The sequence below is a fragment of the Engystomops pustulosus genome, chromosome 6, assembly GCF_040894005.1.
Source record: "Engystomops pustulosus chromosome 6, aEngPut4.maternal, whole genome shotgun sequence".
Classification (NCBI taxonomy): Eukaryota; Metazoa; Chordata; class Amphibia; order Anura; family Leptodactylidae; genus Engystomops; species Engystomops pustulosus.
In genome coordinates this window covers 168,881,910-169,002,925 of record NC_092416.1, presented here as the reverse complement: position 1 = coordinate 169,002,925, position 121,016 = coordinate 168,881,910, and the positions used below count along the sequence as shown (strand labels likewise).

Genomic DNA, 121,016 nt, shown 5'->3' with positions numbered 1-121,016 from the left:
TGTTAAACATTTTATTAATGAGCTGAGGCGGCTGTGAGACATTTTATTAATGAGTTGAGGCTGCTGTGAGACATTTTATTAATGAGTTGAGGCTGCTGTTAGACATTTTATTAATGAGTGGAGGCTGCTGTGAGACATTTTATTAATGAGTTGAGGCTGCTGTTAGACATTTTATTAATGTAGGGAGGCTGTTTTTAGACATTTTATTAATGAGTGGAGGCTGCTGTTAGACATTTTATTAATGTGGGGAGGCTGCTGTTAGACATTTTATTAATGAGTTGAGGCTGCTGTGAGACATTTTATTAATGAGTTGAGGCTGCTGTGAGACATTTTATTAATGAGTTGAGGCTGCTGTAAGACATTTTATTAATGAGTTGAGGCTGCTGTGAGACATTCTATTAATGAGTTGAGGCTGCTTTTAGACATTTTATTAATGAGTGGAGGCTGCTGTTAGACATTTTATTAATGTGGGGAGGCTGCTGTTAGACTTTTTATCAATGAGTGAAGGCTGCTGTTAGACATTTTATTAATCAGTGGAGGCTGCTGTTAGACATTTAATTTCACATATAATAAAGATTATTTATAGCACTATCCTTTGTAGAGCCTCGTCTCTTGATTCCTCTTTTGCTCTTTTTTTGGTATTCTTTGCTATATTCTAAGAGGGTATTTGGCTCCTCTGGTGTCTATTTTTGTCACATGACATATTTATGTTGTTACTTTTTGCTCATTTTCTTAGTTTCCTGTTTATTAATATTATCCTGCTGTACAGACTATGATAGTGACCAGCGGCCATTGTGTGACACAGTATAACACGGCACCTTGATGGATGATGGATTTATTCCGATGTCACATCTATCCCCTGGACTGGTTATACGATAAGGAACACACAAGTTATTACTAATGGGATTATGAATGTATGAACTCATATTCCATATCTGACAGCTAGGATTCATGTTTTATGAATTTATCCCTTTTTATTAGATACTTATAGAGGGACTGACAAAGTCCTTCAGGTGTAAAAAAAATAATTGCCAAATGATATTACCCTGTATGTTATGTTTTACCTTACTTTTGTTAACCTTTTTTATTTTTTTATGCTTGTATATTTTTTGTATTTTTGCCTCCGATTGGTAAATATCAAATTCCAAATTACTATGAATTTCTAGTGACACTTTGTATTTTCAATGTTGAATACATGGACTTTTACAGCTATTTTGCATATTTTGTTTTTTTTGTTTATTTCATCTTAATGATCCCAAAGATCTCTATATATCTCCGACTGAAGACCTCAACATTTCACTGTACAGCGAAGCCAATTTGCCCGTTTTGGAGGGCCCGATGTCAGTACTGAATTTATAGAAAAAATATACCATCAACTTACTAAAGATCCAGGTACCGTGACTGTGGTAATCTTCTTATATTTGTTATTCATGGTCTCCTTCATTCTAAAATCAATTTTTACATTCATGGTAATGAGCTAGAAGTGCTCATTGGGGTGTTACCAGAACCTGTTTAACCATAACTGTGATAGGCCAAGAAAAACACCAACTAAGCATAACCATAACTGTGATTGGTCAAGGAAACACCAACTAACCATAACTGTGATTGGCCAAGGGAACACCAACTAACCATAACCATAACCGTGATTGGCCAAGGAAACACCAACTAACCATAACTGTGATTGGTCAAGGAAACACCAACTAACCATAACTGTGATTGGCCAAGGGAACACCAACTAACCATAACCATAACCGTGATTGGCCAAGGAAACACCAACTAACCATAACTGTGATTGGTCAAGGAAACACCAACTAACCATAACCATAACTGTGATTGGTCAAGGAAACACCAACTAACCATAACCATAACTGTGATTGGTCAAGGAAACACCAACTAACCATAACTGTGATTGGCCAAGGAGACACCAACTAACCATAACCATAACTGTGATTGGCCAAGGAAACACCAACTAACCATAACCATAACTGTGATTGGCCAAGGAAACACCAACTAACCATAACCATAACTGTGATTGGCCAAGGAAACACCAACTAACCATAACCATAACTGTGATTGGCCAAGGAAACACCAACTAACCATAACCATAACTGTGATTGGCCAAGGAAACACCAACTAACCATAAACATGGCTTTGATTGGCCAAGGAAACACCAACTAACCATTTCAATGGCTGTGATTCGTCAAGGAAACACCAACTAACCATAAACATGGCTTTGATTGGTCAAGGAAACACAGACTAACCATAAACTTGGCTTTGATTGGTCAAGGAAACACCAACTAACCATAGCCATGGCTGTGATAGGCCAAGGAAACACCAACTAACCATAGCCATGGCTGTGATAGGCCAAGGAAACACCAACTAACCATAGCCATGGCTAGTTGCATTGGGCAGACCCGAACCTCAAACCCAAACGGAAAGTTAGTATCCACTCATCTCTACGGAGGACAGGTTCCCTTTAACTTTAAAGTGTAGAGAGAAGCAAATTATAAAGCTTTGGGAGGAGTAAACTCATAGGTGAGTGGTTCATTCACTGGTAAAGACTGCATAGGACCACCCACTAGACATCTACGCCCAATGGACTCCTCTTAGTCTTCTCAAAACAGCTTCATCGAAAATAGCTCGGTTAACTTTAAGAAACAAATACAAAGATTTTCTCCACTTTCCATCCCATTTAATGACCACTTTATACTGCGCCGTCCATTGTCCGGTAAGTCGGATGTTTTTAGTAGGGATCAATAAGATCTCCCCAGTCTCCATCTATACAGATCCATTCACACATGACAACCCTCCACCCCCGCCTCCCTTAAAGGTCACTTTATTATCACTAATATCCAATAATCAGAAAATGAATAGCAGCACCAATCTCCGTAAATAATCGGCTTGCGATATGACCACGCTTTCACTTCAATCACGCAAAATGCATCTCCGACGTGGTCTTCAAAGGGAGAGGATTAAGTTATTAAATTGAGCCGCTTTAATCATGCAGCCTAGAAATGAGTGCGGGGGGGATTAAGTGTATTTTTACCGCACAATCCTGTGCATCTATTAGCATCCATTCACCTCTCCCTGCTCCCCACACAACCGTAGGAATCCAGAACCCGAGGTCCAAGCTGGAGAACATGAAATGTCATGGAGTTTTATTTGGAAATTGACCCGGTGACTCTGAACTTGATCATTCTGGTGGCCAGCTATGTCATCCTCCTGCTGGTTTTTCTGGTCTCCTGTATCTTGTATGACTGCCGGGGGAGGGATCCTAGTAAGGAGTATGCTCCGGAGACAATGCCCGAGAACAGGTCGCCTATTCGCTTGGTGGTGATGCAGCAAAGTGCTACGTGGGGTAAGGCCTACCAGCACCGGACCGATATATTAGAGAAGAAAATCACGGTGGTCTGAAGAGATTATCTGGATGACGTTAGATGAATCTCAAGAATGGCCGTCTTCAGAAGGAGCAACTACGTGATGAGGTAATAAGTTTTCCATTTCAGAACCTTGGGTTGGTCCATATCTTCTCATGTCGTGACCACAATTTTGGATTATATGTGTGGTGGCTCATTTATAGTCTATTCATGATCATTCTGTGTAACTTCTGTCTTTTCAGTCCCAATAATCTGACTTGTAGATTCATATCTAAGTATTGGGTTGGACATCGAGTTCCTAAGTAGAAGACATCTTTGAATTAGATCATCATCTCCAAGCTGACCTCTGGGACCCTACATTTTAGATGGGGGTTTGTGGATTAAAGTCCCTCATGAAAGACAAATATTAATTGGAAAGCTAAATAATGGGTACAATGAAATGTCTAGGTTGGGTTTCTCAGAATAGATGCCCATTGAAGACAATGTTCAATGGTAAAGCCAACTCTACTGAGCTCTAGTCTTGGTAAGATGGGCCGGTCTTAGATTAGGGAATCCCCATGGAAGACGTTTTCCAAGGTAAAGCCATCCGTGAGCTAGGACTAAAGTCCTACATTATAAAATGGGGGGGTGGGGGTCCAAACTGGAGATCCAACAGAAGATGTCTTTCAATGGAAAGCCATCAGTGATCCAAATACTGGGGGCAATACAGGGCCCATGTATTCTATTTAGGGGTTCCCAGATAAGAGATTTTCTTAGGGTAAAGTCATCTCCAAGAACAAGATCAATGTTGTGTCTAATACTGAAATCCGACATTTTTAGAGATTCTTTCGGAAAGTCATATCTAAAAATTGAGTCATCATCAAGATAAATATTGGGCAGAACACTGACCTCCTGCATTAGATAGGGGCGCACAGATTAAGGCCCTCCCCCTGGAACATGTTGGAATTTGATGGCCATGGAGGGAATTAAGGTCTCAGCATGACCAGGTTATGGACCCCAATAGAAGATTCCTTTCGATGGGGAATCCCCCTCCATACTTAACATCCGTGGTCCCTGCTTCCCAGACATGGGTTCCCAGCTTGTAGAGTCCATGTAGAAGATGTCTTTCAATATGGAAAACCACCTCCAAGCAGAACATCAAGAGACCTCTCATGGGAAACAACTTTTCCACACTCATGCACCTTGTGTTGTACTATGTAAAGTACTGGATTGTATTTGTTGTTGATCTGTAGATATGGCTTTTTGGTATCATCAATATGGTGGCACTATCATATGATTGAGTTCTGTTGGGACTATCAACCTAAAATCTTGGCGTGACAGACATAGGTTCAATATGACCCACTGGCTCTCCTGAGAGGGGACCTGTGACCAGATTTTACCCAATTAAGGTCCAGCACCCTCAGGTAGGAGATGAAATGTCCTTTCTAGAATTCCCTCTTTTATGTCATATATCATCTGTTTAAATATAAAAAGTTTTTTCCAAAGTTATGTGAAAATGAGCAGAGGAGAGTCATATTTGGCTGAGATGAGTCAAGTTTTGCAGGTGTTTGTCAGACGCCCCTATCTCCAGTACTATAGCACCTAGGAACATACTTTTGGTGTCATACTAAAGATAGGAATTTCATCTTTCTGATGGTATCAAGTGGTTGTGTCAGTCACAAAACCAAAGATAAAGACAGTAAAAGAAATAGGCAGTAAATGGATATTTACGTCTTTAACTGTTTGTACCTCCCGTTCTGTAGCTCACAGAACCACAAGCTGGATGTTATCTAATCCTTATGACAGTAGATGTTTCTAGATACTATAGAACAGCGGATAGACACGGCGGAACTGACGCCTCCCGTGCTGCTTCTAAACTTGACCCATCTCAGGTAAAAAATGACTCTTCTCTGCTCAATTTCACATGACTTTGGGGGAGATTTTTTATAGGTGAACAGATAAGATTTTATATAAAAGAGGGAATTCTAGAAAGGACATTTCATCTCCTACATGTGGGAGCTGGTGGTTTAATGATGTCAAATCTGGTGATAGGTTCCCTTTAATAAAATCGATATTGTATTATATACTAGCCTACATGTGAAGCAGAGAATAGGCCAGGTGTCAGTTCTAACCATTGGATGCTGTCTCTGGCTTTCACTCGCTTTCATCTGTGATCCAGATCTCCATGGAGCCCAATGGGGCACATTAACTTATCCGTCCTGCACGCTATCCCCGATCCGGAATACCCGACGATTCAAGTAGCTTGTGCGCATGATATCCTGTATGTGTCGCTTCCCCGCTGAGGTCACCCATAGAATGACAGATGGGAGGGGTCTCATTTGCATAATTTTAAATCACATATTTTCTCAAAAACTAAGCTGTTAGAAGCAAAAAAGAAAAACGGATCCTAATTCGGAAGGCAGAGCCCACAGCAGGTAAGTGCGCTTGGTTTAGGGGAACTGTATCCATGTGGTAGATTTCCTTTGATGCCATTGTAGTCAGAGGGATGATACAGCTACGGCCTCCATCCTTCAGTGTGTTTGTGAGACTCCGCCTATTAGAGAAACTGATTGGTCAGAGTGTACACTTTAGCTTTGCTACCCCTCAAGAATGCTCCGCCTTCTTAGCACAAAACAATGTATATAATATTTTTCCTAAAAAAAACACTAGTCATAACAAAAGTCATAGACTCGTTCCTCTGTAGACACCTGAGAGCACAATGGGGCTCATTTACTAAGGGCTTTGTGACGCACTTTATTCGGACTGTTCACGTTCTTCATGGCTAAAACGTCTTGCACAGGTATTTAAGAAGTGTGTGCACTGGGATTGTACCGCACGCTACCCTTCTGTGGCATTGCTGCACTGGCTTCCATGCGTCACAAATTAGGGGGCATGTGATGTCACACAGGTGCACGGCTCATTATATCCCTGGTCTTGTGATGTCAGACAGTTATGTGGCTCATTATATCCCTGGTTATGTGATGTCACACAGGTGCAGGGCTCATTATATTCCAGGTCATGTGATGTGACACAGGTGCACGGCTCGTTATATCCTTGGTCATGTGATGTCATACAGGTGCACTGCTTGTTATATCCCTGTTCATGTGATGTCACACAGGTGCACTGCTTGTTATATCCCTGATCATGTGATGTCACACAGGTGCACTGCTTGTTATATCCCTGGTCATGTGTTGTTACACAGGTGAACGGCTCGTTATATCCCTGTTTATGAGATGCAACACAGCTTCTCGACTCGTATATCCCTGGTCATGTGATGTCACACAGGTGCACAGCTCATTACATCACGGGTCATGTGATGGCACACAGGTGCGCGGCTCATTATAGCCCTAGTCATGTGATGTCACACAGGTGCACAGCTCATTATATCCCTTGTCATGTGATGTCACACAGGTGCACAGCTCATTATATCCCTGGTCATGTGATGTCACACAGGTGAACTGCTCGGTTTATCCCTGGTCATGTGATGTCACACAGGTGAACTGCTCGTTATATCCCTGGTCATGTGATGTCACACAGGTGCACAGCTCATTACATCCCTGGTCATGTGATGTCACACAGATGTCCAGCTTGTTATATCTCTGGTCACACAGGTGCACAGCTCATTATATCATAGAGAGTAATCAGAGCAGTGTGACACCACATGACCATCCAAAAGAAGTAAACAATGAAGTTTCCTATAGAACGACAGCAAGCAGAGATGTAGAAAATAATAATCCCTTTATTTATATAGCGCACACAGATTACACAGCGCTGCACAGAACTTGACAAATCGGTCCCTGTCCCCATTGGGGCTCACAATCTAATCAATCTACCAGTATGTTTTGGAGTGTGGGGGGAAACCGGAGGACCTGGAGGAAACCCACGCAAACACAGAGAGAACATACAAACTCTTTGCAGATGTTGACCTGGGTGGGACTGGAACCCAGGACCCCAGCGCTGCAAGGCAGAAGTGCTACCCATTCAGTCACCATGCTGTGAGGAATGGATACAGACAGCATATTGGATAATCACATACATTTTCATTACACAAATAATATATATTATTAGCTGAAAGTGGACAACCCCTTTAAGTCCCAAGCATGCATGTCTATGGGAAGGTCTTCAGACATGTCAGGCCACACCTAGTGATGGTGAATGATCGGCTTGAGAAGTTTTTGTGTTGGGTTTCCCTTACATTGCACGTCCCTCCTATGTAATACTGTATTGCTGATCCTGAGTGCCAGGTTATTCATTACTATGGAGACCTAGAGGAGACAAAAAGCTTCCAGAGCTATCCGCTGAATAGAGCGCCATTCCCTCTAATTATACGCGGCTCTTTGTGCAGCCAGACTGACTCTCCCGATGAAAGTACATGACGTAGCATTTCTGTGCCATTGTCCGGCCGCTGTGCCCCACAACACTAGTTTTGTCTCGGTCTCTAAGTTGGCAGCTTATACAGAGAGCATTGTCCTCGGGCTTAATTCACACAATGCCAGGAGGGTTCATCCATGAGAAATTCCCAGTTTCAACAAAACTACAAAACAAGGGAGTTTGCGTTTCTTTTCTGATCTCTTTTGCTTTTTTTTTTTTTTTTTTTTCGGGCTGTCATGGTAACTTTGCAAAAAGTCTCCGAACCAACTTTTTAATATTTGGGTTGCGTACATCGGTAATGCAGAAAATCAGAGAATGGAAAGTTCTAGAAGATTTGTGCACAAAATATTGAACAGAAACAAAAGTTTTTAAATAAATAATAATACATTTCAGAAAATGAAGGCTGCAGTGACACAGTTCAACCACTACAGTGAGAATGGCGCTGTCTGCTTCCTGTTACTTTCTCTATGTATTAGTTGCTGATAACTGCATATAAATTGATAGTCACAGGTGCAAGACATGGGTCACGGGCTCACCCGTGCTCCTCCGTGTGCTCCAGTGCCCCGTAGTTCCGACTTACCTGTCCCCGCTCCTGTTTCCGGTCCGGTGGCTGTGCGTGGTACCGGGTACCACCTAGATTCCAGTCCCAGGTGTCAGCTTACGTCATCGTCCACGGTGGTCCAGTGGGTCCACTACCCTTGGAGCCTGACATTGATTATCTATTCTCAGGATAGGCCATCAGTAATTTTAGGATAGAGAACCCTTGCGAGCAAGTTATCTTTACAAAATTTCTACTTGAAGCTCAAACTTACTGTACTGTACCTGTTAGAGAACAGACAATAAGATGGAAAAGGAAAGGATAGACAGAGCCAATGAGCCCTAAAACTAGACTCTCTAGCTGTCCTTACCTACATTCCTATACTTCCCTAGAAGGTAGTGACAACTTGTCGACATTCCCTTCCTGTGTCAAAGTAAAATACAGAGACAAAAAGCAGCACAAGCAAACACAAGGGGGCAGATTTACTTACCCGGTCCATTTGCGATCCAGCGGCGCGTTCTCTGCGGAGGATTTGCGTCTTCCAGCGATTCACTAAGGTAGTGTGTCCACCAGGTGTCGCTGCTGCGCTGAAGTTCGTCGGAGTGCAGTGAAGTTCACCGTCCTACCCTGGGTGCAGGTAAGCATGTGTCAAGCGACACTTTTTAAAATTAAAATGCGGCATTTTTTCTGAATGCGTCGGGTTTTCTTATGGCCACGCCCCCGATTTCCGATGCGCCACAATCCAATCGCGTGCGCCAAAATCCCGGGGCGATTCAGGGAAAATCGACGCAAGTCGAAATATTCGGATAACCCATCGGAAAAATGCGTTTCGGGCCCTTAGTAAATGACCCCCAATGTGTACAAATATGGGTAAAAACCAATAGGACAATGCAGTACAGAATCCAGAGACAGATGGTCAGAAGACAAACGAGGGAATAATATGGAAGTCCAATAAAATATGAAATGCCAGCAAGCTCCAAAGAAGACCTAAAGCAAGCACTGGAAATGAACAGGCAATCCTCTTATGAGATATTAGAGTCCTGGTCCAGAGAGTTATTGGACCTGTTCCCTGACATCCAGACAAACCAGAATAGCAGAGGAGGATTATGAGTAGAGGAGGCATCTGTCTATCTCCACTAGTTTAACCATCTGCAGCCCAGAGCAAAGTCAACAGGAGACAGAAAGGTGTAGTGGAAATCAAATAATATGGTCAGGAGTGAAATAAGGCTGTGTTCAGACTCATGCAGGACAGAATGCAAACTAAGTGAAAAGTTAGCTACCTTGTCCTAGTGCGCGCGCCGGCTTCACAAGATTTTAAAGGGCCAGCGCTGGCCTTACCCAGAATTCTATTCAACCCAGCCTCTCCCCACAAACCCTGCCTTTGCGACCTCAATTTCGTTCCTGATCTATGCTACCTGTCCTGACCTTTTGCTACGTCCACCCCTACTTTGATCCTGTGCTGTCTGTCTCGACCTCCTGCCTGTCCACGACTACGATCTTGCCTTATGACTCTGTACTTCGCCTTGGCCGCCACCGCGGACAAAGTCGCACCTGTGAAACGACCTGGTGGTTACACGCCGCAGCAAGTCCAACCGGCTTTGCAGCGGGACTCCGGTCCCAGGTGTCGGCTTACGTTATCGTCCGCGGTGGTCCGGAGGATCCACTTCCACGGATCTTGACAAGGGTGGTCTTTCAAAAGCCTCCGTTGACCTGGCCTCTGAAAAATAGAGACTATCCCAGTCAATCCTTGACAATTTCCAAGAAGGTATCTCACCAGCATCCAGACCAGGTTTCCAGGTTTCACCTTAAATTATGCATACTGTCCATTTTCTTGAAGACCACCCCCTTAGTAGACCACTTTTCAGTGAAATATGGGAGAAGGTATCTTTTTCCATTGTTGTAATAGTTTAAAGTTGATCGTCTTGTTCTCGTAACATCTTGGCCCGTGTAATGCTCGGTAGCAGGACACACAAGGAGATTGGTTTCTTGCCAGTCTTATAATTACTTGAGGCCCGGTGGGATATGGAGAATAAACTGAACTAGTTGACCTTGTTGTACCTGACCGGTCTAAAATGAGGTTCTCTCGTGAGCTGGAATGGACTTGGCACGTGGCTGGGGCGTGGAAACCAGAAGTTCTGTTGAAAATTTAAGGTCTCCAGAAAAATACACCAACATGTTTCTCTTGGAATGTAGTCTCAGCATAAAGAAAACAGTTTTTCTTCATTATACTTTGTAGCTGCTTTACAATTCCTGATCTCGAGGCAGAGAGAAAAAAAATGAATAAAATTAACCCCTTCTGCCTCCTCATTCCCAAAGCTTAACCCGGTGTTGCACTGTGGACACCACCACCTGGAATGAAGACATCAGTTGAGTATGTGGCTTCTGTGGTTGGTATTGGTGATGTCACTGCTTGATCCATGCTAGCACCAACCGCGGGTGTTAGCAATGAGTGTTTGCTGCAATATTCAGCAAAACCCATGTCTGTATGAAGAATGTTCAGCTCGTGAGCCCTATTCATAGGTCCTTAACAGCTCCCTGATGGATATCAGCGTGAAGGGGTTAAAGGGCTTCTCCAGTGACAAATAAATTACAAACTATGTACAGGATAGGGACTAACTTACTGTTTGTCGGGGGTCCGTTATACACACATCGTACCCTGAGATGAAGAGAGCAACTGATTGCGCATGTGCTGGCTGCTCCATTCATCTCTATGGCGCTGATGGAGCTGTAATCAGCTGCTGTTGTCGGTGCCATAGGCTGGGTGTAGACATTGATGGGTGGATAAAGTATCAATTATAACTCCTACCCATCCACAGGGTGATAGTAAACTCTCTGTTACCAGAGGCGAGCTCCAGTAGTATTATATGGGGTTATTTTTTTTTTTAGTCAGTGGGTCCTTCATGCAATGTCTCACACCTAAGCTGACATAGGAGATACAATTTTTAGGTGTAATGTCCTGCTATAGCAGGTGACTGCATCCCTGCCCCCTCTATCTTGCTCTAGGTGGTGCTGCCTGAGGCAATAGACTCAACTCGCATCATGACTGGTCGTCCCCTATAAGGTTGGAGACATAACTATGCTACTTTTTAATGATCAGGCTTCCGTACCCGTGTATTTTGCTAACAGTCGCAATGATTTGGTAAAATTTCGCCCTGGATAGTGATAAGAATGTGTCAGCTTTTCCTATAGGCTTTGGTCTCCCCCGCGCAGTGATACATAAGGATGAGTCCATCTGTACGGAGGCGTGTCATGTGACGAGGCTGCTCCGCGGATTAGCTGTAATTAGTCTGTAGCCAGCGACGACCATCCCTAATGACTCCCTATTCCCTTATGTTATCGTCTGTCATACACATCAGAGCCAGCGGCACTTACATCTATTCTCCCGAGCCCAGGACAACGTTATAATCTCATTAGAGAATCAGACAACTGGAAAATAATCAGGAGCGACGGGAAATGCTGGAGAATAGGACAAGACGTACGAGAAAAGATCTCACAAGTGGAGGATAAGAAAGACAACAACAGAAATATAAAACCTTCGGTCAAGAAAATGCCTTGTTTTTTCTAAAAATTGTTTCCCTTACATCCACATAAATCAACTTTATCTTATATTCCCTGGCATCAGAAGGGGCGTGTCCTGCTCGGCCGGCCACTCCCATCTACTCCTCCCCATGTCCCATGCCTCTTCTCAGCATAACTTGAGTGACATCATCTAAGGTCCTGTTACATCTGCAACATCTTCCCCATGTATGTATCTGATCACATGAAATCACAGCAGCCTCCATGGAGGATGGGGAGGAGTTGAAGTCCATGAAGGCTGCTGTGATTTCATGTGATCAGATACATACATGGGGAAGATGTTGCAGATGTAATAGGACCTTAGATGATGTCACTCAAGTTATGCTGAGAAGAGGCATGGGACATGGGCCGATTTTATACTTTAGTGTACAGAGCTATGTAAGGTGTCATTTTCTGTGAGACGAGCTGATGTTTTCAGTGCTACCACTTTGGGACTGTGCAACTTTTTGTTCACATTTTATTAAAAATGTTATGTTCTGTAAAATGGCGAAAAAAAAGTCTCTCAGAGACTTCCATCTGTCACAGCAACCAATCAGCAACCCCTGATGATGTCATGGGGGAGCGTCGGGTTGGCAGAAATATAGCTGTATCCATGTGAAACTGCTGTTCATGTGAAACTATAGTAGCTTAACTGCCACAACTGTCAATTGCGGGAATTATCCTCAGGTGTCTGCTGTATAATACAGCAAACACCTGCCCTGTATGGTCTGTGAGTCTTCTTTAACCTCTATAGGATATAAATATATGTAGGTCCCCAAGAGTTTAAGAGGGCGGGGCTAGTCAAGAATCGGTGAATCGGTAGCCTGCAATCACAGACATTATTACATGTTACCGCTGTCATAGTCGATGGGAGCCCAATGGATGCCCCAAGGTCTACCTTTCAGTGTATGTCTATTAGGAGGTGCCAGAGGAGGGGCATAAAGGGTTTGCCAAATTCTTTTACTTATAGCGCAATACACGGCACTACATAAGTACTGCAAACCCCCCAGTGATTACATGTCAAGGTCTCCTTGTGGGGCTGAATAACTGCATTATAAAAAGTTTAAAAATGTTTTGTGAAAATTAAAAAATTTTTTACAAAAACAAACAAAAATAAATAAAATTTCCTTCTCTATAACGCTTTGAAAAAACTGAGAAAATCTGACAAATACCATATTTTTCGGACTATGAGGTGCACAAAAAATCCTTTGATTTTCTCAGAAATCAAAGGTGCACCTTATAGTTCAGTGCACCTTATATATGAACCGCACTTACAGACAACAGCTGCCTTGAACTGTGCACAGGTCTGCCACCTGCTGGTCATACATCCTTATAATCAGGTGCGCCTTATAATCCGGTGCGCCTTATATATGAACCTAGATGTTTTAGCAGGCATTTATTGATGGTGCGCCTTATACTCCGAAAAATATGGTAGTTGTTGTTGCTGAATCTATGAAGACCTGAGCTGTCGTGTTTTTTACGCTAAAAAATTCACTAAAAAAAGAAACGTCGGCATTTCTGTAATTTTTTCGTCTATTCTACACTGAAAAAAATGTATTAAAAAAGTTATATGTGTCCCAAAATATATAACGCTTATAAAAATGATAAGTCTCGACCACTCAAACAGTCCTGGTGGAAGAAGAATTTTTTAAAAAAAAATTATCCAAAAACTTTTTGAACAAAGGAAAATGTTTCCATCCTGCGACACGCGGACGACGCGTATAATGTACAGATCTCCCAGACGTAGACAAAAAAAAAATGGCGTTTTATGTAAACTTCCCAATGTTGTATTTGCGTCTCCTTTCTCCGCTCTCTCTAATGATCTCTTATCTTGTGTAAATGTATCCAATGGAGAATAAACAGAACCTTTGGACGGGAGCCATAAAGATATATTGACCTACAAGTCTCCACTAATGTCTTCTGCCTTATCGTGCCTTATGTAAACCCGGTAGTGCTGGCATGTGCGCCCGCTGCGGGCCTCATCACCCCAGGGACACCCAATGACTCAACTTGTATGTCAATACAGACACACGGCTGATGTAGGACTCCGCACCGGCTCCATGGGCTCCGCACAAGTCTACACAGATATAGGAGGAGATTACATAGACTTACATAGTGGCCGCTGGTTATGTATATACCGGGGGGGAGGGGCGGGGGGGTTACAGGAAGAAAACTCTATATGATCTCATGATGTTTTCCAGTTTTATCATCTGACAATAGTCTCCTGTATCACTGACTATGCCAGAAATATCAGAATACGCAGACTGGCCGTACTAACGCCACTGTACCCCCAACTTTCCACCCGGGAAGCAGACAAAAACACACAGACTCGTAATTGGGATAAAAATGGGGGGGTCGGCCACAGCTTTAATTTTAAACAAATTAACTCTTGGTCCAAATGGGGAACCAGAGACCCTCCTCTTACCACCTCGCATGCCAGGCCCCGCCTCCGCGGGGGCATGTCCTCGTTGATTCGTCAGGTGATTGATCTCATACCCGAGAGGGTCAAGGATTCCGCCATAGACCAAGCTGTGACTTCCAATACATAATAAACAATGAAAGAAAACAAACATATTAACAAAACACTTACAAAACCAACAACATTAACAAAAGTAAACCAAAAAACAAAAAAGGGGAGGGCGGGCGGGATCTTTCCTGGTGCGGAGCCGTCCTGAAAGAGGACGGGATGTTCTGTGCCAGGGAATAAATATCCCGGACCTGCACCCCCGTGTGGCCAGCGGAAGCGCTGGCCCAAGCATAAATAAACTGTGTGTATTATCTCTGTACAGTGACATCACTGTGTATTATCCCTGTGCTGTGACATCACTGTGTGTATTATCCCTATACTGTGACATCACTGTGTATTATCCCTGTACTGTGACATCACTGTGTGTATTATCTCTATACAGTGACATTGCTGTGTGTATTATCCCTGTACTGTGACATCACTGTGTGTACTATCCCTGTTCTGTGACATCACTGTGTGTATTATCCCTGTACTGTGACATCACTGTGTGTATTATCACTGTACTGTGACATCACTGTGTGTATTATCCCTGTACTGTGACATCACTGTGTGTATTATCCCTGCACTGTGACATCACTGTGTGTATTATCCCTGTACTGTGACATCACTGTGTGTATTATCCCTGTACTGTGACATCACTGTGTGTGTTATTCCTGTACTGTGACATCACTGTGTGTATTATCTCTGTACTGTGACATCGCTGTGTGTATTATCCCTGTACTGTGACATCGCTGTGTGTATTATCCCTGCACTGTGACATCGCTGCGTGTATTATCCCTGCACTGTGACATCACTGTGTGTATTATCTCTGTACTGTGACATCACTGTGTGTATTATCCCTGTACAGTGACATCACTGTGTGTATTATCCCTGTACAGTGACATCACTGTGTGTATTATCCCCTGTACTGTGACATCACTGTGTGTATTATCCCCTGTACTGTGACATCACTGTGTGTATTATCCCTGTACTGGAACATCACTGTGTGTATTATCCCCTGTACTGTGACATCACTGTGTGTATTATCCCTGTACTGGAACATCACTGTGTGTATTATCTCTGTACTGTGACATCACTGTGTATTATCCCTGTACTGTGACATCACTGTGTGTATTATCCCTGTACTGTGACATCACTGTGTGTATTATCTCTGTACTGTGACATCACTATGTGTATTATCCCTGTACTGTGACATCACTGTGTGTATTATCCCTGTACTGGAACATCACTGTGTGTATTATCTCTGTACTGTGACATCACTGAGTGTATTATCCCTGTACTGTGACATCACTGTGTGTATTATCTCTGTACTGTGACATCACTGTGTGTATTATCCCCTGTTCTGTGACATCACTGTGTGTATTATCCCTGTACTGTGACATCACTGTGTGTGTTATTCCTGTACTGTGACATCACTGTGTATCATCCCTGTACTGTGACATCCCTGTGTGTATTATCCCTGTACTGTGACATCACTGTGTGTATTATCCCTGTACTGTGACATCACTGTGTGTATTATCTCTGTACTGTGACATCGCTGTGTGTATTATCTCTGTACTGTGACATCACTGTGTGTATTATCCCTGTACTGTGACATCACTGTGTGCATTATCTCTGTACTGTGACATCGCTGTGTGTATTATGTCTGTACTGTGACATCACTGTGTGTATTACTCCTGTACTGTGACATCACTGTGTGTATTATCCCTGTACTGTGACATCACTGTGTGTATTACTCCTGTACTGTGACATCACTGTGTGTATTATCCCCGTATTTTGTATAAGTCCAGGAAGTTATGATGTTGATATAGTTCTTGTCTAAATCTACCAATTCATCACCTAGGACGGAGGGTCCGAATCCTGAATCCCCTGACCTGTTGCATAGGTTACAATCATTTGTTAAAAATTGATATAAAATATTCTATGAACTAATTGACATCAATAAGATGATGATTTGGAAGAACTCATTTGCATAATCTTAAAAGAAAGTGAAAGCCATCCAGAGAGCAAGGCTGCGGTCACACGTCGCGTTTAAAAACGCATTGGAATAGCTGAAGAGTGATTTGCCTAATTAAACAACAGTTAACACATGTGTTTACAAAACGCAACCGTTAATGCATTGTTAACGCATGTGTTAACGTCGCAGTTAGCTCATGCGTTTGTTAACGCAATGTTACCGCATGCGTTAACATTTGCGTTTTGTAAACGCAAGTGTTAACAGCTGTTCAATTAGGCAAATCACACTTCAGCTATCCCAATGCATTTTTAAACGCATGCGTCAAACGCGACGTGTGAGCGCACCCTTAGTGTTAGCACACGATGGACGTCTGGAGATGTGAAGAGCTCTCTGCATTGTGGTCTCCGGACTGACACCAATCATCTCCTTCCTGGACGTCCATTACTACTCGAGTCGGTCATGTTTGTCCACAGAAGAGCATTTCCTACTCCCATCAGTCACTGATGGATTATTTATCACATTTCTATATCTATCGATTTTTATGTTAAGTTTTCCAATTCTTGATGATGACAAAGTAAGTAAAAGCTCTTCAAGATGTCACCTCCGAGAATGGTGTCCCTTCTTCTCAAAATAAAATATGTAAAATGGGAAACCTTCAAACAGACCTTCTCCTGGGCTACCAGTCTCAGACGGGGTCCTTTGGACCAACCAGAGTTCATCATGGTGATGGTCCACCTTCCACCCATTTCCACCGAGGACGTAGGATCTAATGAGCCATAATACTTGTGACCTATCCTACGTAAATTATCCTCCAGTCTCAAGTAATTACTTCAGTCACCTCCAAGTGGGTTGTCTCCAAAGTTGTCCAAAACTTAAGTTTCAGAGCTTGGGCCCACCAGAAGATCTTTTGTTTCTCTAGTGAGCCAGTCCAACCCTACTGACTACCGTTTAGCCACCGCTCTATGGCCATTATCTCTTCGAGACCATTTTTGTGCCAACACATTCCAAAAGCTAGAATATTTCTATGAACACAGCTATATGAGGGGTTTTAATGCAAAATATTTGATAGTAACATGCAAGTGGTGATGGCACAGTAGGGCATAATTCATAATATTAGTCAAGACAAAGATGACCAAGGTTGGTTGAAGTCCTCTTCGCTATCATCTCAATACACTGAGGACATGGTGCACTTTGCAGTTCCCATATTGCTGCCATAGTGATGCTACCCAGGTCTCCGACCTACCTGCTCAGGTTTTCTCTGCTTTCTGATCTCTCTCTCGACACACAAGAAATGCAACTCTACCCTTAATAGTTGTTGCAGGACACATCTGATGTCCAATGTTCCTTGGTGTCAAGTTGAGACTGGTGGACAACGTCGGAATGGGAGAGGTTCTGTAAGTATGCATTTTCTTATGTTTTTACCCCATTTATAGCTACTGTATAATTTGAAACCCTCCTTATGCTTACCTTAGCTACAATCTATTTCTTTATTTTTTTATATAGCGCACACAGATTACGCAGCGCTGCACAGAGTTTGCCAAATCGGTCCCTGTCCCCAATGGGGCTCACAATCTAATCACCCTACCAGTATGTGGTAGTGTGGGAGGAAACCGGAGGACCCGGAGGAAACCCACGCAAACACGGAAAGAACATACAAACTCTTTGCAGATGTTGAACCTGGGACTTGAACGCAGCCCCCCAGCGCTGCAAGGCTGTAGTGCTAACCACTGAGTCACCTTGCTGCCCAACCTAGGATACAGTGCCTACAAGTAGTATTCAACCCCCTGTAGATTTAGCAGGTTTGATAAGAAGCAAATAAGTTAGAGCCTTCAAACTTCAAACAAGAGCAGGATTTATTAACAGATGCATAAATCTTACAAATCAAAAAGTTATGTTGCTCAGTTAAATTTTAATAAATTTGAAACATAAAAGTGTGGGTCAATTATTATTCAACCCCTCAAACCACCAGAATTCTGTTTTGTTCCCGTAAAGTATAAGAAGTAGTTCAGGCACAAAGAACAATGAGCTTCACATGTTTGGATTAATTATCTGTTTTTCCAGCCTTTTCTGACTATTTAAGACCCTCCACAAACTTGTGAACAGCACTCATACATGGTCACCATGGGAAAGACAAAGGAGCTTTCCAAGGCCATTAGAGACAAGATCGTGGAGGGTCACAAGGCTGGCAAGGGGTACAAAACCCTTTCCAAGGAGTTGGGCCTACCTGTCTCCACTGTTGGGAGCATCATCCGGAAGTGGAAGGCTTATGGAACTATGGACAGCCTTTGAAAGTTTCCTCCCGTGCCGAGGCCAGGCTTGTCCGAAGAGTCAAGGCTAACCCAAGGACAACAAGGAAGGAGCTCCGGGAAGATCTCATGGCAGTGGGGACATTGGTTTCAGTCAATACCATAAGTAACGTACTCCACCGCAATGGTCTCCGTTCCAGGCGAGCAAGTAAGTTACCTTTACTTTCAAAGCGTCATGTCAAGGCTCGTTTACAATTTGCTCATAATCACTTGGAGGACTCTGAGACAGACTGGTTCAAGGTTCTCTGGTCTGATGAGACCAAGATCGAGATTTTTGGTACCAACCACACACGTGACGTTTGGAGACTGGATGGCACTGCATACGACCCCAAGAATACCATCCCTACAGTCAAGCATGGTGGTGGCAGCATCATGCTTCTCAGCCAAGGGGCCTGGCCATCTGGTCCGCATCCATGGGAAGATGGATAGCACGGCCTACTTGGAGATTTTAGCCAAGAACCTCCGCTCCTCCATCAAGGATCTTAAGATGCGTCGTCATTTCATCTTCCAACAAGACAACGACCCAAAGCACACAGCCAAGAAAACCAAGGCCTGGTTCAAGAGGGAAAAAATCAAGGTGTTGCAGTGGCCTAGTCAGTCTCCTGACCTTAACCCAATTGAAAACTTGTGGAAGGAGCTCAGGATTAAAGTCCACATGAGACACCCAATAACCTCCAATAACTTGGAGAAGATCTGCATGGAGGAGTGGCCCAAAATAACTCCAGAGACCTGTGCCGGCCTGATCAGGTCTTATAAAAGACGATTATTATTAGCTGTAATTGCAAACAGGGGTTATTCCACAAAATATTAAACCTAGGGGTTGAATAATAATTGACCCACACTTTTATGTTTAAAATTTATTAAAATTTAACTGAGCAACATAACTTTTTGGTTTGTAAGATTTAAGCATCTGTTAATAAATCCTGCTCTTGTTTGAAGGCTCTAACTTATTTGCTTCTTATCAAACCTGCTAAATCTGCAGGGGGTTGAATACTACTTGTAGGCACTGTAATATCGGATCAACTCCCAATGTTAATGGCTGTGGGATTGGCATGGCATGAAAATGAGGAAGCCGCTAATATCAACCTATTGTCTATTGGTCACCATGGGTCATCGGGAATGAGACTGAGGAGTCATCTTAGAAGACGAGGGGAAGGTGATCAGATATAAAATAGAGGACAATCATTTCGATATTGAGATGGGAGTGTGGCCACCATAAAAGACTTGACTACTTGTGGTCAACTGCTTTGTCTTCTTAGGAAGCTGCAAACCCGACCCGCAATAAGTAGCTCAGCGATTTAAGATGACCTAGAACGCCTCACGAGAACCCTTGATAGAAGTACCTTGAGTTTAACCCTTGATATGATCACTTCTCAGATTCTTGGTGACACGTTCTTTGGCTAGGACTGGATTATTTTACTTCTCTGGAAGTCATTTTGAAGAAATTACTTTTGCTAATATTTATTACGAGTTTTTTTGGGGGGGCTGGAATGTTCATTTCTGGTTCTTACAGGTTACCGTGCTAATGACTCTGCTAATATATGAAGACGAATCCCAACCATCATTCAATGGATGTCGTGAATTATTAACACTAGACCCGTCAGGACACAATTTATGACTCGCGTCCCCTGACACATGAAGCTGGGATGTCCAATCATTAACATGAGTTGATTAGATGCGATGGCCATGAACATCTGTCGTCTTATGATAATGGATGATTATGTAAGAGCAGTTCTGATAATGACAACCCGAGGGGCAAAGGTGATACGGTGTACCGGATAACAGCTAATCCACTACAGTATTAGACATAGGACAGGGAAACCTTCAGCATGCTCACGTCCTTCAATGGGGTTTCCAGGAGAATGATGTTGATGACCTATGAAAGGACATGTCATCAAATCAATGGTGGTACCATTATTGTAGTGTTTTGGGGCACCCTGACTATATAAGGCTGTAAGACAGTATAGATGAATAAGCTCTATGTATAGTGGAAGCTATATAATAGCAGCTTAGATACATCAGCTCTATGTATGGTAGTGCCCTCTATAATATTGTATATACACCAGCTGTACACAATAAAACGTGCTTATACTCCAGTAATATCCAGTAATGTCTTCTCTGAATGTAGTAAGAACGGAGTAATAGGAGAACAGTGTAACCCTTGAAGCTGCAGATTTCTCTATAGCCTATTACTTGGCTATATACTGACCTATTACTACTTCTGACAATAAAAAGTTGATCATCTCCTAATAATTTCCTGGGTCCCTTCTGAATGTCTCCCAGACAGTGGTACACATTACTATTCTAAATTATCATCAATATTCTAAACTTTATCCTAGTTATATGTTAGCCTAGCCGACATAGTGGCACTGGTGTTAGCCTAGCTTATGAAGTGGCTGGCACAGTGGTAGTAGTACTGACTACTAGTCCCAGCCGACATGCTGGTGCCACTGCTTCTCTGAGAGCTCTATTTCCTCCTCTTACATACCATTCGGTAGGTGGGTGGAAGCGGGCCGAGTAAACCTAACACAGATTGGCTAGGATTTGGCTGGAAACTAGTCTAGCCAATCAATTTTAGGTACTGAGAGGAGGTAGGGGTCAGGTGTCACTCTGTATGCAGTGTAGCTTCTAAAAAGTGCGGATGGGCTGTGCAGGCCCAATGTAATTGACAGAGCCAGTGAGACACTGTCACAGCATGAAGGCACATGTGTAGTGGGGCAGCACCACCGTTGCGCATTACTCCCAGTGAAAGTCAGCTCAAGGCTGTGAACTGAGTGTCAGACGTTGCTGGTGGGGCCACCTTATGAGGAAAGTGGTGGGGGCCCTGGGGCACATGCCCCGAGAGCCTTCCCCATAATCTGGCCCTGGGAATTGTCGTACAATGGTTGATTTGTGAGACATCAAAAGATAGACTTGGTACCTCTGCTTACTATCCTCTACCATTGAGAACCCATGCATCCTCATATGTATCTCAGGAATGGAAAAATGGCTTTATTCACATCTTTGGAGGTTCTGAACTTGTCTGTTTTCCCAACGACCCTAGAAACACATACAATCAGATGAGATACTTAGGTTGCAGGAAAAGTTTTAATAATTCTTGTGAATGGCTTTAAGTATGAAAACTAGTTTTAACAATAGATGAAGATGTGGGTCATTGAGCGACACATGTTGTAGCCTGGACAGACCTGCTGAGGAATGCTAATGCTTCTGGTGTAACTACATGGACTAAGCATAACCTGAAGACAACAATAACCGAAGGCAACATCATGTATAATGTGCAATATGATCAGTTTGTAGAGAAGCGGACAGTCCAGATTCTTTGTCTCCATAGCTATAGGTATATAATTACAGGAAAGTTCCTATATGTGTCTGTAAGTTCACTAAGTGATGGCAATGGAGATCGGAGACTGATTATAGATCCAGTCATCCATTGTCTATTCAATCTTGCTTTGCCTTCTTCAGATATCTGACATTATGAGACAAATTGTGCCAATTAAAGGGAACCTACCACCACATATCTAAATATAAAGGTAGATCGGGTGGTAGGTGGATCTATAGGACGTAAGGATAGTCCTTTTAAGGGCTAATCTTCATGCCCCCTGTATCTTTTGCTAACTATTATTACTCAAATATGTAAATATTCTTAAGCGGCTACTGGGGCGTGGAGTAGCCAGAGCTGTGGCTACATTGCGCGGCTACTCCATGCCCCAAGTAGCCTCTTTGTTCCTCCGAGAATCCTGCCGTTAACACATGCGCCGAAGCTCCGGCTTCGGGCCTCGTCCGAGTACCCGGCAACTGCAGCGTTCTGCGCATGCAGCCGCAGGCCTGCGTAGCCGCGCGCCGAAGATGAAATGGTAGGAGGAGTAAAGAGGCTACTGGGGCGTGGAGTAGTCGCGACTTGTAGCCTCATGTCCGGCTGCTCCACGCCCAAGTAGCCGCTTAAAAAAATTTACAAATCAGTGGATTCAAGTTTTCTAAAAGATAGCCGGGACATGAGGATTAGCCCAAAAAAGGACTATCCTCACGTCCCATTCATCCACCTACCACCCGTTCTACCTTTCTAGGTAGGATCGTGGTGGAAGGTGCCCTTTAAATAAATTCTCCTAAATTTTTGACCTCCAAGGAGTGCTAAGTGATGGTTGACCTTGACCTTGAGACATTGGACCTTATTGGGAGAAGAAATTGGGACCAAATTGACAGAGGATTTGTGCGTCCACATGGGTCAGTGATAGCTCAGGGTGGCGATAGTTACACAGACATTAGTACATTAGTATCTTAAACCGTTTGTAAATAACCTTTAAAGATGAAAAACCTTCTTCCAATACACAGATAAATATACGTTGGCAAAATATCTGAATAATCCAGAACTACCAGATTCTTCACTGCCCCAGAATAGAGGAGCATCTATACACGGCCGAGTCACTCCCCCCCCCCCGCTCAGAATAAACATGAATAGGAAAGTAACGCATTGAGTAAAGCAAACACGAGAATTCAATAGCGATTACAAAATCACGTCAACATCTCAGAAATCCAACCCCGCGGCCGGCACTTCAGGCATTGTGTTTGCTGTACAGTAAATGAATGTGTGTTCACAGCCCCGGCAGACGTTTCTACATTACAAACGTATCAGCTTTCCCAAGCTCTTCCTTCTCCTCCAACGCTGAACATTTCTCCGTTGGGCAGGTGATTTTAAAGGGCAACTCCATTCCAAAAGGAAAATCTTCCACTGATTCAAACAGTCATGCTCTTTACACATGGCTCCAAAATTCTGGTCCTAGGTTGGGGTCCTACCACTAGAACAGCCAGATATCACACAGAAGAATGTTATTCGGCCCCATTTAATAAGAGTCCGCGAACCGCATTTTCGTCGGGTTTCTTTGACGATTTCCGAGTTGCGGTGCATTTAACAGGGGTTTTTGGCGCACGCTATCGGATTTTGGCGCATCGGTGCTGGGTTTAATGCAACACAAATCGGGGGGCGGGCCCGATGGATCATCCAACGGATTCGGACAACGCGCAGGATTTTACATTTACATTGTGTTGCAATACCGAGCACTTACATGCACCGGGAAGAAGAAGGTGAATTCCGGCGGACCTCAGCGGGGAAGCGACAGATGTCGGATATCATCTTCATGAATCGCGGCAGATGTGGATTCCGGCGGACAACGCACCTCGGGATCGAGCAGGGACCAGGTAAGTAAATGTGCCCCAATGTGTTTCCATGGTACCTTTACAAGTCTCATAATTGCCCATATGTGTGACCATGGCCACCTCTCAGCCAGGTTTCCTTCTGTATTAAAGAGTGAGACACAAAGTGAACCCCACAACAGTGGCAACCAGAGAGGGCCCCCTCATAATGATACCAACCACACAGTTCCCACTCTTAATGGTTCCAACCACACAGTGTCCCCCAATTGTACCATAGGTGGTACCAAACACAGAGGACCCCTCATGATGGGTTCAACCACACAGTGCCCACTCATAATGACACCAACCAAACAGATCACTCTCCAACCACATGGGTCCCCCAGTCATTCTTCTCTTTTGCCATGCCAAAATTTATTAAAAGCCCAACATTAGAGAGGTTATCAATACTTTATAACATATGTCTGATGGTTGAACGGCCTACCTCTTGAACCCCTACTGGTCCCATGTCCCCTGTTTAAATATGTAGTAGTTGAGCACCATTTAATCACACACAAGGTCTCTAATTAAGAGCGGTGGGAGTGGAGGTACCATAAAAGTCTTGGGAGTAGAGGTCTTGGAAATAACTTAGTTTTCCACCTGCCCCTTACATATCAGTCCTCCGGTTGACCTGTGGAGGTACATGATCAGCTATCTCTGGTGGTCCCAATGCTTAAACCACTATTCTATTAAAAAAAGGGCATCTAGGACGCCCATTCTAGCGGTCAGTGGAGGTGGATCGATGGGATAGCCAGAGTCTGAGTGCCTATTGCCTAATGTCTCTTAGAACAGAAGAAAGAAGACAATTTCCATTTCCATTTTAGAGTAATTTCATCATAAAGATCTAGTTTACTAACACTTCTGTCTTCCTCCCTTCCTGTTAGTGGAAATGTGACTGTCCTCTGCTATGTGGAGCGTACGTCTCAGCTTCCTCCTCCATAAATATATCCATTACATTCACAATGAATTACATTACGGAGTCTCTAAATGGCTGAGTATTCATCTGCACTCCGGCAACTTCTTCAGGCTTAAAATAATCTCCGTACAGAGGATTCTGCTTGAGTTGACCTGTCAAAGGGCATAGTTCTCAGCTCTCCGAGATTTCCAGGAACTCGGGATTCATAGATCTCCTTAGTAATGTTTGTCCCTGGGAATTATCAGAAAGCGTTGGCAACTTCTTCACGGCTTGCATAGTCATTACTTTAGTAACGGGTAGAAAAAAATACATAAAAACTCAGAGGGGCCTGGATTTTTTAAAGAAAATGTAAATGTAATAGGGACTAGGTTATTGGGATGTGACGCGATTCCAGGGATTTACGGGTTGGGCTTGATGGACCTGTATCTTTCTTCATCCTGAACTTCTATGATGCTATTCACATAATGGGCAAGAGATGGACGAGGACCACAGGTAGATGATACACAAAAGGAGACCGCAATCCGTTACTACAACTCCCAACGTGCATCACTTGCAAATGGATGAACCTTCTGAGACTCGACTTGTTGAGGATTTCTAGGAATGCCCAGATAACAACCAACAATAGATCCTTTTACAGTCCAGACATTACTTTCCTTAATTTCTGAATGGTAATTCTGTCCGGCTGTCACTTAATTCCTCAGTCCCATAACACTGTTGGGGTAAGGAATATGCAAATAAGTTTTACAGGCAGTGAAAAGGCAAATTCCTTACCCAGAATTCTCAGGGGCCTACAGATTCCATACGCGTCCTCAAGGAGATTGAATTCCTTTCTGACCTTAGTCTATGGTCTTTTTATGTAGTCAAACCGGTTCCCTACACTGTGCTGATGAGATGCAATGATTTAGAAATGGCACTGTCCATAGTTGGGAGCCTGTTCCTTTTGGTAAAGTCATAATCATGTCATACCTTTACGGTATTAGTGATTTCCTTTTCCAATCCTGGGCATGAATAATAAATATAAGAAGATTACCACAGTCACAGTATGGGGCACATTTACTTGCCCGGTCCCTGCGCGATCCCCGATCCGGACTGTCTGACAAGGATGAACTCTGCCGTGATTCAAGAAGATTGTGCGCCCGATATCCTGCATGTGTCGCTTCCCTGCTCAGGTCCGCCGGAGTTCACCCTTTTCTTCCCAGTGCATGTAAGTGCATTGTCTTGCAACACAATTTTTAAGTTAAATCCTGCGGTTTGTCCGAATCTGTCGGATCGTCCAAAGGCCACGCCCTCCCGATTTCTGTAGCATGAAAGCCAGCGCAATTGTGCCAAAATCCCCTTTTAAGTCCAACGAAACTGCGATCCGCTGGGCCCTTAGTAAATGAGCCCCTATGTGTCCATGCTTTGATTCTAAAGGTAGAATTCCTTTAAGAAAGTAGTAAATTCCTTTTTCCTGCCCTAGAAAACTTATTTGCATATTCCTTACCCAGAACTCCCAGTGGACTACGCATGGACATTAAGATTCCGCATGCCTGAAAGGGCTATTCTCCATGAGGAGAATTAATTCCTTCCTGTCCTCCTGTTAAGGTAAAGATGTACTTTTTGTGTTTTCCTTTGCTAAATCCAAACAAAAAAAAATACAATTTTTATAGCATCGAATCTGTGGAAATTTTTTTTATATATCACAACTGATGATTGCAAGATATGGGTTTTGTAACACGCAGCCGAGAAATAAAAATATCGGAAAACAGTTTCCGTGGTAACGGTGTCTGAGCTCAAGTCGGAGGCGTCCAATAATGGCAGTTGCCATAACAACCATAAAAGAAGATGACTGTACAGCACCTGAACTTTATGCTGGAATATTTTATGGAAAACATCCATGGAAAATGCTAGATGGCACCGAAATATCTTCATAGTCTATTACAGTCTTCTATTCAGTTTCTATTCCTATATAGGGGCACATTTACTCACCTGTCTGGAGGAGTTCACTGAAAGTGCGTTGTCCGTGTATAATGCACTGTGCCGCGATTCACTAAGATTGTGCGCCTGATATCCTGCATGTGTCGCTTCACTGCTCAGGTCCGACAGAGTTCACTTTCTTCTTCCTGGTACATGTAAGTGCTTGATCTTGCGACACAATTTGAAAGTTAAATCCCGCGCTCAGTCCGAATCAGTCGGATCATCCGACGGCCACGCCCTCCGATTTGAAAGCAGCGCAGCTGCGCCAAACTCCGATTGGGTGCGACACAATCCCGTTACAGCAGCACAAATCCATAAAACATCGGAAAATCCAACGAAAGTGCGGCTGCGGACTCTTAGTAAATAAGCCCCATGGTGTCCTGGTTAGAGGGGCTTTCCAATCTAGATGTATATCCTCAGGATCTATCATAAATAGAGGTGGATGCAGGTCCTACCTCTGGAGCCCACACAGATGTCAGGAATGGTGGTCCCGCCGAGCTGCTTCCAGTGGAAGAGAGTCACGAATATGCACATCCACTTTCCATTCAACTTTATAGGAGCAGCAAGGATTTAGTGTCACCTGTTCTTACTGCTCCCACAGAGAGAGGTCCCCCATGCTGAGGAGCGTTGGTGTGACACATTAAGCATGGTGGTGTTGTTCTTGTGTTTTTGGTGTAGCTACAACACTTAAGGATAGTGGAATGGCTTAGTTTGAACTCAGCTTTACTTCCATGGAGGCAACAAGCTTTGCAGTTACACATTTCTCCACAGAGGCATCTTGTGTGGTGGTTTCAGATCCCCCATACAAATTCTAAAAAATGGCCTAAACTCTTGACACGTGGCTGACATCTACAACAACTCCCCGACGATGGCAGCCCTCTCCTGGAAATGTCTTCTTCAGTGTTGGATGTCATCCTGAAGGCTGCGTGGGTAGTTTTAGATGCATTTAGATGCCTTCTGGGTGTATTTGTACTGCGTCCTATAGAGATATTCAGTGTGCGGACAGTGCCTACCCTTGAGGTAGTTTGGACTGTGGATGCTCTCTTTAGACAGGCGTATTATTTCTTCGAAATTAAGTCAAGAACCAATTGTAACTATTAATAGTTTATATTAGAAATTGATTGTATTAAAATATCACGTTTCTGTAAGAAATCCCAAAAAATAAATTAAAGGGGTATTTTTTAAGGAATGTTACCACTTCCCCTGCCATTGTAGCTACAGGACTCTGGTCTCCTTGTCTGGTGTGGAAATCCATTGATAATACTGGAGACCATCTGTGAGACCACTACAAGCAATTTCTGGAAGCAGTGTTGGATTTGGCCACTGGAGAGACAAGGAATCCACTGGTGGGCCCAGTGGTGTAGCTTTAGAGGTCACCTAGGTCACAGTTGTGACCAAAATCCTCTTGTGGGCCTAGTAGGGTATCAGAGGTCACCAAGGTCAGTTGTGACTTGTGGGTGGACCAAAATCCTCTTGTGGGCCTAGTAGGGTATCAGAGGTCACCAAGGTCAGTTGTGACTTGGCCTCTAAACCAAGGGTACTCAAAGGACTCACTCACTGCACATCTTTTGGACAAGTCGACCCTCACACGACCCATTACTTGCTATGGTAGAAGGTTACATCATCACTGCAGAACCAGAATTTCCTGTCCTGGGCACAATGTTTTTGGGTAGAACCTGATGAAGGATGCTATCATGCCGGTGTGTAATTATGGACAGAAGATGCACAGCGTTAGTATTGCACAATAAGCTGTGATACCAAAAACATGATCTATGATGCATTCGAAACATCTCAAGGTTTCACTTTTTTATTATAAGGGTCTTTCCCTTATAAGTAAGGATTGTCAGTGCCCGATGTTCCATAATTTCATAATACATAAGGAAGTTTTGGGGTTTTCTTATTTCACTAGGCAGCGCAAAACAAAAACGACGGTTGGGTTTCTTTACTTAAGACAATAAGAAAAGCAAACACTTCCTGTAACTTGTTTACCATATTCCGACGTAAAACCAGGGTTATTAATAGACTGCAACAAAGCAAGCTGCAATTTCCTCCTCTCCAGGATGTTATTTCATACGTGTGTTGTACTTTCCTTCTGGTCGGAAGTCGCTGTGCCACAATATAACCTCCTCGTGTTCAAATTGGTGTTAATTGTCTTGAGGAATATGCAACAAATTGAGGTCTATCTGGAATCTACCGTAGTTGTGTCTTGTTGGGTTTAGACCCATCATGCTGCTCATTCACTTTGGGCCACATCTATATCCCAAGATGTTTAGTCTTCACTAGGGTTCAGTGGATCCAAACAGCAATGTCCTCTGAACTCGGACTTCAGCTTTGAAAAAACCTGAGCTCCCATGAACCAGGTTTTCAACCAGCTATGGATGGTCCAAGAGGGCTCACGGGTCGAGCCCTTTTCAAACACTCACTAATAACACCCGCAATCGGTGCCGGAACCGATTGCGGGTGTGAACGTTTTAAGACGCCGGCACTGCATGCTCCCACCATATCGCTCCCCGATAAACTTCCTGTTACAGATTGCACAGAATATTGGCCCGAGACTCTTGTACAGACTCCAGGCTGTCAAAGTTTGGCTGAAGTTGGACACCGGAATGGATTGGCTCATCACTAGTCTTTTACCCCTACACTGGGATCAGGTCATAAGGCAACTATCTCTATGGGTGGTGGTCCCTACGGAAATAGCATTGACCCAAGAGACATCTTCATGTAGGACAAACCAGTTCAGGGTGGTCAGCACAGGATCATAGGTCAAAACCTAGTCGGTTCGTACACTGCGGATTAGGAAGGGCGTTAAGGAACAAAAGAAATCAGTGGGATGATGTACGCCATACAGCAGGACTAGACGAGGTATGAACTCTTGTTCTCGAAAGGGCAGGAGGTCTATAAGTAACCCAGGCCCCAAATGGGCTGGATGCAGTAGAAATCATATGAAGGGATGTTGGACGTTGTTGGGAGACTGATGTCGGCGTTGTTGGGAGACTGATGTCAGTGTTATAACCATTGAGTTCGGAAACTATCCTTTTTTGTATTCGAAAAGCTCCATTATCTGCGTGGTAGATGATTGTAGACTGATCTTTAGTAATATGGTCTGCTCCCTATTCAATTTCTCCTATCATGGCAGAAAAATATAACACTTCTTGTCAAGTTTCTCACTGGGATCCCAAAACGTATTTTATCCTTTTATTATCGGGTGACATGGCTACTAAATAGAATTGTGAAAAAATGGAGACTCCCTTTAAGGATAAGTATTATACGTCCCTCCAAAGTGAAATTTTTTTCTGTAGTACCTAACATCAAACTACGATTGGTTACTTTTCCCTTTAAGGCGCAGAAACAGAGGCAGCGGGGCGCGATGTACTTCCCTCCGCCATCACTTCTTTATATCAAGCTCAGTGAGCAGACACAATGGCCTTTGTCCAGTAAATGAGGGCAGTATGCTTCCCTGATGGATTTCGGGGAATTGTATCTACTCCGTCACTCCTGGATGCTTCATTGCCTTAGTCTCGTATTTCTTCTTCAAGACGCGATATTAATACGAGAAGCATAAGGGACAAACACACAAGGTACATCATATTTAGGTCACTGACTACTGGGCTCAGTGATACCAGGACCCAATGGATCACAGGCTCCATCTGCAGAATAAAATACAAATGTAAAATATGGTTTCTGGGATAATGATATTGATAACCTTGAGGATATTGATGACACAGGGAATAAAAATGTTTAAAAAAAAAACACTTATTTTTATACCGAATTTATAAAAAAAAAATCTTAAAGGTTTTTTTTTTCTTCCAGGAAAATATAGGTTATCCATAACCAATGGGTGACGGTCCAACACAACAGACTCTATTTTGTTCAGGGTCCAGAATATAGGGCTCTAGGACACATTACCAGAACCGCTCCACAGGCTGTTACACTGTGCAGGAGAAGTTCCCCATCACCAGCGCTTCCCCTTCCAACCATGTGCTGCTGCCTTGAGATTACAGCAGGAAGAGGAAGGGGGAAGTGTTGAGGAAACAAGGGGGATGGTGAGACAGTATAACAGCCTGTAAAGCAAGAGCAAAGAAGCACTAGGGTACCTGCTCAGACTCTTTTAACGTAATTTTAAAAGTGTATTTTAGAAGGAAGGAGGCCATGGATAACAAATATAAGAAGGTAACACAGTCATGGTCCCTGGTTTACCATGATGGAGTTTGATGGTAGATTTCCTTTAAATGACCCTCGACTGTATAGTAGATATAATGATTGGGTAAATGGATGCAAGTAAGAAGTGTCAAGAGAATGATGAGTAAAGCTGGTATCGGATGGTCCCTAAAATAAAGGACCACGTGACGGCCATATCGTTTGGAACGTAATGTTGGGATACCAGATTCACATCATCATGGTCATCCTACAGGACTACAATCTTATACTGTAACTGTTTTCAGTATTAGAGTAAATACGAGTTAAGATGCAGTACCGCAGAATGGCCACTGAAAAGTGAATGGAGCCATCTGCTTCCTTGGAGGGTTGTAAAGCCAGTTGCTGTACAAGCAGCTGAACCAAGGGCTCCACGTGTTGGATCCTAGTGATATGATACTGATAGGTCATAAATATCCGTAGCCTGGAAAAACCCTTTAAATCCCATTGAGTTAAATGGTCAATAGAGGATTTATTTATTTTCAGGATAGCTCTTTTATATTAGATCAGTGGGGTATGACGTCCATTACCAATGAAGTTGTATTATAAGGCAGAGCAGGGTTATGACAGCCGGAGAGCGTCTGAGATGCCAATCACCATATGACAAGTCTCCCTCCAGACTCTCATTATATAATTGCTCTACGGGGACTCATGAGACCGTCTGCTGTAGTCAGGATGTTACCGCCGCTGCTGACTCAACCTGTCTCAAGCTTCATCAAGATGTTTACAGTTGTGTTATGTCAAGATATAAAGTGTGGGCTCCTACAGATGTCTATAAACAAGGAGCATCAACCTGGAGGCTACATCTTCTCCGTAGATCTTCATGTATCTCACGACTGATGGTTGCTCCTCTAACAGGGTCTCCGCTGGGTTTCGGTTTGATCAGTGTATTAAGCCCATGAATCGATGGTCTTCGGTCCAATCAATGAGATTTCCATCCGGAACAAAAAGGACTACAGTGCTGATCCAGTTATGAGACCCCCTACGATGTCCTGAAAATCTACGACGTACCTTCATTCTTAGGATCGGTGGGATTCCTAGAGGTGGGAGCTGCACAATCATGAAGTGAAGACATATCCCGGCTACATAATGTTATGTCTCTTTCCATGAGGGATCATTTATATTAGAACATAATGGGGCACATTTGCGAAGGGTCAGTCGGACGCATTTCCGTCGGGTTTCGCAAATTTTTCTGTTTTGCACTGAATTGTCCCAGGTTTTAGGCGCATGCAATCGGATTGTGGCGCATTGGCGCCGGCTTGCATGCAACACAAAACAGGGGGCGTGGACGCCGGACAACCCGACTGATTCGGACAAACCGCGGAATTTAAAAACCAAATTGTGTCGCAAGACGATTTGTAAAGCGCTACGGAATTTGATGGCGCTATATAAATAAAGATTATTATTATTATTATTATTAAGACCAGCACGCACATACGCCGGGAAGAAGAAGGTAAACTCCGGCGGATCTAAGCAGGGAAGCGGCAGCTCTGAATCCTCGTTGGACATTCCGGATCGGCGGCGTCAACGGGACGGGCAAGTAAATGTGCCCCAATGTAATTACTACTAAAAAACTCCTTTATATCCATTGGAGAGGGGGGCCTGAAACTTGGGTGGTCCCATTCCTTCTCGTAGGTGGCGAGTACATATACAAGGCTTCCTTCTCTTGCCATGTCCACTCATGGGATAAAGGGCGAGTCTTTCGTTTTCATGTCTTCTTACCCAAGGACATAGGCTCGGGAAGGGCAATACTATTTGGGAATGTTTCTAGAATTTTCTATCGGTTCTTCCGGGAGGTCTTGTGTTTTGTCCGATATTGACTGTATAGTAGACTCCATCTCTTAAAGACCACTCCCAATCTTGCGAATACCCATAGCTCAATTGTTATTCCCCTAGCTCTTGTTTGACAGAATGGGAATGCTGGAGGATCTTGGAAAGAAAGTGAGAGGGTAGGGGCAGGGGTCCCTTAGGGGGTCATTAGATTAGGGCTTGATACAGATTTTGCATTGTGACCCAGAAGCTTTGGTTAGGCCTTTGGTAATGGGGGAACACTGGATCCATGTTGAGGGGTCCCGCTCTTCTATGAATACCATAGTCTGGAGCTTATTAATAGGTCGCTACAAGGGCAAGGGTAGGCGACAAGTAGAATACATTTTCTTACACAAATTTTGTTTGTTTCTTGCCAAAATTTGCAACAAGTCTACAGTGAATCTGCACGTACCCCATGTAGATTTTTTATGCAGATTTAACCCTTGGAACATAACGAGTATAAATTGCATTCACTACACATATTTACTTTCTACAAATCCGGATGGAAAATCTGCAGCGTATCCGCTACGTGTGGATACAGTCTAATAGACGTGACGTTCTCCTGTGACTACGGTGGAAAATTCTAACAATAACCCAATATCACGGTATGGTATTGATGACTCTGGTATCTCGGGCCTTTGTTTGTCTTGTACATTACACCGCTAGGCGCTAGGTTGCAGTACATTGTGTTGTGTCTGTCTTGTATGCGCCATTTTTAGCTCCGATTCTCTCTCAGGGACGGTAATTATTACTGTTATACAACAACGGGCGTCCCCCGGGTGACATGTATGTAGTGTTACTGCTGCTGGATGGAGCAACAAACACACACGCATGCAATGACTCCTTATACAACAGTGTTAACCCTTCGGGGAAGCACGGCCTGCAGGGTATATACATCAGGAAGCGGCGCAGTGCGAGATGACGACTCATTATAATTGTATCTCACTGTAACCCTGATAACATGTTTAGTTAAGGATAAGGACAAGTTTGTCTCAAATATGTGCTGTTTGCTTTTCTGTACTGAAGACTGATATACTGACGTGACTGCGTATCCATGCTGGATCATTTAAAGGGGATGTCTGGTAAAATAATAGACGTGTAGGGGCCTACAAGATGATTAATCAGAACATACCGAGTCCCTGATATTCTGTTACCGTTTAGATCAACTTCCTGGGTGTGTCCCAACATTACTGCTCAGCCAATCATTGGTAAGACCGGTGACCCACCTCACCCAATGAGATTTTAGATTTCTCTGTGGTGCCTGGTCTCCCCCTAGAGATGGAGTGCAGAGGGAAATGATGAGAGTGGCAGTAAATAAGCAACAAGGGAGCGGTTTTAATTGATAGAGCGACAGAGTAAAAAAGAAAGGGGGCAGAAGTCGGCGGAGGGGACAGAAAGGTAGAGCATTATAAGTCGGGAGGCTGCAAAAAAAGGGGTAATTTACACATACTCATAGATTCAGGCACCGCGAGTGTGGTAATCTTCCTATATTAATTATCCATGGCCTCCTTCCTTCCAAAATCAACTTTTAGAATTATGCTAAATAAATAAAGCCCCTCAGACCTGCAACTCCAAAGTCTTTTATACAGGCTGTCTCCTGCTCAAACTGCTCTATCAGCACTTCCTCCCTCCCTCTGCCTCCTATAATCACACACAAAGGGAGGAGGGAAGTGCCCCTGTACATTGTAACAGCTTGTGAAGACACAGCATGTAGGGGCTCTGGTAACAGCCCATCCCCAAGCTTTTGTGACTCATTATCATACGTTTATCATAATTTTGATGGCAATTCCCTTCAAACGGATGCCAACAGAAATGGGTGCATAATAAGTGGGGGTAGGCATTATATGCAAGTACAAAAATAAGTGGGAAATATAATTAAGGGGCTACTACACTAAGGGAAGGGAATTATTAGTTGGTGGGTCACATTAAGGGGGCATTATAAGGACAGTTTGTGGATGTAGCATAAGAAGAAGGCATGATCCAGAGTGGTATGTCGTAGGAAGGGGGCCTTATACTATGTGAGGGGGGCACTAAGTGGGGCATTATACACTGTGAGCACACTATGATGTAAGGGGACAGCTGAGCAGTGAACTAAGCGGTTTAGCAGGATGGAGAGGGCTGATAAAAGCAGAAGCTCTTGTGACCAAGGCCCTTAAGCCCTGAAAAAGGGGCCAGCCCCAGCATATGGCCAAGAACTACAACTCCCTGCCCCAAGCCTGTGCACTGCCTATGGTCAGACCTGGCGCTGAAGTGATTTGCTGGCGCATCTCAGTTGCGCGCAGGGATTGATCAGGAGCCCAGAGCCTTCTGATAGATCCGGCGGGTGCAGAGGGTTGGGGGAAATATCCCCATCAAGTGCACCAGCATATGATTAATGTGCAGCGACAGACGCCAAAAAAAAAACAACTTTAAAAAAAGTTTGGATGTGGTCACGTGCAGGACCCTGACCCCACCACCACATCTTCTGTATCCTGTGAAGGTCTCCTATCGCCGGTGTCTCAAGGTGAGCCATAAAGCAGCTGCCGATGACTTCACATTCAGGAGACGTTGTGCTGATGCCTTGAGATTGGTCTCGCACCTGCCAGGTCCTGGCACTCGTCTGACTCGGGGAAGAACATGCAAAGTAACGAGAAAACTTCCTCAAGCTTTTTGCTTGTGCAAGACATAAGAAGAGTCTACACATGCAAATCTTAGAAGAAAATTTCCCCAAACACTTCACTTTATCAGAAGGGTCCTCAACCCCCTCCAAATATGACGATCCCGATCACATAACAAATATCAGCTCCCACTCCCTGTATGTGACCCAGTAGTACGGCTTCTGCACCGCAGCAACTAGTCCCTCTTATAACACTGCCTCCTGTGTACATGACGAGGGGTAAGTGTCTGACTGTAGGGACCTCTTAACATAGGTAAGTAATCGAAATCAGATTAGTGACGGTCCGACTTTTGGATTCAGCTGATTCTGACTGTATGTAGACAAAACAAAGCCAGCAAGAACACCATCATCCAACTGAATTGTAGCCGAGTTGCAGTTGCCCAGCCTGGCCACTACACAGAGGTTGGAGCTGTTCTTCCAGGACTGATCACTGTAATAACTTGAGGAAATTGGAATCAGCTGATCAGTGGTGGTCTCCAGCATCATCCCCCTAACAATCTCATGGTGATATATTGTCAATAAAAGCTGGAAACCCCCTTGAAGGGGGTCTTATTGTGACAAAGATAAAATCAGGTTTTAAGTGGTGTGGAATGGGGTGACTGGCTGGGCTACTATATAGCAAGAGCCGGCTCTTCTCAGGTGAGAGGAGCCTAATGATCCAGCTCACTACAAAGAGCCGGACTGCCCATCACTAGTAAATGCCAAGCTGCAGGAGGCATTTAAGTCCCGATAGGATTCGATTTGCCAATATTGGATTTGATCGCCGCCCCCCTGCGAAGTCTTCATGGGGGGAGCAATCGGTAACTATGACAGCCTCGGGTCATACAAAGATCGGAGACTTGTAACCCGTGTATTATAATGTAATAGAAACTGTAATAGATGATGTGTCAAATCCCCATATACTGCCAGGCTGTAGTATGGCAGTATATGGTAGGATCAATCAGGCAACCTAGGGTTAAATTACCCTAGGGGGTCTGAAAAATATTAAAAAATTTAAAAATTCAATTAAAACCTAAAAATTCTAATTTAGATACAGTATATGTAGATATCAGATAGATATAGGATATATAGATAGATGATAGATACTGTAGATAGTTCGATAGCTACTATATATATACATATATACAGTATAGATAGATATAAGATAATAGATAGATGTGTGCAGCACACATTTACAACAAAAACCGCACCATCTGAATATACATATTGGGAGTTGTAGTCTCGGATAGCCGCAGGTTGGAGACCTTCATGTTCTCCTCACAATAACGTTTGATCATTAAATTCTGGATAGGATTTATGATTTATAACATTGTACTGTATACCGAAAACCACTTCCATATCCTGCAGCCTGCGTTACCGCCGCGTCTTGTCTCCTCAGGCGATGATCTGGTTACACAGGAAGGGGGCGTGTCCGGCGCGGCCATCAATCACGGGGCGGCCGGGTATGTGCGCGGGTGATTGGCGTGAGGCGGTGACGTCGCGCTGGGGGCGGTGACGCGCGCGCGGTGGACTGAGCGGGGGGCGGGGCCTGGAGCCGGGCGCTCGGCGGTGCCAGTGTCCGGGGCTCTGCTGCCCATGAGGACGTCTCCTCCTCCGCCTGTCACTGCCCGGCATTTGCACGGAGACATGGGGGCCAAGGACTTCAAACGGTAAGTGATGGAGAGGGGGCCCCAGCACTGCCCGGCTCATTCATTGTCAGCCTGGCACCGGGCATTGCCTTATTGGGAGATGTGCCCGCTCCAAGATGGGATCATCCTCCTGATACCGGCATCATGGACAGGGCACTGCTGCCTACACCGGACCTTTCATCACTGGCACCAATACCCAGACAGGTCCTCTCATCACTGGCATCATATACTGTATAGGGCACCAATACCCAGACTGGTCCTCCCATCACTGGCATCATATACTGTATAGGGCACTAATACCCAGACTGGTCCTCCCATCACTGGCATCATATACTGTATAGGGCACTAATACCCAGACCGGTCCTCCCATCACTGGCATCATATACTGTATAGAGCACTAATACCCAGACTGGTCCTCCCATCACTGGCATCATATACTGTATAGGGCACCAATACCCAGACTGGTCCTCTCATCACTGGCATCATATACTGTATAGGGCACCAATACCCAGACTGGTCCTCTCATCACTGGCATCATATACTGTATAGGGCACCAATACCCAGACTGGTCCTCTCATCACTGGCATCATATACTGTATAGGGCACTAATACCCAGACTGGTCCTCTCATCACTGGCATCATATACTGTATAGGGCACCAATACCCAGACTGGTCCTCTCATCACTGGCATCATATACTGTATAGGGCACCAATACCCAGACTGGTCCTCTCATCACTGGCATCATATACTGTATAGGGCACCAATACCCAGACTGGTCCTCTCATCATTGGCATCATATACTGTATAGGGCACCAATACCCAGACTGGTCCTCTCATCACTGGCATCATATACTGTATAGGGCACCAATACCCAGACTGGTCCTCTCATCACTGGCATCATATACTGTATAGGGCACTAATACCCAGACTGGTCCTCTCATCACTGGCATCATATACTGTATAGGGCACTAATACCCAGACCGGTCCTCCCATCACTGGCATCATATACTGTATAGGGCACCAATACCCAGACTGGTCCTCTCATCACTGGCATCATATACTGTATAGGGCACCAATACCCAGACTGGTCCTCTCATCATTGGCATCATATACTGTATAGGGCACCAATACCCAGACTGGTCCTCTCATCACTGGCATCATATACTGTATAGGGCACCAATACCCAGACTGGTCCTCTCATCACTGGCATCATATACTGTATAGGGCACTAATACCCAGACTGGTCCTCTCATCACTGGCATCATATACTGTATAGGGCACCAATACCCAGACTGGTCCTCTCATCACTGGCATCATATACTGTATAGTGCATGGCACCAATACCCAGACTGGTCCTTTCATCACTGGCATCATATACTGTATAGGGCACCAATACCCAGACTGGTCCTCCCATCACTGGCATCATATACTGTATAGGGCACCAATACCCAGACTGGTCCTCTCATCACTGGCATCATATACTGTATAGGGCACCAATACCCAGACTGGTCCTCTCATCACTGGCATCATATACTGTATAGGGCACCAATACCCAGACTGGTCCTCTCATCACTGGCATCATATACTGTATAGGGCACTAATACCCAGACTGGTCCTCTCATCACTGGCATCATATACTGTATAGGGCACCAATACTCAGACTGGTCCTCTCATCATTGGCATCATATACTGTATAGGGCACCAATACCCAGACTGGTCCTCTCATCACTGGCATCATATACTGTATAGGGCACCAATACCCAGACTGGTCCTCTCATCACTGGCATCATATACTGTATAGGGCACTAATACCCAGACTGGTCCTCTCATCACTGGCATCATATACTGTATAGGGCACTAATACCCAGACCGGTCCTCCCATCACTGGCATCATATACTGTATAGGGCACCAATACCCAGACTGGTCCTCTCATCACTGGCATCATATACTGTATAGGGCACCAATACCCAGACTGGTCCTCTCATCATTGGCATCATATACTGTATAGGGCACCAATACCCAGACTGGTCCTCTCATCACTGGCATCATATACTGTATAGGGCACCAATACCCAGACTGGTCCTCTCATCACTGGCATCATATACTGTATAGGGCACTAATACCCAGACTGGTCCTCTCATCACTGGCATCATATACTGTATAGGGCACCAATACCCAGACTGGTCCTCTCATCACTGGCATCATATACTGTATAGGGCACCAATACCCAGACTGGTCCTCTCATCACTGGCATCATATACTGTATAGTGCATGGCACCAATACCCAGACTGGTCCTTTCATCACTGGCATCATATACTGTATAGTGCATGGCACCAATACCCAGACTGGTCCTCCCATCACTGGCATCATATACTGTATAGGGCACCAATACCCAGACTGGTCCTCTCATCACTGGCATCATATACTGTATAGGGCACCAATACCCAGACTGGTCCTCTCATCACTGGCATCATATACTGTATAGGGCACTAATACCCAGACTGGTCCTCTCATCACTGGCATCATATACTGTATAGGGCACCAATACCCAGACTGGTCCTCTCATCACTGGCATCATATACTGTATAGGGCACCAATACCCAGACTGGTCCTCTCATCACTGGCATCATATACTGTATAGGGCACCAATACCCAGACTGGTCCTCTCATCACTGGCATCATATACTGTATAGGGCACCAATACCCAGACTGGTCCTCCCATCACTGGCATCATATACTGTATAGGGCACCAATACCCAGACTGGTCCTTTCATCACTGGCATCATATACTGTATAGGGCACTAATACCCAGACTGGTCCTCTTATCACTGGCATCATATACTGTATAGGGCACCAATACCCAGACTGGTCCTCTCATCACTGGCATCATATACTGTATAGGGCACCAATACCCAGACTGGTCCTCCCATCATTGGCATCATATACTGTATAGGGCACCAATACCCAGACTGGTCCTCCCATCATTGGCATCATATACTGTATAGGGCACCAATACCCAGACTGGTCCTCTCATCACTGGCATCATATACTGTATAGGGCACCAATACCCAGACTGGTCCTCTCATCACTGGCATCATATACTGTATAGGGCACTAATACCCAGACTGGTCCTCTCATCACTGGCATCATATACTGTATAGGGCACCAATACCCAGACTGGTCCTCTCATCACTGGCATCATATACTGTATAGGGCACTAATACCCAGACCGGTCCTCCCATCACTGGCATCATATACTGTATAGGGCACTAATACCCAGACTGGTCCTCTCATCACTGGCATCACATACTGTATAGGGCACCAATACCCAGACTGGTCCTCCCATCATTGGCATCATATACTGTATAGGGCACTAATACCCAGACTGGTCCTCTCATCACTGGCATCATATACTGTATAGGGCACTAATACCCAGACTGGTCCTCTCATCATTGGCATCATATACTGTATAGGGCACCAATACCCAGACTGGTCCTCTCATCACTGGCATCATATACTGTATAGAGCACCAATACCCAGACTGGTCCTCTCATCACTGGCATCATATACTGTATAGGGCACTAATACCCAGACTGGTCCTCTCATCACTGGCATCATATACTGTATAGGGCACCAATACCCAGACTGGTCCTCTCATCACTGGCATCATATACTGTATAGGGCACCAATACCCAGACTGGTCCTCTCATCACTGGCATCATATACTGTATAGGGCACCAATACCCAGACTGGTCCTCCCATCACTGGCATCATATACTGTATAGGGCACCAATACCCAGACTGGTCCTCTCATCACTGGCATCATATACTGTATAGGGCACCAATACCCAGACTGGTCCTTTCATCACTGGCATCATATACTGTATAGGGCACCAATACCCAGACTGGTCCTCTCATCACTGGCATCATATACTGTATAGGGCACCAATACCCAGACTGGTCCTCTCATCACTGGCATCATATACTGTATAGTGCATGGCACCAATACCCAGACTGGTCCTTTCATCACTGGCATCATATACTGTATAGGGCACCAATACCCAGACTGGTCCTCTCATCACTGGCATCATATACTGTATAGTGCATGGCACCAATACCCAGACTGGTCCTCCCATCACTGGCATCATATACTGTATAGGGCACCAATACCCAGACTGGTCCTCTCATCACTGGCATCATATACTGTATAGGGCACCAATACCCAGACTGGTCCTCTCATCACTGGCATCATATACTGTATAGGGCACTAATACCCAGACTGGTCCTCTCATCACTGGCATCATATACTGTATAGGGCACCAATACCCAGACTGGTCCTCTCATCACTGGCATCATATACTGTATAGGGCACCAATACCCAGACTGGTCCTCTCATCACTGGCATCATATACTGTATAGGGCACCAATACCCAGACTGGTCCTCCCATCACTGGCATCATATACTGTATAGGGCACCAATACCCAGACTGGTCCTTTCATCACTGGCATCATATACTGTATAGGGCACCAATACCCAGACTGGTCCTTTCATCACTGGCATCATATACTGTATAGGGCACCAATACCCAGACTGGTCCTCTCATCACTGGCATCATATACTGTATAGGGCACTAATACCCAGACTGGTCCTCTCATCACTGGCATCATATACTGTATAGGGCACCAATACCCAGACTGGTCCTCCCATCATTGGCATCATATACTGTATAGGGCACCAATACCCAGACTGGTCCTCCCATCATTGGCATCATATACTGTATAGGGCACCGATACCCAGACTGGTCCTCTCATCACTGGCATCATATACTGTATAGGGCACCAATACCCAGACTGGTCCTCTCATCACTGGCATCATATACTGTATAGGGCACTAATACCCAGACTGGTATATATATAACAGTATATATATAACAGCTCTTATATCCAGGCTCCCCCCTATTACAGTATATATAACAGCTCTTATATCCAGGCTCCCCCCCATATTACAGTATATATAACACCCCTTATATCCAGGCTCTCCCCCTTATTACAGTATATATAACAGCTCTTATATCCAGACTCCCCCCTTATTACAGTATATATAACAGCTCTTATATCCAGGCTCTCCCCCTTATTACAGTATATATAACAGCTCTTATATCCAGGCTCTCCCCCTTATTACAGTATATATATAACACCCCTTATATCCAGGCTCTCCCCCTTATTACAGTATATATAACAGCTCTTATATCCAGGCTCTCCCCCTTATTACAGTATATATAACAGCTCTTATATCCAGGCTCTCCCCCTTATTACAGTATATATATAACACCCCTTATATCCAGGCTCTCCCCCTTATTACAGTATATATAAGACCCCTTATATCCAGGCTCCCCCCTTATTACAGTATATATAACAGCTCTTATATCCAGGCTCTCCCCCTTATTACAGTATATATATAACACCCCTTATATCCAGGCTCTCCCCCTTATTACAGTATATATAACAGCTCTTATATCCAGGCTCTCCCCCATATTAAAGTATATATATAACAGCTCTTATATCCAGGCTCCCCCCTTATTACAGTATATATAAGACCCCTTATATCCAGGCTCTCCCCCTTATTACAGTATATATAACAGCTCTTATATCCAGGCTCTCCCCCATATTACAGTATATATAACAGCTCTTATATCCAGGCTCCCCCCTTATTACAGTATATATAAGACCCCTTATATCCAGGCTCCCCCCTTATTACAGTATATATAACAGCTCTTATATCCAGGCTCTCCCCCTTATTACAGTATATATAACAGCTCTTATATCCAGGCTCTCCCCCATATTACAGTATATATATAACAGCTCTTATATCCAGGCTCCCCCCTTATTACAGTATATATAAGACCCCTTATATCCAGGCTCTCCCCCTTATTACAGTATATATATAACAGCTCTTATATCCAGGCTCCCCCCTTATTACAGTATATATAAGACCCCTTATATCCAGGCTCTCCCCCTTATTACAGTATATATAAGACCCCTTATATCCAGACTCTCCCCCTTATTACAGTATATATAACACCCCTTATATCCAGGCTCTCCCCCTTATTACAGTATATATAACAGCTCTTATATCCAGGCTCCCCCCTTATTACAGTATATATAAGACCCCTTATATCCAGGCTCTCCCCCTTATTACAGTATATATAAGACCCCTTATATCCAGACTCTCCCCCTTATTACAGTATATATAACACCCCTTATATCCAGGCTCTCCCCCTTATTACAGTATATATAACAGCTCTTATATCCAGGCTCTCCCCCTTATTACAGTATATATAAGACCCCTTATATCCAGGCTCTCCCCCATATTACAGTATATATAACAGCTCTTATATCCAGGCTCCCCCCCATATTACAGTATATATAACAGCTCTTATATCCAGGCTCTCCCCCTTATTACAGTATATATAACAGCTCTTATATCCAGGCTCTCCCCTTATTACAGTATATATAAGACCCCTTATATCCAGGCTCTCCCCCTTATTACAGTATATATAACAGCTCTTATATCCAGGCTCCCCCCCATATTACAGTATATATAACACCCCTTATATCCAGGCTCTCCCCCTTATTACAGTATATATAACAGCTCTTATATCCAGGCTCTCCCCCATATTACAGTATATATAACAGCTCTTATATCCAGGCTCTCCCCCTTATTACAGTATATATATAACAGCTCTTATATCCAGGCTCCCCCTTATTACAGTATATATAAGACCCCTTATATCCAGGCTCTCCCCCTTATTACAGTATATATAACAGCTCTTATATCCAGGCTCCCCCTTATTACAGTATATATAACACCCCTTATATCCAGGCTCTCCCCCTTATTACAGTATATATAACAGCTCTTATATCCAGGCTCTCCCCCATATTACAGTATATATAAGACCCCTTATATCCAGGCTCTCCCCCTTATTACAGTATATATAACAGCTCTTATATCCAGGCTCTCCCCTTATTACAGTATATATATAACAGCTCTTATATCCAGGCTCTCCCCCATATTACAGTATATATAAGACCCCTTATATCCAGGCTCTCCCCCTTATTACAGTATATATAACAGCTCTTATATCCAGGCTCTCCCCTTATTACAGTATATATATAACACCCCTTATATCCAGGCTCTCCCCCATATTACAGTATATATAACAGCTCTTATATCCAGGCTCTCCCCCATATTACAGTATATATAACAGCTCTTATATCCAGGCTCTCCCCCTTATTACAGTATATATATAACACCCCTTCTATCCAGGCTCTCCCCCATATTACAGTATATATAAGACCCCTTATATCCAGGCTCTCCCCCTTATTACAGTATATATAACACCCCTTATATCCAGGCTCCCCCCCTTATTACAGTATATATAACAGCTCTTATATCCAGGCTCCCCCCCATATTACAGTATATATAAGACCCCTTATATCCAGGCTCTCCCCCTTATTACAGTGACCCATTCCTATTATGTATTGATTACTGATGGTCTTTAGGGTCTGTTGACCTCTTGACCCCGCAGCTATATATGAGCTGTAGAGGTGACAAGTCCTTATACTGATGCCAGGTATGGACCGGTGCCCAGATAACTATATCGCTCTGCCCCGATGCCATATTGGGGTCAGTGGGTCTTGGAGGGGCTGTGGCCACCTTTCAGGTTGGACTTCTCTCTTTGGGGTGGGCAGAGCCTGGGGGATGACTTCATTGTGAGGAGGGGTACACAAGGTTCTCATTGATTGGCTTCTACATTGACGAGGCAGCTCCATCCCCGGCAGGTTGTCTCCAGACCTCGTCATTGGTGGAGCAACCTCTATGGAGATAAGACTTCCCAGACACTTGGAGTGAGATCTTGACGCCCGGAGTGACTCTTTGTTTGGACTTGGTGAAGATCCCTCCATCTCGTCATGTTCACTGTGGGGAGGTAGTGTGATTATGTATTGCCAGGGGGCTTCTTTATCGTATTGCTTTATTTCAGACACGTTCCTTCTCCATCCATTGATAGTTCCATAGATAGACCGGAGAAGGTTCTTCTGTTCCAGAAGTTTTTCTGGAGTTGGTTGTCTATAAGATCACGGATGTCTCTGTATTGTGGAATTCATCTTTGAGTCACTAGGAGAAGATTGTCTTGTAGAGGCTGAAAATCCGGTATTATCCGACGTGATACATTGTTACTGATGAGGAGAGAGAGAAGATAAAGAGATGTCATGTGTCATTCATATTATTATAATGTATCTATCTTATATCTAGTTACCTGTCCATCTGTCTGTGTGCAGAACTATCTATCATCCATCTATAATCTATCTACAGTGTATAACCCTATATATATACTGTATCTATCTATCTCATATCTATCTACAGTGTATAACCCATATCTGTCTGTCTATGTGCAGATCTATCTAATATCTATAGACGGCATATAACCCACATGTTTCAATCTATATAAAATACTGTCCATCTCAGATCTAATCATCTATTTGCCTTTCCATCTGTTTTAGACTTATCCCCCTTAGAACTATCTATCATCTATCTATCTATCTATCTCATATCTATCTATCTATCTCATATCTATCTATCTATCTCATATCTATCTATCTATCTATCTCATATCTATCTATCTATCTATCTATCTCATATCTATCTATCTATCTCATATCTATCTATCTATCTCCTATCTATCTCCTATCTATCTCATATCTATCTATCTCATATCTATCTATCTCATATCTATCTATCTCATATCTATCTATCTCCTATCTATCTATCTCCTATCTATCTATCTCCTATCTATCTATCTCCTATCTATCTATCTATCTATCTATCTCATATCTATCTATCTATCTATCTATCTATCTATCTATCTATCTCATATCTATCTATCTATCTATCTATCTATCTATCTATCTATCTATCTATCTCCAATCTATCTATCTCCTATCTATCTATCTCCTATCTATCTATCTATCTCCTATCTATCTATCTCCTATCTATCTATCTCCTATCTATCTATCTCCTATCTATCTATCTATCTATCTATCTATCTCATATCTATCTATCTATCTATCTATCTATCTATCTATCTATCTATCTCCTATCTATCTATCTCATATCTATCTATCTATCTCATATCTATCTATCTATCTCATATCTATCTATCTATCTCATATCTATCTATCTATCTCATATCTATCTATCTATCTATCTATCTCATATCTATCTATCTAATATCTATCTATCTATCTATCTATCTCATATCTATCTATCTATCTATCTATCCATCTCATATCTATCTATCTATCTATCTATCCATCTCATATCTATCTATCTATCTATCAATCTCATATCTATCTATCTCATATCTATCTATCTATCTATCTATCTATCTATCTATCTAAGAAAAGAGGCTTGAAAAAGCATCCTGAACAGGGTCTGAAATGTTGCACTTGGGCTAATAAAGCTCCCATCCGTTTTTTCACATTTACCTTGGAGTGCAGTCTAATTCTTTTTTTGGATATAATCGTCTGGTGTGTCAAGACCAGGATATTGGGGTTTGCACCCACAAAGTTATTTTGCAATATTTGGTGCTGCTGAACTTTTCAAATGTTGTCTATCTATCTATCTCATATCTATCTATCTCATATCTATCTATCTCATATCTATCTATCTATCTCATATCTATCTATCTATCTATCTCATATCTATCTATCTCATATCTATCTATCTCATATCTATCTATCTATCTCATATCTATCTACCCTTCTATCTACCCCTCTCATATCTATCTATCCATCTGAAATATGTGTATCTACTTCTCTTTCCATCAATATGTATCGCATGTCTATTCTTCCCATGGCCAGTTAACCAAACCCATTTCTGTCTGTCCGTCCACCCCGCGTCTGTCGTGTCTGTCCGTCCACCCCGCGTCTGTCGTGTCTGTCCGTCCACCCCGTGTCTGTCGTGTCTGTCCGTCCACCCCGCGTCTGTCGTGTCTGTCCGTCCACCCCGCGTCTGTCGTGTCTGTCCGTCCACCCCGCGTCTGTCTTGTCTGTCCGTCCACCCCGCGTCTGTCTTGTCTGTCCGTCCACCCCGCGTCTGTCTTGTCTGTCCGTCCACCCCGCGTCTGTCTTGTCTGTCCGTCCACCCCGCGTCTGTCTTGTCTGTCCGTCCACCCCGCGTCTGTCTTGTCTGTCCGTCCACCCCGCGTCTGTCTTGTCTGTCCGTCCACCCCGCGTCTGTCTTGTCTGTCCGTCCACCCCGCGTCTGTCTTGTCTGTCCGTCCACCCCGCGTCTGTCTTGTCTGTCCGTCCATCTATCTCATATCATCAATCCATCTCAGAACTATCCAACTGTCTCTGTTATTTTTATATATATTTATGTGTCTCTCTTTCCATGAATCTGTATGGACCTACCAATCTATTGTCCATTTATCCCTTCTATCCATCTTAGAAGTATCCATTAATCTATACTGTATACACATTAGACAATTGACAGTCAAATCTAATGATAATGTGGCAGCTCTCGCAGTGAGATGTGTCTGGCAGCGACTCGCGGACCCTCTCCCTATTTAGAACACATGACCGTCCTGTACGGAAACTTGTAGCGTAGTATCGGGTCAGGGTGACACAGAATGATAGCTGCCTGTACGGAAACTTGTAGCGTAGTATCGGGTCAGGGTGACACAGAATGATAGCTGCCTGTACGGAAACTTGTAGCGTAGTATCGGGTCAGGGTGACACAGAATGATAGCTGCCTGTACGGAAACTTGTAGCGTAGTATCGGGTCAGGGTGACACAGAATGATAGCTGCCTGTACGGAAACTTGTAGCGTAGTATCGGGTCAGGGTGACACAGAATGATAGCTGCCTGTACGGAAACTTGTAGCGTAGTATCGGGTCAGGGTGACACAGAATGATAGCTGCCTGTGGATTTCTGTCCCTATCACAAGAACTTGGTGATCTACCAAAGTTCACTCACTATCTTGTCAGACTCCAATGAAGCATCTATTGTTCTAGAACATTATTGATGTAACAATGTATCTGCTTCCCGGCGGATCTGAGGTTTAATGCTCAGGGATATACGGCAGATGGTCCTTCCTGAACATCTTGGAAGTCTTCAGACTTGTCAGAACGCAGCGTCCATCTGCTCTGAGGTGTCCTGCTACGTCTTACGTGATGAGTAGATGACATTTCTTCATGCTCGATGGATAGTCACAGAAATTCCGCCAACAAATGTTCCATGTTTGAATAGGACGTTGTATCTCCTGCCCCATCCTACCATATTGAGGATTGTGAAGGGTCACTGGGGGAGGTGGACATCCTGCCTCCTGCTCCTTCTGAAGCTTAGGTTTTCCAAAACTCAAAAGTTTAGTCTTGTCGTTGTCATATTTTTGTCTTTCTGATTTCCTTTTTAGACTCAAAGCATTGAGTTTTCTACTTCAGTTTATCTGAAGGTAGTATCACTGGGTCCTGAGGTCCTGCATTACATGAATGGTGGCCTTTGATGCTCCACCCCTCCCTTCAGCGGTGGCGACTTCTCCTGGAGATCACCGCTGATCACTGGAAAAGGGAAGCTGGGCTCGCACTACAATTGGATCACTAGCACATCATCTTCATGAGATAAAGCCTATAAAGGGGTTGTGTCACTACAGACCCCGAGATGGAACCCCCACAGTGATTATGGGAACCAAAGTTCCACCAAGGTCCTTCCTGGGCATGATGTGTGTAGAAGTGAATGGTGTGAAGGCGCAGCCTCTGCTTCTCCAATCCATATGGGGGATGAAGAGGAGCAGCCGACCCCACATGTATCTAAAGTGCAAGGGCATCTTAAAGGGAACATGTCACCAAGTTTGGGACCACTGGAACATGTTTATGGAGCTTGGTTTTAGGATCCCAAGCCTGGAATGGTCAGTCCCTCCCATAAAATTTTCGGACAATGAGTCTGGGACTTGTATTTTACATCTCTGGACACATGTGCGTTGTGGGGTGGAAGTAAAGTTGGAATAGGGGGTGTTGTCTCTGTGAGACAATTGGGGCAGATTTACTTACCGATCCAGCGGTGCGTTCTTTGTGGAGGATCAGGTCTTCCGGCGATTCACTAAGGTCGTGCGCCCGATGTCCACTAGGTGTCGCTGCTGCGCTGAAGTCCGTCGGAGTTCACTGGAGTTCATGATCCATTGCTGGGTGCAGGTAAGCGCGTGTCAAGCGACCCTTTTAAAAAAAAAAAAAAAAAATACATGATTTTTATGGATCATTTACAGATTGGCTCAGAAACACCCAGCGGTCTTCTGAAGGTGCGGTTTTGGCCTAGAGACGCTCTTTTTTGGGCTCCGGAATCTTTCTACTCTCATCGATACTTGGTGAAACCAGGTGGACCTGTAATTTGTTCACATACTGAGCTCAGCGCTGGTTGACTTTGGTTCTTTTGTCTTTCTAATGAAAGTGTGTGGTGCTGCCAAGCTACGACCGGTTGGCATCCGCAATCCCCCAATTAGCTTGTCTATTGTCTGATCGCCTGAAAACAGGGATTAATTGAACACATTGGCAGGTGCCAGAATGTACAGATTAGGAACAACAGACGGCATCTGTACTGCCGTAATATGGTGAGGAGAGGGATTATTTTCCTGTAATGGTGTCATAACAGTCACCTGGATTATGTGGCATAGTCCCATGTATGTACTTGTGACCATGGGATGATCATGGATTGTATGGTCCACTGCTTGTAGGTACATGCGAGTTGTTGAGAAGATATTTATGTATCATCACAGCTCCTCCTGCTCTATAACATGCTGCCTGCTGTTAGGACACTATGTACAATCTGCTCAGCTCCTCCTGCTCTATAACATGCTGCCTGCAGATAGGACACTGTGTACAATCTGCTCAGCTCCTCCTGCTCTATAACATGCTGCCTGCAGTTAGGACACTATGTACAATCTGCTCAGCTCCTCCTGCTCTATAACATGCATCCTGTATATAGGACACTATGTACAATCTGCTCAGCTCCTCCTGCTCTATAACATGCTGCCTACAGATAGGACACTATGTACAATCTGCTCTGCTCCTCCTGCCCTATAACATGCTGCCTACAGATAGGACACTATGTACAATCTGCTCTGCTCCTCCTGCCCTATAACATGCTGCCTGCAGATAGGACACTATGTACAATCTGCTCTGCTCCTCCTGCCCTATAACATGCTGCCTGCAGATAGGACACCATGTACAATCTGCCCAGCTCCAAATCTAAATCAACCCTTCCTGACCTGACACCAACTCAAACTCCCCCTCCATAGGCATGTGGGAAAAAACCTAAATGAAATACCCAGAGAAGAAGGACATTTCCTTTACTTTTGGTGTCCGGATCCTCCTTTTAGGTTTTGTATGTTGTCACATATTTGCCCGATCCGTCTCTTATCCCCCAGCAGCGGCCTGTGATGGGTGAGCAGCGCGGGGTCTACGGATCAGATGCGTCTGGAGAGCTATTAGCAGATGTCTCCGGGGCTCGTGGCAACCTCAAGTAACCTTTCGCACACTTGGATCTCGGAGACTTGACACAGGATTTCGCTGGTTTCCTCATCAGCTTTTGCTCTGTGGTTTACGTAAGCTGAAATACATTTCTTTCCCAAAAAAGAGAGTCACCCAGGACATATTAGTGTGATATCCTCCTTCTTTTGTCCAATAGCGTTTTGCGAGTTTTGTTGAGAGACTAAACAAAAGATTTTCTTTCTATAGTTAGTTTACTGTGTATCAGAATATCTTATTAAAGGGGCATTCCAAAACTGACAGACCATCTTAAGAATTTTTGGGGGGATATGTGGGAGACTTACACTTAGAGCCAATAAACCTAAAGGGAACCTGTCACCAGGAATGTGATTTGTAGCTGGTGACAGGTTCCAATAGCCTATGCTATGCTGATTTTAATAATGCCTTTGGGATTCCGAATCATTTCAATACTTTATAAAACTTTATTTCACATTACCTGGGTCTGTGCCAGCAGCATGCCTGTGTCTGTCTCCTCTCCCCTACACCGCCCCCCTCGGTCATCTGCCTTCTAAGTGCCCCTGTCAGGAAGTGAGGAGGGGTGAGTTAACTCAGTAGTGATGGGTTGTTTGCGAACGAGCCGGCAAAAAGAGCTGGCTCATTTGTGTGAACCATGGGAGTCGGCTCCCTGCGGTGAATCAATTGCTCATCGATTAACCCTGCCCCTTAACTGGTAACCATGTCCCATTTAACCCAATAACTACCGGGTTATTAGTTGTGTGGTGAGGGGTGACTGGCTGACTAAGGCACACTATTATACATTTCAGGAGACAGGAGAGCCATCTCTTTTTAGTGAGTGGAGCCTAATGATCCAGCTCACTAAGAAGAGCCAGACTGCCAATCACTAGTGTGGAGGAGACTGAGACACAAGCCCACACAGGCTGCAGCAGCCCCTCTTCAGGGACTCTCTACACACTATTTGCAGGGAGCCAGGTAATGTGAATTAAAATTTTATAAAGTACTGAAATTATCCAGAATGCTGATGAAGACATTTGTAAAATCAGCATAACATAGGCCAGTGATGGCAAACCTTTTAGAGGCCGAGTGCCGAAACTACAACCAAGTCCCACTTATTTATTGCAAAGTGCCAACACAGAAATTTAATTTGTGATTTATACTCAGTTCTCTGTCACAGTTTTCATTGATACCAGCCCCTGAGGACACCAATATAGCAGAAAATAGTCCCAGGTAGAGTTGTCACTTTAAAATAGCTCTGTACACAGCAAGTCCTGGGCCATCTGGGAGTGCAGGAATATACCTGGAGTCATCTCTGGTGATGGCCTGAGTGCCCACAGAAAGGGCTCTGAGTGCCACCTCTGGCACCAGTGCCATAGGTTAGCCATCACTGACATAGGCTATTGGAACCTGTCACCACCTACAAATTACATTCCTGGTGACAGGTTCCCTTTAATTGAGCTGCAGTAGCAAAGAAAGTTGCGTCTTTAGGTTCTGTTTGCTGTTATTATCTGCTGATGTAGACATCCCATAATTATCAGTTTTGGAGAACCACTTTTAACGCCATAAACACGTTTCTTAATTATTCGAAAACGGTCGCCGTTTTGTCAGCACTTTTATTAGGATGTCTGCCAGACGTGTTATTCTAAGATCTTTTATTCAGCTATTACCTTCTGCTGCCCTTTCCTGTCATAGCCTTATCAAGTTTTATTAAATTACAGGAAAGCTCCGGCTTCAAAAATCCATTTTCGTGTAACCTACTAGAAAGTTCTAAATAAGAAACAAGATTGGCCTCTTTTTATTTGGGTCCTCGCCTCTTGACAAGTTACAAAGATTCTCCCTAATTCTGGAGGACCTGACGTGTTCTGCATTACATAGACAATCCATGGATGTTTATGGACGTAGTGTAATTCTTCGTTTCTCCTGTGGGAGTGCTATTGGATTCATGTTTCTGACTCCTCTCACGTAGTACAATTCATCCCTAATGCTAACTCTATGGAATATTTTGGGATTGGCTTATTGTAAAGAGACATAATCCCAAAGTGGACACTCCCTTTAAAGTTCAGTTACATTAAATTAGTGAGAATGTGATCAAGATGAGTTGGACATTTCCTATCCTGTGGATAGGCGTAACAATCCAACTTCGTACAACCCCTTTAAGTGATAGTTGGGGTTTCACTCTATCCATTAACGAGGATAGGCGTAACAATCCAACTTGGTACAACCCCTTTAAGTGATAGTGGTGGTTGACTTTATCCATTGTATAGGTTTAGGATGGTGTTGGGTCTGAGTGTTTTGAGCTCACGTTCTCTTGCAGTTCACCATAAAAATGAAGTTTGTAGGAAACATTAAAGGGGTTGTCCAGTGTTTTTCTTTCAAAAACAGCGCCACCCGTGACTGTGGTTAGCGCTGGTATTGCAGCTCGGCTGTAAAGACATGAATGGAGCTAAGATGCAATACCATGCCCTACCCATGGGCAGGTGTGGTGCTCTTTTTGGAAGAAAGCAGCCATTTTCCACCTCCAGACAACCCCTTTAAGTAATAATTATTTAGACCATAAGGAATGACGTGTCGCCTTTAAGCTCCATCCTCAGAGTCGGCCTCAACGAACAGTAGCGCGTTGTGCTGGCGGAGAGGTAAACCCAGACACGCGCTCGCGAGACTTACCGAGCGTCGCGGGAGATAATTATATAGCGAAGGCCTCGGCTTCACGAAAAGTAAGCCCGGCTGAAGAGCTGAAGCAGTGTTTAAAGATAAATAGGATTACACAAAAATATTCCCCATTGTTCCCTCGCTGGCGGATTACTCCCACTCCTGCGTTACAGCCTGTACTTTCCTTCTTCTCCAGATCAGGTGCTTTGTCGCCTGTTTGAGGGGAAAACCAGATTTACATACAAAAAGTAGGGTAAAAGTGACCTTGTACAGTATGTAGTTTGTCCAAGTGCACTCTGGGAGTGTCCTCACACTGCTGTGCTCTTGGATTTCTGTGCTACTCCACAGTTATTCCCCTCATGTCCAAGTTAAATCTGTAGTTGGATACTAGATCTTTTTATAGGGGGGAGAGACCATGGAGAAGGTCAGTGCAGAGAACTAAGTGCACAGCTGTGTGAGGAAACTACCTGGAAATGCTAAAATACTGGATTATAAATGTATTTTTACTAGTATTACTATGGGGCATATAGGTAGTTTTACCGAAATTTACAGTCTCCTCAGTGGAGGTTCCACTTCTGGGACCCCTACTGATCGCAACAAAATGTTTTCCACAGGACCTCTCTGTCTAAGAATGGATTGTCTGGTCATACATATAGGGTTACCCTCATTCTCCTGATCTATGCGAGCCTAGTATGCCCCTTTAAAGGGGTTGGCCACTTTACCTCAGGTATTTTGTAATGTGTGTGTAAGTGTGAGGGGCAGGATATGAGGTAAGTTACCAATATACATCTAGTAATAGTTCTGCTCCACTTTCTTGATATGTAAAGTGAAGCCTCCGGTCTTTTACCTCATCAGCCAAAGATTCCTGTCCATAAAATGGCCGCAGATGGAGGGTCATGTGATCTCTATCTGTCCATGTACAATCACATGACCCTCCATCTGTGTCATCATTTTATGATGAGGTAAAAGACAGGAGGATTTGGTGTATATTGGTAAATTGCCTAATATCCTGCCCCCTCACACTTATACACAAATAACAAAATATATGAGGTAAATTGGCTACCCCTTTAAGTGAAGCATCCAATGTTGCGACTCTCCTTTTAATCTGATGGTACATCTGCTGTAAAGTCCAAAGTCTCTTGATACGGACCATCCAAATTTCCATGTACTTCCATCTTAAATCACTGGATGCTTTGAATTTTTTGTTTATCCTCTCGCAAAAAAAATGTACCTCAAATAGGAAATCTATTCTTACCTCCTCTTATTTGCATTTCTAGAGACTATTAAAGGCAAAGTATAGGAAGCCGCTTTGCATGCACTTCATTTGGTTTCCCACTGAACAATAGGAAGATTTACAGGACTATTTGTAGTTCCGCTTCATGTTTTTTCGTGACGCAACAGTTCGGAAATATCGTAAGTCTCGGATGTGGAAAGAGCGTGCAAGCAGCGAGAAGAGAAGCCCTGCAGTGGGGGTATTGAGTTACACTGAAATATGTGCTGAGGTCGGGGCTTCTCAGGAAGGTAGAGGAGAAGTAGACCATGACGTGTTCGGATATCAGATCTCTTCCCTAGACAGAAGACAAGTTTTCAGGTTCTAACTAGAAAACAAGGTCCGGACTAATTTTACGTAAGACTCTGAAGTCATTCAGATTGGCACCAGCCAACCAAGTAGAGCGCCATACATTATATAATGGCCGAATTTGGTATTGCAGCTCAGCCCCTTTTATCTTTTTTGGTGAAGATCGGCCACTAGACTGATGTATGGAACATCACAAAAAGTGGGAGATATACTGACCAGAACCTAACTGGTAGTAGATTTGGACCTTGATTTGTCTATCCTGGATAGACCATCCGTATTTTTTAGTCCTGGTTGTCTAGATTCATAATTTATTTTAAATTAACCCCAGGTAGGTTATACTTACCTCAGTCTTTGACTCTACTGGAGGATAACTCCATCACAATCCATCATGATAAACCGGTTTGTGGACCGTCGGCCGTGAGTTTATACCCCCTTTCTATATTTTTAGTACAGATGAATGGCTGCACTTTATGTACATGCTCAGCCATGAATCTCATCTGCTACAGATCAGAGGAATAAGGCACTGAGAAGAAATCCCAGCATTTATCTGAGCATTGCTAAAGTGATCAGGAAAACAGGACTGCGGAGTCGTTGACGATTTTGGTGGATTTGGAATTAGGGAAATTGAGGAGTTGGTGTCAGAAATCCGGTTACGTATTTATTAAGCAGCTGGTTAATAATGTCAGCGGTGTTGGACAACCCCTTTTACTGCACGTTACGGAGGCGACATCAAGATTATCAGGTTATTTCTACCTCTGTAAACTTTGACGGTAAATCTATGACTTCATCTATAGGATAACAATAGAGGATGGAAAGTCCTCGTGAGGCGTGTGCCCTCATGCCTCCTCGTCATCACCCACGCAGAGCGGAATGACAGAAATCCTTGTAGGACGCGGCCCGGCATTGTCTATACGGGTTGTTACATACATTTCGGGATGGTGGAGGGACCTGTCAGCACCTGCCCTACTGTAGAACAGTGACTCGATTCCTGGAAACTCAGACTTCAGGCTGCGGGGGGGCAGTATATGCTAATAAGCCTCCTCCGTACAGAGAGGAAAACTTTATATAATTATACATCTACAGTGTTACATGAGGCCGTCCTGCTCCATCTGAGCACCAAGTATAGGAGTTATCATCAAATTTTTTAGTCAAACGCATCAAGCGTCTGAGAATACTCTTCATAAAAAAACGTTTGACAGAAATCTCTAATGTGAGGGAAGGGTTAATGGCATAACTAATGCAGCAGTAATGCCAGATATTTTCCATACCTCTTATGGTTTACTATAGTGTGACTGTGTTTCAGAGAAAATATTACTTGCGGTGGTATGTGCAGGGTCTGGGAAGAGACGTCCACGCTATGCCCCCCCCCCCCCCCCCCTCAGGCTTGCGTCACGTAAAATTGACAAATGCCTCCTATGTTGAATGGATTGTTTCAGTGTATACTTAAAGGGGTTACTATTTCTTGTGTCGAAAATGGGAGAGGAAAACGGGCCTCTGTCTTAAAGGGAATTGGTCTGCAGTTTGTCTATACAAAAACTGTAAGTGTTGGGTTATGGCCCTGAACAGTTGTATACTCGCACCTTATTGTGTGTAGCAGCATGGCTGAGAAAAATGCATTTATATTCCAAGAGTGAAGTTTTCTGTGGGTGTGTTCTCACACTGCTGTGCTTTCTAGTTCTCATCGTTTTCACACTGCTGTGCTTTCTAGTTCTCATCGTTTTCACACTGCTGTGGTCTCTAGTTCTCATTGGTTGTACGTTCTCACACTGCTGTGCTCTCTAGTTCTCATTGGCTGCACGTTCTCACACTGCTGTGCTCTCTAGTTCTCATTGGCTGCACGTTCTCACACTGCTGTGCTCTCTAGTTCTCATCGGTTGTACGTTCTCACACTTCTGTGCTCTCTAGTTCTCATCATTCTCACACTGCTGTGCTCTCTAGTTCTCATCAGTTGTACGTTCTCACACTGCTGTGCACTCTAGTTCTCGTGGACTGCGCGTTCTAACACTGCTCTGCTCTCTAGTTCTCATCGGCTGTGCATTCTCACACTGCTGCGCTCTCTAGTTCTCATCGGCTGCACGTTCTCACACTGCTGTGCTCTCTAGTTCTCATCGGCTGCACGCTCTCACACTGCTGTGCTCTCTAGTTCTCATCGGCTGCACGTTCTCACACTGCTGTGCTCTCTAGTTCTCATCGGTTGTACGTTCTCACACTGCTGTGCTCTCTAGTTCTCATTGGCTGCACGTTCTCACACTGCTGTGCTCTCTAGTTCTCATCGGTTGTACGTTCTCACACTGCTGTGCTCTCTAGTTCTCATGGGCTGCACATTCTCACACTGCTGTGCACTCTAGTTCTCATTGGCTGCACGTTCTCACACTGCTCTGCTCTCTAGTTCTCATCGGCTGCGGGTTCTCACACTGCTGCGCTCTCTAGTTCTCATCGTTCTCACATTGCTGCGCTCTCTAGTTCTCATCGTTCTCACACTGCTGTGCTCTCTAGTTCTCATCGGTTGTACGTTCTCACACTGCTGTGCTCTCTAGTTCTCATCGGCTGTGCGTTCTCACACTGCTGTGCTCTCTAGTTCTCATCGGCTGTGCGTTCTCACACTGCTGTGCTCTCTAGTTCTCATCGGCTGCGCCTCCTCACACTGCTGTGCTCTCTAGTTCTCATCGGCTGAGCCTCCTCACACTGCTGTGCTCTGTGCACTGAGCTGCTCCACTATACCCTCCACTCAGTGACTGCTATAGTATTAATCAAAAGTCTGCTACAGGATGAGTACTGTGAAGTTATTCGCTGCAGAACGCTTTCTGCACAGCAGTGTGAGGACACTACATAATTCTGTAATATAAATAAATGTTCACAGTCCTGCTGCTACTAACAACAATCCAGGTCCAATACACGACATGTATGTATGGTCGCTGCAGTTATTACCCAACCTTTCAGCAAATATCCCATATGCCAAGTTATGTCGTCCTATACCTAGGAAAGTTGGGTGACAGCAGCACATATTTTAAATGCACTTTTTTGGCTATTTTGGTGACTGTATAGAGAGAATATATAAGATGTATACATAAGGGGGATGGCGTCTCTTCAGGACGCCCCGTGTGTGTGTAAGCACCTTGTCTGTTTACTTGGTGCCAGGATAATGGACGCCGCTGCCTATATTTAGAAGAGTACATCGCGCCTTGTACTGAACGCCTCCGTGTACATGACGGATGGAGGGACCAAAATCATCAACATTGGGTATTATTCATGAAAACCTTCTAAGATTAGTATATGTGATGAAAGCCGTGCTGTGATTGGTTTTTATGGTCATCGGAGAACAGTTTCGTCAATCTCTGTGTCTTTTATGCAGGGTCTCTGCCGCCTGAGGCGAGCTATAGTACAGCGCCCTCCTCCGCCTCCTCTAGTAGTAACATATCAGGTTATTTTTTTAGTAGGTGTGTTCTCCATGCAGATTTACACACTCATTTAGACCCTCTCTGTCAGAGCCTGCTTTATAGTCGGTGTCTGCGCCCTGATGCTGCCCCCCACCTTGCTGCAGGCAGTGCTGCCTGAGGCAAGAGGCTCAACTCGCTATAGTATGTTTCCTCAACTGAAATGTTGGATGAGGCTAAGCTTCAACACTAAGCAGGGCCACTATGACATTTACAGCGCTGTGCTTGGTGAGGAACGGAGAGGCTACAGTGGTCGCCAGGAATCCGGACTACTAATCTGGATATTGACCTAACCTTAAAGGGATTTTCCAGAAATTCTGGTTCCTTATCTTTCTGGTACTTCCAGTTTTCAGCACCTCATCCGATCAGTTGTTCAAGGGGGTCACAGGACTCACTTCTGTCAATGATTGGCTTCTCAGACCGTAGGACGTTGCATTGTCTTGCGTCACGAGTGACGTCCTGTGGTCCAAGGAGGCCACTGATTGGCTAAAGAGGGTTTGGCGATCCTTTGGCATATCTCGTTTGGAGGAGGTACCGAAGACTAGAATTTCCTGGAGTTACTCAGAAGCCGGGAGCAAGTAAATTTGGGTTCTTTTTGACACCACTGCATCACGCCTCAAGGTGTTTCCTAGAATTCCTGGAAAACCCCATTTAATATGGAAGCCCGTAAGTGATATATAGGATATAGTTGTTAGTAGGTAGAGGAGTCCAAAATAAAGTACCGGTATTAGGACAATTAGTCTCCTTCCTCCACCTCTTCATATAGTGCGCCTTTCTATGACGTCGTCGCTGCCTTTCTATGACGTCGTTGCTGCCTTTCTATGACGTCGCTGCTGCCTTTCTATGACATCGTTGCTGCCTTTCTATGACATCGTTGCTGCCTTTCTATGACGTCGTTGCTGCCTTTCTATGACGTCGTTGCTGCCTTTCTATGACGTCGTTGCTGCCTTTCTATGACGTCGTTGCTGCCTTTCTATGACGTCGTTGCTGCCTTTCTATGACGTCGTTGCTGCCTTTCTATGACGTCGTCGCTGCCTTTCTATGACGTCGTCGCTGCCTTTCTATGACATCGTTGCTGCCTTTCTATGACGTCGCTGCTGCCTTTCTATGACATCGTTGCTGCCTTTCTATGACGTCGTTGCTGCCTTTCTATGACATCGTTGCTGCCTTTCTATGACGTCGCTGCTGCCTTTCTATGACATCGTTGCTGCCTTTCTATGACATCGTTGCTGCCTTTCTATGACGTCGTTGCTGCCTTTCTATGACGTCGTTGCTGCCTTTCTATGACGTCGTTGCTGCCTTTCTATGACGTCGTTGCTGCCTTTCTATGACGTCGTTGCTGCCTTTCTATGACGTCGTTGCTGCCTTTCTATGACGTCGTCGCTGCCTTTCTATGACGTCGTCGCTGCCTTTCTATGACGTCGCTGCTGCCTTTCTATGACGTCGCTGCTGCCTTTCTATGACGTCGTCGCTGCCTTTCTATGACGTCGTCGCTGCCTTTCTATGACGTCGTCGCTGCCTTTCTATGACGTCGTCGCTGCCTTTCTATGACGTCGTCGCTGCCTTTCTATGACGTCGTCGCTGCCTTTCTATGACGTCGTTGCTGCCTTTCTATGACGTCGTCGCTGCCTTTCTATGACGTCGTTGCTGCCTTTCTATGACGTCGTTGCTGCCTTTCTATGACGTCGTCGCTGCCTTTCTATGACGTCGTCGCTGCCTTTCTATGACGTCGCTGCTGCCTTTCTATGACGTCGCTGCTGCCTTTCTATGACGTCGTCGCTGCCTTTCTATGACGTCGTCGCTGCCTTTCTATGACGTCGTCGCTGCCTTTCTATGACGTCGTCGCTGCCTTTCTATGACGTCGTCGCTGCCTTTCTATGACGTCGTTGCTGCCTTTCTATGACGTCGTTGCTGCCTTTCTATGACGTCGTCGCTGCCTTTCTATGACGTCGTCGCTGCCTTTCTATGACGTCGTCGCTGCCTTTCTATGACGTCGTCGCTGCCTTTCTATGACGTCGTCGCTGCCTTTCTATGACGTCGTCGCTGCCTTTCTATGACGTCGTCGCTGCCTTTCTATGACGTCGTCGCTGCCTTTCTATGACGTCGTCGCTGCCTTTCTATGACGTCGTCGCTGCCTTTCTATGACGTCGTCGCTGCCTTTCTATGACGTCGTCGCTGCCTTTCTATGACGTCGTCGCTGCCTTTCTATGACGTCGTCGCTGCCTTTCTATGACGTCGTCGCTGCCTTTCTATGACGTCGTCGCTGCCTTTCTATGACGTCGTCGCTGCCTTTCTATGACGTCGTCGCTGCCTTTCTATGACGTCGTCGCTGCCTTTCTATGACGTCGTCGCTGCCTTTCTATGACGTCGTCGCTGCCTTTCTATGACGTCGTCGCTGCCTTTCTATGACGTCATTGCTCTACACAAATCTCTGCTGCTTCCTGACACTCGCCTCCTCGGTGTATGAGAAATTTAATGATTTCCTCTCTCCACAGGTTCATGAACCACAGAGCCCCGGCGAACAGCCGCTATAAACCCACCTGCTACGAACATGCTGCCAACTGCTACACACATGCAGTAAGTAGATGCCTTAAAAAATGTATGGGAAACTTAAGACCACCCTTAAAATACATCAATCCTTACCCCCTGCTTGTAATTTTTTGGGTCATTTACCTGCCATGTCAAGTCCCATTCACTCGAATGATGAACATGATGTCACCTGTCTGGTTAGTGGTGGAAGTTGGAACCCCAGAAACCGGATTTGGAAGACTATTCCCCTATTGCTCCCACAGACTGGCATGGGCTAAAGTATTATAATGGGGGTGGCTGATCGGTAAAGTGGGTGTTGCTTTTGTAGGTGGCTGGACATCTCCTTTAATTCACCGCATTAAATGATCTACTTGACCATAATCCGTTTCCCGGAGGGGATAAGATAATCTAGATATAGGTAATGTTTTAAAGGGAACCTGTCATCATGTTTTCCCCATTAAACCTAATGACAGGTTCCCATAGAAGTCTCCTCCCTCTTCCCCATTCAGTTTGTATTCTAAAAATTCATAGCCCGTATCTTTATTTAATCAATTAATTTAAAAAAAAAGGAGCTGCCATCTTGCCCAAAGACTCATCGAGTCACAAGGGGCGGGTTTACTCTTCCCCCAAGTCTCTCTCAGCTCCCACATTTCCCCCCTCCCTCAAGAACAAGGAAGGGGGGAATGAGGGAGACGAGTGACTCTCTGAAGAGAAATTTCTGAGGGAGGGGGTAGAGAAGGAGCTGAGGGAGGAGTTGGAGAAAACATACCCCCACAGTGACCCCACAGCTACATTTTTTAGGAGCCACCATCGATGGCTTGAGAAGGTTGGACGTCCTTCTATCCTGGTCGTGGATACTTAATAATAACTTATTGTCCACCCACAAACCAGAATCATTTTTATAGACTGGAGTCTTGATGCCTTCTCCGGGAAGTTTCAGTAGTATTTTCAGTCACATTGTAAAAAAAATAAGTTATGAGGCGCTTCGTCTACGACCTTTGCAGAAGATTTGGCTCGTGGCCGACCTGGACCTGAGAGGAAATAATAAACTGGCTCGTTGAGGTTCTCGAGCGCGGCCTTTTCACTAGAAAGTTTCTCAAGCGTTTCTGTGTGAAGGGTGAAAATTCTTGTGATCTTTTTTTTATTCGGCTTTGACTAAAGCATCAAAAAAGGGGAGTTTTTAAAACTGGTCAAGTTCGAGACAACTTCGCCATAATTTGCTTCAGGTTCATCAAGTGTCGCCTGATGTTTAAAGATGCACCAAATTTTTCAAAGGGAACCTGGAAGCCATTTTGGGACTAATGGACCATTAGCGTGCGATGCCTTTATAGGGTTATGATTTAGGGTCTCCAACATATTTAGCGTTCCCGCAATTCCGAGAAATCTAGGTGGAGAGATGTAGGCTCTCGTAGGCCGAAGGTAAATAGCCACAGTGTTCTTGGTTAGACTTGTAACCAAATATCCAAAGCGTGTGTAATGAAGAGAGGTCTACCTTGACTTTGTCCAGCGCACGTGTCAGAGGTCTCATGTGGACCCATATTGGTGGACCATCACCACCTTACTACCTGGTTTTATATAAGATGTAGCAAAGGGCCAGAGTTCAAGGACATGTATGACCAGGATGAAGGATTGTAAACCAATCACACTGACATATTGGTGTGTGCCCCCTCTATCAGGACCTGCTCTTTTTTTTAGTTTCATATGCTCTGGTTTTTACAAAAAAAGTCTTTTAAAATTATGCAAATAATCCCAAGGGGCTCGGGGCTGCATTTGTGTTTAATGGAGCCTGGAGCCCCTCAGGTTCATTTGTATTATGTTTAAGGACTCTTTTTTTTTTTTTTTCTTTCTTTCTTAAAAACGAGGGCATGAGAAGCTAGCCTGAGGGGGCGCACACCAGTTTATCAGTGTACTTGGTTTACAATCCTTCATCCTGGTTGTAAATATCCTTTAAGCTAAATATGTTTGAGACCCCAATTCCCAGCTGTAAAAGCTATAGTGGTAATGCAGTGGTCCTAAATACCCCGACAATTTCCTTTGCCCACCTGTCAGTTTGGTCCAGCAAACCCACTCTTTGCGCTTGTAGGATTTACCAGACCGAACCTACAACCACTGAACTGAGGATGTCCGTTCAGTTCAGTGATTCTATTTTCAGTCCAGTAAATCCTGCAATCGCACAGAGCAAGTTTGTTGGACATGAAAAATTATGCAATGATTCCAATATACTTTCTATATCAATTCCTCACAGTTTTCTAGATCTCTGCTTGCTGTCATTCTAGAGGAAGCTTCTATGTTTACTTCCAGTGGATAGAAATCTGACCATGGTCACACAGGTGCACGGCTCATTATAACACACAGCTCTGATTACTCTGATACTAATGAGCCGTGCACCTGTGTGACCAGGGTCAGATTTCTATCCACTGGAAGTAAAAATAGAAGCTTCCTCTAGAATGACAGCAAGCAGAGATCTAGAAAACCGTGAGGAATTGATACAGAATGTATATTGGAAAATTGTATAACTTTTCATTACACAAACATTATCAATTATTTGCTGAAATGGGAATACCCCTCTAAGACACCTCTGTCCCTACATGTTACTCGATTTTCTACGCCACGCATCTAGTGGGGTGGGATTGTGAAGATTTACGCAACTTTTAAAATTTTGCCATAGTCAAAATCCAGAGTACACCAGGTGAAAAGTGTTTACTTTCCAAAAATGAAGTCAGCACCCATAAAAATAGTCACATATGCAAAAATAAGCCCAAAAACACACAAAAGTCAATTTTTTTTAAGGTCAGAATTCTGATGAATGCATCTTATGAAGTGGTGTGTAATCTTGTGACCCACAGCTGACACTCAGTAGTTAAAAAAATTTACTACAAAAAGTCTGGACCTAAACCATGACAGCGCCGCAACCCCCCCAGCCTCCTCCCCCCTCCCTCCCCCGCCACTTCCTACCCTGTTGTTGTGTTTGCATACGGATAATAAACATGACCATAAATCTTCTCTGCGGTCGCACCACAGCCAGGAGGAACATTTAGTAATTGCATTGGCGCACTTCAAGTCCTCGCTACTATTGCTAAAAGTTTCCTTCTCGCTGTAAATAATTAAACAAGATTTGCACGCGTCGTTTCATTCATTTCTTGTAAGCTCCATCATTGGGAGTTTGTTTGCAGCTCAAATGCTGCACCTTAATACGCCGAAGGAAAATTCCACTCCTAAAATAATGCGCCATTTATAAGAGGTGAGGTCCGAATGGAGAATCTGTATCAAGACCCCCGACTACAATGGATCATTTAAGGTGATACGAGAGATGTTCGGACTACTGGGCTGAGGTACAAGAATTCCCCTGCACCCCTTCAGGTTATTTTTATGAAATACAAACCCTGAAATAATCACAATTACTGGCGCTTAGTTACTTAATTATTATGCTTAGTGGGGGAAAGGGGGGGGAGTGGGCCGGTGCAGGGCGTTCCTTCCGCGCATCTGTGCAGTACCGTACAGCTAGCGAAATTTTAGAATTGTGCGATGGCGCCATTGCCCCACCAAAAACATCTAGAGACCGGAGCCTTCTGATGTATCCAATGGTGGCAGAGGTGCGGGGCGTTCATCACACAGCGACGTACAATAAATCCCCCTCCTATATCTCCTCATCAACATAGGTCTACTTGATGTAAAGTTTCATTGCAGGGGTTTTTCTTTCCATCTCTTTCCTATTCCCGCCATTTGGGTCCCCTCTTTGCTCTACTTCCTGGTGTTTCCAAACACATAGGAATTGTTCAGCCAGTCACTGGCTAAAGCAAGGACCTTCAGCACCCAGTGATTGCCTAGGACAGTGATGGCAAACCTTTTAGACATTGAGTGCCCAATCTACAAACAAAACCCACATATTTCTTGCAACGTGCCAATGCGACAATTTAAGCAGTAACTTATTACTCCCTGCTCTTTCACAGGTTTAAATTGTATAGGCACCTGAGGTCACCAATACAGTAGAAAGAAGGAGAGGAATTTTGGATTATCATTGTAGCTTCCTTCTAGGGTCCTGGGCTGCCTGGGAGTGCAAGAGGCCTTGAGTCCTGTCTGCCGATTTCTGCGCTGGGGTGATGGCGAGGGTGCCCATAGAGAGGGCTCGTGCCATAGTTCGCAACCACTGGCCTAGGAATAGAGATGAATGGTCCCGATGTCCACATTAGGGTGTGGTTTTGCAACCTGGACACTGGACCAGATTGACACCCCTCGCAACGAGCCTCATCTCAGAAGACATCTCCAAGCACTTCCTGCGTGTCGGAAGATAACAGGAAGTGGACGGTGGAGACAACAGGAAGTGGATCGGGAAACGCACACTTTTCATGTGTGTGTTCTGTGCGTGATTTTGACATGCAGGACTTGCACTGAACACTGACCCATTGGGGGGAGATTTATCATAAGTGTCTAAGAGCAGAACTGTTCTAGTTGCCCATGGCAACCAATCAGAGCTCAGCTTACATTTTCCAACAGGTTTTTATAATATTATAGCAGATTATAGCTAAATTGCCCCCGTTGTATTCAATGGCTTTTATCAGACATGCGTTTTTTTTTGTCATGCACACTCCTGTAACTCTAATAATGTGATACTTTTACAAGTAATGCTCTTAAAAATTGCTGTAAAGGTCTATGGGGACACGACAAAAATCAACGGAGCGGTGAAAACCGCATAGCACTTACATGCATCTCAGAGTGCAGTGCGCTTTCACTGATCCATTGCCATAGAAAAGATAAACCACAGATATCCGTCTTTATTCCTGCACGTCATATCCATTTGATACGCAGTAAAAACTAATGAAATTGAACAAACTAATTTTGATTCTAAAAACTGATTTTCACTGACCAAACCTTGATCACAATCTTATGAGATTCTGCCACGCTTGTGTCAAAGGGGCTGGAGAAACCTTTAGTCTCGGCCATTGGCGGAGCCCTGATAAAGCATTTTTTATGTACACGAAATCCCTTTTTTATATGTGGCCAGATTATAAAAGCTTACAACTCCAACAACTAAATTCGGTGACTGACCATATGTACTAAATGGGGGACACCATACACCGATGTATGAAGAACGTCCCACAACGCCAGATACCTCCAGAAGCTCTGGCCTCGCAACTTATCTGGCAGGTGGCTCGCACAGGCGTACATTTTTATGTAGATTTTGGAAGCTATATCCAATGTGCAGGTAAGGAACGTTCCTCGTTGACCCACTCCACCGGCGGTCATGCCCCCTTCCCACCTTTCCCCGCCCACTTGGCGTGGGGGTAATGTAAAGGGGGAATAATCACAGTTGTTGACGATTTGCTAGTAATTGCAATTATTTCAGCACTTTTTCACCAGAAAACTGGATTTAAGTCCTATTAAATCTCTGCCATGGACACTTGATGAAGGACGGCCAATATTTCTGAGAACCTCCTTCCACAAAAGAGTCATTCGTAGACCAAAGATCTTTGCTCCACGAGAATCTATTAGTCTTGTTCACTCATTGTTCCAATTTGTGGGACCTTTTTACAGCTTCATATATTTATAATTCTGACCCAGTTACTCTCAGAACTTGTACAGGGTTCCTCAAGGATGTCAAGTTCTTGGATCTTGGTCATACTGGTGCCTAGGTTGTATCTCTTGGCCTACTAGTCGTTTTACATGAGACTTTCTACGTGTGATGACAAACTGTCTTGAAGGTCTTTCACTGACCAGACTTTTCCTTGGATGGCTTTTCCTAGAAAGATGGTTCCTCCTTTGATAAATTCAGACCGGTATGACTGCCTTGGTGGTGGTCCACCAGGTGATCGTTCAACCTACCTCTTTTAGTGGGCACTTCCTTACAGTCTTCCCATCCTAATGATACCGCTAGAACCAGGATTGGCTTATCAGTGACCTGGACCTCATGCTGCATGGACTACGATAAGAAGCTCCATCCCCTAGTGTTGTATGAGAAATAAATAGGACTCCATAAAGTGGGACTGACTCCCGAAAAAGATGAGATAAATAGGTGGAGATCTCTGCTCAGCCTCTGCTTCACTTCTCAGGATGTCATACATTGCATTTCTATATATAGCACCTCAGATGACATCAACACGTGTCCCTCATCTCCGAATCTAATAAACGCCAACCAGGAGTACAATGAGTGCTTTCTGTACTGATCGGAAATCTCACTTAATAGCCCGTCTGTTAAAAGCATGTGGAAGATAGTTGTTCCTCTTCCTGAAGAACACGTTGAAAATTATGTCCAATCTACAGAATGTGTTAGAGCATGCAGATACAGTACATGTACAATCTGCTCAGCTCCTGCTGCTCTATAACATGTTGCCTGCAGATAGGACACTATGTACAATCCACTCAGCTCCTCCTGCTCTATAACATGCTGCCTACAGATAGGACACTATATACAAACTGCTCAGCTCCTCCTGCTCTAAAACATGCTGCCTGTAGATAGGACACTATGTACAATCTGCTCAGCTCCTCCTGCTGTATAACATGCTGCCTGCAGATAGGACACTATGTACAATCTGCTCAGCTCCTCCTGCTCTATGACACGCTGCATATAGATAGGACACTATGTACAATGTGCTCAGCTCCTCCTGCTCTATAACACGCTGCCTGCAGATAGGACACTATGTACAATCTGCTCAGCTCCTCCTGCTCTATAACATGCTGCCTGTAGATAGGACACTATGTACAATCTGCTCAGCTCCTCCTGCTCTATAACATGCTGCATATAGATAGGACACTATGTACAATCTGCTCAGCTCCTCCTGCTCTAAAACATGCTGCCTGTAGATAGGACACTATGTACAATCTGCTCAGCTCCTCCTGCTGTATAACATGCTGCCTGCAGATAGGACACTATGTACAATCTGCTCAGCTCCTCCTGCTCTGACACGCTGCATATAGATAGGACACTATGTACAATGTGCTCAGCTCCTCCTGCTCTATAACACGCTGCCTGCAGATAGGACACTATGTACAATCTGCTCAGCTCCTCCTGCTCTATAACATGCTGCCTGTAGATAGGACACTATGTACAATCTGCTCAGCTCCTCCTGCTCTATAACATGCTGCATATAGATAGGACACTATGTACAATCTGCTCAGCTCCTCCTGCTCTATAACATGCTGCCTGCAGATAGGACACTATGTACAATCTGCTCAGCTCCTCCTGCTCTATAACATGCTGCCTGCAGATAGGACACTATGTACAATCTGCTCAGCTCCTCCTGCTCTATAACATGCTGCCTGCAGATAGGACACTATGTACAATCTGCTCAGCTCCTCCTGCTCTATAACATGCTGCCTGCAGATAGGACACTATGTACAATCTCCTCAGCTCCTCCTGCTCTATAACATGCTGCATATAGATAGGACACTATGTACAATGTGCTCAGCTCCCCCTGCTCTATAACACGCTGCCTGCAGATAGGACACTATGTACAATCTGTTCAGCTCCTCTTGCTCTATAACCTGCTACCTGCAGATAGGACACTATGTACAATCTGCTCAGCTCCTCCTGCTCTATAACATGCTGCCTGCAGATAGGACACTATGTACAATCTGCTCAGCTCCTCCTGCTCTATAACATGCTGCCTGCAGATAGGACACTATGTACAATCTGTTCAGCTCCCCCTGTTCTATAACCTGCTGCCTACAGATAGGACACTATTAGAGATGAGCGAACATGCTCGTCCGAGCTTGATGCTCGGTCGAGCATTAGGGTACTCGAAACTGCTCGTTACTCGGACGAATACTTCGCCCGCTCGAGAAAATGGCAGCTCCCGCCGTTTTGCTTTTTGGCGGCCAGAAACAGAGCCAATCACAAGCCAGGAGACTCTGCACTCCACCCAGCATGACGTGGTACCCTTACACGTCGATAGCAGTGGTTGGCTGGCCAGATCAGGTGACCCTGGGATAGACTAGCCGCTGGCCGCGCTGCTCGGATCATTCTGTCTCTGGATGCCGCTAGGGAGAGAGCTGCTGCTGGTCAGGGAAAGCGTTAGGGTGTTCTATTAGCTTACTGTTAGGCAGGAGTGATTCTCAAAGAACCCAACAGCCCTTCTTAGGGCTACAATAACGTTCTACTTTTTTTATTTTAATTTGCATCTTTTACCATTTTGTGAGGAATTAGCAGGGGGACTTGCTACCGTTGTGTTTAGCTCTTAGTGGCACACATATCCATAGCAAAGACCGAAGTGGGAAAATTCAGTAGGGGTTGGATTTCTATTAGGCACTAACTCAGTGTCATCTCATCTGGCATAGTAGTGTGCTTCCTTTGATACTTGGCTAGAAAATAGCCATAGGAGAATACAAACAGCTTCTTGAAGCCTACAGTAGCGTTCTATATATTTGATTTCTGGTTGATCTGCTGGTGGCTTTAGTTTCTGCAGTGCATGTACTTGCCAATTCTGAGCAATTTGTAGTGAGACTTGCGACCGCTGTGTTCTGCGCTTAGTGGCGCACATATCCATAGCAAAGGCTGAAGTGGGAAAATTCAGTAGGGGTTGGATTTCTATTAGGCAATAACTCAGTGTCATCTCATCTGGCATAGTAGTGTGCTTCCTTTGATACTTGGCTAGAAAATAGCCATAGCAATAGGATAGGATTGTTTGGTTCTAAAAACTCAAAAAAAAACAAAAAACACAAAAAAAAACAAAAAACACAAAAAAACACAAAAAAAAACAAAAAAAAGTAAAAAAAAAAAAAAAAGTTATAACTCTCATTTTAAAAATGTTTAACCCCAGGGCTAGGGGTAGAGGACGAGGGCGGGGACGTGGGCGTCCAACTACTGCAGGGGTCAGAGGCCGTGGTCCTGGGCGGGGTGAGACACCACCTGCTGATGAGGGAGCAGGGGAACGCCGCAGAGCTACACTCCCTAGGTTCATGTCTGAAGTTACTGGGACTCGTGGTAGAGCACTGTTGAGGCCAGAACAGTGCGAACAGGTGATGTCGTGGATTGCTGACAATGCTTCGAGCAATTTGTCCACCACCAGTCAGTCTTCCACGCAGTCCACCCATGTCACCGAAATCCCCACTCCTCCAGCTCCTGCACCTCAGCCTCCTCCCCCCCAGTCTGCCCCCTCCCAGGAAAATTTGCCATTTGAACCGGCATACTCTGAGGAACTGTTTTCTGGACCCTTCCCACAGTCACAAACCACTTGTCCGGTTGCTGCTGAGCAATTTTCCGATGCCCAGGTTTTCCACCAGTCACAGTCTGTGGGTGATGATGACCTTCTTGACGTAGTGGAAGTGTGTAAAGAGGTGTCCGACGATGAGGAGACACGGTTGTCAGACAGTGGGGAAGTTGTTGTCAGGGCAGGAAGTCCGAGGGGGGAGCAGACTGAGGGATCGGAGGATGATGAGGTGACAGACCCAAGCTGGGTTGAGAGGCCGGGTGAACACAGTGCTTCTGAGACGGAGGAGAGTCCTCGACCTGAACAGGTTGGAAGAGGCAGTGGTGGGGCCAGACGGAGAGGCAGGGCCAGAGCTGGTGCATCAGCGCCACTGTCAACTAGTGAAGCTCCCGTGGTGAGGGCTCTTGCGGCGAGGGCTAGATCTTCAGAAGTGTGGAGGTTCTTTAAGGAAACACCGGATGACCGACGGACTGTGGTGTGCAACATTTGCCAAACCAGGCTCAGCAGGGGTTCCACCACTACTAGCTTAACTACCACCAGTATGCGCAGGCATATGAATGCTAAGCACCCCACTCAGTGGCAACAAGCCCGTTCACCTCCGGCCGTGCACACCACTGCTCCTTCCCCTGTGTCAGCTGCTAGTCAGCCCCCTGCCCAGGACCCTGGCCCAAAAACCCCATCGTCGCCTCCACGATCCTCCACAGCATCCACCAGCGTTCAGCTCTCCATACCCCAGACGCTGGAGCGGAAACGCAAATATAGTGCAACCCACCCGCACGCCCAAGCCCTTAATGTGCACATCTCCAGATTGCTTAGCCTGGAGATGCTGCCCTATAGGCTAGTAGAGACCGAGGCCTTTCGCAACCTCATGGCGGCGGCCGCCCCTCGGTATTCGGTCCCCAGCCGCCACTACTTTTCCCGATGTGCCGTCCCAGCCCTGCACCAGCACGTGTCAGACAACATCATCCGTGCCCTGACCAACGCCGTTTCTGACAAGGTCCACCTGACCACGGACACGTGGACGAGTGCTGCCGGGCAGGGCCACTATATATCGCTGACGGCACATTGGGTTAACTTGGTGGAGGCTGGGACCGAGTCTGACCCTGCGGCTGGTCATATACTGCCGACGCCGAGGATTGCGGGGCCTACCTCGGTCCAGGTGTTTCAGGCCTACTATGCCTCCTCCTCCTCCCACCCCTCCTCCACCTCCTCCTCCGAACTACCATCCGTGGGCACGGCGCCATCAGTCGGTAGCTCTAGGCACAGCAGCAGTGCCGTCGCTAAGCGACAGCAGGCGGTGCTCAAACTGCTGAGCCTAGGCGACAAAAGGCACACCGCCCAAGAGCTATTACAGGGCATCACGGCGCAGACTGATCTGTGGCTGGCACCGCTGAACCTCAAGCCGGGAATGGTTGTGTGTGACAACGGCCGTAACCTGGTGGCGGCTCTGCAACTCGGCAGACTGACACATGTGCCATGCCTGGCCCATGTGTTAAATCTGATAGTGCAGCGTTTCCTCAAGACATACCCCAATCTGTCTGATTTGCTCACGAAGGTGCGCCGCATCTGTGCGCATTTCAGGAAGTCCAGCCCAGATGCTGCCACTCTCAGGGCAGCGCAGCGCCGCCTCCAACTGCCCGCTCACCGACTGTTGTGCGACGTGCCCACGAGGTGGAATTCAACACTGACCATGTTATCCAGAGTTTACCAGCAGCGCAGAGCGATTGTAGACTGCCAGATGTCAACTTCCACCAGAACTGGTAGTCAGGTCAGTCAGCTTCCTCAAGTCTACAATGAGGAGTGGACGTGGATGTCTGATATCTGTCAGGTGCTGAGTAACTTTGAGGAGTCAACACAGATGGTCAGTGGCGATGCCGCCATCATCAGCCTCACCATCCCGCTGCTTGGCCTGTTGAAAAACTCTCTGGTCAGCATGAAGTCGGAAGCTTTGCGCTCCTCACAAGAGACGGGGGAAGAATATTCCCTTGTTGATAGCCAAAGCACCCTGAGGTCTGTTTCTCAGCGCATATCGGAGGAGGTGGAGGTGGAGGAGGATGAGGAGGAAGAGGAGGAGAATGTTGGCGAGACACAAGAGGGGACCATTGTTGAGTCCTTCACTGTTCAGCGTGTATGGGCAGAAGAAGAGGAGTTGGAGGAGTTGGAGGAGGAGGAAATGGACAGTCAGGCCAGTGAGGGGAGTGAATTCTTACGCGTTGGTACTCTGGCGCATATGGCAGATTTCATGCTAGGCTGCCTATCCCGTGACCCTCGCGTTCAAAGAATTTATTCCAGCACCGATTACTGGGTGTTCACTCTCCTGGACCCACGGTACAAGCAAAATCTTGCCACTCTCATCCCTGCAGAGGAAAGGAGTGTGAGAATGCATGAATACCAGCAGGCCCTGGTGCACAAGCTGAAACAGTATTTCCCTTCTGACAGCGCTAGCGGCAGAGTGCGTAGTTCTGCGGGACAAGTAGCGAGGGAGAGTAGGCGAGCAGGCAGCTTGTCCAGCACTGGCAAGGGTACGCTTTACAAGGCTTTTGCCAGCTTTATGTCACCCCAGCAAGACACTGTCACCTGTCCCCAGTCTCGGCAGAGTAGGGCTGATCTTTACAGAAAGATGGTGAGGGAGTACGTAGCTGACCATACCATCGTCCTAAATGATCACACAGCTCCCTACAACTACTGGGTTTCAAAGCTGGACATGTGGCACGAACTGGCGCTGTACGCCTTGGAGGTTCTTGCCTGCCCTGCCGCTAGCGTCTTGTCCGAGCGGGTTTTCAGTGCAGCTGGTGGCATCATCACCGATAAGCGTACACGCCTGTCGACTGACAGCGCTGACAGGCTGACGCTTATTAAAATGAATAAAGGCTGGATTTCTCAGAATTTCCAATCTCCACCAGGTGAAGGAAGCTCAACCTGAATAATTGATCCACTCCTCCTCCTCCTCCTCATTTTCCTCCTTCTCCTCCTCTTTGTACAGTAAAGCAGAGGAAAATGGCTATTTTTTGACAGGGCCCACTGGCTCTTGCTATACTTCATGCATTTAATTTTTCTGGAGGGCCACCTACCCGGTCCTCTGTTTGAAACAATTTTTGTGAGTGCCACATACAGGCACTCAATCTATTCCATTTTTCTGGAGGGCCACCTACCCGGTCCTCTGGTTTGAACAATTTTTGGGACTGCCACATACAGGCACTCAATCTATTCCATTTTTCTGGAGGGCCACCTACCCGGTCCTCTGGTTTGAACAATTTTTGGGACTGCCACATACAGGCACTCAATCTATTCCATTTTACTGGAGGGCCACCTACCTGCTCCTCTGGTTTGAAAAATGTTTGGGACTGCCACATACAGGCACTATCCAAATTAAATTGTCTCCATAGCAGCCTCCACACGTTGTCTCCATTGCTACCTCCAAAAGTCGTCCATATAGCTGCCTCCATACATCGTCCCTTTATCAAACGAGGTGTGTCAGGCAGAAATTTGGGTTGTTTTCATGGATTCCACATCAAAGTTGTTAACTTTGTCGCCACCCTGCTGTGTTATCCACAAAATATACTGGCAAACTTTTACCATTTAGGGATATTATTTCAGCGCTTCTTGCGCATCTGTTTACATTCCCCTCACCCGGCATATCCTAAACTTATAAGAACGCTACTACACTTGATCTTATACAAAAGTGCTGTTTGGGGAGTAGCCTAGAGACAGGGGCTTGGATTTGCGAAAGCTCGCCTGGCAGCGGAGCGCCAGCTCCATGCGCATCATGCGCTTCTTGCGCATCTGTTTACATTCCCCTCACCCGGCATATCCTAAACTTATAAGAACGCTACTACACTTGATCTTATACAAAAGTGCTGTTTGGGGAGTAGCCTAGAGACAGGGGCTTGGATTGGCGAAAGCTCGTCTGGCAGCGGAGCGCCAGCTCCATCCCAAGATCCAACTAACATAGTTTTAACTGCAGCACCTTTAATCTACTACTAGTTCACTGCCTCCATACATGGTCCCCTTATCAAACGAGCTGTGTCAGGCAGAATTTTGGGTTGTTTTCATGGCTTCCATGTTAACTTTGTCGCCACCCTGCTGTGTAATCCACAAAATATACTGGCAAACTTTTATCATGTACCGATATTATTTGAGCACTTCTTGCTCACCTCCTTTGGTTCCTCTCTGCCACCCATTGGTTTGAAGCCTGAGTCCATTTAGGGTATGTCGCCATGCCACTCTCTAGCCTGCTGCCGCTGCCTCTGCATGCCGTCCCCTATAGTGTCAGGGTCAATTATTGCATGTTTTAGATACTATCTAGCTTCATTCTGTCACTCTGTCATGGCCATGCTGTTGCCCATAATTTTGGCATAATGGTGCGATTAAGCAGCCTCAGAGGCATCCATGCATGCTGCCCCTGCTGTTTCCTGTCCATTTCCGTGGTGTTTCCATCCTTTTCTGAGGTTTCCAGGTGTTTGGCCAAGCTTCCCTGTGCAGAGCCTTGGTCCCCTTGAAAAATGCTCGAGTCTCCCATTGACTTCAATGGGGTTCGTTATTCGAGACGAGCACTCGAGCATCGGGAAAAGTTCGTCTCGAATAACGAGTACCCGAGCATTTTAGTGTTCGCTCATCTCTAGACACTATGTCACTGCACAGAGTTTGGTTGTAGTCTGTTACTATGGAGATGCGTGAATCTGAATAGGAAGATAGAAGGTTCATCACCAGGAACTATTGCAGCGCTTGCTTTATTGTTTTCTTCTAGTTTTATGGTGTGTGATTATGGGCACTGCCTTGCTGCACCTTGCAGTGTTGGTTCAGCAGAAATGGAGCTTATATTTATAATTTGCCATAAAACGTGAAATCAGGAAATTGCTTTTCACAAAACTAATTAGAGAAGTGGCGGCGCACACATAGCGTTATCTATAGTCCTGAGCCTCTGCCCGGCCCACAGACTAAGGCTGCATTCACACTACCGCAAGGGGGACGTATATACGGCCGATATACGTCCCCCATAGACGGCAATGGGCGCGCGGCACACTTGCGGCACCGTACCGCTCCGTACCCTCTAAAACAATAGGACATGTCCTATTTTTTCAGGGCATACGGCGCCGTGCGCCATGTATCCCTATGGAGAGGGGATATCTCCCCCTCCTCCTCTCCCCGTGCGCTGCCGTGTGCCCGCTGTGCTACGGTACGGCGGGCATCGGTCGTGTGAATCCAGCCTAAAGGCCTAAATCCTAGAGATGTGACTGAGCCCAGAATTGGACTGCTGCAAAACGCTGGATATCCGACAAAGAGACACACTTATCATCAAGTGTCTGAGGTAAAACTGTTCTAGTTGCCCATGGAAACCAATCAGAGCTCAGCTTTAAGTTTATAAACAGCTTTGGGAGAATGAAAGCTGAGCTCTGATTGGCTGCCTTGGGCAACTAGGACAGTTCTGCTCTAAGAGACTTATGATAAATCTCCCCCATATTGTGCAGGCCTCAGCCATAGCAGAGCTCACAGATGGGACATCAGCTCTTATCTGATGTGACAGGGCGAGGTTCATGAAGGGGACATGCGCTGGAGACAGAGGATAACACGGGGGGACAGATTTAATAATACGGTGGGGTGGGGGGGGGGGGTTGCAATTTATTGTAGTATCAAACCCAACACGAGAGGGTGAATAGTATACTACCGATTAGATGCCCTGGATACAGGGATTATCTCCTATAGGATTCACATCACCGGATTTGGGACAGATTTGTTAACCCCTTGTCTTCAGATTAACTCCCCCCCCCCCCCCCCCCAATCCATTTTCCAGTTTTCTATCTCTCTTAATATCAGGTTAAGTTGAGAGAGGATCATCGGGACCGAAAGTCTTTGTAGCTGAAATAAAAGCAGGACACGGAGAGAGATATTCCCTAAGATTGGAGAAGGCTTCTCTTTTTCAATTCACATGATCATGCTAGTTTACTGCTCAAAGCGATCATAGGTGTAGTACCCAGAAAGGCCACTATAGAGTGACCGCGCTGTGTACTACTGAGATAACCCTGGTCCCAGGGCTCTTGGTTGGGGTGCAAGGCGTCAACCCCGACCCATCTACTACAAGGATAGACAATGGATCATGCATGATTAGGACGTGGAGTAATGATAAACGTCCTCTGCTTCCTAAAGGGGTTTTCCAGTTTACAGGGAAAGAAGGAGCCGTGTGAGGAGGAGGTTTGTCTCCTGACAAGGTCAAATGAGTGGAAGATTTCCTCCTGCCTTATGAAGGGACAGCAAAACTCGGGACAAAGTTTTTAAGGACCTTATTTTAGAAAAGTGCTTATACAGCGAAAATGATGATAATCTGTCAATAATATTTTTATTGATATAGCAGAAAGCCACAAAATATCAGTCTGACCCCAGAAAAAACTGCCCCTCTCACTATACTTTGTGTATGCATTAACACGTCTATAGTGATATACCTAGTGTGGGACTCTCTGGTCCTTGTTATTTTGAGATTGAGGAGGCCAGTACTGTTATAAAGTAGGCTCTACATGGGATCCTCTGGTGGGGTCACATTGACTCTAGTTATATCTAGACCCCTGGAGGCCAGTACTGTGTTAGATGGTGGGCTCTCCAGGGGATCCTCTGGTGGGGTCACATTGACTCTAGTTATATCTAGACCCCTGGAGGCCAGTACTGTGTTAGATGGTAGGCTCTCCAGGGGATCCTCTGGTGGGGTCACATTGACTCTAGTTATATCTAGACCCCTGGAGGCCAGTACTGTGTTAGATGGTAGGCTCTCCAGGGGATCCTCTGGTGGGCCACACCGACCCTAGTTATATCCAGATTGCGTTGTCTACAGCTAGACCCCTGGAGGCCACTACTGTGTTAGATGGTAGGCCCTCCATGGGATACTCTGGTGGAACACATCGACCCTTGTAATTTCACGATGGAGTTGTCTTTAGCTAGACCCCTGGAGGAGGCCACTACTGTATTAGATGGCAGGCTCTCCAGGAATTCCTTTGGTGGCCACATCGACCCTTGTAATTTCCAGATTGAGTTGTTTACAGTTAGACCCCTGAAGGCCAGTACTGTATTAGATGGTGGGCCCTCCATGGGATCCTCTGGTGGGCCACAGTAACCCTAGTTATATCTAGATTGTGTTGTCTATAGTTAGACCCCTGGAGGCCAGTACTGTGTTAGATGGTAGGCTCCCAAGGGGATACTCTGGTGGAACACACTGACCCATGTAATTTCCAGATTGTGTTGTCTACAGCTAGACCCCTGGAGGCCAGTACTATAGGCTTTCCGGGGGATCTTCTGGTGGGCAAATCCGACCCTGAATCCAGTTGGAAACTCTACAATGATATTTGTTTTCTGCCTATAAGCCACATAAAATCTCTCTCCTAAGCAGAGATGACTGGAGCGCAGGTGGTATAAACACTCGGTGATTCATCTAAACAATATCCATAATGTATCTAATGGAATGTAAACTAGTGATGACTACCCGCCGCTGACTTCTCCACTGCAAAGTCTGCCCATTAATCATCGCATGGGTTGGGCACATCCCTCCTCACTTGTTGCTCTGAGTAAATACTTGTATTCCTCATAAAATTACAATTTTAGATTCTTTTCTTACAAATACCCCCCATATTAGGGACATCCATATTCTGATAGATGAAAGAGTAAGATGAGTGTAAACTTGGACATTTCATAAGGTCTATAGCCTTTCTGAACGTCATCTTAGACGTCTTGACCTGACGACTTGATTTTGTTTGTCCTATTAAGAATACAAGATTGTTCTCTCTTTTCACCCAACTGCAAAACTGTCTACAAGGTTATTACACAAAGATGGTGAAACCTATAGATTTCCATAACTCTCCGAGCTAAAAATCCATTCAATGGCCAGCTGTCAATGGCCTCCTATTGCCTAAGTGTGGAAAAAACCAAAGCCTGATCCTAGACTTCCAAAGAGCTCCGGGTTCCTATCTGCACTTTCATCCCAGTATCAGCATGGTAGTTCAGTGGTTAGCATTACAGCCTTGCAGTGCTGGGGACCTGGGTACAAGTCCCAGGGTCAACATCTGCAAAAATGTTGTATGTTCTCTCCGTGTTTGCGTGGGTTTCCTCCGGTTTCCTCCCACACTCCAAAACATACTGGTAGGGTGATTAGATTGTGAGCCTCATTGGGGACAGGGACTGATTTGGCAAACTCTGTGCTGCGCTGTGTAATCTGTGTGCGCTATATAAATAAAGAATTATTATTATTATCGACAATGAAGCTTCCTGGCTTCCATCTGGACTGCAATCCCCACCTCCAGCCACTGAATCTGTACCTCTGACGAGAGGGGTCGGGACTGTCTACGATGGAGTCCTTTTTGATCAAGCTTTGGAAGGACATTCTCCTTTGCTTAAAACCACACAGCCCTATGTAGTCATATTTTCAGGCAGTGTTTCATGGGAAATATTAATCGTTAGCGGCTCTCTTTCAGTGCCACACTGGGAAGCCTTGGGCCCATCAATAAGTTCTTGAGGACCACAATTTGTTTGTGTAGATATCATCAGACACACCCTCACATATTCCTAAATGCTAGCCAATACTGATCTGCAGGAAGTATATTTCTTCCTAGCCCTTGACTCGGACTGTTATGAGAGACCTGTCAGTATTCTGCTGACAGGCACTTGAACTTAGGATCTCTTAGATCTATAATTCATGTTATTATACAAATGTATGGGATGGTTGTAAGACGTTGTATGCTTAATATCTGTATAAATTGCACTATCCCATGTACCATTTATAGAGCACTGAAGGCCCACCTATCTCGGGGACCCACTGGCGTCATCCGAATCTGTCTCCTTTCCACCTGCTTATCAGGGAAGGAGCAGAGCCACTGCATGATAGCTGGTAGAGTAAGAAGAGCTTCCAGTGGGTGCCTTTTACAGCATCAAGTGAATTAAGGATATTCCAGTAATAAAAATTGAAGATCAACATAACCAATATATAAAACGTACAGGGATGGATGAGGTATCCAGTATCTGGCAGAGGTCTTATCTACGGCTCAGCTTTACTCATTGTTCAGGGGACGTAGCAATCAATTTCATCATTCGCTGAGCAAACAATTTTTTTGCAACTTTCCTAGTATCCGCAGGTTGATTCGCATCGCCTTCTGTTTGTGCTGAGATTTAAGGGGAAAGTGGCCTGATAAATATTTTGATCCCTCTACCAGGGATATAATGCTTTTGCTTCAAAGTTGTAATGTAGGGGCGAGGGGAGGCGTAAGGCATGTAACCTTAGTAAATGCTTAATTATTGAAGTCGATAAGCCAAACTTTCAACTCCTCAATGTCAATATCCCCATCTCCACCAAAATGGTCACGCCATGCCACGACTCCAACTCCAGAGCTTTGTTTTACTGATCACTGTGGCAGTATTCCTCTAATGTGTAGCAGAGGAGCTTCACTACTGAGCATGTACATAAAGTGCAGCCACACTCATCTTAATTAAAAGCCTGGAGCAACATGATGGGCCACATGTGGCCTGTTAAACCTTGAGTCGCAACCCGAACCCTGCTGACAGTCCGAGTCAAATGAGCGCTTCCAAAACTGATGGAAGCGTTCATTGGTGCAGGAGGCTGGGTAGCAGTGAGTACAACTCAGAAGTCCTAACTACTTCTCGGTCCTCTCCTGACGCTCCACTCTGTGTCCTGATGCTGGTTGAATGCGCTGAGTAGAAGTTGTAGTAAGTACTTGTCAGCCTAAATGTACTGCTTCCAGTTCCTCTCCTGCTCGGGGCACAGCTTTGCTCTGGGTCCTGATGCTGCCGCATACTTCCAGTGTGGGACACTGAGCTGAGCGGTGCATGAAGGAGAGAAGGAGCTACTGTGTGGTGCAGGAAGGAGAAGAGTAGAGTTATTATTGTTTCCTCTGGGGTCCTTCAATTATTATCATTGTCTGCTCTGGGGTGTCCAGTTTTATTATCATTGTCTACTCTGGGGTCTCCACAATTATTGTCTATTGGTTTCTGAGTTGGTTTTTTCTGTGGTTGTTGATGCATCTAGGGTGCTGGTTATTGGTGCATCCCTTAAAGCTGAGCAGTATGACAATGTATCCCTGGGGCCTATAAATGTTGTTTACCCCTTGCCTAAATTCTTAGATCAGGAACCGAGCCGTATAATAATATCTACAATATAATTTATGACATATTTGTGGAGTCGAGTTGATCTGTTTTATCACAACTCTGACTCCACCAAAATGGTCACCAATTCCATGACTCTGAGTCCACGGCCCTAGTTGTAGGACCGACCATCGAGATCCCCATCGTAAGGATCTCCCTTCTCTACCACCCAAGCCACAAGATCACATGTGACCAATTCCCTTTACCTCTTCAGTTATTGATAGTGCTAGTCAACCCGGCACCTTACAGATGCTCCAAATTTATGTAAGAGTCTTATGTCTCTGATTGGGTGCATCTCCCTAATCTAAAATCCAAATGATATCATCCTGGAGTTCAGATAGTTTGCCTCGGGGAATGTCCAGCCTAGCTCCCTTTTATTATGTCTACTCCAGATTCATTATTTACATACCTCAAGTGGTTGCCCCTGTGCCCCTTGTCAACTTGGTGTTTGTTTTTTGAAAATCCGTCCATCCATTCCAAAAATACGACCCCTGGAAGTTTATATGGGAATTAGCACATTAGCACACTAAAGGGGCGGTAACTTTGTTTTATACAGTGTGCAGAGACACGCCCCCAAAGAAAATCTAGAAGGTACCGCCCCTTGGCTTGGCTATGTGCTAATTTTACATAGACTTCCAGGGGCTGTATCTTCTGAACGGGTGGACAGATTTTTAAAAAACAAACTCCATATCGATCAGGGACACCGCAGCAATCGCATGGGGTATGTCATTCATCATTTTGTATTTGGCTACAGATGCCCTTTAAGCTGCAGCCCCCTTTGATTTTGTATGTGCTGATAGGTTATCGTGACTCTTGTAATCCTGTATATGTCTTACTACAATTTATGATACATTTTCGTATCTCTCTTCCCTTTTCTTATCTGAAGTCAATGCATTATTAATGGATATATCGGTCTTTGTATTTTGCAGTTCCTCATTGTCCCATCCATTGTGGGAAGTGCTTTATTACACCGTATGTCAGATGACCGATGGGAGAAGATAACGGCATGGATTTATGGAATGGGCCTGTGTGCCCTTTTTATAGTGTCCACTGTATTTCACATAGTCACATGGAAGAAAAGTCACCTTAGGTAAGTACCACTATTTCGAGGGTTACCCTAGAGGCAGACTTTTCATGAGGCCTCTCTCTTGACCACTTTCCACCACCACCATTTTCACACATATTTGCTTATGAACTAGAATTCAACAAGTTGAATAATAAACACACCCATGATGCAACTGTTCAGGCACCATTTTGGTGTTATTGGCTCAACAGCTTAATACTATGGAAAACTTACTGTACTCATTTTCGTTTTGTTTATATACGCAAAATGAATCAACTTTCTCAGTTAGTCTAAATTGAAAATGTTCCAGATGTAGAGTCTGTATAACTCCTTCACTTAGATGGCTGTCCTGCTGAATCTGATATAGATCTGAAAGCATACAGCTCCTGGCTGCTAAATCTCTTTGCTGTCACCCTTTTCTTCACTCAGTTGGGTAGAGTGAGGAAAGAACTTTGCCGAAAACTCTGCAGGAAGAGGGCGGGGGAAGCTACATGCACCAGAGAATCATTTCGTCTCTGTAACTCATGTAGAAGATTACATAATGGGCTGCAGTAGAAGCCAACATGGTAGACCCACAGACAACACATACAACACATATTTACCTACTGAGAGCCCCGGGCAAGTTCTGTGCAGCACTGAGTAATCTGTGTGCGCTATATAAATAAAGGAATTATTATTAATTGGCCCAGAGGTCTTGTGCACTCGCCATAATCACCAATCCAAAGACTTAAAGGGAACCTGTCGCCTCATTTTTCAAAAATACAGCTAGTGATAGGCTCCCATAGATCCCTATTAACTGACACCCTTCTTTTAGCTAAAAAAAAAGTTTAACTCTCCATAAACATCTCCATAAAATCAACTTTGTTATCTTACCAGGCATACAGCCAAATCTAGCAGTGAGTACAGAAGGTTGTGTCCTGCTTGTCCATGGACTGGTACTCCTTCCAATGCCTACATGGACTACTTCTTCTCCTCCCCATGCCTCCATGGTGGCCGCTGTAATTTTATGTGATCCGATATATACATGGAGTAGATTTTGCAGATATTAGGGGGTAAAGGACATTACCATGGTATGACATAACCCTGGTCACATAGCAAGCAGTGCTGAATGGTAAGGAGTCATGGGGAGGAGCCCCATGACTCCGTTGAGCAGGACATGTCGTCTTCGACCCCTGCTAGATCTGGCTGTATGCCAGGTAAGATAACAAAGTTGATTTTATGGGGATGTGAGGCAAAACTTGTTTGCTTCAAGAAGGGTGGCATTTAGTTAATGGGGGTCAATGGGAACCTGTCACTTGCTGTATTTGTCAATGTGCTGACAGGTTCCCTTTTAAAGGGGTTTTACCATTTGTTTTTTTCAAATGAATGGTAGCTGAACTCCATGTTGCCTTTGTGTCCCAGAGGCATGATTCCTGATTATGGTAGTTTCAGAGAGAATACCTCAATAGTAAAGGCTTTTTTTTAACCCCCCTTTTCAATGACACGTTGGATAGTGCCGGTCATTTTGTCATCTGGTTCAGCACTACACACAACAGTGGAGCTCATCGCGTTTCTTTGAGTTTGTGAATGAGCTTCCCCGGAGCATAGTTGCGGCGCAGAACAATGGTTGGCAGCTTTCCCTAACGTGTTGCATTATTTATCTGGCGGCAGGTCGCTCACAGAGGGGTCCAGATAAACTTTCTTCTGTTGTTTCCAGGACTGTAGAGCACTGCTTCCACATGTGTGACAGGATGGTCATCTACTTTTTCATCGCGGCCTCCTACGCGCCTTGGTGAGTGTTAAAGCTCCAAATTCGTGGAATTAAGATGGACCTTTTGTTCTTAATTTTGGACCTTTTAAAGAGGATCTTTCATCACCTCTGCCAAGTTTTTTATGTTTTTATTATTCATTTTTTTTATGTCTTTCGCTGTGCGCTCCAACTGCCACCCCCCCCCCCCCCTTTATTCTTTGGTGTCCCCTGTTGCCGTACCCACCCAATCTATATAGGATTTATTATGTCTTTATAGATTTTATTATACAGTTTTGCCATATTCTGTTTTACGGAGCTGGGCGAGGTGTTGTTTTTTGCTGGACAAGCTGATTTTTTTTATTGCTGCCATTTTGGGACTGTATGACTTTTTGATTCAAAATTGTATGCGGTGCAAAATGGCAAAAAAAAAAAAAAAAAAGTGGCGTTTCAGACAGTTGGGCTAATTTCCAATCGGTTGTATATTTTATACTATATGTATATTTTGATAGCCCAGGCATTTTGTGACGTGGGGTTATCTGAAATATTTATGATTTTATTTGGTCATTTTTATATCCCTTTTAGGGAAAGGGGATGCTTTGAGCTATTAGTGTGTTCTTTTACCTCCTCAGCCAGAGATTCCTGACCATAAAATGGCCGCAGATGGAGGGTCCTGTACAATCGCCCTGCCAGGAGCTTATTTAGTATTCATAATTATAATATTAAGGTCCTGGCAGGGCGATTGTACATGACCCTCCATCTGCGGCCATTTTATGATTGGTAAATTTCCTAATATTCTGCACGCCCCCCCAGTCGTAATATTCTGTACGACTGGTTTCTGAACTTCTAACGTTTTCCTTCTGTGTTCAGGTTAAATCTCCGGGAGCTGGGACCCCTGGCCTCTCACATGAGGTGGTTTATTTGGTTGATGGCGGCAGGTGGAACCGTTTATGTGTTTCTGTACCATGAGAAGTAAGTTATATATAGCTATATCGTATTACTTGTTTGTGCTCCTTTATATCGTGACTGGATCGGTAGGTAGTCCTATTCCTGTGGTGGTCTGACCATCGGGACGCCCATCGGTCACGAGAACTACCACTCCCTTCCATGTCCATGGGACTGCTGGAAATAGCTGATAGGATCATTTACCATCTCCACCACTTCATCAGTGAGGGGGAATGGGACCCTCCTTCTCGTGAGACGATCAGGTCCTGGTTCACATTCCCCAAGCTCACATATAAGGGTGACAGATGAACACCCGATGTGTCTCCACCATTCTTTTGTTTATCTTCCTAGTATTTCCCTAAAATTCCACACTCCAGATCTGTACTGAGAGATTGTGAAATCCACTCTAGTGTGTTGCAATTTAGGGAAAGTTACAGAGGGGATTTTTCCATTCCTTCACTGTGGAAAAAGTCATTCATTTATCTGGCACTGGATACATTGTAAGTACCTACCTTAGACCTGGTACCCGGTGACCCATAACGTTACTAGAATATCACGGTAGCTCCAAGATCACAAAAATAAATAAAAGGAGTGAAAAACAGCCTGTTCATACATTGCCCTACTAATTCTTCTGCTGTTGGGGTACCCTTGTATTCATCACATGATAGGGTCGTCCAGACAAATTGGTTGAAACACTGTGGGGCAGATGTACTTACCCGGCCCATTCACGATCCAGCGGCGCGTTCTCTGCACCGGATTCGGGTCCGGCCGGGATTTATTAAGGTAGTTCCTCCGCCGTCCACCAGGTGGCGCTGCTGCGCTGAAAAGCATCGGAACGCGCTGGAGTTCACCGGCTTGGGCTGAGTGAAGGTAAGTGCAAGCTCCGCGACAGATTTTTTGTTTTAAATGCGCCACAATCCGATCGCGTGCGCCAAAATCTTGGGGAAATCGGCGCAAATTGGAAATATTCGGGTAACACGTCGGGAAAAAGCTAATCGGGCCCTTAGTAAATGACCCCCTGTGTTGTTTCCTGGGCAGGTGGAACAGAAAAGCTGCCTACCCTGTGTTTTGGCTCTCTGATCCCACAGCATATCCTGTGGTCAGTCTATTAACTTTTCCAGCTGCGCTGGAAGGACCAGTGTTGAGTTGTAGTGGTCCCATGCGGGTCGACATGTCGACTTGGCTGGGAGTGTTAACAGCCTGAATGTAGAACGCATTGCAAGGTTTAGTAACCAGAGCAGGAAAGGAACTTTTTTTTCTGTCCCATCTGCCCAACTCCCCATACGAATTCTTTAAGGAGCGGTGAATGAGGGAGTTGAGAGAGACGCAAAAAAGAATTCCTGAGCGAGAGCAGTGAATGAGGAGATTGAGAGAGACGGTGGCTGTGTGTGATTCGGCTAATTCACCCTTCCCTCATATTCTCTACAGCACGTCACAAAGCCAACGGGGGTCATTTACTAATGGCCCGATTCGCGTTTTCCCGACGTGTTACCCGAATATTTCCGATTTGCGACGATTTTTCCTGAATTGCCCCGGGTTTTTGATGCACGCGATTTGATTGTGGCGCATCGGTGCCGGCATGCACTGGAAATCGGGGGCGTGGCCAAACGAAAACCCAAGGGATTCGCAGAAACCGCCGCATTTTTTTAAAGAAAGTGTCGCTGGACGCGGGCTTACCTTCACCAGGAATAGGATCATGAACTCCGGCGGACTTCAGCGCAGCAGCGACACCTGGTGGACGTCAGAGGAACTGCCTTAGTGAATCCCAGCCGGACCCGAATCCACCGCAGAGAACACGCCGCTAGATCGCGAATGGACCAGGTAAGTAAATCTGCCCCATTGTCTCTCTCAACTCCCTCATTCATGCCAGGTTAGCAGTGTCAGCTTCAGTTGGGAGGCAGGATGGCTTGACTGTGCGCTGTATATATGTGTATGTGTGTGTATATGTGTGTATGTATGTATATGTGTGTATATGTGTGTGTAAGCTCTTTTCTTATGATTACACATTTCTGACGAATGTTTTTTTTTAATCCATTTTAACACTTTATTTATATTTTCTCCACATTTGAACCATTAAGAATGTATTTCATTCTTCTAGGTATAAGATTGTTGAATTGCTCTTCTACCTAGCAATGGGATTTTCTCCAGCTTTAGTAGTGACATCAATGGTAAGAATTTCTATGTTCATGTGAAATCGTGTTTTCACTCGAAAAACAAATTGGAAACGTTGAAGAATGCTAAATTCTGAAGTGTATGGGGAAAAAAAATTTCAAGATGTGACAAATTTATGTTTTGTGATGAATTTTTTGTTGTAAAAGTTGTTGGGTGCATTGTTTTTGGATTTTTATTGTTTTTTTTTTTTTATTTTGGCTGTGGTAAAGGTTAAAAATTCTGACTTTGATTACAAATTTTTAAAAATTTTTAAATAATTTTTTTTGCAAAAAACATGAACATAATTCTTCAATCATTGACTTTGCCTTTGTTGTTTTTATTCATTTTTTTTCTTAACACCTGACCATTATTCACTTTTTTTTTTTGCTCTTTTACCTCCAGAACTGTGACATTTTCTAAAAGTTAAATTAATGAGAAATAAAAACTATTTTAAACAAGAGGGGAAAAAAAAGGGTTTCTGATTCACGAGTTACATATTTGTCATTCCAGTACATGAAGGTTAAAATGCATTTTACTCATTGAATGGGTCCATTCTTTCTCGTCTTAGAAGATTAGAGACTGAACAATACTGATATTATTTCAAGGCGTATTTTCATGCAGGTCCCTATCTCAAGAACCTCAGTCTACTGACCTGTTCTCACGGTCATGCCGAATGCAGAGCTAGCCCTATAGACTCGCCTCCTGAATGGAGTGTGACCTCGAATGTTCAACAAAGTTTCTGTCTAGCCCGTACCACAAGTTTGCTTCTGGCCCCAAAGGTGGGACCTGTATCTAACATGAGAATACCCCTTTAACAGTCTATATTGAAGTATTTCTGCAACTCTCTAAAGAAAGCAGAATACTACATTAAATTTCAATTAAAGGAAACTTGGAGAACCAAACCATACATCTCCTCAAAGTTGTCCTCCTTCACCAACTCCTCCAGCTCCAACCCTTGTCACAACTCCTTGATTCCGGCACAGTTGGATTTTTTTTCTAGCCCCCACCGTTCCACAGTTTGACTCTCTTCTTATGGGTGGGTGGGCCTTACATGAAGTAGACAACCTGGGACCCGCCCCCTAAAATTCCATCTCCACCAAAATTTGTGGAACAGCTCCAATTTGAGAACGTTAACAGTTAGATTTAGTGGAGATGGTGAAAGTTCCCTTTTTAGCATCTTCTTGGCTTAGTAACTATAAAAGTTGATGGTAAATTGTTGTTTTTTTAGGTTGTAATTTTTGGTCTATTGCTAAAATGTCCTTTTCCTCTCCAGAACAATACAGAGGGCTTACAAGAACTTGCCTGGGGTGGGCTGATCTACTGCTTGGGTGTGGTCTTCTTCAAGAGCGACGGAATCATCCCTTTTGCACACGCCATCTGGCATCTTTTTGTGGCCCTCGCGGCCGCCGTGCATTACTACGCCATATGGAAGTACCTTTACAAGAGTCCATCTTCAGATCTGATCCGACACGTATGACAGAGACCGAGGCAGATTAAAGGGAACACTTATCAGTATTACTTGACTTGGCCAAGAATGTACGACGAGGCAAAGGAGGTATTGTATTCTACAAGTACATGCACTGAAGTCTCCGCTTCTCCACAACCTACTGTGAACAAGATGTGAATCTTAACAGCAGTTAATATTGAGGCCCATTCCTCAGCCGATGCTTTGGCCCCTCCCCCCCGGCTGGCTCAACCTAAGGCGTTCCTGCTCATCGTAACCTCAGATGTCCTTAGGGTCCTGTCGCCGGCTTCTCTAATGTTTACAACGTGGAAAAGTCCTTTTTTTGATGACACTTTTTAGACACAGATGTATTTCCTTACGAGTTGAAAATTCAAACATTTCAAGATTTAAGAAATGCCGATTCCTTGAAATCTACGAGGGTATTTTCATTCCTCCGTTTCTACCGAGCACTTACAAAAAATAAAAAAAAAAGACGAAAACTCGATCTATACATTCCAGAAGCTACGCTGCATATGCTTGCGTTAGAGGAAGACGGTTACATGTGGTGGACCCGATGCGTTAGAAGAAGACATCTTGTTCGTATTTATTGTACACCTTGTACCACACCCAAGTGGGTTAGACGGGTCCCAACAATGTCTACCGAAAGGGAGAAGAGCCACCACAAGTTGTCAGTATTGATGAAAGCAAAACTCTTTCGACTGCAGCGGTTCTTCTTCAGTAGCAACATACCTGGACGTGTTTGTGACCTGAGATAGATTAGAGAGGGTCAAGCACCAAACATTCCCACCATTTGCTCTCGGTGGTAAATATACAGAAAAATGAAGCAGACAGCGCCAATCTCTGTGTCGTGGTCAAGCTGAGTAATTGGTTCTCAGCTCTTATTCGAGTAAGTGGAAGCTGATCTGCAGTAACAAGGTTTGGCCACTAAACAGAGAAGAGAGCTGTTAACTTCTTGTTCCGTTCTCTGTGTATTCAGGGCAGCTGGTTGGTGGTTGGGTGTGAGACCCACCAATCTGATGTTGATGACTTTTAACTGTAAATTACTGTGAAGATTTGTCCGTCCTTACCTTACCTCTTGGCTTGATGTATCTCCAAGGTGTTGTCCAGGATCAATTATTTTTATAGCCTCATACTTACTGTGGCCTTACCGCTGATCCAACATGGCCCCTCCCATCACCACCGACTTTTGGTATTTCAAGGATGTTGGGTTGACAGCAGGTACTATAGCCTTAAACAGGCCTTGAGTTGGCATCAACCCCTGAGCCACCGTATACCAACAGAAGCCAATGGTGTTGGAATGTGCCATACTTGACCGGAGGTAAGGACAGAGGTAAGTATTTACACTACATGAGGTGACTGGTATAAAAATAATTTATCCTGAACAACCCCTTGAAGATGATTGACACAAGATAATCAGCTTTGAAAAAACACGATTTCACGATAATCTGAAACGGTTCCATGGCGTCACCCACTGGTCGTGAAATAGAGCCCTTCGAGGGATACGCCAGCTAGACGGTGACATATACAAGTTCTATTGTGAAGAAACTATTGTGGGGTCTTTAGTGAAATTTGCTGAAAGGTAATGGCAGACACTTCTGTAAGTTGCCTTTTAATAAAATCGGGTAATATAATCTCGTTGTTTACGTTTCGGAGGGCTATACTTATAACCACTGCGCTGACCAGTATTAAGAAAGATGAAGCAAGTGACGAGGGTATAACAACATGTATTTATAATGTACTTCACCCATGTATACATGGGTATTGTAATGACCGATCTCTTGTTATAATGTCTAAGCATCAATCACTTATGGGGGGTGGGGTCTTATATTATGGGTCGTTATCCAAGACATAGGATGTTCACCCCAATTTTTTTTTTAAACGATATGTTTGAGCAAAGTAATGAACCAGTTATAGTTTTATTCTTCAAAAATTGCCAATATCAGACACGGATAAATGATGAACCTTTAAGAGTAACGAACCAAGACATGAACATTAAAGGAACGGGTAAAATTATAAAATTGGAGATTTCCGAAACAATAGGTGTTGGACTTCTTGTGAAATTTATGCCACGTTTATCAAGTGTTTTTTGTCCATTTTTAGACAGTTTTACAACTTGTTTGAAAAAGGGTGTGGCTTTATAGAAAGTGGGTTTGTTAACTTTAAGAATTCTTCCAAAAGCGGGCGATACACCTGACCATGGGTAGCAAATGGTATTGTCACTTTGCTCCATTCAATTCTATTCAGCTACAATACCGGCCATAGTCAGGTGTGGGGCTGTTTTTGGAAATATTTTTTGAATCCTAGACAACCCTAGAATTTATCCCAAACCCTGTGATAAATCTCAAACAGTTTACGTCTGTTTAGTCTAACTTTCAGGAAGTAATTTTGTACATAGAGAAAAAGGTAAGGAAAAAGGTGAGGGGCGGAGCATAAAACAGGAAGTCCCAGTCTTATGTCACAGGAAGTCCTGCTTTGCACTAGATTTGACATTGTATAGCAGTTTGCCCTCCATGTTCCTTTAAGAGTTACTTCATCTGAATCTTTAAAAAAATATATAAAATATTCTTTATGTCATTTCACGCCCCCAGATCTGTTGGAATTTCCATTATCTTTATGGATCTTAATTCTTTTTTTTTTTTCGAGTGTCTTATATTAAGATGATTATTTTTTTTTTTTTTCTTTATTTCACACAATTGTTCTAATTGTTGCCTTTTCTGAGATCCGTTTTTCCCCTTTAGTCTTTAGTTTTTCAGTTCTTGCCTTGTGGACTTTTATCAGATCTCTATGGAAATAGGATTCTCAGACCATCTACAAACCCCCTCGAGAAGATTTTAACAACAGGAAGCCTCTTAAGACTGTGTTATATGTCTGTGTTATTTTTTTGTCTCTAGAATTGTTTTTGGAGGTCTGGTATCAATATATTTACTGTCATGTGTTGTTTTGATGTGCGACCATGGGTGGGTTTTGTCTGGATCGAACGTCTACGTTCAAGCTGCTTGTGTAGGGATGTTCCCAAGTTTTTGGCTTTCAAAATCTTGCAGACCTCCGTGTGCTGCCACTTACCCTTCTGAAAACCATCATTTATGGTCCCATATTCTGGACCTTCATTGAATGGATCTTCTGAAATTTCAGAACGTTTTAAAACTATGTTAAGGTCTACTCTATAAAGTGGGACCTTCGTAAAGTCAACTGTCAACCATACATATTAGACCAAGGTAATCCATATTAGTTGGGGCCCATTGGCCATCTTCTATGTGTTGGAAGCTTAGCCAATGTGGTGGTGATAAGTTGGGAGGGATGATACAACATGTTGTGTCTTCCACGCCAATGGAAGATGAGCCACGTGTGATATGGGTGGAAGGAATCTTCTACAAACGTTTTGGAGGGCGTCTTAGATTTTTTTGCTCATTCTTCCTGAAGAACATTAGTGAGGTCAGACACTGATGTTGGGTAAGATGGCCATTGTAGCTCATCCCAAAGTTATGGGTTGAGGTCAGGGTTTAGTGCCAGTTCTTCCACATCAATCTCACCCAACCATGCCTGTATGGGCCTGGCCTCTATTGAGGGCCATTTTGCAAATAGTCCACATAGAGATGAAGACATACAGTTGTCCTGAAATTTTTTTGGTACCTAGAAACATTAAGTTCAGCCCCTGAAAATTCAGCCGCTAGTATAATCCCTCCTCCACACATGGCAGTAAATTCAATGATCTAGGGGGTATCCTAATACTGTGGGGTGTATTTTGTATAAAGTGGCAGCATTACTTGAAGACCTAAGTTCAGTCAATCCTGACCAATTTTAGGAAGAATCACATGTAGGACTTTACAGCCCCTCCCCGGATCCCACCTTGAATATTTATACAGGATATTTACTTAAAATGTTTCCCTAAATTGTACTTCTTTCTAATTTTTATGCTACTGGTTTTCTCACATCTTCTTGAAAAAAATTTTTTTTATAACCAATCGGAACTTCTCAGTATTCTTTGAATTGCCAAATTTAACCCGAATTATGATGTGTAAAGGCCTAAATATCACTGTACACTGAGATAAAAAACAAAAAATCTAAAAGAAAAGCCTAAAGCCTCCAAAAATTGATGTTCGATGGCTCGGATGAATATGGCCAACTCTTCTGTCCGTGAGTCATAAATTTTTTTACTAAAAATTTTAGTAAAACCATACAACAAGTATTCCTACGACTTCTGAGTTGGGATCTCCTAAAATATAGTATTAATGGCTGGAGTGGAGGCCATCCTTCCAAAATATTTAGTATGTGAAATGGTTTGGTTGGTTGGTTTTCCAAATTGTGACAAGGTGGTCGTAATATTTAGGGTCGTAAATCACCTCTCTGGGGGTGCGGCCACTTCCACTGCTGGCCACTCCCGTCCCCACCGCTTCTGGTCCCATCAGAACTGGTTACGTCACAAGTCATGTGCTTTAGCCAGCACTTGTCCAGTGAAAGTGATGTCATCATGTCCAGTCTGAAAGAACCCAAATAATGTAGGAACCAAAGGACCTGTTTTGGAACAGGGACAACTTTGGATACTTTGTGTATTTGTCTATCCTAAACCTACAGAATTTTTGAGAAAAAAAACATAAAAATTTTTCTTTTTCAACTAACTTAAACTCTACCGTAGATGGTTGATCTTTATTTGTAGTCACTATTAGCGATGAGTGGCCCCGTGTCGTTCACTTTGGATAAAGGTTTGGTTCGGGTAGCCAATCGTGAACAGCCACTGGTAACACCCACAATCATTGCTGGTACCGATCATGGGTGTTACCGGTGGGCGGAGCCCGAACGCTGAACCAGTTCCTGCAGTGTTCGGCACAGAGCTGAACATCGCGGTTCGGGATCTGCTCAACCTTCGTCATGATATCCAAATAAGCAGATAAATTGTGTAAAATTTTGACAAAATTTCTGATGAAAATTAACTAAAAATATTAGAAGTTTCAAATTCAATTGGTGATGATAACATGATACTAATGGATTTGGGATATGTTTTTGGCCTGGCCCCTCGGGTTGTTAAAGGGAGTGTGTAGCATTATGGAAATTACCAGAGCATGTATTACGGGGCGCCAGTTGGAACAGCTTCTACATTTCATGATGTCTATTGTACTTTGTACTGTTTTATTGTCGTTGTTCACCATCACCGTTGCTTTTTGTGTTGTTGTTGTATGGATGCGGATGCGGTGAACACACGGTATTAACCACTATAACACTCATAGCTGCTCACTGTGTTTGTGACTATTGTAGCAAATATTCTCCTCCTCCTCCGCCTCCTCCTCCGCCTCCTCCTCCTCCTCCTCCTCCGCCTCCTCTGCCTCCTCCGCCTCCGCCTCCTCCGCCTCCTCTGCCTCCTCCTCCTCCGCCTCCTCTGCCTCCTCCGCCTCCTCTGCCTCCTCCGCCTCCTCGCCTCCTCCTCCTCTCTTAGAACATTTTCCCAGAAATGTTTGAAATTGAACTTTTACATTTTTCTGTACATTTTTTTTATCTGTCACCTTCATACATTTGAGTGTAAAAAAATAAAATAAAACGTAATTATCTTGCTAAAATGTATTTGTCATTGACTTTTATTATTGACTACATTTTCGGATATTTCTCCTTTTTCATAATTCAGTTTTATTCTTTTTCTGGCCTGCTATAAAGTGTATAATCGTCTTTAAATAGAAAAAATATGCAAAAATTTGAAAAAAATGAAATGTATAATATATAGAAAAAAATTATTCATATCAAAGTTTTTAATGAAAAAGCTGAAAGTATAGACCAGTAGAGCTCCTGGTGAGTGTATCGGTAGCCCTATGCTGGCAGGTGGGAAAAATAGGCTACATCTTTCCATCTTGTTTCCTCCTGCTGAAAAGTATACGCACAGCAGAGTTCTTTGGAGCCAATGGCAGACAGGTGCAACGTATTGCATCCATACCCCGGCCTCCGTTGACAATGCGTTCTGGGAGGTCCCCAGTGATGTCACATTCCATACAGGGTCTAGGGCAATTGCCCTGAACATCAGCAGCAGCCAATCACTGTCTGTTGTGAATGTTCACTCCCCCTCCGCTTTCAAGTGGGTTGGGCGGAACCATTACACTCTCAGCCTGCTGGGGGGACAGTGTGTTTTTTTTTTTTTTTTTTTTTTTTTTTTTTTTTTTTAGCTGGTGTTTGTGTCACTTTAATTTTCTAATGCTATCTAGAGGTTTTCCAGAAATAATTAATAAACATGGGGTGGACATCTGGCCTTTGTACAGATCACTTGTTTGGTGCTATGTTTACAGGTCACAAGGACCTGAAAGTTGACTCGTTGACACTTTTTAGTGACCGTAGGCCACGACTGCAGCAATGCCTCCCATTAAAAGTGAAAGCTGCTGACTACAAAATCTTACAGCTCGTTAGGGTTAACGAGCTGGTGCTATGGAATAATCTGATATTACGCTGGTTGAAGGGCCTGGGATGAGGCTCTTGTATCTGGGTGGTCATCGGACATCCAATGGTCAGTATTGAGCTTCCTTTGGTAGTCATGTCAAGCAATGCTCTAAATAGACACTTAATAGTGTGACTCACATCATCCTAATCCCCCAGATTAACTCCACACAAACCTTCATTTCCAAACCTCAGCGCGTCGGAGGCGAATCGGTGAATCTTAAAACCGGACAAGCGCATAGCGGCACAACTATAAATTCTTGCTTTTTTCTATAAAGTTACTATGTTTATGAAAAAAATTTAAATAAAAAAAATATATAACATTTTTTAGACATTAACAAATTTCCCAATTCCGGGCTCCTTGTTGATTTACCCTGCACCCAATATTACATTTTTTTTTTCTTGTATTTTTCTCTATTTTCTCTAAAAAAAATTTTACCAACTTTTTGAAAAATCAGACATTAGATAAAACTGTAAGCCCAATAGAGTCCTTAGTAGCGGGGGCTGATATGGCTCACATGGGGAACGACCCAGCAACGATGGAATGACCCCCTCCACGTGACCAGATCTCTAAAAATTCACCTTACGTTGTGGTCTACGACAAAAGACGTGGTGCTAGTGGCTCCACCACTATGAGCAGTCTCCTTAGTATAAGTCACTTTATTACTCAACAGGAGCAACGGTCCTTTGTGTTTAGAGGGTAACGCCCATGATCGGTGCCAGCGCCGATTTCGGGTGTTATGGGTGAGTGTGAAAGTTAAGGTTCAGCACCCGGACTGAACTTTCAGGTTTAGGTTCAGCCGAACCCGAACTTGAATGGGTCCACTTAATGGGGCCATTCCTGTCTATAGTGACATCATAGGGAGCCTCACTCTAGGCCACTTCTTTATGAACAGGAATAGAGAGCACCTTCAAGTGACCATAGTCCCATTTAAAGAGTGCTGATTGGTTGTTATGGTTGCAAGGGTTTTTTTTTTTTTTTTTTACAAGCTCAAAAAACTACAAAGAAACAATAGAACCAAATGTTCTATTGGGGCAAAAAAGTTAGGTAAAACATAAACAAAATGTGGTAACAAAATAAAGACACAGATAATTGGTATTGTCTAATCCATAATGACCCAAACTATGAAATTACATAGAAATTGGGTAAATTTATTTCAAAATGATGGAGTTATGCAGGGTCAGAAAATGGATTAGTGAAGAAGACAGTGGGGGTCATTTACTAAGGGCCCGATTCGCGTTTTCCCGACCGTGTTACCTGAATGTTTCCGATTTGCGACGATTTCCCCTGAGTTGCCCCGGGATTTTGGTGCACGGGATCGGATTGTAGCGCATCGGCACTGGAATGCATGCGACGGAAATCGGGGACGTGGCCGAACGAAAACCCGACAAATTCGGAAAAAACGCTGCATTTAAAAAAAGAAAAGTGTTGCGGAGCTTGCACTTACCTTCACTAGGAATAGGCCGGTGAACTTGAGTGCGTTCCGATGCTCTTCAGCGCAGCAGCGCCACCTGGTGGACGTCGGAGGAACTGCCTTAATGAATCCCGGCCGGACCCGAATCCCCCGCAGAGAACGCGCTGCTGGATCGCAAATGGACTGGGTAAGTAAATCTGCCCCAGTGTGCCTAGAAACTGAACTTCCTTTCCAGCTGTCCCTGCCTGATTGCCTCGTTTACCTTAAGTGAACAGATTCTCTGTACCATGTTAGCCAGTGGTTTAAAAGATGAAAGTTGACAGTCCTCAGTTGATGATTTTTTTTTTTTTTGGCTAACTAAAAAAGATGATGACAATTGCAAGCTTTCGACACTACTCAGGTCTCTTCATCAGGCATATTATAGCGGTAAGTGACAACTAGTCGACGATCCTTTCCTGTGCCAAAGTGCAAACACAGAGACGAAGACAAAACCGAGAGAAATCGAAGAGAGAAACAGGAGGCCAACAGAGTACAAATTCGCTAGTCACAAGTACAGACAAAAGGGTCAAAGACACCAAAAACAGTGTGACAAAATAAGTCAGCTAGTAAAGTACAAGACTATACCGAGATATTCCAGAGCACCATTTATAAGATCCCATAGATCCAGTCAAAAAGGTGATTGTATCAGTACTATGACATCAGACAGGATGGCGATGGTAGTGGAGACAGATACTATCAATCATAGTGGGTTAACTGTTATTAAACCAGAGAAGAGTTCACAGGAGACAGATGGGTGTGGAGCAAATTACTCAAGAATGTTAAGTTATAAGCCAGTATTCACACTATCAGGGACAGAGTGAAACCATATTACACTATTGGCGCCTCCTCAGCCATACAGACAGAGGATGATGACGGCAGGAGATTTGCTGTTTTTGCTGCCAAAAGAGGAATAAAAAGTCATCAAGATGTTGTATAAACCACAAAATGGCATAAATTTAAAAGCAAGTATTGAATGGAAAATACTATTATTGAATAAAGTCATGCCAATTTTTGATATTTTATAGGAAATCAGTTACCAAAATCCATCATGATAAACCAGGGACACTTACTCCAAGATCCAGGCACAGATCCATGGCCTTCTTCCTTCTAAAATCAACTTTTATAATTATGCTAATGGTCTCAAAGGGTTCTGGGAAGTGTTACCAGTGCACCTCCGTGCTGTAGATTCACCGACTGTTACACTGTCTCAACTTTTCCTCTGCATTTCCCCTGCCTCTCCCTGATGTAATCTCACACAAGGGGAGGTTGGAGACTGCGCAATGTAACAGCCGTGCACAGTGTAACAGCCTGTAAAGCTACAGCAAGAAGGGGCCCTGTGTGAATGTAAACATTAAAAACAGTATAAACGTGTTAGTATTGTATTTACAGCTTATTACATTGTGAATAAAAATGAAATTGCAGGAATTGATTTTGTTCAACCTTCACCCTAAATATTGTTCTAAAGTAAGGAAAATGTCATATACAGGCAGTCCCCGGGTTACGTACAAGATAAGTTCTGTAGGTTTGTTCTTAAGTTGAGTTTGTATGCAAGTCGGAACTGTATACTTTATTATTGTAACCCCAGTCAAACTTTTTTAATTACAGACGCCTGTGATAACTGTTATAGCTGATTATTGTAGCCTAGGGCTAAAGTACAGTAATTACCAACATCCAGAGGTCCGTTCGTAACTAGGGGTCGTATGTAAGTCGGGTGTTCTTAAGTAGGAAACCACCTGTACACCAAAAAAAAGCAAAGCACAGCTCTCCCTAGCGCACAGCTGCTAGAATGGAAAAGAATCTAATAGTTCTGATTCCTGGAATTTGGCAACAACTTTTTTTTTTTTGTTTGTTTGCAAAAGTAGTAAAATATTTCAAAACGATCAGAAAAGAAGTGTAAATCGCTGCATTTGTTGCCCTTCGAAGCGCCGGACACGATTATGGCGCAAAGTCTTTATAAAGACCTTTTTTAGTGCAGTCATAGACACCTTTAGGAGGTTTTGTATTTGTATCCACAGGCTAAGAGATAAGTGTCTGATTGATGGGAATCTTTGGAATGACGATCCCTGGGTCCTCTATGGAAATAGGGTGATGCCTTCTGTATCTGGCTCTGTGATGTTCCACATCTCCTAGGTCAGGGGTCAGGAACCTGATGTGGCTGTATTGATGCCTCCATCTGTCTCACAGATCCGGTCCGGTATCCCCGCTCTCCGCTTACACTATTCACAGGACACAGCAGACCTGCGAGGGGCAATGCTACCGGCCTCTCCGGTGCAGGCGGTGCATTCTAATTGTGTGCGCCTGCGACAGGTTCATGGTTTACATGCCATAGCCTGAACCGATGGAAACGCACGCAACGTCATTGTGGCGCAGTACGGGAAGGGAGTAAAGGTGTTGGCTGCATCAGAGAAGACGAAGTGGCAGGTGAGTATAAAGTGCACAGTGGGGGCTCTAGTACTGTTGGGGACTTGGGTACTGGGGTCATTATTAATGGCTACTAGGGGCATGACTGCTGGCTACTGGGGGCAAGGCTACTTTGGATAATACTATTGGCTAATAGGGGTATGACTGCTGGCTACTTGGGATAATACTATTGGCTGTTAAGGCCAAGGCTACTAGGGGAATGACTGCGGGCTACTTGGGATAATCCTATTTGCTACTAGGGACATGACTGCTTGCTACAGCGGGCATTACAGTGACTAATGGCTACTGGGGGCATTGTTGTGGCAATTACTGTGACTAATAACTACTGGGGGCATTGTTGTGGCTACAGTGGGCATTACTGTGACTAACGGCTACTGGGGGTATTGTGGCTATAGTGGGCATTACTGTGACTAACGGCTACTGGGGGCATTGTTGTGGCTACAGTGGGCATTACTGTGACTAACGGCTACTGGGGGCATCATGGTGACTAATACCTACTGGGGTCATTGTTGTGGCTACAGTGGGTATTACTGTGACTAACGGCTACTGGGGGCATTGTTGTGGCTACAGTTGGCATTACTGTGACTAACGGCTACTGGGGGCATCATGGTGACTAATACCTACTGGGGTCATTGTTGTGGCTACAGTGGGTATTACTGTGACTAACGGCTACTGGGGGCATTGTTGTGGCTACAGTGGGGATCACTCTGGCTACTTGGGATGTTATTAGTTTTAAACCTATTGTATGGCTCTCACAGAACTACATTTTACACAAGGTCATTTAGCCATTGTTTTTACAGACATCCCTGGACACAGGGGTTCAGGGGGGCACAGAAAATGAGAGAAAGTGACCCACATGACTTCTAGCGTGTCACAACACTCGCTCACAACCCTGAAAGGCTGAGAGACCAATCATCATTTGCCTCAGTGAGGCGGTACACCTGCCCCCAGCTGTCTTCAGGTATAAGCCTGGTCTGTATAATGGGCCAGAAGCCAACCCAGGTAGCGTATATATAGAACAAGAACAGGAACATGTGGATAAAAGATAATAGCAGGATAATTTGAGATATTTAATTGCCTTAAAGGCGCACCAGAAACATCACTATACACAAACTAAATATATATGGACAGATACCAGTGATGGTGCAAACAAGTTATAGATGAACAAAGGAAACCTAGTTACTGTGTGCTGACCCACTGGGAGAGGAACCAGTACCGCTCCTTCTATGTGCAATGGACAGCATGAATCTTCCTACTGAAGACTAACACGTGGATCCAGATATTTTAAGGTCTATCTTGGACAGTGCCCGTCCCATCACTGGAGCTCCAAAAGATCAGATGAAACAGAACTCCTCAGTGGAAGATCATAGCACAACAGTTCTGGTGCCATCGGATCCAGCTGCAACTCCGGTATATCTGTGCTCCAGTGCTCCCATTGAGAGTTCTGTGTATCTCCTCATCCAAGGCTTCTAGAACAGACTAAGGCTACATTCATACATCCATGGCCTCCGTCCTTCTAAAAGCAACTTTTACAATTATGTAAATGAGTCTTAATGGCTCCTGGGGATTGTTACCAGAGCCCCTCCATGCTGCAGCTTCTTAGGCTGTTACAATGAGCATAGCAGGTCTCCCCCTCCTACTGTAGGAGGAGGCAGTGCCAGTACCTGGATCTATGAGTAAGTGTCCCTGGTTTATCATGATGGTAGCCACTTCCAGGACAAGTGGGCACGGGGGAGCATAGAGTGGCCCACACCTACTGCTCAGTCTGGTGTCGGATGTAGTATGAAGCCGGCGCGGTACATCAGGATATACATTCCTGGCCTCTTCTGTGGGACAAGGTGCAGTGTTATCACTCGCTGCATTGTCAGAGCACAGATAACATTGCACTTTGTTCCACTGAAGCCAGAATGTATCCAGATGGACCGCGAGGTGTTCTGCACGCAGAGATATTAGTGAGGGGCGGAGAGGGGGCGCAGCTTTACCGTATTATCTCTCCGCTCCGCACCTCCACGACTGTGTAATGCTTATTAGCCCCCACACAGGAAAACTAGATTGACATAGTTGCAGAGAAGATAACATGGGGCCGCGTTAAAGGGATTTTCCCACGAAACAAGTTAGGCCCTATCTACTGACTGCCCCATTCATCTCTGTGGAGGTCATGGATATTGCTGAGTGCAGCGCTCGGCAATCTCCATCCGCTCCATAGAGATGAACAGTGCATTCAGACCATCTCAGGGAGCGACGAGGGGTCCGACTGGGGTACATCGGACCCCCATTCTCGACCCCACCAGCCGGAAGTTCTTTCGTGGGAAAAGCCCTTTAAGGTGTGTTCACTCATTCAGTTTTTCAGTTGCACTTTTTGACCAGGAGCGGAGTGAAAAAAGATGGGAAGCAGCTTCTCCCAATGATCAGTTCTCTCCCATAATCTATCATACCCAGGATGTAACTGGGGAAACTTTCTACAAAAAAGTTACTAAGCGGAAGAAGTAGAGGGAACAAGAATGCAGTCCATCCCCCTAAAGAGTTAAAGGCTCTTAATAATTACATTGTGTCCAACTAATAACTGAGGAGTTAGAAACAAATATTAGGAATCATCTATTTTTAAATCTATCATCAAAATCCATCCTGATAAACCAGGGACATTACTCATAGATCCAGGCACCGTCACTGTGGTATCTTCTTATATTTGTTATCCATGGCCTCCTTCCTTCTAAAATCTACTTTTATAATTATGTAAATGAGCCTGAAGGGCTCTGGAGGGATGTTGCCAGAGCAACTTCACGGGCTGTTACACTGTGCAGGATCACCCCACCATGTGAGATAACATCAGGCAGGAGGAGGTAGATAACAAATATAAGACAGGATAAGACAGTCTTCGGGTGAAGACACACATGGCGTTTTTGGGCCGTTTTTGGGCCGTTTTTACTAAGTGCGTTTTCAGATCGTTAAAACCGCATGCGTTTTTGTCCGTTTTTCATTGCGCAATTTCGGAAAAACTGACAAAAACGGATGCGTTTTCAAAAAACGGATGCGTTTTTTAACACATGCGTTTTTAACGATCTTAAAACGCACTTAGTAAAAACGGCCCAAAAACGCCATGTGTGTCTTCACCCTTTAGCTACTTTCACATTAGTTTTTTCCGGTTGTAAGCTACCCGTACCGTACTGTTTGCGGCCACATGTATTTCGATGTACGATGGAGAGATAGAGCTTGCTATCTACCATTCCCCGTACATATGGCTGTGCTACACTTCCCCTATGGGAAGGGGAGGGTGAGCAGCACTACGACGAGCGTACGTTTGTGTGACACTATCATTATACTGCGCCAGATTTATCATCCAGTATCAGACGCTGTCAGGGCCGGATTATAGGCGGGGCTCCCGGGGCTCGAGCCCCGGGGCCCCCACCATCTTGCCCCCCAGGGGGCCCCCACCAGATCGCGCCGTCCGCCCGACCCCGGCACAAGTTACCGCCTCCCCGCCCGCCCTTCAGCTGCATGGCCGAGCCGTCCGCCCCCTGGCACAGGTACCCGCCTCCCCGCCCGCCCATCCTGCTGCATGGCCCGGCCTACCCACCCGCTCCAACCCCGTTCGCGCTCCCTCCTCCCCCGCCCGAACAAGAAGCTGTGCTCTGCTCCATCCCCTTCGCGGCCCGAAGAAGCAGCCGTTCTCCGCTACCCCCCCCCCCCCCTGCCCGCGCCGAACAAGCAGCTGTCCTCCGCTCCATCCCCTTCGCCGCCCGAAGAAACAGCCGTCCCGCTCCCCCCGCCCGAAGAAACAGCCGTCCCCGCTCCCCCCGCCCGAAGAAACAGCCGTCCCCGCTCCCCCCGCCCGAAGAAACAGCCGTCCCCGCTCCCCCCGCCCGAAGAAACAGCCGTCCCCGCTCCCCCGCCCGAAGAAACAGCCGTCCCCGCTCCCCCCGCCCGAAGAAACAGCCGCCCCCCCCCGCCCGAAGAAGCAGCTGTCCTCCGCTCTCCCACCCGCCCGAAGAAGCAGCTGTCCTCCGCTCTCCCCCCCCCCCGCCCGAAGAAGCAGCTGTCCTCCGCGATCCGCCCCCCCCCCACGCCCGAAGAATCAGCTGTCCTCCGCGATCCCCCCCGCCCGAAGTAGCAGCTGTCCTCCGCGATCCCCCCCCCCCCCGCCCGAAGAAGCAGCTGTCCTCCGCGATCCCCCCCCCTCCCCCCCCCGAAGAAGCAGCTGTCCTCCGCGATCCCCCCCCCCCCCCCGCGCGAAGAGGCAGCCGTCCTCCGACCGAACCCCCCCCTGCCCGTACAACCCCCCCTCCTGTCGGAACAAGCAACCGACAGACCCCCAGACCCCCCCCCCCCAACACCAGCCTGACGTCACAGCCGGTCAACATAAAAGGGTAAGTATATACATTAAATACAATATGTATTTATCTGTGTATATATGGTGTATATTGTGTTTATATATGTATATACAGTATATATACTGTGTGTATATACTGTGTATATTGTGCATATACTGTATATATGTGTAACTGTGTATATACTGTGTATATACTGTATATATGTGTAATTGTGTATATACTGTGTATTTATGCATCTACTGTGTATTTAATGTTTATATACTGTGTATATGTGTATATATGCATCTACTGTGTATATAATGTTTATATACTGTGTATATGTGTATATATGCATCTACTGTGTATATAATGTTTATATACTGTGTATATGTGTATATATGCATCTACTGTGTATATAATGTGTATATACTGTGTATATGTGTATATATGCATCTACTGTGTATATAATGTGTATATACTGTGTATATGTGTATATATGCATCTACTGTGTATATAATGTGTATATACTGTGTATATGTGTATATATGCATCTACTGTGTATATAATGTGTATATACTGTGTATATGTGTATATGCATCTACTGTGTATATAATGTGTATATACTGTGTATATGTGTATACATGCATCTACTGTATATATACTGTGTATATGTGTATACATGCATCTACTGTATATATACTGTGTAAATGTGTATACATGCATCTACTGTGTATATAATGCGTATATACTGTATTTATATGTATATACTGTGTATAGTTGCATATACTGTATTTATACACGCATATATTTGTATAAGCATATATATGTGCACATTTAAATATATATGATTATGTTTATATGCTGTGTATGTGGTATGTATGTATATGCTCTGTGTACTGAATGTGTATGTGTGTATTTCCCATATGTGTGTGAAAATGCTGTATATACTGAATGTGTGTGTATTTGCTGTATGTGTGTATATGGTGTTTTTATACTGCATGTATGTGTATATATGGTCAGTGTATATGTGTGTGATGTATATATACCGTATGTGTGTATATACTTTATGAGTTTGAGTATACTCTGTGTATTAGTGTATAAATGTATATGGATACATAAATGTGTGTGTATACTTGTATATATATGGGTACAAGCATACCAGTGTAGAACTTTATGTGTGTATATATCAGTGTATAAATGTGTGTAATTGTATAAACTGCAGGACTGGGTGTCTGGTGCGGGCTGAGGTGTATGTTAAATGGGACTGCATATCTGGTAGGGGTGAAGGTTTATATAAAGATGTGTTACTGGGGTCGAGGCGGCTGTGCGTAGCTGTGTTACTGGGGGTGAGGCGGCTGTGTTACTGGGGCCAAGGCGGTTGTATGTAGTGGTGTTACTGGGGGCGAGGCGGTTGTATGTAGCTGTGTTACTGGGGGCGAGGCGGCAGTATGTAGCGGTGTTACTGGGGGCGAGGCGGTTGTATGTAGTGGTGTTACTGGGGGCGAGGCGGCAGTATGTAGCAGTGTTACTGGGGGCGAGGCGGAAGTATGTAGCGGTGTTACTGGGGACGAGGCGGCTGTATGTAGCGGTGTTACTGGGGGCGAGGCGGCAGTATGTAGCAGTGTTACTGGGGGCGAGGCGGAAGTATGTAGCGGTGTTACTGGGGACGAGGCGGAAGTATGTAGCGGTGTTACTGGGGGCGAGGCGGCAGTATGTAGCAGTGTTACTGGGGGCGAGGCGGAAGTATGTAGCGGTGTTACTGGGGACGAGGCGGCTGTATGTAGCTGTGTTACTGGGGGTGAGGCGGCTGTATGTAGCTGTGTTACTGGGGACGAGGCGGCTGTATGTAGCGGTGTTACTGGGGATGAGGCGGATGTATGTAGCTGTGTTACTGGGGATGAGGCGGCTGTATGTAGCTGTGTTACTGGGGGTGAGGCGGGTGTATGTAGCTGTGTTACTGGGGATGAGGCAGCTGTATGTAGCTGTGTTACTGGGGGTGAGGCAGCTGTATGTAGCTGTGTTACTGGGGGCGAGGCAGCTGTATGTAGCTGTGTTACTGGGGGCGAGGCAGCTGTATGTAGCTGTGTTACTGGGGGCGAGGCGGCTGTATGTAGCAGTGTTACTGGGGGCGAGGCGGCTGTATGTAGCTGTGTTAGTAGGGATGAGGCGGCTGTATGTAGCTGTGTTACTAGGGATGAGGCGGCTGTATGTAGCTGTGTTACTGGGGGTGAGGCGGCTGTATGTAGCTGTGTTACTGGGGGTGAGGCGACTGTGTGTAGCTGTGTTACTGGGGGCAAGGCGGCTGTATGTAGCTGTGTTACTAGGGATGAGGCGGCTGTATGTAGCTGTGTTACTGGGGGCGAGGCGGCTGTATGTAGCTGTGTTACTGGGGATGAGGCGGCTGTATGTAGCTGTGTTACTGGGGGCGAGGCGGCTGTATGTAGCTGTGTTACTAGGGATGAGGCGGCTGTATGTAGCTGTGTTACCGGGGGTGAGGCGGCTGTATGTAGCTGTGTTACTGGGGGTGAGGCGGCTGTATGTAGCTGTGTTACTAGGGATGAGGCGGCTGTATGTAGCGGTGTTACTGCGGGGATAGTGGATAGTGAGCAGGAGGAAGAGTATGCACGCTGCACTCAGTGGGGGCCTCCACCAGATTTTGCGCCCAGGGGCCCCCACCACCCTTAATCCGGCCCTGGACGCTGTGATTATGTGTAATAACGCTGGGTGGGCCTTGGGCTCAGTGCACACCTGCACTCGCTGTATCTGGCTGGGTCCACATACACAGGAAGCTGCTGCAGTACTTGGGTGACACCTAGCTGTATATGAAGGTACTGCAGAAGAACCACATAGAATAGATAATAAGGGTAACAAACATGTTCCCTTCCATCACATTCACACATCATCAGTATCTCACAGCAAGTCAACAGTTCCCGAAAATGTAAAGAGTTGGAATTTACCGTAAGAATTAACCATTTCAGCAGGGGCACTTTTCAGTGTTTACATTTTTCATTTCACATCTTCCCAATTCCATATCCAAATATCATTTTTAATTTCTTCTTTTTTATTTATATAGCGCACACAGATTACGCAGCGCTGCACAAGCATGTCAAATCGGTTCCTGTCCCCAATGGGGCTCACAATCTAAACAACCTAACAGTATGTTTTGGAGTGTGGGAGGAAACCGGAGGACCCGGAGGAAACCCACGCAAACACGGAGAGAACATACAAACTCTTTGCAGATGTTAACCTAGGTGGGATTCAAACCCAGGACTCCAGTGCTGCAAGGCAGAAGTGCTACTCAGCCACCGTGCCGCCCCTAAATATATATTTCTTGTTTCCGTTTTATGGCTGGTACAAAAATGAAGTCAGGAGGGAGGGGAGGTAATCGCTGTTTAACTGTATGAGCCCTCCCCATACACCATTAACATAATGACAGATTTTAATGGACTGATTGGGAAGAGGAAATATGAATATTTTCTGCTCTTTACTGTCACAGGAAGCCTAATCCAGGACTATCCACCTGACAGTAGAGAGCCTAGTTATCATACGGAGTACTGAGACTACCCTCACATTATGCTAAGCTCTCTTGTCATCTGGGTGGTCCTTAGTCTGCTCTCCTCCCACCTGACAGGAAAGAGCCTAGTTATCATACGGAGAACTGAGACTACCTCACAATATGCTAAGTTGGTTCTCTATTGTCATATGGGTGGTCCTAGGTCCTGGCTCCACCCACCTGACAGTAGAGATCTGAAAATATTGACATTGATTACTCAGAAACGTTGGGAGTTGGAGAGAAATTACAACCATGCCGTAATCAGTGGGACAATGACTATTAAAAGATGCAGAAGTGGTGGGGTTGGTGAAGGTGGTGATAAGTCCCCTTCAAGGAGGTTACACCATTGAGACTGTCAAAAACTTGCACGTTGGGCATGCACACAGTTCTCCATTACAAAAGCTGAAAACTGGGAGGGGGACCGCCTGGTTTTCAGACCCTTATCTTGATAATGTGCGGTGTAATTGCATACAGTCATAGGACTCATGGTGACACTTGTGAACAAAACTGGACCATGAATCAATGAAGAAGGCAGCCTTGTCTCATGGACCAGGGACTGATAGGGAACATGGGAGATCTAGTACCTCACTATTCTGTGTAGGAGACTTCTGTATCCACAACACTGAACACATTCAGCTCTGCTACATACACAGAGAGAACACTGTCACATGACCTCCTCCTCCTTCCTCCTCTGTGAGCAGGGAGCAGCATCCCTTCCCAACCTGCGACTGTTGATTGTAGAATTATTTATGAGACAGTCTCCATTACAAACTGGGCTGGGGACCCACCAGTGGTCAGACCCTTATCTCGATGTAATCACACACAGTCAGAGGACTCAATTAAGAAGGCGGCCTTGTCTCATGGATGTGGTTTTCTTTAATATCATGTTTATGCCCATGTGAGTCACTTACCTGTGGAAGAGATGGCACCAGGATGCAGTATGGGAAGAAGACAAGGGGCCAGAGACTATGTGCATTTCTGAGTAATGTTATCATCCAAAGTTATAATAATTTTACCAAATTCTCATAAGTGATTCCCCCTTTAAAAACAAACAGAATGTTGCCCATATTGTGTTACTCTCCATTTTTCTTTCCAAAGTTTTGGCATTTTCTGATCTGAAAGTGTTTGACAAAAATATTTCTCAAATGGGTGGAGACTAAACTCTTCCTGTATCTGCCCTAAAGGTGAGTCCAATTCACTCTGCCAACACTTCTCATGATGCCTTGTGTTCTTTCAGTTATTTAGAAGCAAATCCAGTGGGATTCCCACAGGTAAATCCACTGAACACTGCATATTGTATATACAGGATGTATATGGTGACAACCTGGCAGCTTCCATCACATGGAGGAGCAGGGAACATGTAATAAGTGGAAGAAATCAGAATTAATACATGAAGTGTATAGTCTGTGCTGTGGGAGCACTAAGTTTCTCTGCACTGTGCACAGTACAAGGTGGGGATGGAGATAGGGGAAGTTCTGTAGAAACACAGACTGTTATGGAACGGGGGAGATCTTGTATCTCACTATTCTTTGTAGGAGACATATGTATCCATAGCAGTGAACACATCCAGCTCTGCTACATACAAAGAGAGATCTGTCACATGACCTCCCTCTCCTTCCTCCTCTGTGAACAGGGAGCAGCATCCCCACCCCACCTGCGAGTCTATTGATTGTAGAGTTGGGGAAGCAGCTACTTTAGGACAGGGCTAAACTAAGGAGGATATAAAATAATAGGCATAGTTATTCTACATCCCAAGACTTATTGATTATGTGAATAATTATGTTACAGTTGTGCTTTAAAGATTGATCTGCCAAGGTGCGATCTTTGCGGATAAATATTAAGTGAAGCAGAACTAATCCCCCGGAAAACCAGAAGAGAGAGAGAAAAGATAATAGGGTCAGACTCTATATAAACCCCATAGAACATGATCAGAGGCTTAATATTTATCCATCTTCTTATAGTGAGATCTGGATCGGGGTGAATGTCTGTATTATACTCACCCAGATTTACTTCTGTGATATTAGTAAGGTGATATGGTCTGGATGGGTGTGAGATTGTTCCAGGAGTTTAGAAGATCGGATTATTATATCAGGTAAACCTAATCTAGACAGACTGGCAAGGTTGCCAACCCAGGTTTTTCTCATACAGGACAAATTGGGACATCATTTTTAAAGCAAAATGAAATCAAAAGTGCACACAAAATTCCCAGCAATCAGCAATCAAAATTCTGAAACACACTGGCGCAGATTTACTTACCTGGTCCATTGGCGATCCAGCGGCGCGTTCTCTGCGGTGGATTCGGGTCCGGCCGGGATTCACTAAGGTAGTTCCTCCGACGTCCACTAGGTGGCGCTGCTGCGCTGAAGTTCCCCGAGGCCCGCCGGAATACACTGAAGTTCACCGGCCTATACTTGGTGAAGGTAAGCGCGTGTCCCGCAACACTTTTTTTTTAATGCAGTGGTTTTTCCGAATCCATCAGATTTTCGTTCGGCCACGCCCCCCCCCTCGATTTCCATTGCGTGCATGCCAATGCCAATGCGCCACAATCCGATCGCGTGCGCCAAAATCCCGGGGCAATACAGGGAAAATCGGCGCAAAACGGAAATATTCGGGTAACACGTTGGGAAAACCCAAATCGGGCCCTTAGTAAATGACCCCCATTCAAGTCTTTCTCACATTCTAAAAACACAGTGCAGCACACTTCCATACCACAGGAGCTAAAACCACAGTCCGAGACCGATCCAACAAGTCCCACTTTAAACAATAAAAAAAAAGGAGTATAAAAAACCCTGACCGGAGCTCCCAATGATTCCAATACGGCTGTTGTTCAAAATTCCTTCAAAGATCTTCAATTATATTCTACCGATGAGGAAAGTTTTGCAACAAGATGTAGGTCACTATTCAGAACGTCCTTAAGGTGCAGGTTTCTCCTTAAACTCACTCAACAGTGTGGTAGCAAAAAAAGAGTATGTTTAAAATGCGCATAAAACAGTATACAAAACGGGACGCCAGCTCCACTCGCTCGCCCGACCCTGGGTTTCGCCGTTCTCAGCTCAGGCGTGTGAAGAAGCTGAGAACGGCGAAACCCAGGGTCGGGCGAGCGAGTGGAGCTGGCGTCCCGTTTTGTATACTGTTTTATGCGCATTTTAAACATACTCTTTTTTTGCTACCACACTGTTGAGTGAGTTTAAGGAGAAACCTGCACCTTAAGGACATTCTGAATAGTGACCTACATCTTGTTGCAAAACTTTCCTCATCGGTAGAATACAATTGAAGATCTTTGAAGGAATTTTGAACAACAGCCGTATTGGAATCATTGGGAGCTCCGGTCAGGTTTTTTATACTCCTTTCTCACATTCATTGTCAGGCTAAGACAACTGGCTGCAGCAGGGTCCTCTTCATTCCCCAATCAATAGGTCAAAGAGGAGGCCCTCCTTCCTGTTTAAACTCCGCTCCTCACCCAAAAATTTTACAAGCCCTCAAAGGTAACTGTATACAAAAAGTCATTCTTCCTATTTCACTGACTGGACAAGATGCAGGAGTCTGAACTCCCAGGGTCATGGTCATCTATAGATATCTATGATACCAGGTGTCCCTGCCTCTCTACAGGGTCGTGTCCCGTAACCATGCTCTCCACAGAAGATGTCATTTTGTACAGCGCCCACTATTGGGTAAGTCAAACATGACATGTACTTGTTTTTCAGCAGAGATACCCTTTTGGATTCTGATCTAGGGAAGTTGGAGACCAATTTAAGATTATCCAAAAAGATTGAGTATTTTTTGAGAACTTTTGGTTTTGTCCAATTTTGTCCTGTTTGAGAAAACCTGGTTGATTCAAAACATTCCTGAACAATTTTTACAATGCGGTAGGACCACAGTCCTGCGGAACGAGGACCTGTAGGGGATTACTGGACTTGTGTAATATTAAGGTAAGTTTTCGAATGAATATAAGGGCCCAGGTTTCCCTAGAACAGTGGTGGCGAACCTATGGCACGGGTGCCAGAGGTGGCACTAGGAGCCCTCTCAGTGGGCACTCAGGCTGTTGTTCCATGGTAGAGTTCACCAGACAGGGAATCTCCTGCAGTTCCAGGACTTGCCATGCTTAGCATTATTTAATGTGAAGCATTCTGGTCTACCTAAGACTGCAGGAAGTTAGAGGAGGTGTGGACAGCGTCATGTTATCATTGGAGCTCCTTGTGTGCGACCCATGAATCTTCCTGTTCAGGGGGCTGTACACGGAAGCTCCAGTGGCAATCCAAATTTCCTCTCGTTCTGACAAAGATATTGGTGCCCTCTGGCCCATTGAAAGCTGTGGTACAGCACAGAGCAAGAAGATTGCAATAAGTTACTGCTTGAATTGCTGTATTGGCACTTTGCAAAAAATGTGCAGGTTTTGGGTTGCAGTTCGGGCACTCGACCTCTAAAAGGTTCGCCATCACTGCCCTAGAAGAACATCACCCAGATCTGAGTTCTACCTCTGGTGGCTTGTCTTCATCACATCTTGCATCTTGGTTCCATCTCTTCCAACTAGGAAATGGACACACGCACACCTAGCCATCCACAGCCTGTAAAAGAAAATGTGATCCATCAGATCAGGTCATCTTCTTGCATCGCTCCATGGTCCTGGTCTGATGCTCATGTGGTCAACAGAGGCTTTTTTGGTGGTGTACTGGGATCAGCATAGAAGTCCTGACCAATCCATGGTGGCAGTATCAGACTCAGGTTCTCTGGCCCCAATCAAATAAAATTATTCTGAGGGCACACCCTCAAAGCACCCCTTGGAAGTAGACCCTAATTGAGTCCAAATTGGATGGTCTTCTACTTGACTTCCAGGTCTCAGAATTGAGTAAGAGCCTGGAGTCCCCGGAGGATCATCTGGTAGTCTGGTAGACCTGTCCAACATGGCATGGCAGGACTCCAGTAGCTCCTCTCTGAGGTTGTACCCAGTTGGGCACCTATGATCCGGTCACCAGTGCTGTGGTTAACTTTCTATAGAACACTTTGGATGGTTCCTAACCCCTACGCACCAGGAACATACCATAAGACCACCACAGCCGGGCCCTTGTTGCTCATATCCTTACACTTTCCCAATTTTCATTCCTCCTCCACATCATATTCAAAACCTGACTGTCTACTCCTTGCCTAATATATCTCACCCCATGACAGACGCCATTGTCACCAGATAACAAGGGCTCTAAGAAGGACCCTGGAAGTGATACATTGTGAAGAACCTAGATATGGAAATATGTTGCACCTTTGTCTTTTTTCCTGCAGTTCTGATACTTTATAACAGCATATTGCGGAAATATTCCGCTGCTACATCTCTAACACTCACACGTACACGCACGTTACTTACACTTGCTTTTTTCTCGCTTCTGCTGAGAACTTCAAGCCTCCCACAAATCTGTTAGAATCTCACACGGCAGTCGGGTGTTCCTCCTAGAGGCCAGCAGGGGGCAATGTTGATATTTGTTTCAAAAACAGAAGGATTTTAAGTATTTACAAAAATGTCACATATCTCGGGATTCTGCTGATTGCACAAATATCTATCCGCACTGAAGTTTTACTATAGGAAAAATTCTGGAAAAATCCAATAAAACTCATTTAATGTTCCTCCCAGTGCAGTGTAAATCCTCTATTTCAGTTGAAGTCATAAAACTGTCTAAAACACTGAATAAATATGGTGCAATTTCCATCATATTACAGACAGGGACCTATCAGAGTATCAGAGGATATGACAATGACCCTGACACTTTATTATGGGTCCAGCAGAAGACAAACCCTTATGGAAGTGACAAGGACAAATACTCGAGGTATGTCAATATTATTATAATAGGCAGTTGTTAAGTTGAGTTTGTATGTAAGTCGGAACTGTAAAGTTTATAATTTTAACCCCAGCCAAATTATTTTTGGTCTCTGTGACAATTGGATTTTAAAAATTTTGGGTTGTCATAAGAACCAGGATTATCACTAAAGCTTCATTACAGACACCTGTGATAACTGTTACAGCTCTTTATTGTAGCCCAAGGCTAAAGTACAGCAAATTACCAACATCCAGAGGTCCGTTTGTAACTAGGAGTCGTCTTTAAGTCGGGTGTTCTGAAGTAGGGGACCTCCTGTATAAATTTATAGATCAACATTAAGGAATGCTCCAATCAATTCATTGTATAATACATGGTGCGGGGCCCTGAGGGAGGAGCAGGACTCATTCTCCTTGTATTCCTAGGACCTTGCTGGAACCTGGAGTCCTGCTCCTTCCCATCAGGCCCAGCACAAGGTGTAATTCACTGAATGAGCTGTGAATTATTCCTTGGTGCTGTATTATCAGTAAGAGATTCACATACATAACATTAAGACGAGAACAAATGCTGATAATAAATACAAAAACTACAGTGATCAGGAGACAAGTGGAAGGAGGACCCTGCCCATGGGGGCTCACAATCTAAATGGGGGGTAGATGGAGACCTGATGTGAGGGAGATGAGCAGTTATTGGGGCTCATTTACTAAGGGTTCCGCGGCCGCACTTTTGTCGCGTTTCCCGCCTTTTTCCGTTTTGTGCCGAATTCCGCTGGGAATTTGCCGCAATCGCGCCGGCTTTCACGTGACAGAAATGGGGGCGTGGCCGGCGGAAAACCCGACGGATTCGGAAAAAACGCAGATTTAAAAAACGAATTGTGTCGCAAAATCAATCACTCACATGCACCAGGAATAGGTTGGTGAACTCCGGCGGACTTGGGCGCAGCAATGACACCTGGTGGACAACGGGCGCATGACCTTAGTGAATCGCCGGAAGACCCGAATCCACGTTGGAGAACGCACCGCTGGATCGCGACAGGACCGGGTAAGTAAATGAACCCCATTGTGTGTTGTAGATCCTGAACAGGCGGGTTTTCGGATTACATTTGAAGTTTTGGAAAGTTGAGGACAGTCTGACACATTTTGGTAGAGAAATCCAGAGTATGGGGGAAGCACAGGAGAAGTCCTGGAGATGGTTGTGAGAAGAGCGGATGTTAATAGAGGTGAAGGTCGGGTGAGGAGTGGAGATTACGTGTGGGACAGTATCGGCTGATGAGGTCAAAGATGTATGGAGGGGACAGGGTGTGGACGGCTTTGTAGGTCATGGTCAGTATTTTAAACCGAATTCCTTGTGCAATGGGGAACGAGTGGAGAAACTGTCAGAGAGGCGAGGCAGAAGAGAAGTGAGGACACGTTAGAGAGTTACCTGGAGACCACAGAGAAGAATCCAAAATGTAGAAGACAGTTCAGCTGGCACAATCCATCTAGCAACATCGCTTCCAGAGCAAGCACAACACATAAGTCAGGCGTACCATACAGCGGCACTATCGGTCAGAGTCCATACAAAAAAACGTGAATCACGGCACTCACCGATAAACGTGCAAAAGTATATCCTTGTATTGTCACTGATACAAGCAGGGAGGATACAAGCTGCGGCAACAAGGCTGTCTCGCGCTCACAGGCACTTTCTCCAGCTGACCACAGAGAAGAATACTACACTAAATATTGCAGACAATTGTAGTATCAGGCTAGAGGACAACAAGTGCCGCCCCTACTAAATCACAATGACCAGACTCCATCAAAATCTTCAAGAACACACAGAGTATTATGGTCCAACACATCAATTTTATTAATTTAATCACATTTAAAAAGGCCACATCTCACAAACAATGCATAAAAATTGTGTAGAATAAATGTTGAGAAGAGAAGAATGTTGCAGTAGTCCAAGCGGGAGATGATGAGGGCACGGTCTAGCAATTTAGTAGACTCCAGGTTGAGGAAGGATCAGAGATGTTCTTGAGGTGGAGAAATACTATGGGGTATTTCTTACTAAGGGAAACTTTCATGAGACTTTTAGGTCCAAAAGTTGTCACATACCTGTTATCCAGGATAGTGGGAGATTCAAAATTGAGCATAAATAGATATTAGAACACTGTATACTAATGGTCTGTAAGGAGTCATGGAGGCAGAGAAGAGTCATGGTGGGTGTCCCCATAAATCATCCCAGCATAGGATGTCCAGGGACATCATCACAAGTCTGACTGGCAACTTCTGAAAGTTAACTTCTGATGAAGGGTCAGGCCAATGACAATCTTCTCCTAAGTTCTTTAAGTGATGATTATCAAATACTTTGGATTATAAGATTTCTTCCTATGGAAGAGCACAAGTCCATGACAGGTGGAGGTTAGGTTCCTCATCATCATTTCTACTGGGGGTCCTCTGTCTTACATTGAGTACAAAATTAAAATAATGCTTAAAATATCAAAACCGGGAGGCAAGTATAAAACTTGACCTGTTCTGGTACCGTACCTCCCGCTCCCACCACTGTCCACTTCTAAAGTGTCTCTTCACACCAAAGGATAGAACAATCACATATTGTAGCATTGAATTGTCTCTGATTGGCTGAACAGAGTCCCCTGGTGCTTCCTGTGGTTTTAGGAAACACACAGGAAGTGGAGCACAGCCGCACCGTGGAGCGGTAAGTACAGTTTTGTGTTCTATCCTCTAGCGGACACTTTAAGCATCATTTTATAGCAATGAAATCTATTTAAATCCAGAGATTCAAGTAACACCTGATCATAGTCTCTTACTTTCCTAGTGACCCAGAGCATCATGATAACTTCTTCCAGCCAGGACTCTCATCTATAGGTACAAATTTATAGCAAACGCTTTCTATATCACAGCATCCTCTATAGTGATGTAAGCCATAACCTCCTGCATCTTGGGGTTTCTTGAGGACTTGTTCTGAGATCTCACTCCATGAAAGACAAACAAACTTTATGTAAGTAGGAGCACATGTTGTTTCCCAGGGGGGGAATAATCTTGTTCCATAGGAAAAACATACATTGCACTAAGTCTTGTCATTAGTTACGGAGATCTTTATAGCTACATATCGGTGATTGGAGAATCTAAGGAATATTAAATATTTGGCTTAATGTACGTCAAGAAAAAAGGGGATCGGACATGAATTTTAGCATAACCAATCCCTTGTTTTTGAAGGGAGATAGACCTCCACTGGAAACAATGGCCTTAGTCTTTCTCTCCTTTTAGAGCAAATTTGTGATTGGCTATACCAAAAGTGAGTGTGTATGGGGAGAACAGAGAAATAGGGTTTTATAAAAATAAAAAAAAATCCTTTTACGTTCCATATTTCATTTCCATTGCGTTGTTCTATGATGGAAGAGCAGAAGAAAAACCCTCAATACAGATGTGAACTGGGCTTGATAATGTCTCATGTAGTCTCATGTCTCATGTCTCATCAGTCACTAATCTAATGAGGTTATGGCATAACCTTGGAATTCAGCTGAATTCTATGAATGATAAGGCTGCAACATTGAATACAAGTTGATGTGGTGTCCCAGCCACTGGCTGACCAAGAAGGTGAAGCCTGTATGTTTGGTAAATCTCCACTGAGTAGATAGCAAATTCAACAAGCCCAAGGAGAGGTGTCCGGAAGTTGCGTGTTCCCTTCCCAAGTAAAACATATACAAGTTTGGACAAATCAAATATGTATGGACATGGACAAGGACAGTGAACCCCTCAAACTTCCCCTGCTACACAGTGGTCCCTACAGCAGAGTGCAAACACAAGAGAAGACTGACAACACAATTACAGAAGAATGGTCAACAAGCTGGGTCACAACAGAGATAGCATCACAGTAAAGGAATCACAAAAAACAGAGTGGTCCAAAGAAGAGCCAAGTTTGAAACATCAGAAATATAATAGAGAGTTTATCTCACATGTAAGAAGCAGGTCTAGCAAAACTATTACCAGTGGTGAACTGAATATGAGCAGAGAACTTATGGAAACCCAGACCTCCGCACCCCAGGCTGATTGGAGCAGAACTCTGTCAGTCACCACAGTTAACTGTTGCTGGACCAGAGGAGACTGCAGGTGTGGCGCAATAAACTCCTAAACAACCAACAAGCTAGGACTGCGTTCACACAAACCAAAACAAAATTATTGTTTTCTCAGTCATAGGTCATAGTATGAGGCTGACACAGGTGTTATAGTATGTAAGAGTTTAAAATAAATAGCTGTCATATGGCCAACTATTGCAAACTTAGAAACTTTCTGATTAATATATGTATGTGCTTTGGATTTTCTAGCAGACTCTAGTTTGATTGGCTCCCTATACTTGTGGCTAGAGATTTAGCTCTTGTAAGACTGCTCCCAATGACAGCCCAATGAGCTTCTGTCTGACTTACTAGCAAGATAGAGTTCAGCAGAGATTTCCGCATGAAAATCAGATTAAGATGGAAGGAAGGAGGATAAGAAGAGCCACAGTAAGAGGAGAAAGAATCATTTTCCTCTGATTAGATACATCACAAAGTTTCTATTTCAACTGATATATGCGAGAATGCACTGTGCCGCAATTCATGAAGATTGTGCTTCCGATATCCTGCATGTGTCGCTTCCCCGCTCAGGTTCACCATCTTCCTCCCGGTGTATGTAAGTGCATTGGATGCGACACAAATTTGAATGTTAAATCCCACGCATCCATCGGATCGTCCGTTGGCCCGCCCCCGATTTGTGTTGCGTGAAAGCCGACGCGATTGCGACACAATCCGATCACGTGCGACACAATCCCCGTATTATACTCGACAAATAAACATAAGTCAATGGCTGCTGCCAACAATCCAATCCCGAAAATTCTGTGACTTAACATAAAATTACAAGTATCGGTAAACAGTAAAAATTGATGGTGTTATCTGTAGAATACCATGGTTGATCTCCGAAATTCAAATATTCCTGTAAATCTTAAGAATGTTCAGTAACCTAAAACTAAAACTCCATTTTATACAACTAACATAACAACATACATACAACTAACATAGCAGCCGACCCCATAAACCTCTCGAAACCTTGTACTACCACCGATGTTTCCGTAGAAAATTAGAACATCTTGTAATTTAGAGAAACAACTGGCTCATTGACTTCTATTATATTGTAAGTATAGAAAAGCAGAAAAAAAAATTAATTTTAAGTTAATTAAGTTTTCAAGTACAGTACGAACTGTAATTAAAGAGAGATCAAAGACCTATATACACGGCAACTTACCCTTTAGGAGCTGCTTCTTGGCATGGTGTACTTTGCTATGGTCTATGGTCAGTTGACATCTATGATATCTATGGTCAATTGACATTTACCAGTTGATGCGTTATACAGTAGGTCCTAAAAGTTGTCAGTAAAATATTGATGTCTATCTATGTCATGCCTTCATTTTGTCTCAATTCTTGTGTATCTCTAAACTCTAAACTTGAAGAGAATACATGAGATATGAGTTCTACGACAAACCCAACACACAATGTTGGCAAAACCAAAACCCTGCTCTAAGGCATCCAATAAATGATATGATTCATTATCATATGATCAGGCTTAACCTCAAAGAACCCATCTAATCATCTTCAAAGATGACCATAGACATTGGGGGTCATTTACTAAGGGGCCGATTCGCGTTTTCCCGACGTGTTACCCGAATATTTCCGATTTGCGCCGATTTTCCCTGAATTGCCCCAGGATTTTGGCACACGCGATCGGATTGTGGCGCATCGACGCTGGCATGCACGCGACAGAAATCAGGGGGCGTGGCTGAACGAAAACCCGACGGATTCGGAAAAAAACGCTGCATTTAAAAAAAGAAAAGTGCCACAAGACTTGCACTTACCTTCACTAGGAAAAGGCCGGTGTACTTGAGTGTGTTCCGATGCTCTTCAGCGCAGCAGCGCCACCTGGTGGACGTTGGAGGAACTACCTTAATGAATCCCGGCCGGACCCGAATCCACCACAGAGAACGCGCCGCTGGATCGCGAATGGACCGGGTAAGTAAGTCTGCCCCATTATATCTATGTTGGCTTAAACCTAACAATTTCAACAATGGTGACCATCTGAGTTCTGAGTTTGAAGACCAGATTCTGTGTTTTCGGGAGAGAACCTTTATGGATCAGGCATATGACTTACCATAGACCAAATATTCATAGAAGGTTAATTGGGAAAAGTTATTGGTCAAGTCAACATTCGTTAAAGATCTGTTGAAAGTAAATACATTATAATGGACCTCTGCTGGGTAAGGAAGGGCACCAAAGTATATACCAAGTAGTAATTATAGTCTAAGAATGACTAATGGCTACATCTATGGATTGCTCCACCTCCATCCTTCTCAAAAATGGGCTTTTACAATAAAACATTGGCATGTATACCGATAGTCCATCATCAATGATTGAAACAACCAACACCACCAATCAGAGTACAGCTTATTAGTCGACTAAACTGAAGATGCACTGTAATTGGCTGTTTATTTTGAGTTAGTTGAGAGATCATGGGACAATGAGTAGAAAAAGTTGACCGAATTTTGTATCCAGTCGACCAACTTTTTGTGTGGGGTTATTATCATCTTTTATCACCAATCGAGACATCAAATTCAGCATCCAGAGTCGTGACCCATTAGGCATGGACTAAAAACCACTTGGATTTAGTGGTTTTAATCCAAACATATGTACCCGCTGTCCAGTGCCCTCTTAAAACAGGATCAGTTCCTCATTTAACTCGTAATGGCTTATTTTCTATGAAAAAAAATGACTTTTTAAACATTCAAATGAGCCTCAGGGGCTCCTGTGTATGTCACAAAAGCCTCTTCTGGCTCCATCAACTGTCAGCGAGTCTCTATCAGTAAGAGGGAGGGAAGAGACTGCATTAGCTCCGAAGGAAGGCGTGAATAATAAGCAGCCGGCAGAGCCAGAGGGGCTTCTGTGTTGCACACAGTAGCCCCTGAGGCTCATTTGCATATTTTTAAAAGTCCTCTTTTTGTAACAAAAATAAGCCATTAACAGCTAAAGGAAGAATGGATCCCATTTCAGGGGGCACACAGCAGAATTTGTTTGATTTCCTTTAAACATAAGGACAAAGTTGACCAAACCCACCAATACCGATAGGATCAGTCAACTATCAATCTATGATGCGTTGTGTATTGAGGGAAGGGTCGGATTGGCCCACTATATTATTTAGGATCCTCTAGTAGGCAGATATTTTAGCACACTAATGGACCCTAAAAACTCCAAGATTGGTCCAACCCAGGTCAAAGGTTAAGATCTTCTTCCTAGGAGTTGGTGAGTGGACCTTCAGTGTTATTATATCTGGGGACCCACATGTTCATGAAGGTGTGCTGACCCCCCTCCTGGTGCTTGTGCAGGGATAGTGATTGCAAGGTAGGGTCAGATTGGACCACTATAAAACCAGATGATCCTCCAGTAATCCTAATGAGCCTCTAAGGTTACAACAATTTATTTCCTAGGAGTATTATTTGTGGGGGGCAGTTAAGAGATATAGCGATTGGTTAAAGAAGTTTTTGGCTGACTGCTACTAAGCGCCATGGATGAACACTTGGAGGAAGAAGTATCCACATACAGGCAGTCCCCGGGTTACGTACAAGATAGGGTCCATAGGTTTGTACTTAAGTTGAATTTGTATGTAAGTCGAAACTGTATATTTTATATTTGTAGATTTTTTTTTTGCCCCATGGACTATTGGAGTTTCACATTTTTTTGCTGTAATGGGACCAAGGATTATCAATAAAGCTTCATTACAGACACCTTACAGCTGATCATTGCAGTCTGGGGCTATAGTAACATCCAGAGGTCACAGTGGGCAGAGGGGTCCGTCTGTAACTAGGGATCGTCTGTAAGTCGGTTGTGTCCTTAAGTAGGAGACCGACTGTAATACAAAGTTTATGTTCCAATTCTCACTCTGATTTAGAAACTGAAGTCTGAAAATCACCAATTCTATAAAAAAAAATTGCAATATTCTAAAGATGAACTAAAGTCCAATAATACATATATAATGCTATATGCAAGTTCTGCCGAAAAAAACATAATTCAAGTGTTAAGCACACAGCATAATCATACATACAGTATGACACAGTGTGACGGCAGTACCGTATATGGGACATGTCTTTTAAATATGACGTCCTAATCTGAGTAAGGGACATGGAGCATTAATATTCTAACAAAACTGATGCATTATTCAACATTCCATCAAGTTGTCACTGAGTAATAGATGGATTATGGATCTGGAGCTTCTTACAATGGAAGGGGATGGGTCACCTGACCGGGAACCCTTTCCATCAGCCAGAACTGATGACTTTACATTGATTTACATGGACAATATCTAAACTCTCCTTTAATGAAACCTCCCAACCCCGAGGGAATTAAAAAGATTGATTTATAGAGGACCCGTCACATCTCCGGACATGTCTGCTTTATATAATTCAGCATTTTGGGGTATTTTGTCTAGAAAATAGTAGAAAACTATAGGGGTCATTTATCTTGTTTCCCTCTTCTCTGATCTCTTTTTGCGCCTTTTGTGAGTCTATTTTTTGCACCTCATTTGGCTTTTCGGCTCTTAGTCATGCAGATATTTTTGAGCATTATTAGGTGCAAATTTAAAAAAAAAGCGCAATTATGTTGCGCAAATCCTACCATTGCCTTTCCTACGCATGGTCAGGATGGGCTTGTTATTCCACAATCAATGTTAAATAAGGTGCAAACAACTGGAAGCAGAAGAAATGCAAAGAAAAATTAGGCGCCAACCGGGATTACTGCTACACGGCGAACTCTGACGCATAGCAGGAAAAAGCTGCAAAAATTACGCAAAAATACCTAAATGCACGCTAAAAATGCAACCTAAAATACAGGCAAGACACTAAGATAAATTTGTCCCTTGTGTTATCAGTTGTGAAATTATCCAATCAGAGCTGACAGTCCAAACTATGTAGGGACACACCCCTTTGACAGGGAGTCTGGTAACACCTAGTTGGCAGTTTATTCCTAAATTTCTTCAAAGGGTAACACAGGAGTTGTATAACATGGGATCATAAAAATCCCAGATGATTTAGGTTTATTACTATATGTCAAATTTACTCAAACTAGATCTGCCAAAAATGGTGACAGGTTGCCTATAAATAACATAAAGGGAACCTGTCATCAGGATTTCACATTTTCAACTAATGACAGGTTCCCATAGCCCTTTGAAAACTAATTCCCGGATCTGCTTTTGCAATTAATTTTACTGGTTCCACTTACTTTTAAAATGATATAAAGGTATACATGACTCTCTGACAGCAAACTGTATAGAGTTGGGCTTCTGCGTCCGTGTGTCATCATCATTATCTCCTCACAGCTCTCACAGCTTTCCATTCTCCTCCCCCTCCAATCTGCCTTCAGCTGAAAGAGATGCATGCAGCACAGGGTCAGCTCTCATTGGCTGGAGGGAGGGCAAAGGAGGGGGAGTAGGAAGAGCTGTGAGAGCTGTGAGAAGATAATGATGCTGACACAGGGATTCAGTTGCCTCATAACTCACTGCAGTTTGATGGAAGGTAACTATTATATACTTTGAAAAGTTATCAGAACCAGTAATTTCAGTTATAAAAGCAGATTGGGAATTAGTATTAAATGGGCTAAATGGGAACCTGTCATTGGTTGAAAATATGAAATCCTGATGGCAGGTTCCCTTTAATGATGAAAGTATGAACTGTCCAC

At 44.5% G+C, this 121,016-nt stretch overlaps 2 protein-coding genes and 1 long non-coding RNA gene across 6 annotated transcripts; 2 read left to right on the top strand and 1 right to left on the bottom strand.

The window, feature by feature from the left end:
• The first annotated feature begins 3,072 nt into the window (after positions 1-3,072).
• Positions 3,073-3,414, top strand: SMIM36 (small integral membrane protein 36). The gene has a single exon (XM_072112308.1). The coding sequence runs from the start codon at positions 3,151-3,153 to the stop codon at positions 3,412-3,414; it is 264 nt and encodes an 87-aa protein (XP_071968409.1). The 5' UTR covers positions 3,073-3,150.
• Positions 3,347-90,010, top strand: MMD (monocyte to macrophage differentiation associated). Of its 3 annotated transcripts, none has more exons than XM_072112305.1 (7): positions 3,347-3,485; positions 60,667-60,748; positions 80,904-81,064; positions 82,734-82,808; positions 83,634-83,735; positions 85,807-85,876; positions 87,133-90,010. In XM_072112305.1, the coding sequence occupies exons 1-7, from the start codon at positions 3,451-3,453 to the stop codon at positions 87,334-87,336; spliced, it is 729 nt and encodes a 242-aa protein (XP_071968406.1). In that variant the 5' UTR covers positions 3,347-3,450; the 3' UTR covers positions 87,337-90,010. The 3 variants fall into 3 exon arrangements, with proteins under 3 accessions (XP_071968406.1, XP_071968405.1, XP_071968408.1); XM_072112304.1 differs by lacking the exon at positions 3,347-3,485 and adding an exon at positions 36,809-36,974; XM_072112307.1 differs by lacking the exon at positions 3,347-3,485 and adding an exon at positions 44,793-44,944.
• On the bottom strand, positions 45,066-53,392 carry LOC140064952 (uncharacterized). Of its 2 annotated transcripts, none has more exons than XR_011847834.1 (3): positions 53,174-53,392; positions 49,064-49,225; positions 45,066-45,194 (listed from the first exon to the last, which is right to left on the bottom strand). It is a non-coding gene; the product is annotated as an uncharacterized lncRNA (long non-coding RNA). The 2 variants fall into 2 exon arrangements; XR_011847833.1 differs by lacking the exon at positions 53,174-53,392 and adding an exon at positions 50,360-50,543.
• Positions 90,011-121,016: the final 31,006 nt, after the last annotated feature.

Coding starts and splice junctions, on each gene's coding strand:
- SMIM36 (XM_072112308.1), top strand. CDS start 3,151: ATGGAGTTTTATTTGGAAATTGACCCGGTGACTCTGAACTTGATCATT.
- MMD (XM_072112304.1), top strand. CDS start 36,901: ATGAGGACGTCTCCTCCTCCGCCTGTCACTGCCCGGCATTTGCACGGA. Junction 36,975..60,666: donor GGGGCCAAGGACTTCAAACG/GTAAGTGATGGA, acceptor CTCTCTCCACAG/GTTCATGAACCACAGAGCCC. Junction 81,065..82,733: donor TGGAAGAAAAGTCACCTTAG/GTAAGTACCACT, acceptor TGTTGTTTCCAG/GACTGTAGAGCACTGCTTCC.